This window comes from Artemia sp. Qi Xiang Cuo, chromosome 14, assembly GCF_049724085.1.
Source record: "Artemia sp. Qi Xiang Cuo chromosome 14, ASM4972408v1, whole genome shotgun sequence".
Taxonomy (NCBI): Eukaryota; Metazoa; Arthropoda; class Branchiopoda; order Anostraca; family Artemiidae; genus Artemia; species Artemia sp. Qi Xiang Cuo.
Genome location: NC_142807.1, coordinates 4978879 through 5123057, shown reverse-complemented (window position 1 = coordinate 5123057; position 144179 = coordinate 4978879). Strand labels below are relative to the sequence as shown.

The following is a 144179-nucleotide window of genomic DNA, read 5'->3' as shown; positions in this document are numbered from 1 at the left end:
AAAAACAAATTCTTCAACTGGTGAAAATCAGCCCTGGCCGTCCGCTTGAGGTAGACCCCGTTCATTTTCTATTCTGACTATTTTTGGTTTTCCCTCCAATATTAACCCCCCTCCCCTCCCCTGCCCTCATAAATAGGAGCTAAAAGGGCCTATTGGCCATGCCCGAGAGGCAAATTCCCGTTTATTTTTGATTATAATTATTTTTTGTTTTACTACCAAAATTGCCCCCCACCCTCACCAGCCCCTCAGAAATGGAGGAACCAAGGACCTCTGAGCCTTGCCCATAAGACAGATCCCGTTTATTTTCGGTTCTGAGCATTTTTGGTTTTCCCTTTGAAATTGACCCCCTCTCCTCCTCCCCTGTCCACAGAAATGTGGGAACGAAGGGCCTCTGAGCCTTTCCTATTAGGCAGATCCCATTTATTTTCGATTCTGAGCATTTTTGGTTTTACCTCCAAAATTGACTCCCCCCTCTCCCCTGCCCTCAGCAAAGAAGGTAGGAGGGGCCTCTGAGCCTTGCCCTTGAGGCAGATCCCGTTTATTTTCGATTCTGAGTATTTTTGGTTTTCCCTCCAAAATTGACTCCCCCTCCCTCTGCTCTCAGAAATGGGGGAACGAAGGGCCTCTGAGCCTTTCCCTTGAGGCAGATCCCATTTATTTTCGATTCTGAGTATTTTTGGTTTTCACTCCAAAATTGACCCCCCCCCGCCCCTGCCCTCAGAAATGGAGGAACGAAGGGCCTCTGAGCCTTGCCCTTGAGGCAGATCCCATTTATTTTCGATTCTGAGTATTTTGATTTTCCCTCCAAAATTGACAACACATTGAAGTATTTGCAAATTGGGTGTTTGACAGCTTTCCCTAAAAAACCATTCCTAATTACGCAATTTGACTATCTTTTTTGCAATGTTTAGGAACAGGCGGGGAATACCCAGTCGTTTGGAATGGTACCAACAGGACATAAGCAAATAACACGTAGTTTCATGACGTGTTTGATCACGTGTAGAGGTTCCCATACAATAACAATGGAAGGAACATAGAATAGCATGGAAGGAACATAAATCCTTATAACAGCATGGGAGGGAAAATAGAATAGCATGGAAGGGAACATAAGCCCTTAAAATATCATGAGAGGGAATATAAACCCTTAAAATAGTATGGGATGGAACATAAGCGCCTATAATAGCATGGGAGGAAACATAATCCTTTTAATAGCATAGGAAGGAACATAAGCTCCTAGAATAGCTTGGAAGGGAACATAAGCCCACAAAATAGCATGGGAGGGAACATAAGCCCTTGTAATAGCATAGGAAGGAACATAAGCTCCTAGAATAGCATGGGAGGGAACATAATCCACCTAAATCCATAAGTACATGCTCTGGAAAGGTACCAAGGAACATAAGGCAAGCAAATAACACAGGAAGGAACATAAGGCAAGCAAATAACATGGAGATTGCTATGGCACCGAGCAAATCCAGAAGGCGCATACTACTGTAGTCGTTGTAAGCTATGCCAGGGGGCACAAAAGGATGCTATGGAAGGGATTCCCGTATAAACTTCAAAGAAGGCTCATTTGATTGGAAATTGAAAGTTCTAGTTCAGTTTTTAAGAGTCAAAAGAGATCAAAGGGCAACTTCAACCCCCCCCCCCCACACTCCTTTTCCCCCAAATGAATCCGATAAAAATTTTAAAGATAGTTTTTTTTTAAATAGTTCAAAGGTCAGATTAAAAAACTCCGGTGTCAACACAACCCCTCAGGGCCTGGGGTCAGGTGTTGCAAGATATGCCCTTGGGGCATTTATGGTTCTTACTGAAGGGATGCTCGTAAAAATTCAGAGAAGGCTCATTTGATTAGAAATTTAAAGTTTTAGTTCACTTTTAAAGAGTCAAAAGATATCGGAGGGCAACTACCCCCCTCCCTCCAGGCCCTTTTTTCCTCCAAAACATCCGATAAGAACTTTGAGATAGTCTCTTTTTAAAGAAAAATAGTTCAAATATCATATAATGAAAACTCCAAGGTCGAAACAACTCCCCAGGACCCGAGGGCAGGTGTTTTAAGTTATGCCCTGGGGGAATATATTGTTGTTATGGAAGGGATGCACTTTAAACTTCAGAGAGGTTTCATTTGATTAGAAATTGAAAATTCTAGTTCATCTTTTTGAGAGTCAAAAGAGAATGGAGGGTAACTAGCCCCCCATATACCCTTTTCCCCCCAAATGCATCTGATAACAATTTTGAGATAACCATTTTCTTAAAAGGGCTCAAAAGTCAGATAAAAAAAAGCGCAGGTGTCAACACGACCCCCCAGGGCCCGGAGGGGGCAGGCGTTGTAAGTTATGCCCTAGGGGCATATAGGGTTCTTATGAAAAGGATGCTCGTATAAACTTCAGAGCGGGATCATTTGATTTGAAATTGAAAGTTCAGAGTTCACTTTTAAGAGTCAAAAGAGATCCGACGGCAACTAGCCCCCCCCCCCCTCTCCCACCCATGCCTTTTTTCCAAACCCACACGATGAAAATTTTGAGATAGCCATTTTGTTAAAAAATAGTTCAAAGATCAGATAAAAAAAACTCCTGTGTCGACACAACCTCCCAGGGCCCGGGGGCAGGCGTTGTAAGTTATGTCCTGGGGGAATATATGGCTCTTATGGTAGGGATACTCGCAGAAACTTCGGAGAGGGCTGATTAGATTGGAAATTGAAAGTTTTCGTTCATTTTTTAGAGTCAAAAGAGATCCGAAGCCAACTAGCCCCCCTTCTCCACGCCCTAATTTGATCTTCATTTCAAGTGATACTAAAGCATATTTCTGGGATTCCATGTGAAAATAAAGAAATAAAATTTGAGAGAGCCATTTTTTCAAAATGGTTTAAAGATAATATAACGAAAACTCTGGGGTCAACATAATCCTTCAGGGCCAGGGTAAACGTTGAAGATTATGCCTGGGGGGGCATATATAGCTGTTATCGAAGGTATGCACCTATAAACTTCAGAGAGGGCTCATTTGATTGGAAATTGAAAGTTCTAGTTAAGTTTTAAAGAGTCAAAAGAGATCAGAGGGCAACTATCCCCCCACGCCTGTTTTCCCCCAAATACATCAGAAAAATTTTGAGATAGCCATTTTTAAAATGTTTCAAAGGTCAGACAACAAAAACTCCAGTGTCGACACAAGCCCCAAGGGCCTGGGGGCAGGCATTGTAGGTTATGTCCAGGGGCTGTATAAGATTCTTATTACAGGGATGCTCGAATAAACTTCAGAGAGGGCTCATTTGATGGGAAATTAAAAGTTCTAGTTCACTTTTTCAGAGGTTTAAAGAGGTCGGAGGGCTACTTGCCCCTTCCCTCCACGCCTTTTTCTTCCCCAAACCCGTCTGAAAATTCAAAACTAAAAAACTTTAAACTAATATTCTAAACTAATAAAGTAAATCTAAACAAAAAATCTAAATTAAAACTCTAAGCTAAAACTCTTATCTGAAATTCTCTAATTTAAAAATCTAAATTAAAACTCCAAATTCAAACTCTAAATTAAACTAAAACTCTAAATTAAAAGTAAACTAAAAATCTAAATTAAAACTTTAAACTAAAACTCGGAACTAAAACTATAAAGTAAAAAAACTTTAAAATAAAACTCTAAACTAAAACTAAAGTAAAAAATCTACACTAAAAATCTTAACTAAAACACTAAACTAAAACTCTAAACTAAAAATCTAAACTAAAAACTCTAAACTAAATTAAAACTACAAACTATAACTCTAAACTAAAATTCTAAACCAAAACTATAAACTAAAACTCTAAACTAAAACTCTAAACTAAAAACTCTAAACTAAACTAAAACTACAAACTAAAACTCTAAACTGAAAACTCTAAACTAAAACTAGACTAAAGCTCTAAACTAAAAATCTAAACTGAAACTAAACTAAAACTCTACACTAAACCAATAAACTAAAACTCTGAAATAAAACTCTAAACTAAAAATCTAGAAAAAACCCTCAATTAAAACTTTAAACTAAAACTTAACTAAAATTCTTCTGAAACTTTAAACTAAAACTCTAAACTAAAATTAAAGTAAAACTGTGAACTAAAACTCTAAACTAAAACTAAACTAAAATTAAAGTAAAACTAAACTAAAACTCTAAACTAAAACTCTAAACTAAAATTATAAACTAAAACTCTAAACTAAAACTCTAAACTAAAAACTCTAGACTAAAACACTAAACTAGAACTAAACTAAAACTCCAAACTTAAAACTTGAAACTAAACTGAAACTCAAAACTAAAACTCTAAACTAAAGACTCAAAACTAAACTTTGACTTACTTGACTTATGTCCCATCCATCCTTGAAGGTCGTTTTGGGGCCTCTTCTTTAACCAGTTCATTGATGTGCCTCCTGTAGGTACTTCTGTTGTCGGCCAGGCGGCAGAGTTGTGGCAGGTTGTAAGGTGAAAAGTTTTCTTTCCGTCTCTTCGGAGGGCGACCTCTGGGTTGAGAACCGTGTACTCGTCCATCGAAGGTTATCTTCGGGAGACGAGTGCTAGCCATGCGTTGTGTATGTCCCAGCCATTTGAGTTGTTGTAGTTTTATTTTGTCCAGTATTGTAAATTTGACTTTCAGATTATGGAGAAGCTTGGAGTTGGAGATTCTGTCATGGAAGGTGATACCAGCGATGCGTCGTAGGGATTTGGTTTCAAAGGCAGCTAGGCGGCGTTGATCGTCTGTTTTAAGCGTCCAAGATTCACAGGCATAAATGGCGATCGGAATAATGAGGGAGTAGAAGAGTCTAGTTTTGAGAGTTGTTGTTAAGTTCTTATTCCTCCAAATGGGCATCAGAGCTTTAAAACTGGAGTTTGCAAGTGTCAGGCGTCTCTTGATGTCTTTGAGTTGGTTGTTATCATAAGTAAGTAACCTCCCAAGGTAGGCGAAGCCTTCCATCCACTCAATGGTACCTTCACCAAGCTGAAGGCTGAGATTTACATGTGATTCGAATTTGCGTGAACAGCAAATGACTTTCGTTTTTGAGGTGTTGATTGCCATCCCGAAGAGGTTGGCATCCCGAAGAGGTGGACGAGTGAACGCTGTTAGCCTGATATTGTAGATCTTGAAGGGACTCGGCTATTAAGACTGTGTCATCAGCATATGCCAGTTTGTCTATCAGCACTCTTCCGACAAGGGCGGCGGGCGGGTTATCTGTGAGTGAAAGGGCTGCAGTTAGGAAGAGATTAAACAGCTCCGGTGATATTAGGCAACCTTGAAGTACTCCCGTAGAGGTTCTGAAGCTCTCGGTAAATCCCTCTCCAGTCATGACGTGGCTAATGAACTTCATATACATGTCTTTGAACAGCGAGATCAGGTCGGATGGGATACCAAAGTGAAGAAGGATGTGCCATAGACCTTCTCTCCATATCCGATCAAAAGCTTGTTTAAAGTCTATGAAAAGGTGGTAGATGCTGCGGCCAAGTTCGCTATACTTTTCCATGATCTGCCGAACAGTGAATATCTGATCAATTGTTGATCTATTAGGTCGGAAGCCGGCTTGGTATTCCAGAATGACCAGTGAGGAAATGGCTCGTATACACCTGAGCACGACTCTGATGAGGATTTTTGCTGCGTGGCTGGTAAGACTTATTGGGCGGTAGTTGTCTCAGACAGCTTTAGAGCCTTTCTTAAGCAGGGGAATTATCGTGGCTTCGCACCAGGTTGAGGGGAAGTGACATTTTTCCCAAGCAGCTGTGGCAATTTTGTGGTAAAGGTCACGGAGTGGTTTGCAGTTTACTTTCAGTAGTTCGGGCGGGATTCCATCGGGGCCGGCAGCTTTCTTTGTTCTCAAGTCTCTGATAGCTGTTTCTATTTCAGAGTGAAGAAGGGGAGGACTTGGATCTGTAGAGGTTATAGAGAAAGTGTTGAGAATTGTAGGGTCTGGGTGGATGTCCAGATTCAGTTTATTTTTAAAATGGTTTTTCCATTGAGAACGGATTCCGTCTGTGGATTGTATTTGGTTTCCATATTCGTCGAGAAGGGAGAACGCTTTGATGTCCTTCTTTTTGGCCAATTCCCGCAATCTTCTATACATGTAGTTGGGGTCTTCTTTCTTGAAGGCCTATTCACATTGATCACACGTTTCTTTAATAAAAGCACGAAGAGCACGTCTGATGGATTTCTCAACAGCTCGTTTGAGTTGCTTGTACCGGTCCCTACTTTCTTTATCTTGCTTGTTCGTGAGTTGGCGCTTTTCATCGCAGAGTGAAATGATCTCGTCTGTTATCCAAGGTTTCTGAATGTTTTTTGGGTACCCAGTGTGGAATGAGCGACATCACATATGATATTTGTGCTGCTAGTCACCAGGTTGTCAATATATTCCTTAGACAGGACAGGTGGAGATCTCGACGTGAGCTCCGTGATATAGGTCATACGTGTGTTTTCGTCTTTCAGTAGATCTACTCAAAACTTGGGGGTTTTCTGAGATAACTTTGATGCTGTTTTAAGTCTTGTTATGAACTTAGACATGACAAGCGAATGGTCGCTGTCAAAGTCGCCACCAGCTCACCAACTCAAAACTAAAACTAAAGTAAAACTCTTAACTAAAACTCTAAACTAAAACTCAACTAAAACAAAATTAAAATTCTAAACTAAAACTCTAAACTGAAACTCTAAACTAAAACTCTAAGCTAAAACTCTACTCTAAAATTCTAAACTGAAACTCTAAACTAAAACTAAACTAAAAACTCTAAACTAAAATTCTAAACTAAAATTCTAAACTAATATTTCAAGCTAAAATTCTATACCAAAACTGTAGACAAGGATTCTGAGATAAAACTAAACTAAAACTCTAAGCTAAAACTTTAAACTAGAATTCTAAGCAAAAACTCTAGACTAAAAATTTAAACTAAAAAACTAAAACTCTACACTAAATTTAATCTAAACTGAAAATCTAAATTAAAAACCTAAACTAAAAATCTAAACTAAAACTCTAAAATAAAACTCTAAACTAAATCTCTAAACTAAATAGCTTTAAACTAAAACTCTAAATTAAAACTAAACTAAAAATCTAAACTAAAAACTAAATTAAAACTCTAAACTAAAACTCTAAACTAATAAACGAAACTAAAACTCTAAACTTAAACTCTAAACTGAAGTTCTAAACTAAAACTAAACTAAAACTCCAAATTAAAACTCTTAACTAAAGCTCTAAACTGAAACTCTAAAATAAAAGTAAACTAAAACTCTAAATTAAAACTTTAAACTAAATCTCTAAGTTAAAATTCTAAACTAAAACTAAACAAAAACTCTAAACTAAAACTAAACTAAAAAATCTAAACTAAAAATCTAAGCTAAAACTCTAAACTAAAACTTTAAACTAAAAACTCTAAACTAAACTAAAACTACAAACTAAAACTCTATACCTAAACTCTAAACAAAAACTCTAAACTAAATCTCTAAACTAAAAACTTTAAACTAACACTCTAAAATAAAACTAAACTAAAAATCTAAACTAAAAATCTAAATTAAAACTCTAAACTAAAACTCTAAACTAATAAACGAAACTAAAACTCTAAACTAAAACTCTAAACTGAAATTCTAAACTAAAACTAGACTAAAACTCTAAATTAGAACTCTAAACTAAAACACTAAACTAAAGCTCTAAACTAAAACTCTAAATTAAAATTCTAAACTAAAACTGAACCAAAACTCTAAGCTAAAACTAAACTAAAAAATCTAAACTAAAAATCCAAACTAAAACTCTAAACTAAAACTTTTAACTAAAAACTCTAAAATAAACTAAAACTACAAACTAAACCACTAAACTAAAACTCTAAACTAAAACTAAACTAAAACTCTAAACTAAAACTGAACTAAAACTCTACACTAAAACAATAAACTTAAACTCTAAGCTAAAAATAATAAAAAAAACCCTAAACTAAAACTCTAAACTAACACTAAACTAAAAACTCTAAACTAAAACTCTAAACTAAAACTAAACTAAAAGTATAAACTAAAACTCTAAACTAAAACTCTAAACTGAAAATTTAAACTAAGACTCTAAGCTAAAAATCTAAACAAAAACTCTAAACTTAAACTCAAAAGCAAAAATCTAAATTAAAACTCTAAACTAAAAGTCTAAACTAAAAAACTTTAAACTAGAAATTCTAAACTAGAACTAAATTTTAAAATCTAAAATAAAACTCTAAACTAACACTCTAAACTAAAACCTCTAAACTAAAACTCTAAACTAGAACTAAACTAAAACTCTATACTAAAAACTCTACACTAAACTAAAACTACAAACTTAATTTCTAGACTCCAACTCTAAACCAAAACTCTAAACTGAAGACTCAAAACTAAAACTAAAGTAAAACTCTTAACTAAAACTCTAAACTAAAACTCAACTAAAACAAAAATAAAATTCAAAACTAAAATTCTAAGATAAGACTCTAAACTAAAACTCTAAGCAAAAAACTCTAAACTAAAACAATAAACTAGAACTAAACTGAAAACTCCAAACTAAAAACTCTAAACTAAAACTACAAACTAAAACTCTATACCTAAACTCTAAACAGAAACTCAATTAAAACTAAACTACAATTCTAAACGTAAACATTAAACTAAAACTCCAAACTAAAACTCTAAAGTAAAACTAAAGTAAAAAACCTTAAACTAAAACCCTAAACTAAAAAAAACTAAAACTCTAAACTAAAACTCCAAACTAAGTACTCTAAACTAAAACTCTAAACTAAATTTAGACTTCAGTTTAGAGTTGTAGTTTGGATTTTCATTTTAGAGTTTTAGTTTAGTTTTTGTTCAGAGTTTTAGTTTAGAGTTTATAGTTTAGTTTAGTTTTAGTTTAGGGTTTTAGTTTAGAATTTTAGTTTAGAGCTGTAGTTTAGATTTGTTGTTTAGAGTTTTAGTTTGGAATTTTGGTTAAGAGTTTTAGTTTAGAGTTTTAGTTTAATGTTTGTTTAGTTTATAGTTTTAGTTCAGAGTTTTAGTTCAGAGTTTTGGTTTGGAGTTTTAATTTAGAGTTTTAGTTTAGTTTTAGTTTAGAGTATCAGTTTAGAGTTTTAGTTTAGTTTAGAGTTTTAATTTAGAGTTTTAGCTTAGTTTTAGTTTAGTACTTCAGTTTAGAGTTTAACTTTAGAGTTTTGTTTAGTTTTAGTTTAGAATTTTAGTTTAGAGTTTTAATTCTGAGTCTTGGTTTATTTTTAGTCTAGAGTTTCTGTTTAGAGTTTTAGTTTAGAGTTTTAGTTTAGAGTTTTAATTCAGACTTTTACTTTAAAGTTTTAGTTTAATCTTTTAAATTAGATTCATAGTTTAAAGTTTTAGTTTAGAGTTTTAGTTTTAGTTTAGTTTTAGTTTAAAGTTTTAGTTTAGTTTTTTTTAGTTTTTTAGTTTAGAGTATTTTTTATAGTTTTAGGGTATAGTTTTAGTTTAGTTTTATTTTAGATTTTTAGTCTGGAGTTTTAGTTTAGAGTTTTAGTTTAGAATTTTTCTTTTGAGTTTAGAGTTTTAGTTTAGAGTTTTAGTATAGAGTTTTAGTCTAGAGTTTTAGTTTACAGTTTTAGTTTAGAGTTTTGTTTTGAATTTAGAGTTTTAGTTTAGAGTGTCAGTATAGAACTTTAGTTTAGAGGTTTACCTTAGAGTTTTCGTTTAGAGTTTTACTTTAGAGCTTTAATTTAGAATTTTAGTTTATATTTTTTAGTTTAGTTTTGGTTTAAAGTTTTAGTACACAGATTCACTTTAAAGTTTTAGTTTAAAGTTTTAAATTAGATATTTAGTTTAGAGTGTCAGTTCAGATTTTCAGTTTATAGTTTTAGTTTGAGTTTTAGTTTAGAGTTTTAGTTTAAAGTTTTAGTTTAGAGTTTTTTAGTTTAGAGATTTAGTTTAGAGTTTTACTTTAGAGTTTTAGTATAGAGTTTTTGTTTAGTTTTAGTTTAGAGTTTTAGCTTAGAGTTTTAGTTTAATGTTTTAGTTTAGTTTTGAGTTCTAGTTTAGAGTTTTAGTTTAGTTTTAGCTTAGAGTCTTAGTTTATAATTTTAGTTTAGTTTTTCGTTTAGTTTTAGTTTAGAGTTTTAGTCTAGACTTTCAGTTTAGAGTTTTTAGATTTGAGTTTTAGCTTAGAGTTTTAGTTTAAAGTTTCAGTTTAGAGTTCTAGTTTTGAATTTTATTTTTGTTTTAGTTGAGTTTTAGTTTAGAGTTTTAGTTAAGAGTTTTACTTTAGTTTTAGTTTTGAGTCTTTAGTTTAGAGTTTTGGTTTAGAGTTTGAGTCTAGAAATTAAGTTTGTAGTTTTAGTTTAGTGTAGAGTTTTTAGTTTGGAGTTTTAGTTGAGTTCTAGTTTATAGTTTTAGTTTAGAGTTTTAGTTTAAAGTTTTAGTCTAAAGTTTTAGTTTAGAGTTTTAGTTTAGAGTTTTAATTTAGTTTTAGCTTAGGGTTTTAGTTTAGAGTTTCAGTTTACAGTTTTATTTTAGATCTAGTTTAGAGTTTTAGTTCAGAATTTTAGTTTAAAGTTTCAGTATAGAGTTTTTAGTTAAGTTTAAGTTTAGAGTTTTAGTTTAGGGTTTTCTCTAGTATTTTAGTTTAGAGTTTTATTTCAGAGTTTTGGTTTATTGTTTTAGTGCAGAGTTTTATTTTAGTTTTAGCTTAGTGTTTTAGTTTAGAGTTTTAGTTTATAGTTTTGGTTTAGTTTCGAGTTTTTATTTAAGAGTTTTAGTTTAGAGTTTTTGTTTAGAGGTTTAGTTTAGAGTTTTAGTTTAGAGTTTTAGTTTGTAGTTTTGGTTTAGTTTCGAGTTTTTAGTTTAGAGCTTTAGTTTAGATTTTTACTTTAGTTTTAGTTTAGATATTTAGTTTAGATTTTTTACTTTAGTTTTGGTTTAGACTTTTATTTTAAAGTATGTTTACTTTATAGTTTTAGTACAAGGTTTTAGTTTAAGGTTTTATTTTGGAGTTTTAGTTTACTTTTAATTTAGAGTTTTAGTTTAAAATTTTAAATTAGAGTTTTAGTTTAGTTTTAGTTGAGAATTTCAGTTTAGAGTTTTAGTTTAGAGTTTTAGTTTAGAGTTGTAATTTAGATTTTTAGTTTAGATTTTTCGTTTAGTTTTAGTTTAGAGTTTTATTTTAAAGTTTTTTAGTTTTGAGTTTTAGTTTAGAGTATTCCTTTAGAGTTTTAGTTTAGAGTTTTAATTTAGATTTTTAGTTTAGAGTTTTATTTTGGATTTTCATTTTAGAGTTTTAGTTTAGTTTTAGCTCAGAGTTTTAGTATAGGGTTTAGTTTAGAGTTTTAATTTAACGTTTAGAGTTTTTGTTTAGAGTTTTCGTTTAGTTTTAGTTTAGCGATTTAGTTTAGAGTTGTAGTTTAGATTTTTTGTTTAGAGTATTAGTTTGGAATTTTAGTTTAGAGTTTTAGTTCAGAGTTTTAGTTTAAAGTTTTAGTTTAGTTTTAGTTTAGAGTTTCAGTTTAGTGTTTTGTTTAGAGTTTTAGTTTAGAATTTTAGTTTAGAGTTTTAGTTCAGTTTTAGTTTAGAGTTTCAGTTCAGAGTTTTAGTTTAGAGTTTTAGTTTAGAGTTTTGATTTAGAGTTTTAGTTTAGTTTTAGTTTAGCATTTCAGTTTATATTTTTATTTTAGAGTTTTTGTTTAGAGGTTTTGTTTAGTTTTAATTTAGAATTTTAGTTTAGACTTTTAGTTCAGAGTCTTAATTTAGAGTCTTAGTTTATTTTTAGTTTAGAGTTTCAGTTTAGAGTTGTAGTTTAGAGTTTTAATTCAGACTTCTACTTTAAATTTTTAGTTTAAAGTCTTAAATTAGATTCTTAGTTTAGAGTTTCAGTTTAGTTTCAGTCTTAGTTTAGAGAATCAGTTTAAATTTTCAGTTTATAGTTTTAGTTTAGTTTTAGTTTAGAGTTTTAGATTAGAGTTTTTAGTTTAGTTTTAGTTTAGTGTTTTAGTCTAAAGTTTTAGTATAGTTTTAATTTAGAGTTTTAGTTTATAGCTTTAGTTTAGAGTTTTTGTTTTGAGTTTAGAGTTTTAGTTTAGAGTTTTAGTCTAGAGTTTTAGTTTAGGGTTTTAGTTTAGTTTTTTCATTTAGAGTTTTAGTTTAGAACTTTAGTTTAGAGTTTTAGTTTGTAGTTTTAGTTTAGAGTTTTTAGTTTTGAGTTTTAGTTCAGAGTTTTAGTTGAGTTTTAGTTTAGAATTTTAGTTAAGTTTTAGTTTAGATTTTTTTTTAGTCTAGAGTTTTAGTTTAGAGTTTTTGTTTAGTTTTAATTTAGAATTTTCGTTTAGATTTTTATTTAAAGTTTTATTTTATTTTTTTTATAGAGTTTAAGTTTGGAGTTTTAATTTAGAGTTTTAGTTTAGTTTTAATTTAGATTTTCAGTTTAGAATTTTAGTTTCGCTATTAGTTTATTAGTAAACTAAAACTGAATTAAAACTCAAAACTAAAATTCTAAAATAAAATTCTGAACTAAAACTCTAAACTAAAAACTAAACTAAAAATCTAAACAATAGCTAAACTAAACAACTCTAAAATAAAAACTAAAAACTGAAACTCTAACTATAATTCTAAACTAAAAATCTATAACTAAAATCTTAAACTAAAACTCTAAACTAAAACTCTAAACTAAAACTAAACTAAAACTCTAAACTAAAACTCTAAACTAAAACTCTAAACTAAAACTAAACTAAAACTTTAAACTAAAAACTCAAAAATAAAACTCTAAACTAAAATACACTGAAAACTCTAAACTGAAACTAAACTAGCACTCTAAACTAAAACTAAAACTCTAAACTAAACCTAGTCTATAACTCAAAACTAAATCTCTAAACTAAAATCTCTAAACTAAAATTCTAAACTAAACTAAAACTTTAAACTAAACCTCTAAACTAAAACTCTAATCTAGAACTAAACAAAAATGCTAAACTAAAACTCTAAAGTAAACTCTAAACTAAATCACTAAACTAAAGTTCTAAACTAAATCTCTAAACTAAAACTACAAACTAAAACTAAACTAAAACTCTATACTAAAACTCTAAACTAAAACTACAAACTAAAACTCTAAACTAAAACTCTATACTAAAACTCTAAACTGAAACACTGAACTGAGAGCCTGCAATTTGTTCTTGGAGTATATCTAAGAGTCGTGGTGTACGTTCTAAATGATTTTATAAGCCTGGTTCTAATAATGCGAATTTTTCTGTATATCTTACAACATTGGTTTCACTTCTAAATATGATTTATGTTCCGTATCAGCTTCCAGAGTGTAGCCAGAATTTTATTTATGCTAAATATGAAATAGACCGATATTATCATTGTATCCTCTCCGCTATAAAAGAAGCTGAAAAATTTTCTGTCCCAGTAAAGCGAATCCGAAAGAATACTCAAAAGCCTCTTTGGTCACTTGACCCTAGCCTTAAGGCCTGTAAAAATAAAGCTAAATTTTGGCTATAAGCTTGGACAGAATGTGGTCGGCCTAGGTCTGGTAATATTTTTCTCATTAAACAGAAAATTAAATTAGAATTCAAGAAGTATCTAAAAAGTGTTCGATACAGTGGGTTTGATTTTCCATTTTCGCCTAAAGAATGGAGGAAAGTAATTAATTCAAGTAAAACAGACGATTCTGATGTAAGTAATAATGCTATTCCACCAAGTTCTTGGCATGCACATTATTCAAATATATTCTCCGTTTTGAATTATTCTGTCCAAAGAAAGTTTGGCGAAGCTTTTACTAAAATTGTCCCTAGATTTCCAAGTCAGCGCTTTGTTCTGCCTATATCGCGTTGTGAAGTTATGAATGCTTTGAATCATCTTAATTCGAAATCTATTGATGCTAATAGTATCTCTAAAAAGCATCTAACTCCCCAATTTGGTGAACTTGTGTCACATCTTGCGTTTCTGTTTCAAATGTGCTTGGCGTCTTTTTTCGTCCTGGAAAGCTTTTTGTGTGGCAGCTTGACTTCAATTTTAGAAAGAGGTAGACCGCCAACAGATTGCTCTTGTTACCGTCCAATTTCTGTTTCTTGCAATATTAGCAAGGTCTTCGAGTATATTCTTTTACCTATTCTAACTCAAAATATTTCTTTCTTTGGTGAAAATCAACTTGGTTTCAAATCTGGTGTGGGGTGCCAACTTGCTCATTGCGTCCTTTCTTCTATTCTACTTTCGAATTCGTCTAATGGTAAAGGTGTATATCTCTGTACACTTGTTCTTTCAAAGGCTTTGGATTCTGTTGTTTGTAACCAGCTTTTCATTTTCTTTTGCTTCTTCTGGTGTTAATTTTTCGGTTATTTGCCTTCTACGGTTTTGGTATTCTAATTCTTACTTCCGCCTGAAATCTTCTCCAGAAACCACTATTAAAGTGCCTCGAGGCGTAAGGCAGGGAGTTGTTTTATCACCAATCCTTTTCAAATTTAGTATTTCTACTGTTCTGGAAAAGATCTCAGGCACTTATTTTTCTGGTTCTAATGATATTTCTTACATTGCCTATGATGGTGACATTCCGTTAGTTAGTCGTACTAAATCTGCTCTTTCTGGGATGGTTTCTTTAGTTTCTCAGTCTTTCGTAAACATTGGTGTATCCCTGAATCTTGACATGTGTGAATTAAATAAGCAGGTAAAGAATACGGCATTGGACTTTACAGTCCCTACCGGCGCTGCTGATCTCCGTCTCTTGGCCCTTCATCCAGGAAGTGCAATGGGGGGTTGGGGGCCAACCATCCTGGGCCTTCACACACCCTTCCTGTTTACCTTCCCCATATTTCTCCAGTTACCCATTTAAAGCTGGGTCGACTCTGGATGAGCTTACAGAGTCACGCCACTGACCCCCGTCCCAAACCAAATAATTGGGTACACTAGGATTCGAACCCTCTTCCTCTCGGACAAAGGATCCCAAATCCAGCGCACCAATCCACTTGGTCCAATCTGTTCAATCGGTCCAATCCAATCTGTATTCATCTACTCCTCTGGTTTGTAATGAATTTTCTGTACTTTCTCTCTCTTCCTTTCGATGGCTTGGTATTACTGTTTCTAATTCTCTAGCTCTTTTCCGTAAACAGATCGTTGCTGATGCAGTAAGAAAAATTCAGTTCAGTTATTCGAAAATTGAAGGAAACCGTGGAAAATATAACAGAAGAGCTCTTGGGCGCTTATTCTCGACTTTTTCTGATCATTCTGTACTTTATTTTTCGGGCGTTCATTCTGTTCTTAAGCTAAAGAATTTGAAAAATATTAAAGTTCCATATTTCAAATATTGCAAATTTCTTCTTTCTCTGCCGCCATGGACTAGAAATCGGTATCTAGTGAAAAATTTCCATGCTACAGATGTAACTCAAATTGTGCAGTGACCTACACAAAAGGCTTTCTGCAGATGCATTTTGTAATATTGGCCCAGACCATGGTCTTTTACAGTTTATTCTTAGTAGAAATTAATTGCTAGTGTTGGTTGATGTTCTTTTTTGTTTTCTTCTTTTTTCGTTTTTATTATTATGTTTATACTCTGCTTGTACTACTTGTTCTCTTGTAGGTATGGGGAATAAATGATTGAATTGAATTTTATTGAACTAAAACTAAACTAAAACTCTAAAATAAAAATCTGAACTAAAACTCCAAACTAAAACTAAAATAAAACTCTAAACAAAAACTCTAACCTAAAACTCTAAACTAAAACTCTAAACTAAAACTCTAAACTAAAACTCTAAACTAAGACTCTAAACAAAGACTCTAAACTAAAACTAATCTAAAACCCTAAACTAAAATTCTAAACTAACTTTAAACTAAAATTAAACTAAAACTCTAAACTAAAACTCTAAACTAAAAGTCTGAACTAAAACTCTAAAATAAAACTCTAAACTAAGACTCTAAACAAAGCCTATAAACTAAAACTAAACTAAAACTCTAAGCTAAAATTCTAAACTAATTCCAAACTCTAAACTAAAACTAAGATAAAATCTACACTACAATTCTAAACCAAAACTCTAAATTAAAACTAAAATAAAACTGTAAACTAAAAACTCTAAACTACAGCTATAAACTAAAACTTTAAACTAAAACTAAACTGAAACTTAAGCTAAAACTCTAAACTAAAACTCTAAACAAAAACTCTAAACTAAAACTAAACTAAAGCTTTAAAATAAAACACTAAACTAAAAAAAAACTAAAACTCTAAACTGAAACTAAGCTTAGGTATAAATTTACACTCTAAACTAAAACTCTAAACTAAAACTCCAAACTAAAACTAAACTAAAACTCTAAAATAAAATTCTAAACGAAAAATCTAACCTAAAATTAAATTAAAACACTAGATTAAAATTCTAAACTAGAACTCTAAACTTAAACTAAAGTAAAAAACGAAACTAAAACTCTAAAATAAAAACTCTGGACTCTAAACTGAAACACTAAACTAAAACCCTAAACTAAGAAACTAAACTAAAAATCTAAACTAAAACCTTAAACTAAAACTAAACTAAGACTAAACTGAAACTCTAAACTAAAACTCTAAACTGAAACTCTAAGCAAAAATTCTAAACTAAAACTCCAAATTCAAACTCAACTAAAAACGTAATTCTAAACTAAAACTCTAAATTAAAACTAAACTAGAACTTTGGACCAAACTTTAAACTAAAACTAAACTAAAAACGCTAAACTAAAACTAAGCTAAAACTATAAACTAATTTCTAAATTAAAACTCTGAACTAATTTGTAAACTAAAACTCTAAACTAAAGATAAACTACAACTCTAAACTAAAAACCTAACCTGTTCCCCAATAGGCTCTGTGGAGCACGGACACGGGTTATTTTTAAAAGATGTTCCCAATATTAAAAACAACTACCAGTTCATCTGGGGATTCGAATAAGAAGTGCCAAGAAATTAATATATATATATATATATATATATATATATATATATATATATATATATATATATACACACACACACACATATATATATATATATATATATATATATATATATATATATATATATATATATATATATATATATATATATATATATATATATATATATATATATATATATATATATATATATATATATATATATATATATATATATATATATATATATATATATATATATATGCATATATAATAGGCTGCGCAATCGCGCTGCCTAAGTAAAGAACGATGTTGGCACAATGTATTATTTATTTATTTTTTCTTTAGACCAGGGCACTTCGTATCTATTGTAGAAACTTCAAAAAGGGCTCATTCGACTGGAAATTGGAGTGTTTTGTGCCCTTTTTAATAGTCTAAAGTGATTGGAAGGCATCTAACACCCCTTTCACACCCACCATTTCCCAAGACACATCCAATCAAAATTTTGAGAAACCCATTTGTTCAGTGTAGTTGATTTCCACATAGAAATTATGTTGTTGAGGAGGACAATCCCCCACAAACCTCAGGGCAAGGGTTTTAAGTTATACCCTGGGGCATATAAGAACAATGTTGGTACAATGTGTTTTTTTCTCCCCTTCAGACTTGGGCACTTCGTATCCAAGAAGTTGTCGCAGAAACTTCGAAAAGGGCTCATTCAATTGGAAATTGGAGTAGCTTGTGCCCTTTTTAATAAAGTGAAAGTGATAGGAAGGTAACTAACACCCCTTCAACGTTAACCATTTCCCGAAAAACATTCAATCAAAATTTTGAGATAGGCATTTTGTTCAGTGTAGTTGATTTCCAGATAGAAATAGGGGGCTCAAAACTCCTATGCCTTCCCAAAGCCAGAACATAATTTGCACTTTACTGAAAAAATACAAACGAATGTGCATTGTCAGTTTAATATGCATAAACTGGTATTTAGTAATCAAAATGTGAATATTATTTGATTTATTAAAGTTATAAAAGTAAAAACATTTACATTTCTTCAGTAAAGTGCAAATTATGTTCTGACCTTTGGAAGGCATAGGGGTTTTGAGCCCTAATCATGTTAATTTCTGCCCATTTTGTGTTTGACTCTGTTATTTATTGTAATTTCTGTTCATTTTGGGTTTCATTTATTTATCGATGCTGATTTGTTGTAGTTTCACGCTTGGTAGATTATTTGGTTTTATTTTTGCTCATTTTTGGTTTAATGGAGTTCTTAACTTTTCTTTGAAAAACCTATTTTGTGGAAAAAGTTTTTTTTAATTAATACTAATAAAGAAATTCCCAGACCCTTACGTAGTTCACTTCAGCAAATAATTAAATTTTCAGGAACGAAGAAGTTCGTAGTTAGCTTCAGCTCTCATTGACGATACGCAAATACATAATTTGAAACCAACAAACACGAAAGAGGATTTCAATTATACCAACACTAATTACTTATGCTCGTAATTGAATTAAATACATTCCTAGTTAGTGCCCTTACTGTCAATAAACTGACCGATGGATGCCACAGTGTTGCCCTGGCTACGACTGGAGATGAAATTGAGAATAAAGGGATTACTGTGACAAAAACAGAGGTAAATAAATGAACATTCATTTGTTCCCTGCGAAGGAAAAATTAAGGACATCGACCTCTAAACAAATACAGCTTAAAGTACACTGAATTATTAGGTTATATTTAGCAGCTAGTTTCCTTTGAGCTTGTAACAGCAGACTCTGGGATATAGGAAGTAAAATTGGGATATTTTGATCCCATATTGTGTTTTTTAGAAGTTTTTTATATTGTGGAATACAGGGATCTCAAAATAAAGAGAATAAAGAAAATGTATGATTCAAACCATTCATTGAACGTCAGGACTATTTTGAAGCTGTAGGGGGGAGGAAAAAGGAGGCTAAACCTTTTTTCTTTCGCAGACCAACCCTGCTTAAAGAAGTTAAATGCATGATATGTAATTGGTTTAAAGTTGTTTGTTGTTGTTTTTTTTTTTCATTTAATTAATTGCAGATTTTTTGTCGGATAAAATGGAAACTGGCGGGATGGTCGTGAAATGTGAAAGCGCAACGAAGTGGAATGAAACATTTTAACAATCTTCATAAAATACAGCAATTACTACCCATGGGTCAAAAAACACAATCAATAACATTTATTGAACAAGATGATTAGAACAACACACCGAAATTCCTTGAAGCCAATCCTTACCGAATGGAGATCCGACTATCGATCTCAATTCCGAATTACGATGCTTCGTATGGATGCGAATGACAAGACTTTAGTCATTCTTTCGTAGAGGTCCTATTTAGCCCGGATAGCCGAAACCGCAACTATGGTTGTTGACCAGATTTTACTGGATGAATCTCTCCGAGTATTCAGGCTGATAAAAAAAAAAATTGACACTTACTCTTCTTCTAGCCAGGAGACATACTCTTACTTCCCAGCTTGATTGAGATCCGACAATTCGTTCTGATAGATGTCCTGATTGCATACACTTAGGCCTCCCTACCTTCAAATTGGCTAAGGTAGGTTCTTTCCCTACCGAAAAAAAGGCACAACCGAATGCTCATTTATACTTTCATCTAGGTTTGGTTGAAATCGGGTAACCTTTCAGCAGACGTCTTAATAACAAGGACAAACCATTCCACCAAAACAACTCGTTCTGGTACGTGTCTCCCCTACGAAGGTCAAAATGGATAAAAACTGTTAGTTCTGACCAAGTTCGGTCGAGATACAGTTTTCCCCTCCACTGGATTTGCCAATGGTAGGGACAGGGGGATCTCTCCCCTTCCCCCTCACAAAAGCTGCATCGAAGTTGGATTCTCAGAAGACATAAGTATAAAACTTGTTCTTCCTTCCCGTACAGTTTGGTAAAAATTCCACTTTTTGGCAGATACCCTGTCAGACCCTGCTAGACAGCATACTACTACTTCCCGCAAAGATTAATTTACATTCAACAATCTCTTCCATTAAATATCCTTATGACGAGAGCTTAGTTCTCTTCCCCCACCCCAAAGATACCTGATAAGTAATTATCTTAACTGTCGAAAAAAGCTTTTGCTTCCTAGTTCCTATCAAGTTTTGTTGAGATTTCATAGTCAATACTGGTAGATATGCCAACGAGACAAAATTATTGTACCCCATTCCCCCTCCTCTGAGTCAAATTGTAGATGTCCTTGTTTCAGTCCGACTAGCCTAAAGCTTAATATTCATGCAAATTTTCAGAAAAATCCATCAAATCGAAAATTTAAAAAAAGAAGATTTTGGAATTTCAAGATTCACATTTCCAAAATTGTTTCCAATAAGTCTAGGAACGATACGGAATATTTGATATTAAGTAGTTATATAAATCCAACATTATGGCTCCCTGAGAAGTTCCCTTTCGGAGGTATAATATTTTTTCTGTGCTCCCCGTTAATACAATTTATTATAGAGGCTAGAAAGAGGATTAAAGAGTTTGTTCCAAAAATTGCTCTATATTCCAAAAGTTTAAGGAGTGTGAGAGGGGGTCTGGTTGGCCTTCAATGACTTCTTGACTAAATCACGGTCTTCGTATCGGTAAGAAGTTACGAATTTTTATGCGTAAGCGTTACCGTGCTGCTCTTTACTAATCACAATAAAAAAAAGTAGTGTTGCTGCGCAACACAATAAAAGAAAATATTTGTTAATCAGGACTTCATGGTGCAATATTTTGAGGCGTTTCCTTAAAACGGCAACATACCATTTCAAATATAATTTTATTTTGTTTTTGATGTTCAGGGAGCCACTCCTATAAGAAATTTGATTGTATCTTCTGTAGAGCTTACTACTCAAACACATTCTCCATTTAGTCAGCCGGTCATTTTCTTTTTAAATTCATTTTCTTTGAGAAAAATTAGTCAAAGAGAAGGAATATCCTAAAAACAGGTAAAAATTCCAAAGTAAAATCAGGGGTACCTATTTAAATAAGTTTTCTGAGGTGAATGTACCAAAAAATAGGGGATCTCTGGGGTTATATACACAGATTAAGTGTTCGTGCAAAAAGGAATCGGGCATTCGGAAAACAAGGATTAAACATAACGTATCTCTTTTAAAATGTTCCAATCAAGCGGCACAAGAGATAACATTTGGTGACGGCATGTTGAACATCTGTCCTGCTTTTTAGTTCATCTTCTTTTTTGACATGTCTGTTTTGTCGTAAAATATTTTTTACCAATTGCGATTAAGGGCGAAGAATATTGAATAATGACAAAAAGAGAGTTTCAAATTTTACACCAGAAAAAAAAGTTGCCCTGAATAACCTAGCAAAATAATATTACCCAAGCTAATTATAGAAACCAGGGCCGTATCCAGGAATTTTGTTCAAGCACGAGCTGGGGGTATGGTATAAGCATTTTTCTTTGGAGAAGGGTCCTACAAAAGGAATTTTTATTAAGGGGGCTAGAGGTCTTTTTATCCACATTTTTTAAAGGAGTCCACGTGTTAGAGAAATATTTTTTAGTTTTTAGGAGAAATACTCTTTTACCTGCAACTTTATCACCAATAATCAGTCAAAGAAATAATACAGGAGGAGAGTTCGAGCCCCTTAGCCCCTTCCCCCTGGATACGCCCCTGATAGAAACATAAAAGAAATTTTCATTATACTTATTTTGTTTATCTCTTTTTCCATTTTATCTAGTGTTGGGTTGAAGATAAACATTCCTACATTTACTACAACGGTGTAGTGCTGGGGCTCTTAAACTATTGTACATAAACCACTTATGCACATTATAATGTACCACTTATAATGTATAATGTACTATTTATAATTGTGTATAGTACTTTTAGTGGAATGATTTCAGTTGAAAAAAAAACTTAGTAAATGTAAAAAATGAATGAAAAACTGCGTTTTTGATTTTAATGGTGAAATGCTTTTACGGCGATGCATAATTTTTTTTTCGTGGTTATGGGCTGAACAAAACTTAAAAAGTTTGAGAACCCTTATTGCAGTGGGTATATTTTTGCGTAATTCAGTATAACAAACCCGTCTTTACAAATTAACCTAACTATTCTAGGCTTTTTTTGTAGAATGGTTAAGAAAAGTTTAAGAAAGGGTAAAGGTTAAGAAATTTTTTAATAAAACGTTTTAAGGATGAAAAATGAAGAATTGAAATGTTTGTTTTATAGAAAGTTTAAAATAGCTTGGTCACGGGTGAAGGATAAAAAAATGACGAATTGTCAAAATTATGTTTTTGGCCATGAAAAGTTGGTTGTCCGAAGGAAAAGTTGGCCAGTCAAAGAAAGCCGGTTGTCCCCGATCGGAGTGGGAACAGGTCGTAAGAAAGGATTTAAAGCATATTGGAGCTTAATGAACAAGAGTAAAGAGTGAAACTTTGAACAAATTTGAGTGAAAGCAGCATTTGCAGCTGTATTGGCCTGAGACAGCATGATGCTAAAAGGAGATTTTTAGCAAGAGTAGTAGCAGTAAAACATTTTAAAAGCAAATATGGAGTAAAAAGCTGGAGGCAAATATAGAACTTTGAAAAGTAATGGTACCTAATGGTAACTGGTAACTGGAACAACTGGAAAGTAATGGTAACTGGAACAAACCAGAGGTCGTGAAGAAAACATTTCCGCACAAAAACATATAACACAACCAAATACCTTGGTTTTGTTTTCAGCAACAGATCCGGAAGAAGTTTAGACAGGGTTGAGCAGTCTAAAGCTTGAATTTTTTTCTATTATTTAGCTAGGTAGAGAGTGATCACACATTCGACTTTTATGTTCTTTCCAAATATACTAATTTCAAATATTATTTTGAGCCCTTAAAGGTACCCTTAAAGTAAAACCTTGCTCTTTATTATTTGGCAGTAGAAAATGGTTATCAAAAACACTAAAAACTTCTTCAGCAAAATTATAAATGCTTACTTAACTCAAAAACAAAAGTGTACTGCTGGTGGACCCCCCCCCCATAAATCCACCCCATCAGGTGGATATATATACAGCCCATTGTAAATATTCACATTATTTTTTTAAAAATGGCTTCACCCTTTATTCCTCCTACCAATTGCATAGAGTGAACTGTATATTGAATGTCAAAGATTGTCCTTTTCGGCCAACCGTCTAGGGCTAGATCGAAAGCAGGTCGTCCTCGTTTGGGTTGGGAGGATGTCGTAAGGAGAGATTTAAGAGAAATGGGAACTTCCTGGAAAGGTGTAAAGAGACTGTTTTGAATAGATTTGGAAGAAGGAAGAACGTGCGTAGCTGTGTCAGCCTCAGGTTTTTTGGTTGTGCTGTGAGTTGTTAGTAGTAGTAGTTGTAGAAGTACTAGTAGTAGCAGTGGTAGTAGTAGTAGCAGTAGCAGTAGTAGTAGTGGTATTAGTCAGGGGCGTCCCGAGAGGGGGAGGGGCAAGCCACACCCTAACTTTTTTGGCATTCGGTAGAACTTTTGCCAAAGGCGAAAATTTCGACAGAAATTTTACAAAATCGGCCGAAATTTTTGCGAAATTCTTGTTTTTTTCAGAAAATTAGGCATAAATCAGGTAGTGATTCGGTAAAATTCTCAAAGATCGCCCCCCACCCAATGAAATGTGCCTCGGGATGCTCCTGGTAGTAGTAGTAGCAGTAGTAGTAAAATGGTTGAAATGGTTTTGACGTTTTATCTGTGGTTTCCAAGAATTTTTTACTTTTGCACTTTGCCGGTGTTTTATTTGTTTTGTTTTCCCTTTTCATTAGGTTAAATCTTTGTATTAGATCTAGTAAGCTTTTATTGTTTTTTCATTTTGGGTATATATATATATATATATATATATATATATATATATATATATATATATATATATATATATATATATATATATATATATATATATATATATATATATTTTCCCGGTAGTGTTTCGAGCAAATCGTATTAGACATAGGATATTTTTTTAAGATCCCTTAAAGTCTACCCCGACCGTGCAAAATATGTTAATACAGAAAAAAAAGTTTTTAATCAAGAACTTTAACTCATGAAAAAAATGATATACTTCTCACTTATTTTATTTTGAATTATTTAATCGATCATCTGTGCTTCTGCATTTTGCAGGAAAACGGGTGCATAATTTTCAAGCAGAGGGTATGTAGATGGCAGAAAACCTTAACCAGTTCAAGACTGGGTTTGAACGTTTAATTCTGGGAATTATATATTTATATCTGGGAATATATAATGATTGTATACCATTGTGAAAAGCCCAATGGCTAATATTTTTTTAATACTTTATCTTATGTTTCGTTCTTTATATACTCAGTAAAACTTATGGCTATCGCTCCTAGATTTGAAGTGTTAAATTAAACAGCAGTGGAAATTTTTTTTAGATCACACTTTTAAGAACAACGTTTTGTTTTTCTAAGAAAAAAATATAGGCAAAAATAAATGATTCCGGCAGTAATCGGAAAGCTAGTTTATTTTTACACTACTCAAGTAGAAATAATTTTAGTTGCGTCCGAAATGTATATTTTAAACATAACTCCAAAATTATATACTAAATAAATAAACATTTTCTTGGCTATTCTTGGACAACATTACCTTTCCATTTTCAAACAATTCGTGGTATCGTGCTCAATAGTAATCGACCCGACTCAATAGTAACCGAAACTCTAAAAAACGAAATTTTGAAACCAATAGATACTTCAAAAGATTTATATTTTTATGCTGATTTCAAATATATAAGTTTCATCAAGTTTAAGAGCGCCCAAAAAAAGTTAAGCGCCTGAGAAAATTTGCCTGAATTCGAAAAAAGGAGTAAACACCCACTAAAATATATAGAACCTTAATGAAAATCACACCATCAGATTCAGTCTATCAGAGAACCATACTGAAGAGGTTTCAATCTCCTATCTGCAAAAATTTGGAATTTTGTATTTTTTGCCAGAAGAAAGATCACGACTGCGTGTTTATTAGTTTTTTTATTGTTTTTTTTTCCCTCAGGGGTGATTATATCGACACAGTGGTCCTAGAGTATCCTGGGATGGGTCATTCGAACGGAAATTAAAAGTTCTAATTCCCTCTTTAAGTGACCGAAAAAAATGGAGGGCAACTAGGCCCCTTTCCACGCTCATTTTTTCCCAAGGTCACCCGATCAAAATTTTGAGACTGTCATTTCGTTCAGCATGGTCAAAAATATATTGACTATGTCTTTTAGGATGATTTAATCCCCCACAGTCCCCGGGGGAAGGGTTGAAAGTTATGAACTTTACCCAATGTTTACATATAGCATTCGTTATTGGGAAGTATACAGACGTTTTCAGGAGGTTTTTTTTCTAGTAGTGGGGGGAGGGGTCGGGGGCTACGTGGGAGGACCTTTCAGTGGAGGAATTTTTCAGGGGGTAAAACTTAAAACGACCAGAAATTATTACGTGTATGATCTGGGTTCGCCTCCTAGTCAATACCTCGCTCTTTACGCCAAAGATTTTTTACTACTTTCATAAGAGCTATTTATTCTAATTAACGGCCTTTATGATAAAGGGGCCATTTTTAAAGAATTTGAACAAAATTCGAACTTTAGCGTAAATAGCAAGGTATTGACTAGGGGGTGAATCCCCTAATATACGTATTAAAAATATGTGAATATAGAAGTTCAGTACGTAAGTTAATTCGTAAGTTACGTATATTCACTACTAATTAAAACGTTCATAAATAAAAATTAAACAACTTTCGAGAAAACCATTTAACCAAATAAAAGTAAAATTAACATGCAAATATTGTTTTAAATTTTCATGTATGGTGAAGCAAAAGCAAAACCTGCATTAATTTAAAAACGTTCAAAAATCAAATAAAAAACAAGTTTTTCTGACTGAAAGTAAGGAGCGACATTAAACCTTAAAACGAACAGAAATTATTCCGTATATAAAAGGGGCTGTCCCCTCCTCAATGCCTCACTCTTTACGCTAAAGTGAGACTCTTTCTCACAACTCTTTTTTTTAACAATAAAAAACTTTAGTGTAAAGAGCGGGGCGTTGAGGAGGGGACAGCCATTTTATACACAGAATAATTTCTATTCGTTTTAAGTTAAAATGTCGCTCCTTAATTTCAGTTAAAAAAAACTTGTTTTTTCTATTTAATCAAACAGTTTGTGGTAACGAACTGTAAGTAAGGAGCGACCCGGCTCAATAGAAACCAAAACTCTAGAAAATGGGTTTTTGATACCAATAGATACATCAAAAGAATCAGATCCGATTTCAAATATACAAATTTCATCAACCTTACCTATCAAAAGTTAAACCTTACCTATCAAAAGTTGCGCGCCTGAAAAAAATTTGGCTGATTTTAGAAAAAGGAGGAAAGACCCCCTAAAAGCTATAGAACCTTAATGAAAATCACACCATTATATTCAGCGCATAAGAGAACCCTACTGTAGTGGTTTCAAGCACCTATCTACAAAAATGTGGAATTTTGCATTTTTTCCCAGAAGAAAGATCACGGATGCGTGTCTATTTGTTTTTTTTTCCAGGGGTGATTGTATCGACCCAGTGGTCCTAGAATATTGTGGGAGGGCTCATTCGAACGGAAATTAAAAGTTCTAGTGCCCTTTTTAAGTGACCAAAAAAATGGAGGGCAACTAGGCCCCCTCCCACGCTCATTTTTTCCCAAAGTCACCTGATGAAAATTTTGGGATGGCCATTTTGCTGAGCATGGTCGGAAATATGATAACTATGTCTTTTAGGATGATTTAATCCCCCAAAGTCCCCGGGGGGAAGGCTGAAAGTTATGAACTTTACCCAATGTTAACATAAAGCATTGGTTATTCAGAAGTATACAGACGTTTTCAGGGGGGATTTTTTCTGGTGGGGGGGGGGGTCGGGGGTTATATGGGAGGATCTTTCCGTGAAGGAAGTTTAAATGGGAGAAGGGACATTGCTATGAAGGGAACGCCGGATTTCCCATCATTATTAAAGAAAAAGATCAGAAATTAAATAAAAAAAACAAGTTTTTCAACTAAAAGTAAGGAGCAACATCAAAACTTAAAACAAACAGAAAATATACGTATATGATTGGGTTAACCCCCTGGTCAATACCTTGCTCTTTAAGCCAAAGATTTTTTTAGTACTTTCATACGAGCTATTTATTCTAATTAACGGCCTTTGTGATTAAGGGGTCATTTTTAAATAATTGGAACAAAATTCAAACTTTAGCTTAAAGAGCAAGGTATTGACTAGGGGGCGAACCCTCTAATATACGTATTAAAAATCTATGAATATAGAAGTTCGTTACGTAAGTTAATTCGCAAGTTACGTATATTTATTACTAATAAAAACGTTCGTAAATAAAATTTAACAACTTTCAAGAAAGCCATTTAACCAAATAGAAGTAAGATTAATATTCAAATTTTGTTTTAATTATTCATGTACGGTGAGCCAAAATCAAAACCTGCATTAATTCAAAAACGTTCAAAAATTAAATAAAAAAATAAGTTTTTTTAACTGAAAGTAAGGAACGGCGTTAAAACTTAAAACGAACAGAAAGTATTCCGTATATGAAAGAGGCTGTCCCCTCCTCAACGCCTCGCTCTTTACGCTAAAGTTTGACTTTCTCACAACTCTATTTTTTTAAACAACAAAAAAGCTTTAGCGTAAAGAGCGAGGCATTGAGGAGGGGACAGCCCCTTTCATATACGCAATAATTTCTGTTCGTTTTAAGTTTTAACGTCGTTCCTTACTTTCAGTTAAAAAAAACTTTTTTTTTATTTAATTTCTATATAAAATCAAATAATAACAGTGAACAAAATTATTTTGGACAACAAGTCATGAATTTCAATTCACCTAAAAGGACCAATTTTTCTTTGATTTAATTTTTCTTTTTCCTCTCCATAGACCTAATAAAAGCTATGGCTAAGTTCTCCAAGAAAACCTATTCAAAACAAAAGAGAGATCATATATTAGAAGCCCCCTGCCTAGCCTTGTCAGTGTTCCAGGAAATTTTCTAAGAATTTTACGGCCCTATTACTAAAAGAATGAACCCGGCCCCCTCCATGTTTCTCTATATTGATCCATATGATTTAGACCAATAGAATCTCGCTTCGGTAGCACCAAGATAGGATTACTTCTTTCAAGTTGGAAAATAAAAGCATAAATGTTTAAAAAAAGCTTTCCCATTCATAAAATACATCCAGCTGCCTCGTTTGTATACTCATTGGCTGTATTCAATATACCCAATTATTATTCACATGATGAGATGGTAGAGATTTCGCTCAGCTTGGGGGAAAGTAATTTTGCTTCTAACGGATAAAAGCTTACTGTTGAATTAATAAACAGATTATAGAAGTCTAAAGTAAATGTCTTATTGATTTTAAATTTGTATACTGGGCTTTTTATTTGGGTTTGGTGGGGGGTGTTTTTCCAGTTTCGAATAAAATTTCGGATTTTTGGGAAAGACACGACTTAATTTTCGAAAAAAAACGGAACAAAACGGAACTTTCATCTCTTGTCATAAAGAAATGAGCTCACTTTTGGATATTAAATAAAAAAAACAAGTTTTTTTAACTGAAAGAAAGGAACGACGTTAAAACTTAAAACGAACAGAAATTATTCCGTATATGAAGGGGGCTGTCCCCTCCTCAACGCCTCGCTCTTTACGCTAAAGTTTTTTTATTGTTTAAAAAAATAGAGTTGTGAGAAAGTCAAACTTTAGCGTAAGGAGCGAGGCGTTGAGGAGGGGACAGCCTCTTCATATACGGAATAATTTCTGTTCGTTTTAAGTTTTAACGTCGTTCCTTACTTTCAGTTAAAAAAACTTGTTTTTTTTATTTAATTTTTGAACGTTTTTGAATTAATGCAGGTTTTGATTTTGGCTCACCGTACATGAATAATTAAAACAAAATTTGCATATTATATTTGGTTAAATGGCTTTCTCGAAACTTGTTTAATTTTATTTACGAACGTTTTTATTAGTAATAAATATACGTAACTTAGAATTAACTTACGTAACGAACTTCTATATTCATAAATTTTTAACACGTATACTAGGGGGTTCGCACCCTAGTCAATACCCTGCTCTTTAAACTATATTTCGAATTTTTTTTCCAGTTCTTTAAAAATGACCTCTTAATCACAATCAGTTGATCAGTTGAAAAACTTGTTTTTTTTTATTTAATTCCTGATCTTTTTCTTTAATAATGCTGGGAAATCCGGCGCCCCCTTCATAGCAATGTCCCTTCCCCCCTGAAATCTTCCTTCATGGACAGTTCCTTCCATATAGCCCCCGCCCCTCTACTACCACCCCCTCACAGACAACAAATACAATGAAAAATAATTGATAATTAAAAATAAAAAAAAATAATATATATAATTTATTAAATTTAATAAAATTAATAAAAAAAAAATGTGCTTTTTGGTGCTCAAGTCATCCTAAAAGACATTTTTATCATTTTTTCGACCATGCTGAACAAAATGGCTATCTCAAAATTTAGATCGGGTGACTTTTGGAAAAAAATGAGCGTGGGTGAGGACTTAGTTGACTTCCATTTTTTGGTCGCTTAAAAAAGGCACTAGAACTTTTAATGTGCGTTCCAATGTGCCCACACAAAACATTATAAAACCAATGGTTTGATACGATCACCCCTGGGAAAAAAAAACAAAAAAAAACAAACAAACAAATAAACACGCATTCGTGATCTTTCTTCAGGCAAAAAATGTAAAATTCCACATTTTTGGAGATATGAGCTTGAAACCTCTGAAATATGTTTTGCTTATACGCTTAATCTGATGGTTTTATTTTATTTAACGTTATATAACTTTTAGGGTGTCGTTTCCTCTTTTTTCAAAAATAAACCAAATTTTCTCAGGCGCCTAACTTTTGATGGGTTATATTAAACTTAATGTAACTTATATATTTGAAATCAGAATTAAAATCTGATTCTTTTGATGTATCTATTGGTATCAAAATCCCGTTTTTTAGAGTTTCGGTTATCATTGAGCCGGGTCGCTCCTTACTTACAGTTCGTTACCACGAACTGTTTGATTTTGAAAAATAGACTTTTTTTATAAATCGCCTATGAAAAAGGTGAAAAGGAAGGTGTAATTGCCTTATCCGTTGGTGTATCATCTAAAAATTCGGGTGTTAACTCTTTTTCTGTGATTAGAAGTCCTAAATTCGCTATAACATCCAGTGTTGTCTGAAAATGATTCTTCTTCAGCTAATAATATTGCGCAACAAAATCAAAATTAGGACGATGACATCATCAGGCTGGAAATGTTTTAGCATTCCAACTCTCATAAAGTAAATATTATTAAATTCTGGAAGTTTTTTTAAAACATTCTAAAATACTTACTTTTATCAATCCTAAATTGTTTACTGCTTGTTGTTAAATTGGTATGTAGAAAATAGTTGCACTATTGAAAATTCAAAATGGATTTTACACGCAAACAAAACGGAACTTTCCTCTCTTGTCATAAAGAAATGAGCACACTTTTGGAGATTTCGAAAAATAGGCTTAAAATGGGCGAAAAAATTTTTCGCCCATTTTTTGGGCGAAAAATTTTTAAATTTTTTTTTACACAATGTGTAAGAAAAAGTTTGGGGATTGTAGTCAAAATTACGGAATTTTCCGATTTTTGGGGATTGGGCCATGTCTCAAGTCTGAGACGGAGAACCGCTTATTTGCCAGTGAGCAATAAGATTGAGCCTACTAGGGCAACTTGCGTTTTACTTAGTCTCGGTTACATACTGGATTTCTTATGAAAAACTGGATAAAAAAAAATGAGGCAAAATCTCAGTTTTGGATAGATGGTGTCAACCTACCAAGAATATAAAAATCGTAACGTATATTCTTTTAGGAAAACTGGAGGAAAAGAAGTTTGCCTCCTTACAAAGTATTATGGTGCTTATATGTTATAGCGACTACACTCTGTTCTTGATCTGTAATGAAACCAGTTTTCTCTGTCCACTCGGAGATAATCACCTTACCCTAAGCGAGATCAACGATGTCTATGCAGGTATATTTTAATTAAACGTTGAATATATAGAGGGGGCTAGGATAGGTTAAGGATAGTTTAGTTTAGGTTTTTAATATAATGTGTTCTGGGCGGCCTGCTCACCATAATTCTATGTTGTAGCTTTGAGAATTTTGTTACTAAAGTATTTCATTTTCATCATATTTTGGTATATTTCATTAGATACCAAAATATGTAAGTTTAACTTCACTTCTTTGGTGTGGTCACTATAACACGTAAATACCAGAATTATATAAAACAAAACTCTCCTACCCCCTCCCTTTCAAGAAGATCCTGAGAGTTTCAGCTCAGCCCTCCAGCCGTGACACAAAACAGGATATGCTCTTTTGTGATTATTGGAAGCCAACTTACTTGTGCTCCTAAGAAATAATAGCTTCAGCTACCATTTGTACAACCTCACGTGATTATCCAGGTTCAAATGTTTTAGCTTACCAAATTATACAGTGCCAATCTTAAGACCATTCATGCCTGAAACCACGATTACTGTGATGATATTTTATCATGGATACAAGCGAGGGGTAAGAGAATTTCAGATATCACGTGCGCCAAGTGGCGCGTCCCAAGCGTGGTGGAAAGTGTACCAAGCGTAGCAGAAATTGTGGGTCGTGGATCTTTGGAGCATGCCTGGTGTTCTGAGATATAAACCAGGTGGGGAAAAGTGGGCACCCCCTCTAATACATGTTTTGGTTGTGGTTCACGCTACAGATTTGAGCTACTGCTACTACTACTACTAACTATTCACCCCCACACCAAGCCGCCTAAGGCCAACACAGCTAGGCACGCTCCTCCTCCATCCCAATCTATTCAAAGCCTCCCTTTTTATACCCCCCTGGGTAGTTCCCATTTCCTTTAAATCTTTCGTTATGACGTCCTCCCATCCCAACCGCGGACGACTTGACAATTACCACACTCACTCTTATCACCTTTCTTATAAAGTGGCTTAATTAAAATTTTCCTAAAATCGTTAAGTACTTTCCCTCTTTCAGTAATCATATTCATAATCCTCAATAACTTATTTCGGTACTCCTGTACTAAACGGACTCTTTTATATACTGCAATGGAAACCAGTCATGAAAAACCTGTTTTTGACGGGTTAATTCAAGACACCGTTATAGAGCAATGCAATGTATAGCTTGGTTTTATTGTGTATACGATATTTAAACCATTGTTTTTTGGATTTGGGGGGGAGTACTTAGGTTAGGTTACGTAATAATATATGTTATGCTTTACCCCCCATTCCCCCTAACCTGCAAATGTTTCTAAACTATTACATATTCATCCTATTTCATTTTATTTCATTAGCATTAACTAAACTAGCAGTATATAAAAGAGTCCGTTTAGTACAGGAGTACCCTTATTTCTAACCTCAGAGCCACCATATTTATACAGATTTGAGCAACTCGAATAATTCCAATATTTTTCACCGCGTTCATTCTGAAACAAAAACAAACAAAAAAATTTTTGCAATATTAAAAGTATTGATAGGTCGTATCATTGCTTTTCCTCCCTAAGTTTTGCTCTCCCTTTTATTTTCCTTTTTACCCTTTTCCCTTTTTCCCTTTTAGATGCAGCCTTAAAAATGATATAAAGGTTTAATTGGAAATGAGTGGACTATTCCCTTTGTCTTAGGTGACCTGCAGCTTCTCTCATTTTTTTTTTTTTTCATTTCCTTCTTAAAGTGCTAAGAGCAGTGGAAATAGAAATAGATTCTTCAAATTTGGTTAAGTGTATCCCTGATGATAATCCACAGACCTTATATGAGGGGGTCACTATGCATTGAAAATGGTGAAAGATGAAATTTGCTCAGAATGCTGGACTGAGTTGAGGCAATTAATAGATACTCTTTGGAAAGTGACTGGAGACGGCGGGCACCCCCTCCCCGCCTATCCTGGACTGAAAGAAGCTTGAATGCAAAGTGGTGGTCATGGGCTAGATTATGATCCCATGTGAAATCCCATTGTGGGGGATCCCATTGGTGGTATAAACGTGCCCCACCGTGTATATCGAAAGAAATTATGCAGAATTGTTGTTTTTTTTAAAGCGTTTTAAGAGTGTGCAAGTGCTAATTATAAGCTCGTTTTTTCTCAGAAAAGAATTGTTCTTGGCAAATTATTTTAAATTTCTAAAACATGGACCATCAACGAAGACAAATTACTTCGCCAAGCCAAGTAATATATTAATTGAGCTAATAAAGAACACCTTAAATTGTATGTTAAAATGTTCCAAGATACTGAGAAAATCTCTCGGACTTAAAATATAGCCTAAAAACGCTCAAAATGATCCTTAACGACTTTAGAAGCTCAGGAGTTCTTCAGAACCTTCGCCATTGCTTCCCTGATTCAAAAATAAAGATTTTCTTTGACTATCAACATTCTCTTCTTTTACCCTCCATGTATTTAAAATATATAACAGAGCAATTAAATTAGTATCTGAGGTCAGGGGCGTCCTAAGGCTCATTTTATTGGGGGGCGATCTTCGTAAATTTTACCAAATCTCTACCTGATTTATGCCGAATTTTCTGCAAAAATCATAAATTTTGCTAAATTTTGGCAGATTTTGCAAAATTTCTGCCGAAATTTTCGCCTTCGGCGCAATTTTTACCGAATGCCAAAAAAGTTGGGAGGGGCGGCTTGCCCCTCCCCCCTCCCCCGGGACGCCCCTCTCGGAGGTGACAGGCCCCCTCAGCATTAACTTATTGGATGGTCAATCCACATACATCTTTCTTTCTTCTTGTTTCATTTTTAAGCATTTTCATGGACTCCTCCTTAACTTCTTCAAACAATTATATCTTTAGAATTCTGAACTACGAAAGTAATTTTGTGTTTCTTTATCTGTCAGAAACGACATGGATATTTTCATTCATAAAACTAAAACCATTAGATTAGATTTTAATTCAGTTTTATTTTGTGCCTCCATATGGAGTTCCCTACCAATTAAAATTCGGCTATGTCATTTTTATGAACAATTTAAAAAAGATCTAACTGGGCACCTCCTATGCCTAGAGAGTTTGCTCTCTCCTGCTTTCTCTTTTTCTCCTCTCTCTTTCTTTGTCAGTTTGTTTAATCCGCTTATTTTGATTGACATGGTAATTTATTGTTGTTGTTGTTTAATTTTTTTTCAGTCCATTACATACTCTTATCGATCTCCTTTATTTATTGTTTTTGCATCTGTATATTAACAAATATTTTTTTTTATATAATCATGTATGGCGTTGTTTTGATGTTGTTGTTGTTTTTTCGTTTACTTCCACCCCACCCACTTCCTTTGTTTTTCTTTTTCTTCTTTTTTGTCATTTTATTTAATTTTAGTTATATCATGTAACGTTATGTTTAGTCTCCCAATCTCACAGGCCAAATAGCCTTTATGGGGACTAAAATTTGTAATTTTTCTGTTTTCTTTAAATAAGTTGATTGATTGGTTGATTACGCTTCAGTTGTCCGAAATAAAAAAAAAACCTTTCTACCACATAATCCTCGCTAAACTGCGTAATTCAACAGAACTACCTCATTTTCTTTACACAGCACCATTTTGGAAGATTTTTCTCACGAACAGAAAAACGTTGACTCCTTTCGGTATATTTCAAATTCGCAAAATATTTACTTCATTTACTCGTGTGGACCCGAAATCCAGCATTAACCCGCGAAAATAAAATAGCCGACCCAGCAATAGCTCTACCAAAACGTATTTTGAAACATAACCATAAAATCATTTCATCCCTCTCGGACACTGATGTTTAAAGTTTTATGTATGTAACAGTTGTTCAGTGCTTAAAAGGTAATTTTTATTAATTGTTTTGATAAACGTTGTGATATCTTTTTTTTCGTATTCCCTTTTTTGTCGTTTACTCAATTACTGTGTACTTTTTTTGTATTTCGTGATGGGTTGTAAATAAATATAAAAAAAATCTAGTTCGAAAGCCGGCGTAAAATATGGCCGTATTAAATAAACACGGACGGTGTTAGCTTAAAAATCCAACGTCTGTCCAGTCCTTAAGACAATAGGACCTTAGACAATTAGAACAGTAAACAAACTGCATTCTTAAATGATTAACTCTTGAAAGAGGAGTGTTATAAAGGTTTTGCAGGAAATAAAACCTGTTTTCTTTTGAGCAGAAGGCTATTTTCAAAAACCTTGAAAAAAAAAGAAAGAACTGACTAATTATTTAGAAAGTAAATAGAGGCGATTTAATTAAAGAATTTCGCAATACAAAAATGAGAGCTTTCATAGTTTCCACAGATCGTAGTTTCCATGACTTGTATCAATAAATTTCTCTGGTTAGTTTATAATACAACTATCAAAATAACCTACTTTTGCCTATCATTATTGCCGCATTTTTATCAGTGTAATAAGCCTTTAATGTGACCAGGCACGTAAGTAGGGAATTCTATTTCTGGGGTTGGGTCAATAACAAAAAACATACGGGTGAGATTATAAAATTTTATTTCTGTTTCTATTAGGTTATATTCTATTAAATTCTATTAGATTATAGAATTCTATTTCTGGGGTTGAATCAATAACAAAAAAAAAAATTTAAAAACAAGTTGTATTTCGTCAGACGAGTATCAAAAGGTCGTATCTCCATAATTGTAAATTTTCAGATGAGCAAAAAAAGCCTCACAACTTTTTATTTCCCCTCCGTTAACCGTAAAACAAACGTAGATATGTAAAATTAATAAATATCAATCTGTGTTTGTTTTACAGTTATCGGATGGTAAATAAAATTTATTAAGTTTTTTTTTTGCATTTCTGAAAACTTACAATTATGGAAATACGACCTTTGATACCCGACTGACGATTTGATACTATGAGTAAGAAGTGCCCAGAAACTCTAAAATATTTAGCATGTTCGAGGGGAGTTTTCGAATACCCCCCCCCCCTACGTACATTCCTGAATGCGGCAAGAGAAAACATAAAGAAAGCACGGAAAAATGAAAAAAAAGAATTATTAACAGTAAATTATTCCATAAAAATACCATTGCTGAACCTTATAATGTTTAAATTGTTTAGATTGTTCAGTTATTAAAACATAAACTCGGAAATTCACCGATATATTCTTGAAGCCTATTTGAAAGTGATGCGTAGAATTCAAAAGGAAGCAAAACAAAAGAAGCCTCTAAAACACGTATTCTCATATGTCCTTTTTAATTTTATTTGAATAAGCTTGTTTATTTTAAATCTGGGTTAATTTGTACTATAAAATTTGTATTTACCCTGAATATGAGGCGGGCTGAAGCCCCTCACCCCCGTCAATCCGCACTCTTACAGCAAATCTAACTTTTTCATAACAAAAGATTAACCATGGCCGTAACCCCCCCCCCCCCCGAAATGTTTGTTTTACTCGTAAAAACGTAACAAAAATGGATATAAACAAATTTTATATGCGTTTTTTGAGTTTTTTGGGGTTTTATTGAGTTTTTTTGTTAATGATGAAAAGACTCATTCAGGTGAATTTACGTAACAAAGTTAATTGGGATTATCCTAAAAATGAGAGCAGCTGCTGCCCTACTCAACCCCATGCTCTTCACACTAAATTTCAGCTATTCTTGACACAGATCTAATGTACAGCTATTAATACTTCCAGAATTAAAAAGCATGCACAATTAGGAAAATTTTAACTTGCCAAAATCATCAAAACAGTGGGCTTCGGGAATTTAAAATTCCCTTTTAAAATATATATATATATATATATATATATATATATATATATATATATATATATATATATATATATATATATATATATATATATATTTATATCTTTTAGTAGACATTTTAATATAATTTTAGTAAATAATATACCGAAAAAGCCAAAACAAAGTTGAAAAGTAAGTAATTCTACAAAGTGCTTTAACTAGTCGAGTAATATACAAGATCCGTGGCTGGCAATATGAACTTAATTTTTATTTGAAAATTTTTATCATTTTTCATTGAGTTTTAGTAGACAACCGTTAAAATTGCACAAAAAAAATTCACACCTCACAACTTAAATTCGCATATAACAACTTGATTTCACACTTGCCCGAGGCGGAGGTAAGTTCAACTGGCGTATACTAGGCCACCTTTATAACGCTTTCTTTGGCCCACATATTTTCTTTTTGGCCCCTGTGTGGTCTTTTTTCTCCAGTCAAGAAAATATCCATTAATTAAGTGTATTTTAAATTTGCAAAGTCTTTTTTACGATTACATTCGTGGTATAGGAACAGCAGAATGTCAATAGTATTTAGTATTTTTAATATACTTTATAAAATGGAAGGTGTTCATAACCGTTTCCTTCCTATAGGAATAGTAAAATTCCTTACTTTCCAATGGTATCATTAATTAACTAGGCTCATCACTTTTCATGCCCTTCTAATAAAGATACTTTATAGTCTGTTGAACTGTTTGTATTTCTTACTCTTTTTATGATTATGTTTCTTGTAATTTTTCTTTGCTCATTTCTCGTATTTTTCTAGTTTTGTAATTTCCAGTCTGTTTGTTTTGTGTGTCTTTTTTCCTTTTTTGTCTCTCCCCTTTTTTCCTCTTTTCAGAATTTTTATAATTTTCATTATAGAGGATTTAAATAAATTACTGTTATTATTATTATTATTTATTTATATTACCATTCACTCGATGTTTATCAAGAATCTAGGTATTAGACCAAATGACTGGTTTACTATTTTGCTGAGATATGAGCTTTAAGTATAAAACGGCTTTTTGATCTAACTTTTCGAGAGCAACCCCTTAATCTTTTAACTGAAACTTTTGATATGATCAACCAAAGCCTAATAAGACTGATTTTAGAATTGTTGTCTAAATAACGCTAGCGTTGGTGCCACACCTGAGAAAACTCAAAACTTCAAATAGAAAAATATAACAAAATGCAGGGCCGTATCCAGTGGGAGTTACCCATTTTGACCCCCCCCCCCCGAAATTTTTGACCGAGTCAAAAATTAGTCTAAATTTTCTAAAATTAGTCTAAAATTAGGAAAAAATCAGGTAACCCCCCCCCCCCGAATAAAAGAAATCGGGTAAAACCCCCTCCGAACAAAAATCCTGGACACGGCCCTGCATAAACATTTTTTTACCCCAACCCTCCATTGGAACCTCCCCTGACACTTGGGCACGCCGTTTCCGTAGACAGCAGCTGTTTCGTTTAAGCAATCCTTCGGCAGTTGGAGAAAACCTCTCCTCTCGCCTTGAAGGTTCATAAGCCGCCAGCGTTGAGAACGCTTTGAAATAAACTGTACAAGATTTCCAACTATAATTATTCCGCAAGAGATTAATTGCTATCATCTGAACGGGAGGTTAAAAATTTGCCATAACAAGAAGAAAATTTTCGATCAATTAACCCTAAAACAGTTATTCGTGTCAGAGATGAGCAAGTAAAACCCTAATGTACCGGAAGATTTGTATATACAAAAAAATTTCCGATTGTACCAGAACTTCTAAATTGTACCAAAAACGGTACATATCTGCCGCGCCGGCAACGCTGTAAACCACTCTGTCCATTTCCTCCCGAGGAGAAATATGAATCATATTTATCTTCATCAATGATTGGTCGGATGGGGCTCCACCCATTTATTAATATGAATGATGAATGAAAGAAAAAACTCTTTGAATACTTCACCTGCGCGTTAGCTAATTCATTAGTTTTTTAGAGCTCAAAGAATAGCAGAATACAAACCGGATTCTTATTATCAAAGGTAGAACAATTAGTAGATCTGATCGCTAGACCTTTCCAAGGGGAATATGAAACATGTAGATTAAATGCGGGATTTATTCAAAAACACTTAAACAAGGCCGTATCCAGTGGGGGGGGGGGGTGAACCCTCCCCCTCCGAAATGTTTGTCCGGATCGTAGAAACGTAATTAACGTTCAAATACATAGCCTGAATTGTATATACGCACTGATTTTTTTTATACGTCTACCTTTTCTTCAAATTTATTAAACAGTTTATCAAAATTATGGAAAATTCGGAACATTTATACAATTGAAACTATACATTTGACCGCTAGGGGGAGGGGCTGGGTAAATTTCATTTGCTATGCAATTGAATGTTATATTTAGATTCAGGGTGGAGTTCTGATTCTTAAGGTATTTCAGTTTCTTAGCTATATCAATATTCAACCAATCAGAATATTTCGATGTAGGCTAAGTGATATTTTGCCACCATGATTTTGCTTCATAGAATTATTCTAAATTAAAATCAGATGTGTATAATGTAGGCATAGTTTAGCTTGGAAAAATCTTTGCAGGTTAAGCAGGCGTGTTGATTTAAAAATGTTAGGCCTACTTCTGAAAAAAAGCTGCTTTCTTTAAGCATGTACCAGATTTCTTTTAATACATGTACCAGATGCTAAAATACCCAAAAAGAAATGCATGGGTCAATATTTGTCTGATCCGCAACTGACACAGGACCAAGGTGAAAATAGCATTCGTCATTTTTACGCTCTTTCCAAATATACTAATCAATTCAATAGCAAATGCCCCCAGGGGCGTCGTTTGGGGGTGGCAAGGGGGACAGTTTCCCCCCCCCCCGATAAAGTGGAGAAAGAATAATATACATCCCATGCCCTTTGGCTATCCAGCTATGGACCCCTCTTGTCTCCTCCCCCCAACCAAAAATGCTGGAGATTCGCCCCTGAATGCCCCCTATCCCTTCTGATTGTCCCATACATAGCCCTAATAATGTATATTTCCGTCATAGCTCCTATATTACACCGGTTATCTTAGCAGTCTGTAATTTATCTCCATTTGGGGTTGAGTGCGTAATTTATAAAAAATATTATTTAAAATGATTTTTAAAAGTGTACCCTAATGGAAGGTGTACCTATAAAAAGTGTACCTATAAATATATATATATATATATATATATATATATATATATATATATATATATATATATATATATATATATATATATATATATATATATATATATATATATAATATATATATATATATATATATATATATATATATATATATATATATATATATATATATATATATATATATATATATATATACCTGAATATGTGCCTGTTATCAACTTGTGCCTTGTTTCTCAGAACCTTATTTTCTTTTAAACGAAAATTTATTGATCATAAACTCTCATCTCTCATTAAACACGTCTATTTTCGTATTCTCCAGTCAACCTTTTGTCATTTAATTAAAACTTTAAAATCTACTGAAATATTCAGAATTCATTCCAGAAACTTCATGGAAGTATGATAACCGCTCGCTTAGAAAATTAAGCATCAGTTTGCCCAGCCAAGAATAATTATTCTCTCAGTTTTAACGGAGGCAAATAAATTAAGGTTTTGCATTTCTATTGCTAATTAAGAGCGACTGAAATTCTAGTATCATATGTATATTAGCCTATATTGAGTTTGAATTTCTCCGAGACATAAAACAAATAGGATGAAAACAGCGGGTGAATTTTAAAGTAGATTTTTAAATAGGTATAAAAAGTTTCAAACTGTCCATAAAAACTGAAACTTCAAACTTCCATTAGATCTTTCCAGAGATGGAAAAGAGATTTGTTCTAATAACTGTCGTGAAATTAAAACTTTTCTAATATGTAGAAAGTTTCTTACAATGGTATTTTAAGCTCTTGTATCTTAATATTGTCACTTCTTTCTGCGTTAATGCTGTCGCTCTGATTTTTTTTGGAGATTCTCAGCAGGAATTACTAATATATATATATATATATATATATATATATATATATATATATATATATATATATATATATATATATATATATATATATATATATATATATATATGTGCAGAGTTTATTGAGATTTCAAAAAATATTTATCCACAAGAGCTAATTCTTGAGCCTAGCTATGGGATGGGACACTCCGACCATTTCTTAGATTTAAATATTAATATTTCAAATAATAATACATTAGTTTTTAAATTATATAATAAAACGGATGATTTTGATTTTGAAGTAATTAATTTTCCATTCCTTGAAAGTAATATACATTCAAATATTACTTATTCGGCTTATTATTCCCAATTATTTAGGTATGCAAAAATATGCAGTAATTACACAGATTTTAAAAATAGATGTAAAAAGCACAGCGAAAAACTGATCTTAAGAGGTTTTTCTGCCAGAAAAATTAGTTGGCAATTCAAAAAATTTAGTTTTATGTATCATGGACTTTTAAGTAAATATACAAAAAATTATAAAGAAATACTGAATGATATTTTAATATAATTTCTCTTGCGCTTTTTTTTTGGAAGTTTGAGTTTGTAGTGGTTTTCAAACAAGCTTGAGGATCTTTAAATTGGTAATTGGTTCCAGATACCAATAAAAGATACATCTGGACATGTCTTCATTTGTTCCAGAAATGCTGTAAAACGGTTAAATAATAATCGAGCCCCCGGCGTCTGTGGTATTTCTGCAGAACTCCTCAAGTACGGGGGTGCAGCCATGATTCTGTGGCTCCAGATAATCTTCTCAGCTGTATGGACGACGGAAAGTATACCGAATGACTGGCGTGCTGGCATCATATTGCCGCTCTGGAAAAGTAAGGGCAGCCGTCAAATCTGCTCCAACTATCGTGGGATCACGCTTCTCTCCGTTCCTGGTAAACTCTTCGCCATGTCACTCCTAGACAGGTGTTCCACCTTTTTGCGTAGAAAGAGAAGAGTCCAGCAAGCCGGATTCATGCCCGTCAGGTCAACGACGGAGCAAATGTTTACTATGCGCCAGTTGATCGAGAAGACGCAGGAGTTCCACCAAAAAGCGTACATCGCATTCGTGGACTTTAAGGCTGCCTTCGATTCTGTTGATCCCCGTTCACTTTGGCTGATACTAAGAACTACGGGTCTGCCCAAGAAATATTGCTCACTCTTTGAAAAGCTGTATGAGGATACGGAAAGCTGCGTGCAAGTCAATGGAAGACGCAGTCCCACATTCCTGGTGAAGACTGGCGTCCGCCAAGGTTGTGCCGCCGCTCCCGAGCTTTTCAACTGCGTCATAGACCATGTTATGGCCAGCACGATGAATCGCCTTCAATTCGGTCTTCAGTTCGGAGACAGGGTACTCTCTGATGCTGACTTCAACGACGACATAGCGCTAGTTGCGAGCACCGTCGATAAGATTACCAAAGCTCTCCAGGTGCTCTCAGAAGAAGTCTCGAAAGTTGGACTGAAGATCAACTGGCAGAAAAGCAAAGTTATGCTCCTTGAGCCCCCCACGTACCGTTCTACTGTAAAGGAAGTCAACATCAGAAGCAACCGAGTAGATGTGGTTGAAGACTTCACTTACCTGGGATCTATTCTGTCGAATGATGGCTTGATCACAAAAGAGCTTACATCTCGAATTGCCAAGGCTTCAGCACTTGTTGGGTGGCTTAGCAGCATCTGGCGAAAGCCAAACATAAGCCGATTTACCAAAATGCGCATCTACAATGCGTCAGTCAGCACCGTCCTGCTGTATGGAGCGGAGACGTGGCCAGCTGCCAAATCTATCCTCAGCGCCGTCGATGTCGCTCAGACGAAGCATCTCCGAAGAATCGAAAGACTTCACTGGACTGACCTCGTTAGCAACCAGACTCTCCTATCACGTACGACTCAAACTCCTCTGTCAACGCAGCTTGCCCAGCGTACTGTTCGGTGGTACGGCCACCTCCTTCGCATGCCACGCGACGCCCCAGCACGGGTTGCATTTGACTTCGACCCCACCCTACCCGGATGGAAACGACCCAGAGGACGCCCACACACTAGGTGGACAGACAAAGCCGATGAATTCCTCACCCAAGCCCACATCCCGGTGGAAGAAACTGCGATCCTGGCAAGCGATAGGTCAACCTGGAGGCGCCTAGTCTCATCGTTCTCTACACCGAACCCTCGGCAGGAGCCTTAAGTCAAGTATGTAAGTCAAGGTCTCTGTCAGTGACCTCTGGGATTTTATTAAGGAAACATTGAAACACTTTTTGTATGTAATTTTTAATAGCTTGACTAGTATGCATGTATTTCACAAGTTTTACCTGACATAGGGTTACCATATAGATCTTATGGTAGAGGCTCCTCCGTGCCGGGTAAGGAAAGTAAAGCCTCAAAACCCGTTAAGGCAGGTGGTATTTCTTCTGATGGGCCCTAAATGGAAGGTTCTACTTGGAAATATTTTGCTAGATTTAAGGTGGTTTTGCTTGTAAATTTACAACGACTTACATTTATTGATGACGACTTTGCATGGACTTGGACATTCCTATTTGGTTGACGGTTCGGGTATACTGTTTGGTCCTAGGTAGTTGGATAGATGGGTAAGGTAAAAGCCTCGTTCAAGCGCACATTTGTCTCAATTGCTGGATTAGGACGACAGTTTTTTTTTTTTTTTTTTTTTTTTTTTTTTTTTTGGCCAAGTAATTACCTCTTAAACATATATATATATATATATATATATATATATATATATATATATATATATATATATATATATATATATATATATATATATATATATTCATTTATATGGTATGTTCTAATAACTGGGCTCTTATTATATCTCAAACTCGAGATGCATTGAAAAACCCGTTTTTAGGGGATGATACAAGACACCGCTGTAGAGAAATACAATGTATAGCGTGGTTTTAATTGCGTATACTATATTTAAAGTGTTGTTTTTTGGTTTTTTTTTGGGGAAAGAGGTACCTAGGTTAGGTTAGGTTACGTATTTAATATATGCTATGCTTTGCCATCCCCCCCCCACCCCTCCACCCCCTAATGTGCAAATACATAGCCAAAATTGTTTCTAAACCATTATATGGTCATCCAATTTTATTTTATTTCATTAGCATTAACCAAACTAGCACTATATAAAAGAGCAAGGTTTTTTTTATTGGGATAGATGAAGCTGATGAGCTGGGAGATGAAGCTGGGATATTGGGATAGATGAAGCTATAACTTTGTGTTTGTTGTCAAAATCGAGAGTAGCATTAAAAAAAAAAAAAATGAGATTATTTATATTTTTAATAATTAGTAATCAAAAATTCGAAAGATTCTGTTTAAACTGAAATTGAATTTTAACATAGCGATTAATCATACAAAAAGAAAAAATCCATTAAATTCTTGTGAAGTTTTACTAATTAATTCATTTTTTATTTAATGTTGAAAATCTTCACCATCACTGAAGGTGCAAAATAATTTGCACTTTACTGAAAAAAATACAAATGAATGTGAATTGTCAGTTCAATATTTATATACTGATATTTAGTAATCAAAATGTTAATATTATTTGATTTATTAAAGTTATGAAATTAAAAACATTTATATTTTTTCAGCAAAGTGCAAACTATGTTTAGGCGTTGGGAAGGCACAGGGGTTTTAAGCCCTACTCATGTTAATTTCTGCTCATTTTGAGTTTGACTCGGTTATTTATTTTAATTTCTGTTCGTTTTGGGTTTCATTTATTTAATCCATACTGATTTGTGGTAGTTTCACGCTTGTAAGATTATTTGATTTTATTTTTGGTCATTTTTGGTTTAATGGAGTTCTTTACTTTTCTTTGAAAAACTTATTTTGTAGAAAAAGTTTTTTTTAATTAATTTCTGTTTGTTTTATATTGACATAGTCTTTTCAGGGAAAAAGATAATAATAGTTTAAATCGTTTCGTTTTTTTAAGACTTTATAGTTTGACCTGCTATTTGTATGCTGGAGAAAAATTTTCATCAATTTTTAACAACATACCGCCTTTTAAATATCTGGACAGAAATAGTAGTGTTTAATTTAGTTTCATAGCTCCTCTAGTTGACCTGAAATAGAAAACTTGATACCATTCGCAAAAAAAATCTGTTTACTTTATTTGATAGCTTGGATACGCTTACGCTATTTTTAATTGGTTAAATTTTAAGAGCAGAAGTAGCCCCGAAAGTTTGAACATAATGCCCTCAGTCGTTCTTGGGATGGCTGAGATGCCTTATTGGTAATTAGCATTAATGCAGTGCATTTTGATTTAATCTTAAAGCAACATTTAGTTTTTAAACATAATGGGCAAATGGGAGGGTGGGCGTTGGAGAGGGACAAATTGCCCTCCAATCACTTTCGACTATTAAAAAGGGTATTAAACGAGGTTACTTTGAACTAAAAGTACCTTTTTTCTCCTTTATTTCGCAATAAATTTTGTAAACGGTAACCTGCGAGAAGTGTCTTGCGAGAATGTTTATGAGAAGTGTCCTCCTCTAAAACATATTATCTATCTGGAAATCAGCTACGCTGAACAAAATGGCTATCTCCAAATTTTGATTGAATGTATTTGGGAGAATGATGGGCGTGAGGGGGGCTAGTTGCCCTCCAATCACTTTCGACTATTGAAAAGGGCACTAGCCATTCCAATTTCCAATCGAATGACCCCTTTTCGAAGTTTCTACAACAACTCCTTTGATACGAAGTGCCCGGGTATGGAGAAAAAAAAACAAAAAAAAACACATTGTGCCCACATCGTTCTTTTCTTAGACAGCGCTGGCGCGCTGCCTAAAATATTGATTGGATGTGTTTGGAGAAAATATGGGCGTGAGAGGGGGGTTAGTTGCCTTCAAATCACTTTTGACTATTAAAAAGGGCAGTAGCCCTTTAAATTTTCAATCGAATGAACCTGTTTTGAAGTTTCTACGACAACACCTTCTATAAAAACCTTATATGCCCCCAGGGCATTGCTTAAAAACCTTGCCCTGAGGGTTTTTGGGGGAGTTTCCTCCTCAAAAACATATTTTCTATCTGGAAATCAACTACACTGAACAAAATGGCCATCTAAAATATTGATTGGATGTGTTTGGAGAAAAGGTGGGCGTGAGAGGGGGGTTAGTTGCCTTCAAATCACTTTCAACTATTAAAAAGGGCACTAGAACTTTGAACTGCATGGAAAAAAATGGCTATCTCAAAATCTTTATTAGATGTGTTTGGGGAAAAGGTAGGCGTGAGAGGGGGGTTAGTTGCCCTCAAATCACTTTCGACTATAAAAAAAGGGTACTAGTCCTTTGAATTTCAAATCGATTGAACCCTTTTTCAAGTTTCTACGACAAAGATTTCAATAAAAACCTTATATGCCCCCAAGGCATAACTTATAATCCTTGCCCTGGGGGTTGTGGGGGAGTGCCCTCCTTAAAAATATGTTTTCTATCTGGAAATCAACTACCCTGAACAAAATGGCTATCTCAAATTTTTTATTGGATGTGTTTGGGGGAATGATGGGTGTGGGGGGGGGGCTAGTTGCCCTCCAATCACTTTCAACTATTAAAAAGGGCCCTAGCCCTTTGAGTTTCCAGTCGAATGAGCTTTTATTGAAGTTTCTACGACTACGCCTTCTTTAAAAACCTATATACCCCCAGGGCATAACTTAAAACCCTTGCCCGAGGGAAGTGGGGGAGTGTCCTCCTTGATAAGGGTATCAAAAGGGTTTTCTCAAAATTTTTGATTGGATGTGTTTGGGGGAATGAAGGCGGTGGGGGGGCTAGTTGCCCTCCAATCACTTTCGACTATTAAAAAGGGTACTAGCCCTTTGAATTTCCAATCGAATGAGCCTGTTTTGAGTTTTCTACGGCAATACCTTCTATAAAAAGCTTATATGCCCACAGGGTCTAACTGAATACCCTTTCCCTGAGGGTTCTGGGGGAGTGCCCTTCTCAAAAACATATTTTCTATCTGTAAATCAACTACGCTGAACAAAATGTCTATCTCAAAATTTTGATTGGATGTGATTGGGGGAGTGATGGGCGTGGGGGGGGGGCTAGTTGCCCTCCAATTACTTTCGGCTATTAAAAAGGGTACTAGCCCTTTGAATTTCCAATCGAATAAGCCTGTTTTGAAGTTTCTACGACAACGCCTTCTATAAAAACCTTAAATGCCCCCAGGGCATAACTTAAAACCATAACTTAAAACCCCTCATAACTTGCCCTGAGGGTTGTGGGGGAGTGTCCTCCTCAAAAACCTATTTTCTATCTGGAAATCAAGTACGCTGAACAAAATGGCTATCCCAAAATTTTGATTGAATGGGCTTGGGGGAATGATGGGCGTAGAGGGGGGGGCTAGTTGCCCTCCAATCACTTTCGACTATTAAAAAGGGTACTAGCCCTTTCAATTTCCAATCGAATGAGGCTGTTTTGAAGTTTCTACGAGAACGCGTTCTATAAAAACCTTATATGCCACTCCAATTTCCAATCGAATGAGCCGTTTTCGAAGTTTTTGCGACAACTCCTTCGATACGAAGTGCCCGGGTATGGAGAAAAAAACCAAAAACACATTGTGCCCACACCGTTCTTTACTTAGGCAGCGCTCGCGCACTGCCTATGAAAATAGCCCTTTGTTGTGGTAAAACCTAGTTAATGACTTAAAAAATGTATGAAAACTTTTAGAAAAGAGATAAATTAAACGCAACATTGGTAATCATGCTAAAATGTGAATATCATTAGTTCTCAAAATAGGTGACTGTAAAATTTTGGTTACAGGTTTTCGGCCATACAAAATTAATTGGATGTCTCAGAATTGGTGCTATTTGCCCCCTTTTTGGGCCAAAATAGTTTTCTTGTGGTAGAGAATGGTAAAAAACGAAACTTTGGCGATACCTTTTTTTACGCTCTTTCTGAACACAATAACCACTTTTGCACAAATTCAATTTTAGCCTACCTTTCTAGCGTTATCCATATAAATTACACATGTTATATATTTCCCGTGTGTTTTTTTTTATTCTCAAATTTGTCAACGTCGATTCAACTTACGCGTAAGCCGGTTTTAACAAGAGGGACTCTGACAAAGGTGCATAAATCGTATCTAAAATAAGAGAAAAAGGTATCATCTTTGAGGGTCCGTAAAGGCCTTAAAATTGGATTTGAGCTAAAAGCGGTTATTATATTCGGAAAGAGACATCGATTGGTATGTTCATAGGACAGAAATGGTGACCTATGAAATGTTCGTAGATCAGAAATGGGGACTGATTAATATTTACCGCTATGGGATTTTCGGCCAGCGGAAAAATCTCATAAGTTTTTCTCCAGCGCGAAAGTGCTATTTTTTAGTTACTTATTTGAGACAATTAAAAATAAAGTTAGTACTTGAATTTGATACGAGCTCTTCCGTGACCTATAAAGGGACATGGTAATTGTTTTTCTTTCGACTGAGCCTTGTTTCAATATTATACGACCATTATCCTTATACAATCATCCCCGGAGAAAATATAAAAAGAAAAAGGAGACAGAGCACTACTAATTTGTAATAAAGTTTATTGATACACCTTTATGAATGCTATTGGTAAACATTTTGGAATGTTTTAGATAGTTTTCAGAATTTTGCAGTGTTTCCTTCTAGAGAGTGAAAATGCAGCACTAATAACTTCTTTGATTCGGTGTTAAGTTTGAGGGGCTTCAGGATCTTTCCTAAATTCTAAAAAAATAAATTGAAGTTAACAAGAACTTTTCAATTGAATCTGGATAGAATTACTGTTTTCAAACTAATTTTGATAACGTAATTTTTCTGACGACATAGTTTCTTTAAAAACACGTTTTTGGGATTTCGGTTATATTGTGCCATGGCTTGTGGTTTAATGGATTCCAGGTGATGTTGCAATTATTTCCATTCTAAGCCGCAATAGAAGTTGTTGTCTTGCATGTCTGACTTAGCACTCTGTTTGTTTTATTACCTGAAATTGCAATGAAATTGCGAGATAAGGAATAATAGTTATTAAGGGATTATTCTTCATAATGTTTCGAGAACAATTACCCAATTATAATTGACAATAGGGGAATAATTTTGAAGGGAGTGTATTAAATTTGAGTATAACATAGACTTTGTAAATTGTAATTAGTACTTGGTTATTCGGCTCATAGAGATTGCATCGTCTACTGTTGCTTACTTGTTTCGGCTAAACATCGGAATGATCTAAATTATATGGCAACTACGCATCAATTCTTTTTGGAAGAAATAACTGTATGGGATCTTCTCAAAGTAGATCCATGGCTGGGAAAGTTGTTATTGAAGCTTCTGCCAAACACACTGCAACTGTTAGTAGAATAAGCCATTTTTATTCTCTAATTTAGAAGAGGCTGGATTGAATGAAACTGTCAAGATACAGCCTGAGTAAGGGCTGGGAAGGAGGTCTAATACTTTAAACTCCACTCTTGGTAACATTTTGGGGTAACCCTCCCAGAAAATAGCTTTAGGAGGGGAAACAATACTCTGTATCATTAAACTCCCCAACTTTTGTTCTTTCCAAACAGGCTAGCTTGTAAAACCCACTAGCCTAGGCCTAGACTATGGTTGCCTAATAATAATGAATTGTCTTGAGCTGTCCCCTCAACCATATGGTACTGCCACCTTATGTTCTTTCTCCCAAAGTGGAACAACTTGCACTTTTCAATGTTAAATTCAAGCTTCCACTTGCAGGTGGACATCCACCACATGGCTAATATGAGAGTACAGTTCATTTGTGATGCAAATGAATGTTATATTTATATTGAGGATGCAATTCTAGGTATATATTTGCATAGTAAGGGGCTGGGGGTATATATTCTGAGAATATATAGGTTCTAAGAAATTGATGAATTTCTTTAAAAATTAAAGGTAAAGGCTCTCCCCCTGCAAAGTGTGTTAACTAGGGTAAAAGACCTCTTTTTGGGAAAGACCAGTTTTCTTTGGAGTTCCAGAAAAATATCAATGAGTTTTTGGACCACCCCTTTTTGCTACAACATGAAGCAATGTGAGGACAGTAACAAGAACCCTGCCTTCTTGGTCAAATTTTCACCAATGATTTGTGTGATTTATAGAATAAATATCAAGCTATAAAAGTTACATTTCTAGAATCAGAAGAAAATCAGCTTTCTGTTAATATGTAAATAAAACTGAAACACTAAAAGGATATATACATCAAAATATGATAATTGGTATTTCCAAAAAAAGGTCCTTGTAGGTAAGTCAATAAACTAATAGTTTCAAGTGGTTGATCTTAAATAATCTGAATAATAACCATATTCATGCATAGCTTAGACTTTTAGCTAACATTAATATACCCATTCCTTCTCAATTCCTCTTTGGTAATAAGATGTGAGGGTTTTAGTTTTACACTATTTTGCTCAATTGGATACTGGTTTTTTACCCTATGATTATTCTCCATATTATGGAGTAAGAATTGTCTTCTTAATATGTTTCCTTATGTCCAACTGGACTCCTAGGCTTAAAATACTGGTTGACATGGGCGCCCATATGGGGGGGCTCTTACCCCCCCCCCCTGGCTGAATGATGCTGCCTTATTTTTATATTTTTGTTCTGAGATTTCTATTATATAGCATTAAAAGTAGCAATTAGACAAAGTTTGCCCCCCCCTGGAATTCAGCTTATGGGCGCCCATGCTGGTTGACCAGTTGGCTAATTTAAAGATTTGTGTATATATACACTGTCAAATTAGCCATCTGGTGGTATCCCCATCCACCACATGGCTAATATGGGAGTAAAGTTCATTTGCAATACAAATAAATGTTATATTTAGATTGATGATGCAATTCTAGGTATATATTTGCATATTAGGGGGGTGGGGGTATATATTCTGTGAATATATAGTTTCTAAGAAATTCATGAATTTCTAAGAAAAACAAGGAAAGAAGTGAAGATAAAGGCTCTCCCCCTGCAAAATCTGTTAACTAGGATTATTATGTATATTATAGAGTAAGAATTGTTTTCTTAATATGTTTCTGTATGTCCAGCTGGACTCCTAGGCTTAAAATACTGGTTGGTTGGTTAGCTAATTCAAAGATTTGTATATATATACACTGTCAAATTAGCCATCTGGTGGTATCTGTCAAATAAGCTTTGAATCATCAGTGTAACAGCTCATCTTATTTCTTACAAGTTCTGGAGCATCATTAATAAAAATGTTGAACCCAAGATTGTTCCCAAGGCACATCACTGTCAACTTCTGAGAAGAATTCTTGCCCATTGTTTCCAAATACCTAAACTCTCTGCTTTCTTCCTGAAAGGAACTGTTCATCCATTGTATAACCTCCAGATGGATACCAATAGCTGTTAGTCTTGTCTTGAGCTAGTAATAACAGACTGTCTTATGCTTTGGAAAAATCTCATAAAAAATGATCTATCATAAGAAAAAAATGTACTGTAAGATTATTAATTAATTTTCTTTCTAAGTATAATAATTGCTACTGTTGTAGGCTAATTGAATATATATAGTCCACAATTCTGCTTTGTAAAAGACACTATGATAACAAAGCCTTACATTCCATTATATTTCTATTCAACATTCTTTCCAAATATAATGGTTGTACAGGGGCAAATCCAGGATTTTTTTTAGGGGGGAGGGTGCAAAATAGGTTGATTCAAAAAACTTGCATTAGGAGCAAGTTCAATTAATGCAAATTTGAGTTAAGTACATTACACTATTTTAGACTACTCTAGGGGGGCTTAAAATACTGGTTGGTTGGTTAGCTAATTCAAAATAGGTTGATTCAAAAAACTTGCATTAGGAGCAAGTTCAATTAATGCAAATTTGAGTTAAGTACATTACACTATTTTAGACTACTCTAGGGGGACATGCCCCCCTGGATATGCCACTGTGGTTGTAACTGAGACCCCCCTCCCCTTAGTTAGGCCTGATTTAGCCCTAGGTTATATACAAAACTTCTGATGAAAATACTATAATAATTCAATTCTTCCTTTGTAATATGCAAAAAGTTTCTGTTAATCAAATTTGCATGAATCCTTCCATTTTATTTTCAAACATCTACTTTGGTAAATAATGTATTTATGCTCTGTTTTATTGTTATAATTGTCTAATCTCTGCTCAGGGGCATCAGATAATGGGAAGAGGTATCTGCCCTCTCTGGATCCCCCTAGATTTTGAAAAAAAAAATGTTTTGGTATTTACATTGAAGAATACCTTTTTGGTATTTTCATTTAAAAAAAAAGGAAAATGACAACAATTTTACCCACCCCTTAGATTTTGAAAAATATATTTTGCTGTTGACTTATAAAAAAGGACTAGAACTCTCAATTTCTGATTGAATGAGCATCCTCCAAATTTTCTACAACCATGAGGCAGAGCTGGGGATGAGGATGGAGCAGCCCCACTCCTGTATTGAATAAAATTCTGCTCATTTTGGGGTAAGTTTTTGTTGTTTTAGAATACTAAACATTTGCATAAGGGCTTTTAACTTCTACAATGGGGTTCTCTGATTTTTTTGTAGTTTGTTTGATATGTAATTCCAAGGGTGGTATCCAATTTTGTGTTGTTTTTTTGGGGGGGAGGGGGGGGATAAAAAACCTTAAAAAACATCAAGAATGTGAAATTTATATTTAATCATTCTTAATTTCTTAGAATATTTCTGGTCTACACTACTAATATGAAAGTAAAGAGCAACATTAAACCCCAAAAATTGAGATTATGTCAGAAATTGAGAGTTGTTCACTTTTTTATAAGTTGAAATGGGATTGGAGACCATCCAGCTGTGGAGGGGTGTTTTCTGGGGGATAAGCCTTGTTCCTCACTACATTCTAGACAATACAGAAACTGCATTACACTCACTACCACTACATTCTAGATGTAGTGTACCTCACTACATTCTAGAAACTGTATTACAGGCTGTTTTCATAAAAGTTATGTATAGCTGATTGAATGTATACAGAAAAGGGCCACCAAATGTATCTCTAGACTTAGTAAGAAATCATATATTTATAGGATACATGTCCTAAGGCTACCATTGTTGACTTTCCAACACAGACACTGCGATATGCTATTAACATACAAATGTCAACCAAACCAAAAATAATCTCTTTACACAGCTTGCAAATCAAATTCCACAATTTGTATGAGAATTCCAACAAAAATGAGGCTCAAGAAGAAGGTTTATATTTAAGCCAGAATAAATTAACCTCAGTCAGCCACAGATTCAGACACAATTTTTTTAGCCAAATAGTGATCAATGATTGAAACATTTTGAGTAGGGACACTGTTTCTTTGGTGTCAGATGGGGTTTTTAAAAGGAGACTTGACAAAGAATGGGATTCCAAACCTTCAAGATATTATTGGGATTGCCACCATTAATTTTCTACAACTAGGAATATTATATATGCTTATATAATAGGTATGAATGCTACTGGGCTGGAAACACAGTGATATTCTATTTTTTTTAGTGTTTATCAATAACTGCCAATGTTAATGATGGGGCCAAATATATCCAGTATTGGACTTTACTTTGCTCCAAAGGGCAAATTAAAGCAATGTTACAATTTAATCAAAAATAAGCACACAATTAAGGTAGTATATACCAGCTACAAGTCATTAGAAAGATGGTATTCACTGTACATAAACGTTGTTTGACTTACAGTCTACTATAATTGCAAGAAATATATACATAAATATATATCCATTATATTCAATTTTTTCTGGTGGTTCTTTGGACTGAAATTATGAGAGAACTTTGCCCCTCCATGTGTCTGTGTATTCTTTGTGCCTTTTTTTATAATTCCATGGTCTTTCATATCTAGGGGGGTCTCCTATGATACATTAATTTTTACTTTAAAAACTTTCCAAGAAACACCTGCCTCTAGACTATTTGAAAAACTGTTAGGCTGTTTTTCAATAATTTATTGAGAAAGAAGGAACTAAATGAAACTTCCCATTTGTGGTTTTTAAGCCTTCAGTTGACTTGTAAAAAAAAAAAAAAAAAAAAAAAAAAAAAAAAAAAAAAAAAAAAATGTCTGTTGAAAATGAGTAAGTCAGACAAAGACTTATCCTGTGTCTTTAGTATATGCTTTTTACAACATGCTTTTACAAGATATGGTTTCGACTTTTGGTAAAGACAGCTTGACCAACAGTCAGCTTTAAAGAATATATATCATAGTAAATTGTACACACTTGAGATTTGAAAATTCACATCTGATTTTGAATTATAATTTTCCTCTGATATATATAAATGAAAAATCTACTAGCTCCCCCCCCCCAAAAAAAAAATTACAAAATTTATAGTGTTTTGCTAAGAAATTATAAGAATTTATTTTAAATGATTTTTTTTCTGATACTAGGTAGTGCATCAATAAGAGTTCTATTGAAAATGTAGCATGCTGGTAATTGGTACGTTACCTTATAAGGTGTTTTTTTTTGGAGGGGGGGGGTAATACTTAAATAGAGATTAACAGCAAAATGATTAAACTTTGTGTCTGCTTTGTTTCCCCCCCCCCCCCTCCTAGATTTTGAAAAGCACCTGATTTTGGTATTTTATTTGAAAAAAAAACACAAACTTCCTTCCCCTAGATTTTGATAAACACTTTTTTGTATCTTCATAAAAAAAAGAAAAAAATCTTCTCCCTCCTCTGCATTTTCAGGAGTTGGGGCCCCTAAATGTGTTTATTAGGCTGATAATATTTACTGTGCGTTATATATGCTGTATGTATATGTTTGCTATTTTAAATAGGTAAATACAATTTTCTAGTTAATTTTTCTGCATGGACTGGGTGACACAGGACATGGCTGGGCAAGCACATTGGCTGAAATCAGACCTGCATATGTAAAACTGATCTGTCCAACTGCGTAAGTGTATATCATGGCTCTTTATTCTACTTTTTGGAATGTTGTATTTATTATAGAATACTGTATGAATTGTATGTGTTGTATGTATGTTATGTTGTATGTATTGTTGTATTTATTGTATGTTGTATGAATATTGTATGTATTATAGCCAGATGCAGACATATACTTCCATGTAGAATTAAATAGTAGAATTAAAATCAAAGTGAATTTACTAAATCTAATGAAAAGTAAGGATATCATAACTCCTCAAATAATTGGGTATTGGGGACAGAACTGTCATTATACTATTATTATTTTCTCTACTTTGGTCACAATTTAAACTATTTATTTGAAGCTTGTAACAAAAATCATCCATTGTCTCTTGATTGACAATTTTCGTTTTGTATTATTAATTAAAGTTTGTGAAAATGTTCATCTCTTAATTTTAGTAAGTTTTGACTACAGTATAATTTTTTTGTGGGTATTTGTGATGTTTCAGAAAATGTGATTGTTGTTAGAGGAAAAAGTAGATTAGACTAAAGAGGAATGTAAATTTCTAAAATAATGTAAGCTATATATGGCAAAGATGAAAGTTTTATTCTGAGAGTATTGTAGTATTACTTGGGGTCATGATGCAAAAAGGGCCCCATTATTGGCTTTGAAAAATGACTTATAATCAACTTTAGCATTATATGATTAATCATAGATGTATTTTTTATCCTTGAGGGGGAGGGGGCTCAATTAAAAAACATAATCGAGAGGGGGGGCCCTCTGGACCAATTTCTCCCCTCTTGTGCTTCTGCCATTCTCAGTGCATGGGAAGTCTTAAAAAATTGAGAATGATTTATTATCATGATTTTAAATCTGTTCAAAATATTTTTACTTCTCTTTTTGTTTCAGACCAGTTATGCCTGTCACATTAAATGCAGGATTCAGAATGCCTTCATGGTAAGTTCTAGTCTCATTTTGTTCCATAGCTAAATATTCAATTTAACCTTTGTAATTTAAAAAGCTATTTCTGTTTCTATATACAGAATTGTGAAATTTTTCTTGCTTATTAATCCATATGTCACTTATTGTTTATTACCTTCCAATAAAACACTGTTGGCTAACCGTGGCTAACTGTGGCTAACTGTTGGCTAACCGTGGGTGCAGTTACTTTACATGAACTACAGAAGTTCTACTGGGAACAGTTGTGAAATAACTAAGGGCTTATAAGTGCATTCATCTCTCTTTCACTAATAATGTTTTAATCTAATAGTAATGTAAATGATGATGATGGTGCAGATTGAATTTACTAGAGATGCCCAGTAAATATCTTTAGTAAAAGTTAATACTAATGCAAATTCAGTGTTACTTTTTTATTGTTCCAACTATTAAAACAATGTAAGCCAGAAAAAAGTAGGTTTTTAGTAACTTTCTGTTGAACTCAGAGTGTAACCTATATGTTTTATTTAGCCTATATACTTTTAGTATATCTGTAAATTGTTAATTTCCTTTAGATGCATGCATTTCTCTCACTAATACTACATTCTAACCAGGGTTTAATATGCAATTAAGAAAGACATTCAGTGGACTCAAAGATTACAGGGAACAGTAATTGTTTATAACATTTTTATTTATAAACATAATGACACCTTTTTTGGCAAAATTAGAAGTTTATAGTTACTTTCAATATTTTCAACCGAATTTTTCTTAAACTAATTTCCCAGAAACAAACTTAGGAAGGGCTTGGGGCCCCTCTCCACTGAAATCTTAAATTTCCCCAAGTATCTGGGCATTTCTTGTTCAAATTGTCCCATAAAGTATGTTTTTTTTTCTGGCCTCCTGGGGAAAAAATAATCTGACGCGTGGGCCCATCATACCCTACTCCTTTTTTTTAGCTTACTTTAAACTAATTTTTAGCTAATAGCTGGACAGGAAAACCTCTTGAGCAATTTTATGATGATTTACTTGAGTTTCATTAGTTTTTATTTGCCAATTATGTATTTTAATCTTGATTTGACTATTTTTTATTTTATTTTATTATTATTTATTTTAACTCCTATTACTCATACTTGTTTACTTAACCTGTTTAAATATTATTTATGCTGTGGAAAATATGCATATACTATGCATACAAGTCAATTTTCCCTTAGAAGAATTTAAAAACAAGGCCATAAAAATGTATTTTTCAGTGCATTGACTCCTTCCCAATCAAAAAATTCTTAAAAAGAATTTGGAAAATACTTTGATCACTGTCCCACCCAAAAAATGAATATATACAGACAAAAATTTTGTCCCTAAGCAAGGGTTTCCCGACCTCTGTTTGAACCGATTTTTAAATTGGTTTTTACAATTGCTTGGAGTGGTATAATTTAATTGGGGTTGAGTTGAACAAGATTGAGTTGCATGAAATTTGAGTTAAATTGGGTGGATTTAAGTGAAGGCTGAAGGGGTTTATTTTTGAATTGATTTTTCATTTGCTTTTGCCTACATTAGCCTTCGATTTTTTATATTCATGGCCTTTTTCCTGTCATTGGATTTTTTTTTTTTTTAATTTGGCTATTACTGTTGTAGTAGTTTTTATCCCCACTGACTTTTAGGGATTTTGGCATTTTTGTCTGTCATCATATATTCAAAGTTTTTGCTAGTTTTTGCAAAACTAAAGAAGTTTGCAAAACTAAATGTCAACAAGTTTTTTTTTTAGGTTTGATCTAAGATCCCTTAGTCTAGCTGAGCCTGAAGATGAAGCTGGAATCAAAAGCGCAGCAAAAAACGTGCATCTCCTTATTGAAGAAGAAGAAAAAGCTGGAATCCCATCAAATAGGATTATTTTAGGAGGATTCTCTCAAGGAGGTGCTTTGGCTTTATATTCGGCGTTCGAATATAAGAAACAGCTAGGTGGCGTTGTAGCCCTTTCTTGCTGGCTGCCCTTAAGACAACTTTTCCCGATCGTAAGATACACAAATTCCCCTCCTTTTTCAGTGTTTCAACTATGCCAGTTTAAACATTTAAATTTCATTGTTTACTGTTGTTGTTGTTACATTTGTGTAAACTGTACCTTTCTCCTTCTTCTATGTAGCGAGGTATATGGACTACTATGAAGATATTTTCATCTCTTATGAGTGGCTTCTTCTTCTTCGTGATCTTGCAGCAGGACCAGGCGTTTTGTGCCTCCCCTGAAATCTTAAATTTAGATGTTTACGTGGGAGTTTGTTTAACCATAAGCTCTCCAGACACACAGCAAAAGGGAGGATTGCAGAACAGCTATTGTGGCTGGTATGGCATCCAAGGACTAATAGATCATCTTTTTCTTTAAGATGTTTACAGTGTATTTACAGATCTTTTAATTATGTTTGATTGGAGAATGGTGGTTAATAAGAGCCAAAAGTCTTCTGGGGTTGTTGCACCCTGGCATTATTGCTTTAAAATAATTAAGAAAAACAGGAATTAAGTTTTCTTAAGTTTTTCTTACGTTTCTTAAGTCATGATACAATACTAAAGGCAAAGGAGGTTTTACATCCGGTGTTAGAAATTGGAATACGTTTAATTAGATGCCAAAAAGACAATGAAAATGTCCTTGACTTTTGTAAGTGGTTATTTGCAGCATAGAAAGAAAAACATAAGATCGTGAAATTTTGTGATATACTCACCTTGTGAAATTCCAATAATTGGTGATGCGATCGTTGCGACGTTAACCTGTCGGATGAATTAACTTTCTTGTAAAATTAACAGTTTATCCGAGCTAAATAAGAAACATCTCGCAGTGCAGGCAACCTCTGTCTGGCCCCCTTCCACTCAGCCGTCTTGCGCCAATGACCAATCCAAGCCTCCTACCTATGATGTTGTGTTAAAAAATTGCCTGTCCAATCTTTCATCTCCATTATTAAGGGAAAATTTTAAAATATGTCCTCAAGCTGCAAATGAAATTTCAGAGGTGAAACATTCCTTACAGAATGGAAAATTGTCGTAAAAAGTAAACCTACTGCCCCCTCAACTGCTGACCAGATGAAAAAGTCCCAACCTTGCCTTTTAGCCTCTGTTAAATCTCCTGCCTTCATTGGTGTAATAAAAGGTTTACCGACAGATATGAACGAAAAAGATCTAGAGAAAATTATTCCAAAGTGTGTCAAAGCTTTGCAATTTTGCAATTCACGTGTCTATAAGATTTACTTTGAACAACGGAGTGATCCGGATTTGTTTTTGAAAAAATCCTGTGAAGGTGGTATATGAGAAGTTGGCTGTCCAGGAATTCATATTCACACTCAGGCGGTGTTTGAGATGCATCAACAAGGAAATATAGCTCTGATTGTAAGAATGCAGTAATGTGCTCTCGCTGTGGTTCCACGAAGCACTCTTCCACCTGGGATGATCCATGTGTTCGGAACACGTTCTGCATTGCATGTCCATGTCACACCTGTTACAGTATCAAATGCTCTGGTAACGCTCAAACCAATAAACGGGCAGCCAAGTAAATAAATGGATATCCGATTGCTATCTTGGAACATTAATGGTGGTCTTATTAACAAAAGACCTATGCTTGAGAATATGCTTCAGAATCAGGATATTCTATATTTACAAGAACATTTCATGGCTAACCACAGCCTTGATCTACTAGACATTAGTGCCAAATTAAAAAAAAAATTCATTTCATGCTAAGCGTAGTTCTTCTAAAGGCAGAGCTTCTGGTGGTATTGCTGCTTATGTAGCATCGAATCTTAATTCAAGTGTTTTCTGTTCTAGTGATAGTTTTTTAGCTGTGCAAGTAGGCCAGTGCGTAGTAATCAATGTGTATTTACCCACAGATTACAGAGATTAAGATTCGGAGAGAGATTTCGCAGTGGCAGTTAGTAGACTTAGTTCATATCTTCGTGACGTCCTTAAACTGAAAATTCCATGTTTGATCGTAGGTGATTTTAATTGTGATTTAAATCGCAGTTTGTCTTCAGCTTCTATCTATGCTTCTTTACTATACGGAACATTTGGTGATTATTTAAAGTTCAAGAGAAATCCACTAGGTTTACTTACACTTCCTCTTGCACATCTAACCTAGACCACGTTGTGTTGTATAATCTTGATATACTTTATGCTGAGGTATTTTCTGAATTTCAAATTTCAGACGACCTTTCAATTGCTTCTAGTTTTAAACGAGAAGCTTCTCAGGTTCAAGTGTTACAGGCTCATATTGTTCCCCGGCATAAGTGGTATACTTGTCGCGATTGGAATAAAATCGACACATCTCAGTACATTGCAGCTTCTGATAGCATCCTTAAAAAGATCCGGGTTCCATTTCATCTCCTAAGAATCAAAAACAAGAAGTGCAATAGGGATTTCTTTTCGTAAGAAACTGGAAATTTTTTGATTGAATATTTTGGCCTTATGTCCAAGGGCCGTCCTCAGCAAAACATAAATATATAAAATAAGAAAGACTTACAACAACATACGAATTAATAAAACTAAAAAAAAAATTAAAACAGTCCCAGCATCCTTACTTCAGCGAAGTTCAGCCAGGACTGATAAATAAAGCGAGATGAATAATTGAAAACACATTTTTATTGCTAATCTTGCCTTTTTGGTAGCTAACCTCAAAGGTCTATTTGTAACTGGTTCTGTGTTAATGTCTACTGGTTGTTTTTCTTTTCTTTTTTTTTGTAAGATCGTTCACTTCCCATACATCTCGACTATCTCGTATCTCGACTCAAAAAGAAAACGTCTTGTGGGATAGACAAGGTGAGCACTCTACACATCATTAACGGAAGCTATGTTCCGTTGCGTTATCTCAGCCTTCTTATGCAAACGATATTAGATACAGGTATTGTTCCTTCGTCGTTCTGCATTGGTGACCTGACCCCGATTCCCAAAAAAGGAAAATCTGGGTCGCAATGTTCCTCCTTCCGTTCCATCACCGTCTCTACTGCGCTGAAATTTTCGTATACCACAGCACCCAAAATGAGATTTCATCTTTCTCTAAGTTTTAGGCTGTTTTTGGGACTAAAGCTGTTTTTTGGGGGAAATTTGGTACTAAAAAGTAATTGTGAGGAAACGAAAGGGAAAAAAGCGGAATAGGGAAAAACTGGAAAAAATGTGTTTTGCCCCATTGTTGGCTACCTGCCAATAGGTTTCGATCCTTAATAAGGAGAATATAAGCTCTAATTTTTCTAATTTGTGACTGAGTGACCCCTTTCCAGCTTAAAGCATTTTTTTATATGATTTGGCTGGAGTAAATAAAAAAAAAAAAAAAATCTTCATGGTAATAAATGATAAGTAAATAACGATCCTTGTCAATAACGAAAGTACATGAGCCTAACTATTGATAACATAAAATCAAAAGAATCAGCTGTTGATGGTGAGCCTAAATATGTATTTGCTTATTAGTAATTAGTGCAATTATTAGCACACAAGAAATTTCGTATAATTTTAGAAAACACAAGAAAAACAATTTAATAAGGGGCAAATTTCGGTAAAAATGGTAAAAATTTCGGTTCCGTGAACTTTTGTTTGCATTGCAAGAGTACCCATGAGCTGATATATGAAGCCATTGTAATCAGAAATGTTTCCCCTGAAAGGAATGCCGGGAATTTCTGTATTTTCCCCCTGAATGGATACGTTTTGTGTGTTTCATCATCATTTACTTTTTTTTACCAAGAGTGATTGTATTGATCTAGTTGTCACTTTGATAAAGATTTAATTTTTTTCATTTATGAAGGATAAAGGTGTCAAATATATTGGTTTTTGTTTTCGAAATTAAATTAAAAATATTGAGTTAAAATTTTTATTTTATTTTCTTAATCTTAGTTTTAATGTTTTACTTTGAACAAACTGCTTTGAAAATGCGTTACTTTTTATAAACACAGTCTAAAGGCATTAAGTATTTGGTATTTGATAACCAAGTTCATAACTACCAATATTGTTAAAAAAAAAATCCGTCCAGCGCTTAGGCATTGCTCAACAGAACGGAACGCTGGGAGTTTATATCTTAGTTTTCATAAGTAGGCTATTGTTTTGTGTATTTTTTGTAATTACTTACTTTTATCATTTTTATATACTTTTACTCTAATTGACGTACTTTTTCATAGCCTTTAGATAAATGGTCATCTCTAAGCTTCATTACCCATGAATAACCAAACAGAGATCATTGAAATATTGATCGTTTTTCTGCGTTACCAAAAGTATTGTATTCATTAAACTTTATAGTTTCATGAAATATAATTAAACAAATAGAAAAGGTTTTTCAACTAAAGTAAGGGGCAAGTTTAAAACTTAAAACAAATTGAAATTACTCTGTATATAAGGGGGACTGCCCCCTTCTCAACACCTTTCTCATTAAACAAAAGTTTTTTAGTGCTTTGAAAAATCTTTTTTTTTCCAATTGCAAATTTTCTTTAAAAATTTGGAAAAAAGCCAAACTTCACAGTAAAGAGTAAGGAGCTAAGGAGGAGACAGCCCCCTTCATACAAAGAATAATCTGTCCAAATAGGTTCCAAATCTGTTCCTTGTTTTGAGTTGAAAAGCTCTTTTTTTATTTAAATTTCTAATTGTTTTCCAAATCCTACCCAGGTCTATCCAAGATATAATTTGAGGTACCGGTCCTTTAAATACCTGGTAAGTGCTGTTAAAATCTATATATCAATAATTGTACGTTGATTAGTACCGTCCTACGTTTAAATTTGCAATTTCAATTTTGGAGAAAATTTTAATATACTTAAAAAATTGGCGATGGATAGTGTTTTTGGTAAAAAGTCCTTGTTAATATTACTTTTAAAGAATTTCGATTGGAATGAAAAGGAGTATTATTGTTTGTATGGATGGACATTTTGTGAGACTTTTGATCTTCTACATAACTGAAGCCACCATAACCTCTAAAATAAGATTTACTTATTGATAAATATATTACATACATATGTTTAAATTCATTTAAGTGCTTCATATAATTAGAAAAAGAAAAATATTACCATTTAAAATTGCTGAAAACCAAGTTCCTACCAGTATTTGCCACCCCAAAGAAATTTCCTGGTGGGACTGATGAGGGCCTGCCTTGCCTTTTCCACCTCTGTGCTGGTAGATATAGAAATCTAACATTTTAGCTGCTATGCAATTACAAATCACCAAACGCAATTTCATTACAAATAATGTGGATCAACTTGGTTGAATCCAGTACTGCCACCGTGTGGTGTTACTTCTTTTGCAACTGGGAAGCTTAAACTGTAGTTTATTGATACCTTTCAATCAATTAGTTTCTCAGAATTTTAAATTGATTGCAAATTTATCCTCTTTGGGGTAAAAGTCGTAGTTTGGTGCCCTAAAATGGCAGAAAATAAGATTTTCCCCAGGCCCAATCTGTATGGTCACTTAAAATAAGCTTTAAATTTACGTATGAATGAGCTCCCTCTCAATTATCTAAGACCTTCGGTTTGATACAATAACCCCTGGGAAAAAAAAAAACAAATAAACATGCATCGACGATGTTTCTTCTGAAAAAAAGCGAAATTCCACATTTGAAGATTAGAGCTTGAAATCTCTACGGTAGGGTTCTCTGATATTGTGTGTCTAGTAAAAGGATTTTCAATAAGTAAAAAGATTGCTTACTTTTTTGGGTGTGTTTCCCCCTTTTTAAAAAATCCGGCAAATTTTCACAGATTTTTGGTTTTGGGTGGGTATCAATAAACTGAAGGAATTTTGTATATTCAGAATCAGCATAAAAAGCCAATACTGCCGGTATAGCAATTGTCATAGGAATCCCATTTTTAGTTTTGGTGAATATTGGCCCAAGTCACTTTTTACTTCCAGTTTTTTAGCACAGACTATTTGGTAAGATTCTCTTGTGACGAAAAATTCATTTTATTTAGTTGAATAGGACAATAAAAAGAAAGAGGGTCAATTTGACAGCTGGATAGTAAGTTTAAATTTTGTTTTTCTTTCGCTATTCTATATTTTTTTAAATGCCTGAATATATAAGGGATTTAAGTCCAAGGGGGAGAATTGTCCTGTTATGAAAGAGGTACATTTTACATGGCTGTTATAAAATCAAAACGTGGTATCTATGCAGGCAGGATGATTTCTGAGCATCTCTGCTCCTTTTGTAAGCTATTCTAAGGCGTAGGATATTGCTTAAAAACAAGTTTACATCTGTCATAATCTAGGGAAGCAATAAATTTTTTTTTAATTTTGGTTTGAGTTGGATTTTCTTTTAAAATTAAATACATTGAATATATTATTCATTAAATAAATTGATCGCTTTGCTAGTAATCCTTTTCGTTTAAAATTTACAGTAATTTGTTTCATTTTTCTTTCAGCTTAATTGCTACTTTTATTTTAGAGTTTTTCTCCTACAAGTATTTAAAAATAAAATTATTCGTACAAAAAAATATCTATACTTGCGTTTGTGGTATACAACCAGTCATTAGTAGTGAAAGCAATTTATTTCACGGAAAATGCGAATTGGATTAAGGCAACGATTACTTCTTAGGTTTCAGACTAGCAAGCAAGAACACGCTTTGGCTAATAGCTTTTGGGTAATAATTTTGTGATAGTTAGAGGAACTTTACTCCTTTGGTTTTTCAAGGTTTTTGAAGACATCTGTTTTCGCAGCATTGAATATCTTTATTGTTCATTTGGTCAAATTACGAGCAAAGGCTGCTTAAACCTGAATTTTGTGGAAAAAAATACCGTATTCATAAAAATTTAATAGGAAGCTAATTTTGGATCGTTCCAGTAGTTGATCCGCTCTCATCTGGAGCGAAAAATTGAATTTTTACTAAATATTATTAATTTTTATCGAAGGTGGGACGTAGTATATACATATAAGTCAACTATATTTCTGATACACCAGGGGCGTATTGCCTTCAAATGGCTCTCAGAACTGATAGTCTATTTGAATTATTCTTATTTAATGCCTATCGACCTTAGTTCTGCCCTTGGATGGATGTTAGGCTATCTATCAACAAGTAAAATGAATCATTTTTATACAATTCCGAAAAAGTTGTGCCAGCTTTGCATCTCACAGAGACTATCTGTCTTGGCTTTGCGAAGTCTTGGCTTTGCAAAAAGTTTTGCCAGCTTTGCACCCCACAGAGACTGTCTGTCTTGGCTTTTCAAAGAGTTGTGACAGCTTTGCATCCCACAGAAACTATCTGTCTTGGCTTTGCAAAAAGTTGTGCCAGCTTTGCACCCCACAGAGACTGTCTGCCTTGGCTTTGCAAAAAGTTGTGCCAGCTTTGCACCCCACAGAGACTGTCTGTCTCGGCTTTGCAAAGAGTTGTGCCAGCTTTGCATCCCACAGAGACTATCTGTCTTGGCTTTGCAAAAAGTTGTGCCAGCTTTGCACCCCACAGAGACTGTCTGTCTTGGCTTTGCAAAAAGTTGTGTCAGCTTTGCATCCCACAGATACTATCTGTCTTGGCTTTACTCTAATTAACTATGGCTTGTCTCTCAAGTTTTTATTCACTTCCACCAAGTTGATTTTAATTAAAAAAATCCACGGACTATCACTGTAGATTGGTGAATAATTTTAAGATGGCCGATCAAAGGTTCCAGCTGACGAATTGATGAGGATTCAAGGGAACAAAACTCTATGTGCTTTTGTTTCTACAGCAACGAATAAATGTTTCGTTATATAATAATATAACAATAAAAAATATATAAAATATAATTATATAATAATATATAGTTTCGATAAATAATAGGGAAAAGACGCCCCTATTGAAACAATGGCATTGTATTGTCGCTGAAAGAAGATGAAAAATTGTCCCCCTCCCCCACAATTCTCGTGAATCGGCGCCCCTGATTGAGTTTCAACCATTGCTTCCATTTCTACTATATTTTAGAGTAGACTACTTTAGTTTGAATGTTTCTCCTCTAATATTTTTAGACCTACTTTAGTACTTTATTTCTACTTCAAATTTGGATTTTCCACTTTGTTCCTTGCCGAGCCTATGAATTTTTGTTACGGGAATAGGAATTTTGGATGCAACGGCGGGATTTCGGCAAAAGCGATTGACAAACGTTCTTGTTTTTGTCGGACTTGGATAGACTCACGAAATTTGAAACAAAACAACCAGCGGGGAAGGACTGAAGTTTTTATTTTTGGAATTGGGTGGCGTCCATCGAGACGCCAAGTGGAGCGCTTAAGTTCAATACCGTTTTTCATGTCATTCGGTTTACTTTTGGACTTCGCTGCTGAAATGTTGTTGTGAAAAGACTTTTCAGAATTCTGAAAACAGTAAAAAATGAAAAGAGGAATGGGCTCAAAAACGTAACTTTGGCTGCGACGATTTCTGTCAAGTATGGGATGAAGCGTAAAGGCCCCCTATGTTCACCGAGAGTTGAAAGAAAAAAAAGAAAGTCTGTAAAATCCGATGCAACTGCGTCCGAAAGCGTCGCTTTTTTAGGCATTGGGAAAAACGTTGGGATGGCGACGACAACGCTGACTCGGGGTATTAATCTTAGTATTTGGTGTTTTCTCTTAAATCTTTTTATTTGGTAATTCTCATTAAATTTTTTTGAATACAAATTAAAGTGCGTCTACATTCGGCATTTTCTGGAAAACTGAGAGGCAGGTAGCAGTCTACACTAGTTAAAATCGAATTATTCAAATAATCAAAATGCAGGCGCTGTCCTTAAATCAAGTTTTATGTGATTCATTTTTGCTACTGTACTCTGCTTCAAATTAACAACTCAATATAAAAAAAGTCCAAACAAAAATAAGGCTTGAAAAAACGACCGGTTGGATATCGTTAATGCCAATCCTTCTTACCAATTCAAATAAAAATGAGGGTTCTGCAAAAGTAGTAACAGAGAAGGAAAAAATAATGGCAAAGAAAAACGAACAAATAAAATATATTCATATGTTCCAGAATCTGAGATCTGGACCCGGAATCTAAAAATAAATACCGAACTTAATTAGTCGATAAATACAAAGCTTTGTTTTAAACCTCTAAAGAAGATGTTTTGATACACGTAAAAAGTCCTGAGTTGCAAAATAAGTCGTCTTGAACAAATGCTATTAAAAGTCAGCCTAATAAGTCGTTCCTTGTAACTTGGAAAGAATTCAGAAATGGGGAAATTCTTAGGAATTTGGTATTGAAAATAGGGATTTTTAGGGGTTTTCCACCAGCCTTTTAGGGATTGAAAAAATTTGAAGTGGAAACACTGGTAATATAGCGTAAGAATCAATTTTGTTAACATTCCTCTTCAAATAGTACGCACGATAACATACTTTATCCCCACATTAGTGGAAACGAAGTACTGGTTTTAACCCCTTTGGTGATTTTGGCAAAAATAAGTATTCTTCAAAATTGCTCATATTTCAATAATCATTCTAATGCGCATTAAGGTATCAGTTAATAAATCATTTCACGTTCGCATTTAGTTCGGATTTAAATTTGAAGTAAACGCGTATTAAATTAAATTTCCACCCAGAACGTAGCCATAGATACTTTTGGGAGTAAGAATTAGATTACATTTGAAATTTTTTTTTTTTTTTTTTTTTTTTAGGCAGCTTTAGGTAATAAAGAGACAAGAATTTTGCAATGTCATGGAGACTCTGATCCCGTTGTTCCTCTCCATTGGGGGCAGGAGTCTTACAAAATGATGAAAAAGTTTGCCCCAAATTCCAACTTCAAGACCTATATAGGACTCTCACATTCCTCTTCTACTGAGGTAATCTTCAATTTATTTTATTGGAAGTGTCGTGAAAGAAATTAAGTTCCTTGGTGCATTTATTGAATTCAAATTCAAAAAATTAATTTTAGAGTCATAAATTTTACGTTTTTCAAAATACCTCTTTGGAAAAATGTTTTTTTTTTTAGCACTTATTCCCCCTTAAGTGTCAAGATATATACGATTTTTCTGCAACTTTCTGTCATTTTCCAAATAGTTCTCCTTTTTGGTGTTTTCTAGTTCCCATCCCCCTCGTCCTCAATAAATTTACGTTAAAGATGATGGTTTATTTGTTTTAAAGAATTTGGATGTATTAGAATATCAACTGTTCAAATAACTTTGAACAATAATTAAATAAGACATTTTTTTCAAGTAACTATCTTTAATTACGTAGATATGCTTGCCTGTCCGGGGTCGGTGTTGGTAGACTCGGCTATTGACTGGGGAATCTTGGGTTCAAATCTTTCGTCAGCAGTATTTTTTTTAAGAAATTATATTTCATTAATTGAATTGCAACATTTTTTCATTAATATTATCCTTGAATTTCAGCAGCGGGTGAACATATATAAGGTGTCTTAATCTAAGATGAATTTACTTTTGCGGGAATTCATTCATTCTCATTCGCTGTCCTAACTTCTCGCCCTGTCTTGTGTACTGGAAAATGATGTGACTGGTCCTTTGGAACGAAGATGATGGCGCGGGCGAGTTGTTGTTACCGTAACGGCTGGATTTCACTTCCCAAGCGTACTAATTTTTTGCATAGCAAGAATATTGGCCACGAATCGTCAGATCATAAAATTATCCCGTTTGATTAGGTCAAATATCTCGGAAATATGCGAGGAATGTCTATTAGGAAACCTGGAAATTAACTAATTTATATATTTTGTATACACAGAGGTCAGATTTTGGAGCGGTGGATAAGGATAAATAAACCTCTAACTCTCATATATGAAATCAGGCTTGCGTGTCACAGTTTTGTCACAGTTTTTTGTCACAGTTTTGTCACAGATTAATTGCGTGTCACAGTTTTTTGTGTTTTTTTTTTGTGTTTTTTTTTTGTCAATCGTTTCCGAATACAAAATGGCTCAGAAAAAAAGTAAGAATAAAAAAAAGTAAAACAAATTAAAAAAAAAGAGTAAGAATAACTACAATATCCCTGTAGAAAAGCCAGTACAACATACAATTCCGGTACTAATCCATCATCAATAGGATTGTATGTCGAGTATTCAAGGTAACTGTGTGGGTTGTGAAGTTTCAACTGAATCTATTTGGTCAGTTCCTACTAAATCTAGTTTATTCGAAAGGGATTTAGTGGGACTTGTTAAATTAACTCAAAATGTAATTGGTTCAGAAGTTGAATTTTTATGCAATGAATTACCATTCATACGCAATGTTTCGTCAGGGTGCACACCCAAAGAGGTTTTAATTCAAGAGTCTCTTTTTGTAATTTAGAAATGAATCTGCTCCATCCGTCTTACATCAAAAAACATTCCACGCGTTTAATATAGCATAGAAAACAGGCTTAAAAAAAGTCAGGTAGTCATTGTATTCAAGTAGTTACCCATTCAGGCGTAGCTAGGTTTCCAGTGCCCGTGAATAATGTCAGAATTTGCTCCCTCCCCCTCACCATCAGTACCACAATATAACTAAACAAAATACAGTATATTTAAAAAAAAAACTCGGTTCAGTGCCCTCTCAGAGGCTGCATCCAGGGACAGCCGTTCCCCATCGTCCCTTCCCCCCCTAGCTACGCTACTAGTTTATACATGACCAAAAAATGTACACTTGATACGGGCATGAACAGTAAGGTAATTAATTAACTGGGTAATTTAGCTACCTTTTTAAGTCTTGTTTGGAAAGATTACTATACTACTACTACTACTACTACCAAAAACTCACCGCAGCACCCAAGCTGCCTCAGGCCAACACAGCTACGCACGCTTCTCCATCCCAATCTATTCAATGCCTCCCTCTTTACACCCTCCCAGGAAGTTCCCATTTCCTTCAAATCTTTCTTTATGGCATCCACCCACCCCAACCACGGACGGCCTACTTTCCGTTTAGCCCTAGACGGTTGGCCGAAAAGGACAATCTTTGGCAATCTATCATCCGAACAACGTGCATTAGCCATCTCAACCTTTCTCTCATTATAGCCTTAGGAAGCAGGATTGAACCACACTTTTCATACAGCCTACTGTTTGAAATACGGTCAGTCAGTCGGGTACCCAGAACAATCCGTAGGTAATTTCTCTGGAAAATATCTAGCAAATTCACCTCCGTTTTTTTCGGAGCGCCTAAGTTTCAGAAACCATACTTGACAACTGTCATCACTGTAGCTTCCAATATTTTTGGAATAAAAAATCCAAATTTTTTTTGGATGGAATAACTTCCTGCCTGAATAAACACATTCTATATCACCTAATTTCATGCTACCTACCCCTGGGATATGAGTTTCGGAAACTCCTAATAAGTCCAGTTCGAATCTTCTGAATTCGTCAGTCAAAATGTCGATACGCTAGTAATTTTTTAACGTTGTAATAAGTTCCAATCTTCAAATCACTGAAATTGTTTTGGCCTCAAGAAAAGCAATAGTCCCGGATACCAGTGCAGGATGGGGACCAACACATCTTCCCAAGTCTACACCGAAGCGCTTAGCCGGCTTAGAACCGGACAGCAAGAAGTCCCTGGTACCTCCAGTAGAATCTATTCTTTGGGCAATCCTGGGCCCATCTTGGTCATAACATGGTTTTCAGCACTTGGCGATGCTCTTCTATCAACAAGAGTCGAAATCCTGCACAGACAGTCTCAAGTTTATTACCTCCAGCTCATTATATATTCATGCCTACAAATATTATGCTACTACGGAGAGGCAACCCATTGTAGATAAATTTACTAGGAAGAGGTTTTTCAGCCCGAAAACGCCCACCAAAACAAACCAAACCCAGAATAAATATCCGTTAGTCAAAATCCTGTACGAATGTTGTGTCGTTTACTATAGGCTATAAAATCCTCGAGGGGCGCCACTCATTAAGTGGGAATAGAGTTGATCGCAAGATACCCAGTCTTGCAGGTACCCCGCAAGGGCCGAGGCAGCCCTTTGCAGAGGCCGGTGTCCATAGATCTGGGTCTCACGCCCTGTCGCAGTTGTCCTCCTATAGAGGACCTTCCGACGATGGTGTTCTGCATCACAATACAAAAAAAAAAAAATGTTATATTTCGATATTATAGGTGGAAGATTGACGGCAGGGATGTATCTCATGCTCAGGCTACAAGTACTTAGGAACTCTATATTCAGCCCACCCTTGAAACTTCTCACACGATTTGCTGCTCTTTTTAAGCTTAGAAAGGATAAACCAAGACACGGGAAATACCAAAAAAGGAGATTCGAATATATCAAAAACATTCAAAGGTTGGGTTCCTTGTGTTTCAAAACCATGGGATGATGCAAAATAGCCTAGAGGATTTTTCTGCTATGATGATTTTCAATTCAGGTCCGATGTTTCTATATAACTTTTTTGTTTATAGAAACCACAAGAGAAACAGAGTTTGATAGCAAACATAAGTAGATGAAATAGAATTTCAAATGGATTAATCAGAAAACAATTAATCAGAGATTCTGTGGGTGGCGAAATATTTATGTAATCCAGACCTTGAAACTTGAATATTTATGATTATAATATTCTTGAATATTATGATATTAATATTTATAGACCTTTAAATCCAGAACTTGAGTATTTATGAAATCCAGACCTAGCCGGGGTTTTGGTTGTCTAAGAATTCACTACTCAGCCTGTCATTTGAAAATAGTTTTCCCCAGACATGGCCAGCATAGAAAGGCTGAATGAAGTTGTTAACATAGGATAATATGTAGTACTGTCCTCAGTTTACTAACATCTACAACGTCTTGGAAGAAGCAGTAAGAACATGCTCAATTATTTTCTACCATAAAAACTAAAGCTTTCTTTGGTTCTGGCCTTTTCTGTTGACTGTATATAAACAAAAAGTGTTTAAAAAATTACATAAAAAATATACGGTTGTTCTATAGGAATGCATCTTGCTGTTTAAAATTCCTAAAAATTACTCCTGCCATTTTATCATTAATGATTTCCATGCCTCTTTCCTGAAAGTACCAAGGACACCAAAATAAAAAAAATTTTCCCTGGACCTATTTCAGGCACATTCATACTTAAATACTGCTATTTTCTAAGATTTTTCTTTCGGGTGTTCTAAAATTATGAAGTCATTAGTGGGCGTTCAGACGCTGGATTCTGTCTTAGACTCTGTCCAAGTTTCCCGCTCAGAATGGTTGAAAGTCCAAGGTATTTTCAGAAATCGGAAATTCACAATCACAATTGTCACCTAAATAGGTATTTTTAGTTCTGGAGATGTAGCTCATAGTTTCTACTTTCAGCTTTCAACCATTCTGAGCGGGAAACTTAGATAGAGTCTGAGACAGAAACCAGCGTCTGAACGCCCACTTAGAGCAGTATCACATATTTGTCACTATCAAATGCCACTTTGAATCATGAAAACATAAGAAAACTAAATCGTTAAAATCGACAACGCTTTACGTCCGTAAAAATTCAAACATGAAAAATATGTGGTTTCCCAAAGACAACTAGACCTTTTTAAGCTGTTTGGTATAATGTTTTTGCTTATTTTTTACCCACATCTCGTTTTTGTAATTAGGGCCCGCTACTACCAAAGGTTTTTAAATAAAATTTAATTACAACTTTTTACAAAGTTTATATATATATATATATATATATATATATATATATATATATATATATATATATATATATATATATATATACATATATGGTTGCATAAATTTCCGCGTAACCGCTGAAGCAATCAGATATCATTTTCACTGTCCTTTGTACTTTCAGGTGGTACATCTCTAAAGGTTTTGACCACATTTTTTTTTTTTTTTCAGGAACTTTCGGACATTGCAAACTTTATGAAAGAAATCACTCCATCGTTATAACAAGAACTCAACAAGTTAACTCCGTAATTGTTGAATACTAGAAGTTCCCCTTTGGTCCATTTACTTTTTCTCCTGTTATGTGTGTGTCGTTGGCGTGCTAGTCAGCTCTGTTTGATCCTAAATAATAAAACATTATTTATATGTTTTATGGGTTTTCTCATTTGAAGATAGAATCTTTACTGGAGCCAGAATAGGGGGAAGGGGGCCACGGATTTTACCGACTGAGATTTTATTAAAAATGTGGCAAATCAGAGCATTGAGAGCTTCTTGCCTGCGTATCAGCTTCCAACATAATAACGATAAAAATAGAAGTAGAAAATTCTCGCAAGAGATTATGCTATGAGCTGAACTTTTATTGCCTTTATTAATAACAGTCCATAACTGACATAGGGACAAGGTAAACACACTAATCGATTCCTATTTTTATGCTCTTTCCAAATATACTAATCAATTCACTCGCAAATGCTCTCCCCCCTCCTGATGATCCCATAGAAAACCGTTCAAGGGGGGGGGGGGGCGACCAAGGCAAAGCTGCCCCGGGTGCCGTGGCTGGGAGAGGGATGTCCACTTCGATGAAATTTTTCACTTTGATTTGGCTTTATTGCTTATGTTTGAGTTGGAAGGGGGCGCTGTAATTAATGTTTCCTCTGGCGCCATCAACCCTAGGAACGGCTAATGTCCCATATATAGCCCCAATAATGTATTTCTGCATAACACCGGTCTAGTCAGACACTATAACTTATGTTAAACAGGTTATCTTCTCAGGCTATAAATTTATCTCGGTGTGTTTGAGTGCGTAATTTACCAAAATAATATTTGAAATAATTTAAAAAGTATATAATAATAGAAGAAAATCTCGATAATCTGATTAATAAAAATATCCTGCATGTTGTAAATTAAAGATTTAATTGTTTTCTTTTAGATATTCCTTGAGTTATATATGGGACCATCAGGGGGAGGAAGCGGAGGCATGCGTTTGCGAGTCAATTGATTATTATAATTGAAAGGAGCATTAAAAAAGGAATCAATTAGTGTGATCATCTTGTCCCCATGTCAGTTATAGACTCTCGTATGTATTGACCAAGAACCAGCGACTGAAACGTGGATTCGACGCCCTATGCGCCAGCTATGGCTCTGGAGCCATTATCTGTTTTATTCACTACTTGTTTTTCATTTTACTTATCGTTTAGGTTTCTTTCATTTATATTTATGTTACGGTTATATTCTACATGAGATTCATTTTATGGAAAAAAAAACGTACTAAAAAGAAAAAGGGATTTTGAACCCACAAAACCAAAAAAGAGTGAAAAAACCGCAAAAAGAGTTAGAAATTTTGAAATCCCTGAAAAATGACATCAAATCGAAATTAAATTTCCAAAAACAACACTATATTTTCCATGTGGGTTTCCAGTCTTCTATTCTGAAAGACAAGGAAAATCACATTTTTGAATGGATAGTAGTGAAGCATCTTTGTCTGTTTCCTTTTTCCGCAGGGTGTTTTGAAACAGGGATGGTCGCATCGTACCATGGTCTTATAATATTTAGAGAGAACTCATTTGAACTAAAATATGTACTGCCCCTTTTGAGTGGTGACATAAATCGCAACGCAACCAAGAACCGTTTTCTACCTTTTTTAGTCGTTGAACGTCAATTGTGGCCAAAATAGGGCTAATATGGTACAGAGTGCAAATTCTGAGATACCCAACCAATTTGTCGAAAACCCTTAATTATAGGTGGCAGTTATTGCAGATTAAAGCACTGATTATATAAAATTGAATTTATATAATTTGGAAATAAAAAAGTGAGATCTTGTGATCCCGAAATGTCACCAATCAACATAACAATGCAATAGCATTGTCCAATCCCTGAAAGTACCATGGGCATCAAAATAAAAGCATAGTCCATCGTAGGTCCATTCATATCTGAAAACTGCATTTTTCTCTTTCTTTTGATTAGTTCAAAATTATGAAAATCTTAGGACGCTACCTCATTTTCATCAGTGTTGCCCAGCTGAGCTGTGAAAACAAATAAGCAAAATAGTCCGCCGAATCTGACAACGCTTTTCTCCCGTAAAAAACTCAAACATTAACAATCTGTTGGTTCCCAACGACAACAACTTCAAATAAAAGCTGCATCTTCTTAAGCTCTTTTGCCCCATGTGTTTTTAACTTACTTTCTGCTGATTTTTTCCCCACATTTCTTTTTTTTAGTTTGCCCCCCCCCCCCCATATCGAAAACTGTATATGGTAGTATTTTTCATTAAAAACTGGATTCGCGATTTTTCCTAATTTTTTAGTAAAAAGTTGTGTAAGTTTCCACTTAACCAATCCAAACAACCAGATATCATTTTCACTGTCCTTGGTAATTGACCCCCCAACAATACCATTGGGTAGACTAATGTTTTAATACTATGAAACTACTTGTTGTTTTTCCTTTAATTTGAAAAGCGATGGTTACTTTTTTGATATTCCAAGCTTTGATACATGCAACTTCACAGCTTCATCTAACAGCTTGTACACTTGTTTGCATCCCTGAATAGCCATGTCTAAAACTTTAGAAGAATAATCTAAGTGAAATCTATGAGTCATTGAGATGTAAACAATTTCGTCGGAGTTGGGTAATGTGGCAATTGTAAGTTCCGGGCCACCACCAGCTTTTTCTGCATGGCTTACATCCACCAAGGGGATATCATATATTAAACTGGACGTACAAGCACAGACATAGTCCTTCATAGGTATCCCTGCGTCTATTAGTGCCAGCGTGGCAGCGTTGATGCAGGCAGACAAGATGCCACCATCAGACTGTAATACCTGAAAAATATTTCAACTTATTCTATTGCCTCATACTTAAAAAGATTTAAGAATAATGATTTTATTCTCAGCTACAGAAAAGGTTTGAAACTTTGTACTTTTGATGGTGGACCCTGTTATGAATCTTGACAGGGAAGGAGAAGATCCTCAGGCCTCGAATGTTTTCTAACATTCTTTTTAAATATGCTTTCTATTTATTTTTACTTCTTTAATTTATTTATTTTAATTCATTTCATTCATTTTATGCATTTATTTATTTTTTCTTGTTCCATTTACTTCTGCGATTTACTTAAACTTATTTTGGGGTTGAAACACGTGGCAGCAAAAACACGCGAATATATGAAAGCAGAGAAAATCACCCTTAAGGCGTTGGCGTTGATTATTAAATAGTGATATGTCTTCCATGTATTAGCATGTCTAACCTTTAAAAGGGAGCACCATAACGTGTATTATAATGCTGACAAAAATAAGCAGAAAAGTTGTCAGCTTGAGAATTATTGTGTCTTGATGATGCTTTGTGTTCTGTAGTAATTACGATTTCTGTTTTATCAAATATAATACTACAGCTTAGTAATACCCTTTTTTCCTACTGCCCCCTTCCTCATACTATAGCCTCGAATCTTTTCACTTATTCTTGTGACATCCTTTTTAAATATATTTTCAATTTATTTGTTTATTCATTCTATGTTCAAATTTATTTTCGTTCCTTTCATTTGAAATTCATTCTATGCGTTCATTTCATTTAATTATTTTTCCTTGTTTCATTCATTTCTGCAATATATTGAAAGTTAGAGGCAGCATGGGGTTAAAATAAATGATGGCAAAAACAGGTGAATATATGAAACCATAGGAAATCGCAGTCAACGCGTTGGTGTTGATTTTTAAGTAGCGATATGTCTTGCATGCATAATCATTTTTAGGAACTTTTAAAGGTAGCACCATAATCTATGTTATAATACCAACGAAAATAAGTGGACTTAAAAAAGTTGGCGGTTTTAATTTGAAAATATTACCATCTTTGCTTTAGCAAATCAATAACACAGTCTAGTATGGCCACCTTTTTCTTTCTATAAAGCAACAGATGGCAGTAGGAATTTGAAATAAAATCTTGGGTTCCAAGTCTTGCCTTAGTGTGTGAATTTTCTTAAAAATTCCCGCCTAGACTATCGATTTATGAAGCATGCATTCACATCAACTTGAAGGCTGGCTCTAGCAATAAAAAGTATGGAAACGTTAGCGCAACGTTACCGTTAGCGTAAGGGTGACACTCAAAGTCAATTTCCAATTTAAATCTATCAACGGGCCAAGGTGTATTTAAACGCTTATTTTATCTTTAATGATAAAGTATTTTATCATAAAAATATACTTTAAAATATATTTATTTTATATAAAATAAAAAATATGAAATATATTTATCTTTTATGCAGAAACAGTGATGAAATATATTGAAAATACGCTGAGTGGCGTCAATTGGGTGAGAAGGGTTGTGCACTCCCCTAGATTTTGTGAAAAAAACTTATTTGGGGGCAATTTCATTGGCAAATGCCCTTTCTGCACTTTTCACTGAAAAAAAAAAACACGAAAAGATTGCCCTCCTCTCTCCTACCCATAAATTTTCATGAATTGACGCCGCCAGTCAATATGCTAATTATAATTTATTTATGCTAGTGACATCAATCCATGAAAATTAGGGGGGTGGGGGGGGGGGGCAAAATGTATTTTTTCAAAATCTAGAGTGGGGGCAATTTTGTTGTTTTCAGTTTTTTTTTTCAATGAAAATACCATAAAAAGGTATTTTTCAAAATCCAGGGGAGGGAGCAAACCCTACTCACCCCTAAAAGGAAATAAAAACAAATGGAAAAGGATCCACATAAAAAAAAATATTTACAAAATCATATTGCTCCGACAAAAAATATTGAAATATGTTCAGCATTTGTATATGTTCTAGATCCGGTACAGCGACCATGATATACAGCAACTCACATGTTGCAAACATACACGAATAACTCCCCCATCTAAGCAAAAATTTATAGTGAACTCAGTGCTTTATAGGGTAATTTTTTTTCAGATGCATGTGTCAAGATTTCAGTAAATTTTTATTTTCCATAGAATGAACTTTTAATCAAACTTAAACCATACTCAAATCCCAATGACAAAGTCATGGCAGATTAAATTATGGCTTAATCCGTCGTCAAAACAACACATGAGTGTGAATTAGAACTCTCATAGATAATTCAGTAGTATTATTCTTCGCGGTGGAATAATTTCGTAAGCCACAGAAGCACGATCCCCCCCCCCCAAATAACCTTAGTTTCTAATATTGATTTTTGATTAGCTAAGCACCATGAAGGCAGAATAAAGAAAAATCGTCGCATATCAGTATACCCAAAAAGTCACCGCCAGTCTCACCTAAAATAGCTAAAAGCAGTTAAGACATATTCTTAACTACAATTTCGAAGTACCTTTTGGTTTTGACCATAGTTCTTCAATCTTGATTTCGTAGCATTCTAAAATAACTCTGCGGATTATTAAGAAAATGAAAACAGATATGCCTAGGTTTAAAGCCAAAGTTTAAAGACCTAGGTTTCGAATATAATATAATATTTATTTAATATAATATTTAATAACTAATATTATAATTATTATTTAATAATTGGCTTTTGTAGAATAAACAGAGACCATGGGTCACAGAGGCAATGTTTTCCGCTCAATGAGTTTTTACTTATAGAGTATTTTTAAATGATAAAGTGTTTATTTCTACTTCTTCTTTTGCATCTGCTTCCTCTTTTGTGCTCTTTTCGTAAAACGGTTTCTCAACAAATAAGTTGATCCACTTTAGTAACGACTTGGTCAAACTGAATTCAAAAGAACTGTTGATCATTTTATGGCCGAAATGCTAGTCTGTCCTTCTTTGGTGGGCGTGGGAGGGGGATCCTTTATCTTGGGATTTGGACACGCAGTTCAAAGCCAGTGGCAGATCCCAGGGGGACCCTGCCCCCCCCATGATTTTTCAGGCACCCTCATTCCTTGTTGTTTTTTTTCTGTTTTTCACTCTCTTTTTTTAAATAAATTTGTCAATTTGGTCAATTATGACATCCTTGTCACAATGTCCCAACTCCCCCCCCAGATTTTTTTTATTGGCACCCTTGTCACATTGCCCCCCCCCTCCAAGATTTTGCTCTAGATCCGTCCCTGTTCAAAGCTCATTAATAAACTGCATATAACAGACCCTACAATAGTTGTTGCTAAACTTATAGAATAACACAACCAAAAGATTTCAAACCATGTTTTCACTGTTAGATTAACCAAATTTTCACTCTTAGACTAATAATTGAGAAGTGCCTGAGTTGTCAAACACCTTTGGTCCTCAGTTTTATAGATTATGAGCAAGCGTTCGATTCTGTTGATAGAAGAGCTTAATCAAACGTTTTATCCTTGTATGGTATACCAGACAAATACATTAAAGTGATTAATGCTATGTATGAGAATAACACTGTTGCAGTTAAGGTAGGAAATGAGGTTAGCGGCTGGTTTTGTATTAAATCAGGAGTTAAGCAGGGTTGTGTTCTATCCCCCTTATACGGTTTATTTTGATGGATTTTGTCTTAAGGAGCACAGGAAAGGCAATGGAAGACCACGGAATCAACTGGGGAAGAAAAAGTCTCCTGGATTTAGATTATGCTGATGATTTAAGCATCCTTGATGAAAGTGAGCGCAAAATGAATGAAGTTTTAGAGATTTTGCTAGTACAGGGTGCTTCAATGGGTTCGAAAATTAATGTTAAGAAGACTAAGCCACCCAGGCTAGGAATAAGAGAAGACGTAAAGGTAACGCCGTGTGATGAAAAGATTGATCAGGTGGGCAGCTTCACTTACCTTGGTAGTATTATTAGTAAAGACGGTGGGAGCAGTGAAGATGTTAAAAGTAGAATATCCAAGGCCCGGGGTGTTTTTTCACAGTTAAAAAAATTTGGGAGAATAGGAAGATAAGTCTGCAAACCAAGATTAGAATATTAGAAGCTACAGTGCTGACAGTGGTCAAATATGGCTCTGGAGAATGGGCGCTCAGAAAAGCGGATGAAGATTTGCTAGATGTTTTCCAGAGAAACTGCTTAGGATTGTTCTGGGTACCCGGCTAACTGACCGTATTTCAAACAATAGGCTATACGAAAAAGTGGTTCAATACCGTTCTCTTGGGCTATAATGATAGAAAGGCTAGGGCACGTTGTGCGGATGAAGGATGACAGATTGCCGAAGATTGTTCTTTTCGGCCAACCGTCTAAGGCTAAACGGAAAGCAGGTCGTCCTTGTCTGGGGTGGGAGGACATCATAAAGAAAGATTTAAAGGAAATGGAAGCTTCTTGGGCGGGTGTAAAAAGGGGGGCTTTGAATAGATTGGGATGGAGGAGGAGTGTGCATAGCTGTGTTGGCCTCAGGCGGTATGGTGCTGCGGTGAGTTGTTAATAGTAGTTGTAGTTTATACTAGTTACATTTTTCAATTGTCATAGCTCTTCTTCTTTGCTTTTGCTACACGTGCCTGTGTTTTTGTCTTTCTTTATTTTTTCTTTATCTCTTTCTTTGTTAATTATTTGTGTTTCTTTATTTTTGTGCTTATTGAATTGTCTCCCGCTCTAGAAGCTCTTTTTTCGTAGTACTCTCTCATTTTTTTTGTATCAAGACGGGCTTCCAATAACAACAAATATATACTTATCAACATACAAAGTTACAAATCAATCACATGCTCTTATCTTGGTGGCAGCGGTGGCTGCAACCTAGTAAATGACGAGCCTCGGCCAGTACCCAAAATTAATTATTTTGAAACCAAATCAGATCGAAATAAAAGTACACAATTGCATACAAGATGATGAATGACGTTATAGTTGTAGTAGGTTAAATCATAAATGACGTTAAAAGTAAAATAATTTAAAAGGCGCCCTAGGTAATGATGACAACGCCTGCTTTACTAATCTTGCCAAGATAAACCGAAGGCTTTTCCTGAGTGTAATATACATTTATCTAAAAGTCAAGAAGACGAATTTCACATCTTATATTCAACCAAACACGATTCTGTACACAAGTTTAAAGCAGCACATTACACAATTTACTTTTGTGCAATATAAATCCTTCCCATTTTTTCTGCAATAAACTGAAATCGACGGGACAAAAAGAAAGGATAAAACCAAAGTGTTGCTCCCGCAACCCAATTAATATCGATCAAAGCAAATTACTCACCTCGACAAAAATATCAATTTGCGTTTTTGGAAACAGCTCGGTCTTTACAGAACTAGAAAAAGTTTGCTTTAAGTGAGATGTTACTTCTACAGATTTTCTATCTCCTCGTGGTCTATTCTTGCGGTCCACCTGGCTGAAAGTGGCAGTGCTAAATTGACAGTTTATAATTGCATTGTCTTGGAGGATTTTTGAACGACCACCACGAACCTTGAAAAGGATAATATTAAATTAGTGTACGACAAAATGGAAGTAGAAGTAAATCAGAAAATAGAATCATTTTTGGCCAGGAAAAAGGGCATAGGACGATTATTCCTTCCAATCTTTTTTCTATTATTTCTATTTCTACTTGACAGAAGGCTGTCGCCGTCTTGGAGGATCCTTGAATGACCACCAAGTACCTTGCGGCGGCTCCAATTCACCAAAATGTAGGGGAGGAGGTGCATTTTTCGAAATCTAGGGGGCGCAATTTGATTGTGGCGTCAATCCATGAAAATGAGGGGGATGTGAATTTTTCAAAATCTAGGGCGATAATTTTTTTATTTTTTCAATAAAGATTTCAAAAAGTAAAAAAGAAGAAATTGGAAGAAAATACAAAAAAGTTCTTTTCAAAATCTTGACATCACTGGTAGCTTGAAAAGGATGATTTTAAACTATTGTACCGTCAAAAAATTGAGGGGAAAGTCCATCGGATATTGGAAACGTTTTCAGCCGCGAAAAAGGACATAACGAGCTAATCTTTCTATTCTTATTTTCAATCGTTCTTTTATAACTTTTATAACTTTAATAAATCATATAATATTAACGTTTTGTATATTAATTAATGTATATTAAACTAACAATGCACATTCATTTGTATTTTTTTCAGTAAAGTGCAAATTATGTCCTGACCTTGATAAGGCATAGGAGTTATGCGCCCTAATCATACTAATTTCTGATCGTTTTTTTTAGTTTGACTCAGTTATTTAATGTAATTTCTGTTCGTATTGGGTTTCATTTATTTATGGATGCTGTTATGTGGTTGTTTCACGCTTGTAGATTATTTGATTTTATTTTTGCTCATTTTTTGTTTAATGGAGTTCTTCAATTTTCTTTGAAAAACTTATTTTGTGGAAAAGGTGTTTTTAATTAATTTCTGTTCGTTTTATATTGACATAGTCTTTTCAGGGAAAAAGAAAATAATACTTTAAATCTTTTCGTTTTTTTAAGAATTTATAGTTTGGCCTGATATTTGTATGCTGGAGAAAAATTTTTCAGCAATTTTGAACAACATACACCCTTTTAAAAATCTGGACACATATAGTAGGCCTACTGTTTAATTTAGTTTCATAACTCCTCTAGTTGACCTGAAATGGAAAACTTAATACCATTCGCAAAAAAATCTGTTTACTTTCTTTGATAGCTTGGATGCACTCACGTTATATCGAATTGGTAACATCTTCAAAGAACGAATAATCCCGAAATTTTGAACGTAATACTCTCAGTCGTTCTCGGGACAATACTTAGATGCTTTATTGGAAATTAGCACTATTACTGCGCATCTTGGTTTAACCTTAAGGCGAAATTTATCTTTTAAACATGACGGCAATTGGGTGGGTGGGCGTGGGAGAGGGATTAGTTTCTCTCCAATCAATTTGGACTATCAAAAAGGGCATCAGCCCTTTCTATTTTCTATCAAATGAGCCCCTTTAGAAGTTCCTACGATAACTGCTTCGATACAAAGTGCCCTGGTCTAATCAACAACAACAACAACAAAAATAATACATTATACCCACATCGATCTTTACTATAAAAATTTCAAGCCTTCCAATCACTTTTGACTATTAAAAAGGGCACTAGGCCTTTCGATTTTCAATCGAATGAGCTCTTTTTGAGTTTCTACGACAACGCTTTCTATAAACACCTTATATGCCCCCTGAGCATAAATTACAACCCTTAACCTAAGGGCTGTGAGGGTGGTTGTCGTCCTCTAAGACCTAATTTCCAGAACTTTCAACTACTTTAAACAAAATGGCTATCTCAAAATTTTGAGTTGGATGTGTCTGGGAAAAGGGTGGGCGTGAGAGGGGCGTTAGTCGCTCTGCCCACAGGGCAGTTATGCCCACAGTGCATAATTTACAACCCTTGCCCTGAGGACTGGGGGGTGTCATCCTCAAAGACCTAATTTCCAGAACTTTCTGCAACGTTGAACAAAATGGCTATCAGAAAATTTTGATTGGATGTGTTTGGGGGAATGGCGCGCGTGAGAAGGGGGGGGTTAGTTACCTTCCAATCACTTTCAACTATTAAAAAGGGCACTAGCCCTCTCAATTTCCAATTGAACGAACCCCTTTTGACGTTTTTACGACAACTCTATCTATAAAAACCTTATATGCCCCCAGGGCATAAATTACAATCTTTGCCCTGGGGGCTCTGGGGGGTTTGTCATCCTTAAATACATAATTTCCAGAACTTTCAACTACGTTGAACAAAATGGCTATCTCTAAACTTTTGATTGAATGTGTTTGGGGAAATGGTGGGCATGAGAGGGGGGCTAATTACTCTCCACTCACTTTCAACTATTGAAAAGGACAATTTCAATTTCCAATCAAATGAGCCCTTTTGAATTTCTATAACAACTTTCTATATAAACCTTATAAGTCCCCAGGGCATAACTTACAACCCTTGCACTGAGGGCTCTGTTGGGGTTATCATCCTAAAAGACCTAATTTCCAGAACTTTTGACTATGTTGAACAAAAGGGATATCTCAAAATTTTGATTGGATGTGTTTGGGGAAATGGTGGGCATGAGAGGGGGGTTAGTTGCCCTTCAATCACTTTCGACTACTAAAAGGGCACGAGGCCTTTCAATTTCCAATTGAATGAGCCCTTTTTGAAGTTTCTACAACATCGCTTTCTATAAAAACCTTATATGTCCCTCCACCCCCACAGCCCTGAGGGCTATGGGGGTGGAGGGGTTGTCATTCTTAAAGACCTAATTTCCAAAACTTTCAACTACGTTGAATTAAATAGCTATCTAAAAATTTTGATTGGATGTGTTTGGGGAAAAGGCGGGCGTGAGAAGGGGGTTAGTTGCCCTCAAATCACTTTCGAGACTATTAAAAAGGACACTAGCCCTTTGAATTTCCAATCGAATGAGCCCTTTTTCAAGTTTCTACAACAAAGATTTCAATAAAAACTTATGCCCCTAGGCCATAACTTATAACCCTTGCCCTGAACACTGTGGGGAGAGTGTTCTAATCAAAGATATAATTTCCTGAACTTTAAACTACGTGGAACAAAATAGCTATCTCAAAATTTTGATTGAATATTTTTGGGGAAATGGTGGGCGTGGAAGGGGTGTTAGTTGCCTTCCAATCACTTTCGACTATTAAAAAGGGCACTAGCTATTTCAATTTCAAATCGAATGAGCCATTTTTGAAGTTTCTACGACAACGCGTTCTATAAAAACCTTATACGTCCCAAGGGCATAACTTACAACCCTTGCCCTGAGGGTTGGGGGGGGGGGGGTATTATCCTCAAAGACCTAATTCCCAGAACTTTCAGCTATGTTGAACAAAATGGTTATCTTAAAATTTTAATTGGATGTGTTTGGGGAAAAGGTGGGCGTGGAGGGGGGTTAGTTGCCTTCCAATCACTTTCGAATATTCAAAAGGGCACTAGCCCTTTGAATTTCCAATCGAATGACCTTTTTTGAAGTTTCTACAACAAGACTTTCTATAAAAACCTTATATGCTCCCAGGGCATAACTACAACCCGTGGCCTGAGGCCTGTGGGGGAGTGTCCTCCTCAAAAACATAATTTCTATCTGGAAATCAACTACGCTGATGAAAATGCCTATCTCAAAATTTTTATTGGGTGTGTTTGGGGAAAAGTTGGGCGTGAGTTAGTTGCCCTCAAATCGCCTTCGACTATTAAAAAGGGCACTAGACCTTTTTAATAAAGGAATCGAATGATTCCTTTTTGAAGTTTCTAGGACAAAGTTTTCAATAAAAACTTATAAGCCCCCAGGGAATAACTTATAACCCTTGCCCTGAAGACTGTAGGGGCAGTGTCCTGCTCAAAGGTATAATTTCCTGAACTTTAAAATGCGTGGAACAAAATGACTATCTCAAAATTTTGATTGGATGAGTTTAGGGAAATGATGGGCGTGGAAAGGGTGTTAGTTGCCTTCCAATCATTTTCGACTATTAAGAAGGGCACTAGCCATTTCAATTTCCAATCGAATGCGCCCTTTTTGAAGTTTCTACGACAACGCGTTCTACAAAAACCTTATATGCCCCAGAACATAACTTACCACCCTTGCCCTGAGGGCTGTGGGAGGGGAGGGGGTTTGTCATCCTCTAAGACCTAATTTTCAGAACTTTCAACTACGTTGAACAAAATGGCTATCTTAAAATTTTGATTGGATGTGTTTGGGGAAAAGGTGGGCGTGAGAGGGGAGATAGTTGCCATGCAATCACTTTCGACTATTAAAAAGGGCAATAGCTCTTTGAATTTCCAATCGAATGAGCCTTTTTGAAGTTTTTACAACAACACCTTCTATAAAAACCTTATATGCCGCCAGGGCATAACTTACAACCCTTACCCTAAGGGTTGTGGGGCATTTTCCTCTTCAAAAACATAATTTATATCTGGAAATCAACAACGCCGAACAAAATGGTTATCTCAAAATTTTGATTGGATGTGTTTCGGGAAATGGTGGGCGTGGAAGGGGTGTTAGTTGCCTTCCATTCCCTTTCTACTATTAAAAAGGGCAAAAGCCACTCCAATTTCCAATTGAATGAGCCCTTTTCGAAGTTTCTACGACAACTTCTTCGATACGAAGGGCCCTGGTCTAAAGGAAAAAAATAATAAATAATACATTGTGCCAACATCGTTCTTATATGCCCCTAGGGCTTAACTTAAAACCCTTGCCCTGAGGGTTGTTGGGGAGTGACCTCCTCAAAAACATATTTTCTATCTGAAAATCAACTACGCTGAACAAAATGGCTATTTCAAAATTTTGATTGGATGTGTTTGGGGGAATGATGGACGTGGGTGGGGGGGCTAGTTGCTCTCCAATCACTTTCGACTATTAAAAAGGGCACTAGCCACTCCAACTTCCAATCGAATGAGACCTTTTTGAAGTTTTTACGACAACTCCTTCGATACAAAGTGCCCTGGTCTAAAACCAAGAAAGAAAAATAAATAATACATTGTGCCAACATCGTTCTTTACTTAGGCAGCACTATTGCGCTGCCTATGAAAGTACTTAGTTACTTGCACTAAGATTCAAGACCCAACGCAATTGGCAGCTCTCCTGGCGCTAAAAGGTGGCAGATGGGTAAATTCCGCTGGTTACAGTATTGAGCAATGGGGTATTGGTTCTCATTCAGCCTGGATTCTGTTAAGCCAGGATGTAACTGGATAAAAGTGTTAATAGTAACTGAATCCCCAGCCCCATACCCCATTCCCTTTTTGCCATACAATTGTTGAATGTTTGCTGTTAATCTTATAAATTTTGAATTTTCTTTTTGTAGGTTTTTTTTTACTTAATTGTGAATCGTACTTTTTAGTCAAAGACTAAACTGTCTTTGTGCTTTCATTTGGTTTATTCCATTTTCAAATTCTATGAGTTTTAATTGTGCTTATCCTTTTTGACAGTTTTTTGCTGTGTTATTGACTCAGAAGTGGGGATTCGGCCCATTTGGTATTTTTGGCCATTTTTCGGAAGTAAAGCATATCTTATGTAAGCATACTTTGGTATTGTAATTAAACGTTAACATAATTAAAGATGGAACTTTTGAGATTAATAAAACAAAGATTTTAAAGAAATGTTGTAACCACACTCAAACTTATTGGCAGCCATGATTTCATTCCCTTCATGAGAAGAGAAGCTGGTATTTTGAAATAGATACAAAAACATAATCTTAATTTAGTTATTGACCAATAAGAAAAGATCCATGCTCCTTGCCTCGGCTGAAACAAAAATTAGCAACACTAATCCATTACTAGAATTTTTTTTTTCACTTACTTTTTTTTAACTTGAAGATATTTTAAACCAAGTGACGTGAAACAAGGAATGGATTGACGGAAACGCAAATAGATAAAAATAACTTTACACTGATGATTTTTTCAGTGCATAAGAAAATAAACATACAAAAATACTCACCTCATGTGGACCGTAAACAGTGGCAAGGACTTTGGTGTTGCCTTGTTCAAAATAAGCACTGCCATCAGCTTGGGTGAACACTCCCAATTTACACAAAAGTTTTCGAAGTTCGTCTGGTCTTCTGCCATCTATCCTTAAACCTACTTCTTGCAGTAGTTCAAGACCTGCCATTTTTCAGCAGATTCAAACCTTAAACATATTTGAGAATAAACAATACAACCTAATCAACCTAATTATAAGAGCACATGGTCTTAACAATGAAAACATATTAAGAGGGAAAGCACATTTTTTGGGAGGGAGATTGATCCTAAACCTTCAGACTTACAGAAATCAGTTCTTATTACCTTGTTGACAGGAATTCTGCAATTTTTTAAATACTCCTTGTATACTGATTTTCTTCTGTAACCTACTTAAGCATTTTGAAACTATGTCCCACCAGTGGGACTAGAATCTATTCATGGTAAAGCAGCGTCAAATAGTGCATCTGCAATAGCTTAAGAAGAACTTGGAGGATTAATTTGAAACTTTCAGACAGCAAGGGATGGGGGGCAACAGGACTCCATTTTGTGTTATGGAGGGGGGACAAAAATGTTTTAATCTTGTCCACCTAAACATGTTTGCAATATAAATCCCCTATGACCCCTATGGGTCATAATATCTCTTCACAGTTAAGTGGCAAGGTCATCAAAGTAATAAATCTACAATATTTTGGGAAATACAAGGGAGATCAAGTTAAAACTTCAATTTTGGTGTTCACAGGGATGAGGTGAGGGGGACAAAAAAACTGTGTCTCTAACCCACCTAAAAATATTTGTTCTAATAGCCCCTGTAGGTCTTAGGATCTATTTGTGGTGAGGCAGTGAGGTAAATTTAAAGCCTGTATCTGTAACAAGTTTATCATATTCATATTCATTTAATTCAAAAACAAGACATAGCTCTCGAGGGCAAAGCCCAAATATGATGTCTCTTAGTCATAATTTGCAAAATAAAGTTGCCTGATCAAACTACGTAAGGATAAATAAATAAATAAACTAAAGGATAAAATCACTTGAGACTGAGAATAAAGTTGTCTGATAAAACTTCGTCAGGATAAAATAAACTAAACAATAAAAACACTAGAGATCATTGTAATATTTCAGAAAGCTTGGCACAAAGTTTTCACTGTAGCACATGGTGTTACAGTGGACTGGGGTTAGTTTCGGAACCTTCTCAGCCACTGCCCTGGGGGGACGAGATCTTACAGGGACAAAAGGTGGAGGAAGGAATGATTGGTAGATGGGATGTTGAAGGAGGGAAAGGCCAAATCTTTGGCATAATTTTTCTCGGCAGGAAGAAAGGGATTCAAGTTTATATTCTTTGAGGTAAAAGGAGTAAGGTAGAGGAGAACCGCCATAAATGATTTGCAGTGATCTCTTCTGAACTCGTTCTATTTTATCATTTTCATCCTGGGTAAGGGCAAAGTGCCAAACCGGACAAGCACATTCAACTAAGGGGTGGATGAAAGTGTAAAATATTAGTTTCAGCTTGTCCTTAGGAACTCTAAATTTTTTCAGTGTTTTTAACATTTGGATTGCGCGGTTAGCTTTTTTTACAATTGCCTTCGTATTCTCCCTCCACGAAAGATCAGAAGAAATCGCCACTCCAAGTAAAGATATTTTATGACTTATTATCTTGGAAGCAAGAGTAGGTTTGAAAGACAGTCGAGTATTCTAAAGAAAAGAAAATGTTGTGACCAAGGACTTGTCTTTATTCAAAACCATATATAGTTCAGTCGCCTCTGAGGTAACTTGGTCGATAAAACCAGCAGCATTGCTCTTCGAATCCTTAGATACGATTTCTGTTAAGGACAAGTCGTCAACGTATTTCCATCTGTCCTCCAGCTAAGCAGCAATTTCATTTATCATGAGGAGGAAGCCCAGCGGCCTCGTCACAGTTTCTTGTGGAATTCCACAAAAAACTGGCAGAGAAGTGGAAAATTGGTCTTTATACTTCACAGTTTGCTCTCTATTTGGTGAGATGCCCTTGATGATTTTAGTAATTAAGCTGGGTATATTTTTTTCCGCCATTTTTTCTAAAGAGATTTTGTGATCAACAAGGTCAAATGCTTTTCTGAAATCAATTGCAATTAAATTTATCCATTTTCCAGGTTCATCCAGGTGTTTTAAAACAAAATCAATTAAATTAACGAGGTAATGAACTGTCAAACACTAAGGGAAGTTGCCAAATTGCTGCTGATCAGTTACTTTCAAAAGATATTTTTTCAGTCATGCGGCAACAAAGCTTTCGTATATTCAACTAGAAACTGAAGTAACTGTGATCGGCCGGACACCAGAGAAATCATTAGGTGCTCCTTTCTTTGGAATGGAGGTAATAAACCTTTTCTTCCATTTCTTTGGAAAATATCCTGTTTTTGTTATATTATTGAAAATTATCTGAAGGGGAAATGATAATTCTTTAGCAAACGCTTTAATGAGGGCAACTGGAATATCAAAAGGGGCAACGGAAGTTCTTTTTAATGAAGAGAGTTTACGGATTATAATTGTCGATGAAATATCAGCAATTAAATTATCATCTAAAGGAGTAGTTAAATTTACTGGAGGATCCTCGGGTGGAAGAGGGGGGTAAGACTGCAAAATTGAAGCAAAATGGGCATTTAAATCATTCGCAGTTTTCTCTAGAGGCTCCTCCTTCATGAAGTCAACTGGTTGAGAACTTTTTCCAGTCAGACTTTTTACTTTACTGAAAAACTGCGACGGCTTGGACTCCAAAAGATGGTCAACTTCATTTTCATAGTAATTTGCTTGTGCCTGTTTGATTTTCCATTTTATTTGGTTTACCATCTGTTTTGCTTGGTTCTCTTGAACTTTTCGAATTAGGTGCAATTTATGTTTTATCAGTTGCTTTATTTTTGAATTTACGTATGGTTTATCACTAGAACAGAATTTAGTATTACGTTCGAGAAAGCACTCGAGAAATTTTGAATTTACCTTATTATGGAATTCTTCTACTTGAAAATCCATGTCTTTAGCTGAAGAGACCGCGACCCAGTTTTCTTCCGTTATCCAGTCACCGAATTGCAGCAGACCATGGTCAGTGATGGGCCTTGAAGTAACTTTGGTTACTGAAAATTTAATTTGCAATTTGTCCAAGGGGTTTCACTGTAACATATAATGATAACTTTCGCAAAGCGGGGCTGGTTTTCTTGGAGTGCGGTAATATTCCAATAAATTTGCCAGGATTTAATCCAAAGAAGAATTGCTCTTAGTTGTTGGGACGTTAACTGGATTTTTGAGGTTAAGTCACCTGGCCAGCGATTTGCTATCGAGTTCGTTAGCATCTCCTAGCATTACTACTCCAAAATATGGGTGAGTTCTCTGGACGTAATCTGTCGATTCCTGCAGCTTCTCCCGAAAAGCCTTTCTTGCCGGAGATGGCTGACCAGGTGAATTGAAAACGCACACTGCTATGGCAGAGAGTGGCCTAGGGAGTCGCTTAGGTTGGGCTTTGACCCAAATAGTTTCTTCATTATCTTCAAGAAAAGGTAAATTTAAAATCTGAGGTTTAAGATCTTCGTGCCCGAGTGTCATAATTCCTCCTCTTTTTTTCCCAAGAGGATTTCCCCATCAGGCCGAAGTTTAATAAAAGAAGAAAAGTTAGGAACCCTCAATAAATTAAGATCTTGCCGGTGGATCTCGGAAACACAGATAACGGAAGAGCCAAGCATTTGAGCCGTGGTCTGAAGTTCAGTAAATTTCTCTAGATTAAAACTTTGAGCGTTGCTGTAAAGGAAAGAAGGAAATACGTAACATTTGTCGTGAAACTCCCGGGAAAAAGGTTTATTTTGAAATTTCTTGCCCCCTATCGCGACTGGAGCAGCAACAGGATTATTTAAACTGCAGTCACCAAAAATTTTTTCCTTCTGCAGGGAAAGGGGTAAAGAGGAGGGGGAATAGAATAGGGACGGGGCTGGTTGTTGATGAAAATGGATAGGTGGGGGACGAGGAGGGAGGGGTCTAAGAGGCTCATCTGTTGGCCCCCTCGTCTCAACAAGTTTTTTGACACCGGCTCGGGTCTAGGATTATTGCTTGAAACATTGCTTCCATAAACAATCTGGTTATGGCTTGGCATACTATAATCGATTACTGGATCACGGTTAAAACGATTAAAACGAGGCAAACGGTAAAAATACTTAAAAGGCACTGAATGATTAATGCAAAAAAGCATATCTGCAATATTCTGGGAATAGCCCAGGGAATTGAGTTAAAACTCACAGAGATTTAGGAGGTGGAACAGAACTTTAGATTTTGTGTTTAGCAGAGATGAGGGTGCATTATTTTTGGTCTAATACACCTAAGACCACTAGGAGTCCTGTGGAATGTAGGATCTATTCATAGTAAAGTAAGTTTAAAAAACAAAAGGCACTATGTGTACCCAGATTATCAAAATTACATGTCTGCAATATCTCAAGAAGGGCTTGGAGGATCAATTTGAAACTTTCGGAGCGTGTTGGAGGGGATGCAATTGGAGCTTAAGTTTTAATTTGGATGGAGGAAGTCGATTGGGGATGCTGAAAATCCCAATCCTTTGAAATGATATGCAGTATGAGTTTAACAAATATTGAAGTTAACAAGTAAATTAAAAGACACTACATGAACCCAGTTTATCAACAGTCATTCATCTGTAATATCTGGGATCAAGATGAAATTTTCAGGGACCGCTGGACAAGGGAGATGGCAAGAGGATTGAATCTTTACGGTTGGGGGAGGGTTTGGGAGGATCAAAACATTTTTGCCTCTACCATATTAATTCACTTAGACAAGGTAAACATTCTTTTCTAAAAAGCTAGAAAAGACGCTGGATCAAGGAGGCCCCGATGGACTAAAAAAAACTTGAAAGCAGAATTTTGTCTTGTCCAAAACCTTTCTTTTTTAATCTGACATCTTCCCAGAAAATTCCCATTTCCCTTAAATCTTTCTTCACAATATCCCCCCACCCCAACTGCAGACAACCTGCTTCCTGTTTAGCCCAAGATGGTTGGCCTAAAAGGACTATCTTCAGCAATCTGTCATGCTTCATTTGCAGAACACGCCATAGCCATCTCAAAATTTCTCTGATCACAGTCCTAAAAAGCAGGATTGAACCACACTTTTTGTACAGCCTACTGTTTGAAATATTGTCAGTCAGCCAGGTACCCAAAACAATCCATAGGCAATTTCTCTGGAAAATATCTCACAAATCTTTGTCCATTTTTTGCTGTCCCCATACTTTAGAACCATATTTGATCACTATCATCTCTGTAGCTTCTAATATTCTAATCTTGGTTTGCAGACTTGTTCTCGTATTCTTCTAAACTTTTTTCAACTGTAAAAAAACACCTTGAGCATTTGCTACTCTACTTTTAAAATCTTTACTGCTCCCATCATCTTTACTAATAAAACTAACAAGGTAGGTGAATCTGTCCACTTGATCAATCTTATCATTACCAAACATCATCTTTTCATCCTCACTTATGCCTAGCCTTAGAACTTCATCTTTTTTGCATCAATTTTCAAACCTATTTTAGCACCCTGAACTTGCAAAACCTCTAAAAGTTCATTCATTTTACTCAGACTTTCATCTGGGATGTTTAAATCATCAGCATAATCTAAGTCCAGGAAGTTTTTTTCTCCATTTGATTCTGTTCTCCCATTGCCTTTTCTGTGCTCCTTAAGACAAAGTCCATCAAAATGATCAATATAAAGGGAGATAGAACACAACCTGATTTAACTCCTGATTTAATACAAAACCTGCAGCTGACCTCATTTCCTACCTTAACTGCAACAATGTTGTTCTTGTACATAGCACTAATCACTTTAATGTATTTGTCTGGTATACCATACAAGGATAAGACCTTTGCTAAAGCTCTTCTATCAGTAGAATCAGACACTTGCTCATAATCTATAAGACTCAGGACTAAAGGTGTTTGATAACTTGAGCATTTTTCAATTATTAACCTAAGAGTGAAAATTCGGTTGGCACATCCTCTACCCTTCCCACACTGTTCTTCTCTTAAAACTTTATCTATAGCATCTCTCAGTCCAAAAAGTATCATATGACTAAGTAATTTTCTACCTACAGAGACCAGGCTAATGCCACTATAATTACCAAACTCACTCTTATCACATTTCTTATACAGTGGTTTAATTAAGGTTTTCCTAAAATCACTAGTTACTTCCTTTTTTCAAAAATCATATTCATAATCTTCAGTAACTTGTTTCTAATATCAGAACCACCATGTTTAAGAAACTCATTTACCACACTATCAACACCTGGGGCCTTATCGTTTTTTAATCCTTTTAGTACTGTCACTAATTCTTTCTCACAAAATAAATCTTCCTTCATAACCAAGGTGTCACAAACTTTTTTTTCCCCTCTATATCTTTTCCTGCCACTCTACCCTGGTTTAGCACATTCTCAAAGTGTTCTACCCATCTCTCTTTAACTCCTTACTTATCACTAATTGTGGCCCCATGTCTATCTTTAACTGGACAAGTCTAGATTGACTAGACCCTCTAAATTTGTTAACATACCAGTACAATATTTTGCTATTATGCTGTGCAGCTGCATCTTCCAGATCCTTGGCGATTTTATCTATGGCCTCTACTTCACACCTCCTTAATTCCTATTTTAATGCTTTCTCCACTTTGTTTACATTCCTTTTATTTTCATATGATTTATCACTCAGATAATTCTTGTAAAAGCCCCCTCTCCCCTCTATAAAAAAATAAAGCCTTTTCACTAATATTCCTAGCTGCATTCCTAACTTTCTTCCCTAAGATACCATCCGCAACTTCACAAATGATTTTCCTAAAATAATTCTATCCATCTTCTACATTGTCAAATTTTAAACTCTCTAATTTAGTATTCAACTCTTCCTGGAAAGTTTCTCTCAAATTCACATCCTGGAGTCTTTCAATGTCATAACTCCCTGGAAGGTAGTCACCCTTACAAATTTAAGTTTTAAATTAACCCCAAAAATCTTTAATTTTAACATCAATAACAGCACTCCTATATACCCTAGTATCTTGTATTGATCCTGTCAGTCTTTGGTTTACAATAACATAATCAATAAACTTAGATGTCTTATCATTATGTGAATACAATGTCATGTTATGGGCCATTTTATGACCAAATACTGTATTAGTTACAACTAGATTGTTATACCTACAAAATTGCAGCAGTCTGTAGCCATTGCTGTTTTCTCTTCCTACACCAAACGTATTTGGACCTGGGCAAATTCTATTTTGACCCCATAGTCACCAAAAGTTTAAAAGTGTGTTTCTAAACTCTCCATTTTAGTATTCAGCTCTTCCTGGAAAGTTTCTCCCAAATTCTATGAGAGAAAGATTTTTTTCGATTTTCCTAATAATTCTATCCATCTTCTACATTGACAAATTTTAAACTCTCCAGTTTAGTATTCAACTATTCCTGGAAAGTTTCTCTCAAATTCTCATCCTGGAGTCTATAGTGTCTAACTCCCTGGAAGGTAGTCACCCTTACAAATTTCAGTTTTGAATTAACCCCAAAAATCTTTAATTTGAACATCAATAACAGCACTCCTATATACCCTAGTATCTTGTATTGATCCTGCCAGTCTTTGGTTTACAATAACATAATCAATAAGCTTAGCTGTTTTATCATTATGTGAATACAATGTCATGTTATGGGCCATTTTATGACCAAATACTGTATTAGTTGTAGCTAGGTTGTTATACCTAGAAAATTGCAGCAGTCTGTAGCCATTGCTGTTTTCTCTTCCTACACCAAACTTATCTGGGCCTGGGCAAATTCTATTTTGACCCCATAGTCACCAAAAGTTTAAAAGTGTGTTTCTAAAAAAAAATAGCAAAAAAAGAAAGAAAAAACAGTCATTTGTAGCTGATTTAAGAATGGTAATTATTATTTCCCTTAACCTTAATAGTAAAATGTCATTTTGAAAACAAATTTGCACAAATTTTTAAAAAGAGCTAGAAAACCCTCCAAAATGATGTCATTTTTAGGGGGTTTCTGGCTCCTTTTAAAAATTCTGCAGATTTGTTTTCTTAATAGCATTTTATTATCAAGACTAAGAAAAATAATAATTACTGTTTCTGAATCAGCTGCAACTCAAAATTTCTTTCTCCTAGCTAAGTTACATTGTAAACTGCAAATTTACCAAAAAAAAAAAACACTTAAATAGCTAAATTCTTGCTTTATAATATGCAGAATGTTTCTAATAATTGCAGAATCATATTTACCATTGTTGCCTTAAATCATAGCTTGGAGCAAATTAATTATTATAATTACTGCCATCTATGTCAATAAATCATTTTAAATAATAGCCTATTTGATATCCAATGGGTCTGAAACCCTTTTAGGCTACAATCAAATTAAAACTAGGTCATGGTTTGATGGTTCACATAACCTATTCACATGGAAAACAAAGCATCAACAGACAAATATATGGTACTAGCCTAGTACAGGGTTTGTCATCCTCAGAAGAAAACAATTTAACTTTTTGAAAATTACTAGCCTATAAAAATTCTAAAATATGTAGCCTATATTCATTAAAGCACTACACTTTGATTTACTTTAAAACCCCCTGGTAAATTTTTACCAAATCATATTAATGACCTAAAAATAAAGCGAATATACCACTCGATGCCTTTTTTATGCTCTTTACAAATATAATAATCACTTCTATTGGAAATTCAAATCTAATCCCCTTTTGAGCTCTTGAAAATGACAAAATTATAAAAATATATAGGCTGTAAAAAGGCTTAAACCATCTGTTTTAAACTTACTGTTTCACAATAAATCCTTTTTTTAATCCACAAGCACTGACTTTCCATGATTAAGTTGGATAAAAGAAAGTTATAAAATAAATTTTGCAACATTATGCTGTTTTCTTCTTCCTTAACACCAAATGTTCAAGAATACATTTTCGACAAAACATATATATATATATATATATATATATATATATATATATATATATATATATATATATATATATATATATATATATATATATATATATATATATATATATATATATATATATATATATATATATATATATATATATATATATATATATATATATATATATATATATATATATATATATATATATATATATATATATATATATATATATATATATATATATATATATATATATATATATATATATATAATTAACTGAATTATTTTAACTTAGCAATTAACAAAGAAATAAAAAAAAATGTAACTGAAAAAATCAGTAGGCCTACTGTCATCAGCCTTGTGCAAAAATTTAATTACAGCCTCAATTCAATTCAATTTATTGAAATAAAAACAAGATGAAACATAACACCAATAATAATATGGATCCTGGAAGCGAACTTGTTGAGGACCATAACAAAAAAAAAATTGAAAATGAACAAGAGAAAAAAAAAAGAAAAAACAGAAGAAAAGAGAAAACACGGGTAAATTAAAGCAAATTGATGAAAAATTTAGAGATTTATAAGATCACAGTTTAGTAACATTGTTATACAGCGTGCAAAAATTGTGGATAGTTCGATACTAGGGGGTATCATTTCATTGAAGTATAGATTTATAAATGGGAGATCGCTTGGTGGAGCTAGAGACAAACTTGGGCACAATAAAGGAGCGGTTAGATGAACGGAGATAGAGGCCTTCAAAATTAGTGCAAGTAAAATAAGATAATAATAGTGAATGAAGGTTTTTATGGTAAGCATAGTGTGCAAGGGATAGTTTTGAATTTTAAACAATTTGTTCCAAAGGAATAATACCAAAATCGGAGAACAAGTCCTGAGTGGGATATAGTCAGGGCAGCCCAAAAACTGCTTTGATGGCACGGTATTCGGGCAGTTTTTAATTTATTGGTGACTGAAGGATAAGTGTTGCCCCAAACAGATCCACACTATGAGATATATGGGTAAATAAAAGAGTAATGAAGGGTGCCAAGGATATCTTGGGGAAGAAAATTATTCACACGATTAATCATTCTTACCTGTCGCAAAATTATGGCTCTGATGCAGGATACATGAGTTGCAAATGATAGGGAGGAGTCTATGTGGACACCAAGAATCTTGGGAACTTCGACCTGTGGGAGGAGATTGGTGAAATACTTTAGGCCAAGTGCTTGCTGAGATTCATTTTTTTTTGCAAGGGGTTCGAAATAATACAACCTGACTTTTCTTGCTGTGAATGGTCATGCAGTTAACGATACACCATTCCTGTACTCTATTCAGAAGAGTTTGAGCGGAGGTGACGACGGATGGTAAATTAGGGTCGGTGATGTAAAATTTGGTCTCGTCAGCCAAAAGTACTGGGTGCATTGATGGACCCATGTCTGTAACCAAATCATTAATATAAAGGAGAAAAAGTATTGGACCAAGAACAGAGCCCTGCGGGACGCCCCTCCGGACAGGTAGGGGATGCGAGGTCATGCCGCCCAGACTCACACTCTCTACTCTACCAGAGAGATAGGAGCCGAACCATGAGAAAGGAATTCCACGAATCCCTTTGTTCTTAAGTTTACTTAATAAAACACTATGATCATCCATGTCCAAGGCCTTAGAAAAATCCAGAAATAAGTCAATTATAGTATTTTTAAGGTCAAGTTGGGAACGGATAATCTGTGTGGTATCGATTAGTGCATGAGCAGTTGAAAATTTGGGACAGAAGCCACATTTATGAGAAGAAATCAACGAATCTGAAGGATTAATCCCAAATAAAAAGAAAGAAAGACGTCGGAAGATAATTTTCTCAAGCACTTTGGATACAACTGGGAGAAGTGAGATTGGACGATAATTACTTATCTCAGACGGAACGCCTTTGTTATGAATCGGGATAACAATTGCTGATTTAAATATTTCTGGGAAGACTCCGTTGATCATAGACAAGTTTGCTATATGCACAATGGGTTCACAAACATAGGAAGATGCAGTTCTAAGAAGCTTATTACTTATCTCAAGGAAGTCAGGTGTACTACTATTAGAGAGAGGTTCGATAACTTGAAGCACCTTGTTACTATCAGTTGGACAGAAAAATATGGATCTGGGATTCTTGTTAGGGTGTACTGACTCGGAGGGAGAACAGGAGTTAGCATTTGGAATATTGGTAAAATAATTATTAAAAGCATCCAGTACTGAAATTGGGTCAATTAATGTGCCACTGATGTCCTTAAGGTTAATAGGAATAAATCTTGAATTCTTTTTTTTTAAAGAATTTCATTCATTCTGGACCAATTTTTTTTCAAGTTCCCTTTGCAGTGAATGATTTTTGGATAATAGTAATTTTTGTTTTGCTTCATGGATGAGTTTGGTAAATAAGTTTTTGTAATTTTTATAATTAGTTAGGTCAATAACGCTACTGGTTTTGCAAGCCAACTTATATAGGTCATTTTTACAGTATGAAGAGATTATCAGGCTATTGGAAATCCAGGGGTGTATATAGGTAGTTTTTCGGCTTGATTTACAAACTGGAAAGGTTGAACTGATAAGATGACTCAGTCCCTATGTAAAACCATTTATGGCTGTATTAACATCCTTACAATCCAAAACCTTTGACCAGTCAAATGATTTCAAACGATCCGTGAACCGGTTCATATTCACAATATTATATATTCTATTAGACGAAGGGGTATTAGTTCTAGGGTGTTTAGTAGTTGGTTGGAAGGGTAGGGAGAGATAGATTGGAAAGTGGTCTGACAGGTCAGAGAATATTATTTTGGAGGACAGGTTTCCCAGGGAAGTGGATACAAAGATGTTATCAATTACAGTAGTGGTAAACCTCATATGACTAACTCGAGTAGAAAACTTCAGTGTCGGAGGACAACAACTTGGGGAAAATGTATCAAAGAAGATATCACAATCATTATTACTGCTTACATTTAGTAAGTAGAAATTAAAGGACCCAAAACTACTTAATTCTTTCGTGATCAATGCATAAAACAAGAAAAGTCATCAAAAAGATTACAAAAGAAATGTGTCGGAAATGAGGGTGGTTTATAAAACAATGAAAAAATAAAAGAATTGTTGTCAACACTTATATCAACAATTATTGAATAAATGCATCTATTATTTATAAGTTGCGAGATTAAGAATTCACATTGCAATAGCCGGGTGAATTTTAGACTTGACTGGATGTAAAGAGAAATGCCACCAGAGGACTTAGCCAAATTTCTTTCAATATGAATAGCTTGAAATTAAGGAAGGGAAAATTCATTAGTATCATCAATTTCTGAAAGCCACGTCTCCGTTATTCCAATTATGTTGAAAGGGCAGTAACCGTTAATTAAAATTAAATCTTTAAAATTAGTCCACTACTCTCTTATGCTTTTGATGTTAAAGCAGATTATATTAAGTTTTGTCTTTTCCATTAGCTTAGGTTTTACATTTTTTACAAAATCAAAAGTGTCGAGATATTCACAATTAATAAGGCTTAAGGGGCTATCAGGGGTTGTTGTGCAAGTTATTTTGTTCATCGTAATAGTTAAAAACACCATTATTGCGGAGTGATAGTTTCGTAAGAAACGCAAAATTTTGCATAGTATACATTTAAATATCCGTTGTGGTGGAAGTTTCATCATTTGCTTGATTTTTAATATTGAAATTCTTCTTCAGCCAACAAATTATCATTGGTGGTAATTTTGGACTGGGATGGAAAGTTTGCCGTTTTTTTCTTAGATTTCTTACCTTTGAATAGGGCAATGGCACCGATTTGATTAGCAGTTGAGTCAACAGGCTTAACTAGCTTCGATATGGAATCTGTGTCCTTTTTGATGGAAGATAGTTGAGTTATGGCTGTTTGCAAGATGTCATCACCTAGGAGTTTGGTGATAGCTTTCTTCTTGAGAATATTTTTTGGTTTCTCCTGGTTCATTACTAACCTCAATTAAGTGACTGACTGTGAGATAAGTTGCAAGTCTTTGCCATTCTTGGCAACTGTCGGATGAATCTTTTGGGGGGGCAGGATGTTGAAGTAAACTTAGGTAAGGGATGGGGGGACTGAGTAAAACCTTGAGTATGAACATTGTTTGCCTCTTTAGGAAATGATACTGTATTTGCATCTTCTACAACAACTTTTGCTTGGCTTCTAATGGGCCGATGGGATGTGGGTTGCCGAGGAATTCTTGCAGCTACAACTGAGTAGGGTAGGTTCATTTTATCCGATGTTCTAAGGATTACGACTCGCTTTTGGTGAGCCGAGCAAGATTTTTTTTAGAGGGCTTTGTGTCCTTTAAAGTTACAATTTCTGCAGTAAGGATCTGACTCAGGGCATTCATTAATTTCATTCCTTGTTTTCCGACGCTCAAGGCAAGACAAATGGGACTGTTTGCAGTGCTTTCTTCTGTGGCCATGGGCCAGACAAGTAGAGCATTGTAGGGGCTTAGGCTTATAAATCTTATAAAAAAGGGACATACCGTACAAGAAAATTTCTCTGTTTAGCTCAACTTTACAGGAAATGAGCATTGAACGGCTTGGGTGAAGGACTCCTTCTTTGTTTAAACTAAGCCTTATTGCAGTTGAAGGATTTATGAGAAGGCCTGAAGAATCTATTAGTTCAGTTTGTATCTCCTCCACTTTTACACTGGTATCAACACCATAAAGCACATACTTGTGTGACTTTTCCACATTTTTTTGGTGGCTAAAATTTTCGAGCCATCAAGAATTATTTCTTTGGATTTTGACAGGACATGGTCTGCCGCCTGAGAAGACGTAAAGTAAATATCAATAGACTTGTCCCGCTTGAAAACAAGTTCAAAATTTAACTTGGAGATCAGAAAACAGCTGTCCTAATTTACATTATTCGATCTTTAGAAAAGGGTTGGCCATTGATTTTCTTGATTAAGACAGTATAATAATTAGGGTAATCTGCACTACTTGTTTCTGGGATACTTGAAGGGAGAGGTTGCACTATCACTGGCAATCGAGTTTCATCCTTTTTCCTCTTTTTGCCAGGCGTCTCACCTCTTTCATTAGAGTTAGTTGTTGCTAATGCCTGAAATCTTGACAGGTGGCTAACTGTTTTCAACCGCGTAGGTGGGGGGGGGGGTCTAGAAAGAGTTTTAAAAGTAGGTTGGAAGGGCGACTGGCCAAGGGTTTCAGTGGGAGTATCTTTCTCGGGTGGTAGCCTTGGGGGCTGCTTTTTTCTTGATATTTATTGTGACGAGACACTACATATTCACGAACTGTTAATCAGTCTTAATTCAAAGTTACTTGACCAATAGTAAATATTCAGGTATGGAAATAGATCATTCACTGTGATAAATAATAACTCACTTGTGTGAAGTGAACAATCCCTCACAATTAAATCCACAAGTTAATTGCGCAATCTAACACAGTACAGTACAAAAGATAATCCGATTAGGTTCATAAGTTAGTTCCTTTTAGTTCAGATACCAAACAACTTGATTTTGCAACCTTGACAACATGAACTTGCTATATTATTTTTGATTGCTATATTATTGTAGTAATTAATAAATTGAACTAACTTGATGTTTTGTTGAAAACTCATTCTTGAACATTTGGCATTAAGGAAGAAGAAAACAGCATAATATTGCAAAATTTATTTTATAACTTTCTTTTATCCAACTTAATTGTGGAAAGTCAGTGCTTGTGGATTAAAAAAAGGATTTATTGTGAAACAATTTAAAACAGATGTTTTAAGCCTTTTTACACCCTATATATTTTATATTTTTCTCATTTTCAAGAGCTCAAAAAGGGCTGAAAATTGAATTTCCACTAGAAGTGATTATTATATTCGTAAAGAGGATAAAAAAGGCATCAAGCGGTATATTCACTTTATTTATAAGTCAATAATATGATTTGGTAAAAATTTACCAAACCTTTTATATACAAATATTTAGCTCAAATTATATATCCTCCATGAATTTTCCTGTTACTTGAAGTAGTCAATGACATTCTCCTAATAAATTTAATGGCAAACAAGTATTCTAGGGTAAAAAACCAGTATCCAATTGAGCAAAATTATGTAAAACTGAAACCCTCATATCTTGTTACCAAAGAGAAAATGAGAAGGATTGGGTATATTAATGAATTAATTAAAAAAACTTTCCGAAAAAATAAGTTTTTCAAAGAAAAGTAAAGGCCATTTTAAACTTAAGCTCAGCAGATACAAATGCCTTTTAAAATTCAAACTCAAAATGACCAGAAATTACTATTAAAGAATAAATGAAACCCAAAACGAACAGAAATTAAATAAACAATCATGGCAAAAACATTCAACAAGTAATAACATAAATGAATAAATAGATCTTAAAGCAAGTAATACTTGGATTGAATATGAAAATCAAGCTTAAGACAAAAAAATATTTTCCTATTGAGGCACAAATGAAACTTAAAACGAACAACCAATTTTGGTTGTTACTGAAAACCAATTTTGTGACAAATATTTTCTTTTGTACTTATCTCTGAAAATAAACATTAAAATTATAGTAACGTTTTGAACTGACAATTAATATCATTATACATCAAATATTCAATTTGATGTTGTTAATACTTTCCAAGACTGTCCAAGACACATATAGTTTTCAGTAAAGCCCCAATGACTCAGTAGGTTTCAGACTTTTACAGTGAGAGAAGGAGGTCATACCCAAACTCTTGTTTGTCGTGATTTTTGTTTGTTTCAAGCTAAAATTGGATGTTCAATTTAAGTTTCACTCGTTTTAAGATTTATTTATTAATTTACATTAATATCTATTGTATGTTTGTTCGCATTGATTTTTTATTCAATTTCTGTTTGTTTTAAGTTTCATTTGTACTTCAATAGGAAAACATTTTTTTCGTCTTAAGCTTGATTTTCATATTCAATCCAAGCATTACTCGCTTTAAGATCTTTTTATTCATTTATATCATTACTTGTTGTATGTTTATGCTATGATTGTGTATTTAATTTCTGTTTGTTTTGGGTTTCATTTATTCTTTAATAGTAATTTCTGGTCTTTTTGAGCTTGAATTTTAAAAGGCATTTGCATCTGCTGAGCTTAAGTTTAAAATGGCCTTTACTTTTCTTTGAAAAACTTATTTTTTTGGAAAGTTTTTTCAATTCATCAAAGTATCAAAACTGATATCAAAGTAACAATATCAAAGTGAAAAAAATGGGTTTTTGTGTCAACCTTGGAGTTTTTACTATCTGATGTTTGAACTATTTTTAACAAAATTGCTATCTCAAAATTTTATCGGATGGGTTTGGGGAAAAAGGGCGCGGGGGGACTTGATTAAGCTTTGGTCTCTTTTGACTCTTTAAAAGTGAACAAGAACTTTCTATTTTCAATCAAATGAGCCCTCTCTGAAGTTTATACGAGTATCCCTTCTATAAAAACCATATAAATCCCCAGAGTACAACTTACAAAACCTGTCCCTTGGCCCTGGGAGGTTGTGTTGACCCTGGAGTTTCAATATCTAATGGTTGAACTATTTTTAACAAAATGGTTACCTCAAATTTTTATCGGATGGGTTTATCCATCCGACACACCCAAAGGCACGGAGGGCGGGAGGGGCTAGTTGCCCTCCGATCTTTTTCACTCTGAGAAAATGGACTACAACTTTTAATTTCCATTCAAATGAAACCTCTCTGAAGTTTATACAAGTATACCTTCCGTAAGAACCATATATGCATGGGCGCCCATATGGGGGGCAGGGGGGCGCTTATGGGCGCCCATGCATATATGCCCCCAGAGCAATACTTACAATGCCTGACCCGGCCGTGGGAGGGTTGTGTCAACACAGGAGTTTTTCTTATCTGATGTTTGAACTATTTTAACGAAATGACCATACGTAAAGGAGTTTTGTTATATGATCTTTGAACTATTTCTAAAAAAATGGCTATCTCACATTTTTTATCACATGTATTTGGGTGAAAAGTGCTTGGGGGGCCAGTTACCCTCTGATCACTTTTGACTCTTAAAAAGGGCTGGATTTCAATATCCAATCAAATGAGCCCTCTCTGAAGTTTATACAAGCATCCCTTCCACACAAACAATATATGCCCCAGGGCATAACTTACAACGCCTGCCCCCAGGCCCTGGGGGGTTGTGATGACACCTGAGTTTTTGTTATCTGACTTTTGAGAAATTTTAACTTAATGACTATCTCAAAATTTTTATTGGAAGCATTTGGGAAAAAGGGGCGTGGGGGGCTAGTTGCTCTCCAATATCTTTTGACTCGAAAAAACACAACTAGAACTTTCAATTTCCAATCAAATGAGCCATCTCTGAATCTCTGAATTTTTTACTAGCATCCCTTCAATAAGAACCATATATTCCCCAAGGGCATAACTTACAACGCCTGCCCTTGGGCCCTGGGGGGGGGGGGCTGTGTTGACCCCTGAGTTTTTGTTATATGGTCTTTCAACTTTTTTAAAAAAAAGCTATCTCAAATTACTTATCGGATGGGTTTGAGGAAAATATAACGTGGAGGGGGGGGGGGCTAGGTGCACACCAAACACTTTTGACTCTTAGAAAGTGACCTAGAACTTTAAATTTCACATAAAATGATACATCTTTGAAGTTAATACAAGCATCCCTTCCATAAGACCTATATATGCCCCCAGGGCATAACTTATAACGCCTGCCCTTGGGTGAAAGATCTTAAGCCGAACTGGCCAGCCATGACAAAAAACCAATAAAGAGAAAAATCTCAATGAAAAAAAACAACAAACAAGACTGCAGTCAGTGGAGAAAAAAGAAAAGACAAATGCAAAACAATGCAGATATTTCGCCTGTATCACAAACAAGGCGTCTTCAGCACGAAAAACAGAAGAAGAACAAGATAAAAAAAAACAAGTTAAAGCTTAAAAACATAAAACCACCACCAAAAAAAAAAAATTATACAATTGGCGCAAACTGATCCATGTAGGGAAAAGATGCTATTATGGAGTTACTTTAGTGAGAACACCAGAGCAACTGAGGAAAAAAAAATGGAAATTACTTTAACTATTCTGTTGCGAAATAATCCTTTTATTGGCTATTATTGAAGCAATTCGTTTTGGTCTAGCAGGTAAAAGTCGAAAGTTCTTGTCTTGTGGGAAGACTCACCAACAATTTCTTGAAAGGTTTATTGAACACCGAAATTCAATAGAAAAAACCCTACAATTAAGCAAGCCTCCAGAAAGTTTTGTTTCAGCTTTAGCTGAACATATTTGGTTTCAACCAGATCATTTTGTAAAATTTGTTGAGGCCTTAGCTATTTCAAATGATAAGGGGGTATACACAATGGGCAAGAGAAGCCATTGAAATTAAAAAAACATATGTTTGCTAACATTTCAATAAATAGGGACACAGGTAATTTAAATATTGACCCAATTTATGATAATCTTCTAAAGAGTGAATCAACAGTCAATAAGGGAATTAAGATTATAAATAATTACCAGGGGACTGTTTTACCTGCTAGACCAAAACGAATTGCTTCAATAATAGCCAGTAAAAGGACTATTTTGCAACAGAATAGTTAAAGTAATTTCCATTTTTTTTCCTCAGTTGCTCTGGTGTTCTCACTAAAGTAACTCCATAATAGCATATTTTCCCTGCGTGGATCAGTTTGCGCCAATTGTGTATTTTTTTTTTTTTTTTTTTGGGGTGGTTTTTTTGTTTTTTTATTTTTAACTTGTTTTTTTTTTATCTTGTTCTTCTTCTTTCTTTTCTGGTGAAGACGCCTTGTTTGTGATACAGGCGAAATATCCGCGTTGTTTTGCATTTGTCTATTCTTTTCTCTCCACTGGCTGCAGTCTTGTTTGTTGTTCTTTTTTTCATTGAGATTTTTCTCTTTGTTGGTTTTCTGCCCTCAGGCCCTGGTGGGTTGTGTCAACATCGGATTTTTTTTTATATATAATCTTTGAACTATTTTTAACAAAATAGCTATCTCAAAATTCTTATCGGATGCATTTGGGAAAATAGGGTTTAGGGGGGAGCTGGTTACCCTCCAATGTCTTTTGATGGTTAAAAAGTGAACTAGAGTTTTCAATTTCCAATCAAATGAGCCCTCTGAAGTTTATACAACAATGTTGTCTATGCCAAACTTTATATGCCCCCAGGGCATAACTTACAACCCTTGCCCTGAGGGCTGTGGGGGAGTTGTCATCTTCAAAGACCTAATCTCCAGAACTTAAAACTACGTTTAATAAAATGGCTATCTCAAAATTTTGATTGGATTTGTTTGGGGAAAAGGTGGGCGTGAGAGGGGGGTTAGTTGCCCTCAAATCACTTTCGACTATTAAAAAGGGCACTAGCCCTTTGGATTTCCAATAAAATGAGCCTTTTTTGAATTTTCTACAACACTGCCTTCTATAAGAACCTTATATGCCCCCAGGGTATAACTTAAAACCCTTGCCTTGAGGGTTGTGGGGAAGTGTCCTCCTCAAAAACATATTTTCTATGTGAAAATCAACTATGCTGAACAAAATGGCTATCTCAAAATTTTTATTGGATGTGTTTGGGGGAAGGATAGGCGTGGGGAGGGGGCTAGTTGCCCTCCAATCACTTTCAACTATTAAAAAAGGCACTAGCCCTTTGAATTTCCAATCGAATGAGCCTTTTTTGAAGTTTCTACAACAACGCCTTCTATAACAACCTTATATGCCACAAGGGCATAACTTAAAACCGGTGCCCCAAGGGTTGTAGGGGAGTCTCCTCCTCAAAAATATAATTTCTATCAGGAAATCAACTACGCTGAACGAAATGTCCATCTCAAAATTTTGATTGGATGTGTTTGGGGGAATGAAGCGCGGGGGGGGGGGGCTAGTTACCCTCCAATCACTTTTGACTAATAAAAAGGGCACTAGCCCTTTAATTTCTAATCGAATGACCCTTTTTTGAAGTTTCTACAACAACACCTTCTATAAAACCTTATATGTCCCCAGGGCATAACTTAAAACCCTTGCCCTGAGGGTTGTGGGGAATTGTCATTCTCAAAAACATATTTTCTATCAGGAAATCAGCTATGCTGAACAAAATGGCTATCTGAAAATTTTGATTGGATGTGTTTGGGGGAATGATGGGCGTGGGGGGCTAGTTGCCCTCCAATCACTTTTGACTATTAAAAAGGGCATTAGCCCTTTAATTTCTAATCAAATGAGCCGTTTTTGAAGTTTCTACAACAACACCTTCTATAAAAACCTTGTATGCCCCCAAGGCATAACTTAAAACCTTTGCCCTGAGGGTTGTGGGGGATTGTCATCCTCAAAAATATATTTTCTATCTGGAAATCAACTAGGCGGGGTTCTTGTTACTGTCCTCACATTGCCTCATATTGTAGTAAAAAGGGGTGGTCCAAAAACCGATTGCTATTTTGGTAAATATCTACCGAATCATATTATTGACTTATGCATAAAGTGAATATACCACTCAATGCCTTTTTTATGCTGATTACGAATATAATAATCGTTTCTATCGGAAATGAATTTCAGCCCCCCCCCTATATATGCCAGTTCAGAGTATATATTTCCACATTAGGGGGGGGTTGCAAATTTTGTTTCTGATGTAAATGGGAGGTAAGTTTAAACTTTACCCCCACCCCACCCCTAATGTAGAAATATATACCTTCAGCCCCCCCCCTCGATATAGGGGGGGGGGCTGAAATTCATTTCCAATAGAAATGATTATTATATTTGTAATCAGCATAAAAAATGGCGGTAAATTTCTACCAAATCATATTATTGAGTTAGGAATAAAGTGAATACACCATTTGATGCCTTTTTTATGCTTATTACGAATATAATAATCATTTTATATGGGAAATTAATTTCAGCCCCCCCCCCTATATATTCCAATTCAGGGTTAGGTTAGGTTATAGAAATATGTATCCTGAATTGGGATATATAGGGGGGGCTGAAATTCATTTCTGATAGAAATGATTACTATATTTATAATCAGCATAAGAAAAGGCATCGAGTGGTATATTCACTTCATGCGTAAGTCAATAATATGATTTGGTAGAAATTTACCAAAAAGGCATCGAGTGGTATATTCACTTTATGCGTAAGTCAATAATATGATTTGGTAGATATTTACCGCTATTCTTCCTGAATGCCAAAGAAAAGTGGTCTTCCCCAAAAGAGGTCTTTTACCCTATTTTATTGTGTTTGCTTTTGAGGAGAGTAATCACTTCACTAGTACCAAGTATATTAATTATGGCTATATATGGGACCATCAGTATAGAATGGGGTGTATTTGTGAGTGAAATGAATGTTATATTTGGAAAGAGCATAAAAAACCCATTAAGTTAGTCTGTTCTCCTTGTCTCAATGTCAATAGCAGTACTTTGTACATGATTTTTTATATATCCTAATACACAGTTAAATCCAATATTTCCTGGGGCTATGAGGCAGAGGGGGTGGTGCATTGTCAGAAAAGCAATTATGATAGGCTATTTGAAAAGAGCATGAAAAACAGGAACTCAATGGTACTATTTGGACTCAGAAGTCTCCTTCAGAAATTTTATAATTCTAGGCTGATACCAAGAACCACTGAGCAATGATTAGCATACTTTTCTTCTTCCCTTGTCTAGAGAATTTAAATTCTGCGATCTGATCTGACAGATTTGAGCCTCCTCTTGACAGCAATGTCAGTTGAGACTTCTTTCAATATGACTAATTTTCTTCCTTCTCAGCACAACGCAATTAGCTTAAATTACTTTAAATGCAGCAATAATTAATGCAACTCAGCTTAAACATAAAAAAGAACAGACAATCTTCCTTTGTTGTACGGTTTTGTTTTTTTTTTGTTTTTTTTATAACACGGACATATATCATTGCTAAAACCATCGGTCAAACCTATTACACATACAAAATCAATCCCTTTTTCAACACTGACAATACAGCAATTAAATTACTATCAGCAGCAGATAAAATCATTTTCTCTACCACTTTCCTGTATAAACTTAATAAACAGGTCTGTCATCCTATACTTCAAAAAATCATCATCAATCAAAATTCCTAATGCAAGTGCTACTAAAAATTCTCCTAAGTGTTCCTCTTTGCACAAATTCATCATTTCTTTTCTAAAATTTTCATACTCCTTACATTCAACAACATAATTGAAAATACTTTCTATCTCACTACAATTATCACACTGAGGACTATCAGTTTTGCCTATGATAAACAACCTATGCTTAATACCTGCATGGGTTAACCAAAAACGGAGCATTAAGCAACCATATTTTCTTTTTAATCTACTATAATTTTTCATATCAAAGCCAGGCTTCTTTTTCTGGGTAAGAGCTATATTACTACTGTTATCCCTCATTTCCTCAAAATTTTTTTGGTAAATCTTTCTAACCATCTCTCTAACCTGTTTATATGTTTCTGTAGGGGGTGTAAGGGTCATATTTTGTGCTGTCAGTTTGGCATATTTGTCTGCTTTTTCATTACCTGCCACTCCCACATGGGCTGGACACCACAAAAATTGTATCACTGTTCCTTCCCAACAATCTTCAGAATTGAACTATAACTCTTATGGACCTCATCATTTTGTTTATTTGGAAAATTCTTTAGGGACTGGAGGGCAGATTTTGAGTCACTGCATATGAGGAACTTAGATTGGTTTTCATCACTTTCACTAGTTTGCATCAATACCCATTCTAGCACACTTTCAATTGCTTTTATTTCTGCCTCAAAAACAGTTGATTCTTTACTTAGTGACTTTGTTATCACTGTATTAAATTCTGTAACCACTGCTGAACAACCCACTCCTAAACCATTTATTTTTGAACCAACTGTATATGTTTTAACATATTCTTGATACTTGCTATTCAAAAACTGAGAGGAATTCCTGTCTCATTATTAGCGGGTTATTTTCCATTTTTTTCCATGTAATCAATCTGACACTCAATCTGAACCCAATCCCAGGGGGGAATTTTTGGTGGTTTTTATAACGTAGCATTTGGGTAATAGGTACTTCTATACCTTCCTGAGTTAGTAGTTCTTCAAATTTTTCAAAAGGATTTAGACATTTCCTTTTTCTATGGTGATTTCTAGTGTGGGTCAGACCAGGTTTAATTATCAATTTCTTAACTGGGTAATTAAAGTCTGCTTTCCATAGATGGTTCATGCACACTATAAGCATTTTTTCCCATCTTGTGTTGAGTTTCTCCACTCCAGACTCAGCCAGGAGAAAAGGAATTGGGGTGCTCTGGTGAACTCCAAATGCTAATCTTAGGGCTGTATTCTGTATTGTATCAAGTTTTCTGAGAGTAGATTCTGGGGCAATGTATATCAAACTCCCATAATCAATTTTAGGTCTTATGTATTTGATATAAAATTGTCTTGCTGTAACTATGTTGACATCATGCTTCCCACATGAAAGCATCTTCATCAAATTCAGTTGCTTTGCAGAGGATTCCTTTAGATATTTGACATGTTGAATGAATTGAAGTTTATCATCAATGTTTATTCCAAGGACTTATTGACAATTGGTTACAAGCAGTTCCTCTCCAAATAGAGTAAGTTGGGGAGGTCTAATATCCCTCTTAGATGTGAACAACATAACTTTAGCTTTAGATGGTTCAAAATCAAGATCTATTCCTAGGGACCCTAACTCTATTTGGTCTAATGTTTCTTGGACAACTTTTTCTGCTTCTTCCAGTGTGTTTTGGATTGTCCAAGTATTATTATCATCTGCAAAGATTCCTCCTTTGCAGTTATTGTCTTCTAGAGGGATATCAAATTCTCCAACATTATAATAGTCTGGTCCAAGAACACTGCCTTGTGGAACACCTCTTTCCACCTGAATTTCCTTTGATCCTTCTTGTCCTACAGTCACAGCAATTTTTCCATCTGACAGGTAACTCAGTGTGAATTTGATCAAATTTCCATTATTTTTTGCTTTAGATAAACCTTGTGGTATCTGTCTGTGAACCAAATTATCAAAAGCTCCTTTAACATCCAAGAACACTGCATCATTACTTTGCCATTATCAAGTGCATCAATGATGTCTCTCTGCATCCTGATCAGGTTATCTACTGTATTTCTCTCTCTGCGAAAACCTGTCTGAATATCCTGCAGCAGGTTAGCTTCATCTGTTTCAAATCTCAGTCTTTCTTTTACTAGCCTTTCATAAATATTACCTCCAACTGGGAGCAGAGTTATAAAACGATGATTTTCTACTTTGTATGGTTTATTTGGTTTAGGGATTATGATAGATGTGCCATTCTTCCAAATTCTTGGGAAACTGCCCTGCTTCCATAAGTTGATGATGAGCTGTAGTAGAACATCTTTACATTTGTCAGTCAACCTTTTAAAGAAAACAGGGTATAGGTTGTCGCCGCCAGATGAAGTCTGTGGTAGTGTCTTTAGAACAAGTTCAAATTTCTGATTTTGAAAGGGGTTTGTTCTAATTTGATACTGATTGGTGCATAGAAAGTTTTCATGCTTTAGTGAAAGTTGTCGAATGTGGGCTGGTTCCTTCAAATGGATCTGTCTTACCTATTGTCTGGTGGAGATGTCTTGCTTCTGCCTCAGTTTTTGTTTTGTTATCAGCAATCACTTGTCCTTAGTAGGTTGTTGGCCCCTGTGGATGGTGGTACAATTCTCTCCTATTCATCTTACTTATGAAGGTATACACTGTTCCAAATGGATCCCTGAAGTTGAGATTTGAAACAAAATCCTTCCAAGATTCTGTTTCAGCTTGAGTCACTGTTTTTCTAAATTCAGCCTGTGCCAATATCTTTTTTCTATAATTTTCAATTGTCAGACTCTTTTACTAATTGTATGAAGCTTGGGTTAGTTTCTTCTTATTTAAGCTAAACTGTTCATCTCACCATATTGGTTTATTCTTAGTCTTGTTGCCCAATGTCTTGATGGGAATAGTCTTCTTAGCCACTTCCATCAGTAGATCCTGTAATCTTTCAATTTTCTTCTCTGTAGTCATAACTGTTGCCAGTTCTTCTTCAAGACTTATCCTTGTAAGTTCTTCCTGGAAGTAATCCCAGTTAACTTTCTTCAATTTAAAGGTAGGGTGTGTTGGTGGGGTTTGACTTCTTAGTGTAGATTCTTTATACTCAATTATCATTGGCTCATGATCACTGGTTAAGGTTGGTTCCGGAGTTAAACTTATATTTAGTTGATTGATTATTGCTACTGCAGAGAATGTCAGGTCAATGGTAGAGAATACTCCTGCAATTGGGTTTCTTCTAGTTTGAAGTCCAAGTGGGGTCACTAGGCCAATGTCATCATTCTTATCCAGGGCACTTAGGATACCTATACCACTACAATTATGAGATCCACATAAACACCAGGCGTCTGAATGGGCATTAAAGTCACCAGTAATAGTAAAAGGCTCTTTGGCTTTAATCACTTTATTGAAAATGTCCTCTGTTTGTGGCTCATTTCCCTTGGGGTTATATATATTAACAATAACTATTGTATCCTTCTTACCCAGGAATACTCGGCAAGCTGCCATCTCAATTTTAGAACTTGTGATGTCTTCAATATCTAGTTTTTGAAACATTAATGACTTTTTAATGCAAATTCATATTCCTCCTCTTGACTGTTCTGCTCTATCTTTTCTTATTACTTCATAATTTCTAAATCTCCATGAATTCTGCAGTTGTAGCCATGTTTCTTGAAAGCATCCAACATCATTTTTTTCTTTTTCTAAATAACACTCTAATAAGTCCTTTTTGCCTATCATAATAGATTGGATGTTAAAAGATAGCAACTTCATTATAGTTAATTTGCTAGATTCCAAACTTCTTCTACATTTATTTAAACTTTTAAAAGTGAGTACATAAGTTAAGATAACTTAACTCCCATATCTTTTATTTCTAATTACTTAATGTCTATCACTTCTGGCACTTTGGATACAAATAACACTAGCTGTTGACGGATGTTTTTGGTTCAAGGGGGGGTTGCTCTTTCACAGCCTTCTTATTCAGTGCATCTGCATAACTCTGGTATGCATTAGCTGCTCTTTTCATTGGTATGTTTTGGGCACCTGCAATTTTTATGATTTCATGGTTTTGTTGGTGGGCTGGGCAGCTACCAGATGTTGTTGAATGGTTTTTCCTATAGTTAGCACAGACATACTTTTGGTATTTTCCTGACTCTTTGGTTTCTAGTTTTAAGGGACACTCATTAGAAGAGAGTTTGTTTGCACATCTCAAGCATACAGCATGTGGCGACCTACACTTTTCTTGAGTGTAGCCATACTTTTGGCATTTAAAGCACTGAATAATGGGTCAGTTGTATCTCTCAATACTTCTTTTTCTTCCACATAGCCAAATAGACTGGGGAAGAGAGTTACTCTCAAATGCAACACAAATACTCAGGCAATCTTCTAATTTTTTGGTCTCATGGTTGTATCTTTTCAACCTCTTTAATTCCTTAATCTCAATATTAGTTTCTACCCTGAGGTCTGTCAGCAGTTCTTCCTTTGAACAATCTAGTTCTATGTGCTTGATTGCACCATAGCTGACTTGTCGTTTCTCTTCATGTGCAACATCAACTACATCTAGCTTCTGAATTTTCATTAAAGTCTTCAATGCAGTTTGTGATTGAACACATACTGATAGTCAATTTCTCTCATAGTTTGAGTAAAAGTCAAATTTTTCTGTTTGGAGAATTTTCTTAAGTTCTAGAGTGATTGCTCTGTCTGATGGAAGTTTTACCTGTGAGGTGAAAACCACTGTTAGATTAGTCCCTGATTCACTGCTTATAAACTCACTAGCTGCCTCTATTCTGTTATTTCTAGCTCTGAATTTCTCTGGAAATCTTTCAACTATAGGAGGTTTAACAGTTTTAGAAGTTTCTTGCTCAAGAGGTGAGCCACTTCTCTTACCATTTCTTTTCAGTAAATCACTGATCCCTTCAGCCTCCATAGGATTCGGAGGCCTCCATACATTTGTGATGTCCTCCTCTTCTTCCTGGGGGAGGGGAGGAAAATCAACTGACAACCCTGAAAATCTATTATGGACACTTACTGAGGGTACAAATTGTAAATATTGGGGTTGGGGTGCATGATATAAATGACCTTGATGACTTGAATTTGGCAGAGGTGCATAATAAACTGTAGGGGGACCTTGAGTATCTTCGTATGGTGTATTCACTTTGTCCTAACTCAATAATATGATTTGGTAGATATTGACCGGACTATCTCCTCCACAAACATCATTCTCACCACACACACAACAATTTTTATGCTGATAACAAATATAATAAGCATTTCTATCATAAATGAATTTCAGCCCCCCTATATATGCCAATTCAGGGTTAGGTTAGGTATAGCTTATATAGGGGGGGGCTGAAATTCATTTCCAATAGAAATGCTTATTATATTCATAGGCCTAGGCCTAATCAGCATAAAAAAAGGCATTGAATGGTGTATTCACTTTATTCCTAACTCAATAATATGATTTGGTAGATATTGACCGACAGTCCTACTAGTGCTGATGTTGATCCTGTTTGTGTATGGTTTGTCTGTTGTGGATAGCTAGTTCCCACTGTGACACTTCCCCCAGGTTGAACCCCCATTAGAGGGTGGGAATTCATTAATCGATCTTAATCCAAATATTGTAAATGCTCTTACCCGAAATCAAAACTTCAGAATACGAAATAGTATAGAAAATAAGCCTGGGCAACAATCTTTTAATTTTACTGCGTTGTCCGTTTTCGTCGATCTTAAAAATTCTGCGATAAATGCATGTAATAAGTATTCAAAATCGTTGGCGTAGCAAATCGTCCCCTGAGAGCGGTTTTGTCGTATCTGCGACTTTTTCGGGAAGTGGAGTTAGGACTGCCATCTAACGTGAAATTGTTTGCTCTATCCGATTCCGTCGACCATTTTGTTGTAGCTCAGCTAGAAGTGCCCCAATTTTAGATTTCTCGTTTATCGTATCTCACATTTTGCCGTTTTGTTAAGAGCGGTTCTGTCGTACCTCATATGGGAAAATTACACGGGCATTTTTGTCGTAACTCCGTCGACGTATACTTTTGAAGAAGAAAAAGTTTGTTAAAGTTTCACAATGAAACCCAAACGGACATTGTTTACATCCGCAGAAGCTGCACAATATTTGCAGGAATCCAGGTACCTCATTTTTGTGGAATTGACTAATATTTTGTTCCAAGAGTAGGTAAAGGTGCAGTGTAGCTCCCCCAGATAAAAACAGCTTATTTATAAGGGTATATTATTCAGTCAATTGAGTTGTAAAGTTGCACAGATACTTTCCAATAGAAGTAGAATGCAAACAACACACTTCTTCCTGTATTTTGCAGTTCTCTTTGTCGGGTCTCTGCACCCTATAGTCCCGGGGGAGCTACACTGCACCTTTACCCAAGAGTATATCAAATAGGCTACCTGATTTGTTATGATTTTTGGTGCATATATAGTTTGATTTGGAAACAGCATTGAATTAGGAATATGGTTCTATTCCTAGATAACAGAATTGTCTTGTCTATTTACGCACATTATTGTACCACTGCACCATCTCATAATGCGATTTGCTAATTTGCAGAACTCAAAGGAAGTATCAAATTTTCTTGAACAAGTAGGCTAGCCTAGGCTATTTGATTAGGCTGAATATTTTAGCCATATGGATTGCTGAATGTTTTGAATGCATTGATAGTTAATAGTAGAGTCTAATGACAAATACACAATTTAGTTTAAGCATAGCCTAATTCTAGAAAATACTGCCCAATCTTAAACACATGATCCTATAGGCCTTGTAGGATACAAAACCACTCAAACATAAATAGATTCAATCCCAGACATGTGCTGTAAAGAAAAAAATAGGCTACTAGGGTTTGCTAACTTTTCTTTAAGCTTAATTTTCAGTATAAAAAAGTTTCTGAGATCAAATTGAGCTAATCCCAACAAGGTAATCTAAATCTATACATATGCAAGACTAAGAGCTTGCTTGGAAATATAGGCTCTATTTGAATCAAATTATGCTCGGTTGCTTGTCCAAAGTTAGTGATTATCCAAACACCAGGGGTGCTTGGATAATATACCCAGTTCTTCATCAGCAGCTGATGTGTATTACCAAATAAAGCTAGTTTAAAGAAAAATCAAACTGTTTTGTTAAGCCTAAAGGTGTATCTGGCTTTGTGGGGGAATAGACAAGGAAATAGAAAATCTAATGGTATATTTCCTTTTTTTCTTTATCTGATTTCTCCCCTTTAATAAATATTAGAGCTAAAAATATGTTTTGCTATTACTAGGCCTAGACTAGTCTATCCTTACAAAGCCTATCTTTAGTCTACTGAAAATTTCATTTTCCTGACCTAGCCCCATTTTCCATTTCCTGACTTGAAGTAAAATCAAGTAATTGGAAGCATTGCATCAAGCCACAATGTCCATTGGGCTTGTATAGCCTAAGCTTTTGTTTGTTAAGCTTTTGTTTTGTTTGTTTGTTTTTTAGTTTTTTGTTTGTTTTTTCTAGCGAGGAAGATCTATCTTCTGATTCAGAAAAAGGCAGTGATCCTCTCTATCGACCTGAACTAGATGCAAGCAGCCTTTCAGAACTAAATTTCCGAGAATCTGATCAGGAAGTAGCTGAGGCTCTTCAAGAAAATGTGGATTATAATCTCTTTTCAGAGATTAATGTCAGTGTTGGCTGTGGTTCTAGTTCAAGTGCCATAACAGGTTCAGTGGCAGCAGAAAATCAGGAGCACCTCGAGATTCCCAATAATGCTGAACCTGTACAAGAAACAACCGAGCCAGATCTAAATAGTCAAAGCAATACAGTGGATCATCCTAATTCACGTAAAAAGACCAGAAAACAAATTTCAGATAAGAAGAACTGGGTTAAGACAAAGATCAAGGCAGCAGTAAACTCTGGTACTGTATATATGAATCCTAACAACCAGAAAACTCATGGGAAAGAGAAGAAAGTGAAGGATGTTGTTTGTAATAAGGATTGTCATTATAATTGCAGTCAGGCTATTGCCTCTGAAGAGAGACAAAAGATTTTTGATGATTTCTGGAGACTAAGTAAGGATATGAAGAAAATGTTTTACTTGAAAACAACTAAGACCGTTCCAACCAAGACTAAAACCAAGAAGAAAGCGGAGACGCGCATGAGTTGCACACTGCGATATTATTTTGTCGTTAACACGAAAACAGTCCGGATTTGCAAGACATTTTATTTGGCTACTCTTGATATTTCAGAGAGAAGAGTTTACTACGCACATTCAAATGTTGCTACAACAGGAGTGCCAAATCCAAAGGCAGTACAGGTACCTCGAAACAAAACTAGTAACGAGGACATTGAACTAGTGAAAAAGCATATTGAATCTTTCCCGTGCGTTGAATCGCATTATACTCGAGCCAAGTCTACCAGAAAATTCTTGGAAGCAAATCTAAACATTCGCAAAATGTATGAACTGTATCAGGAATACTGCAGAGAACTAGCAAGAAATGATGTTAGTGAGTTTAAGTATCGTGAGATCTTCAACACGCAGTTTAATTTGTCATTTCATATTCCGAAAGCAGATCGATGTGATGTATGCGAGGAAAAACGTGTAAGTGAAGAAAACCGAATTGAAATGGATCAGGAAGTAAAAGACAAGTATGAGGCTCATGTGAAAAGTAAAATTGAGACCAAGATTGAACGTGACGTGGACAGGTCAAACCTATCTATTCCCCTACTTTGTTTTGATCTGGAGAATGTTTTTCCGCTGCCCCGGGGTAATGTTTCTTCATTTTTCTATAAAAGGAAGATAACTACATTCAACCTCACGGCAATTCTTTCATTACAGAGAAGGACTGGAGAGAAAATCAATGAGGTATACTGTTGCATTTGGTCCGAGTTTGAGGCTGGACGTGGAGCAAACGAAATAGCTAGTGGACTAGTGGCCATACTGGAAAAAGTCCTTGATACTTACCCTGATATCTGCCAATTAATTACTTGGTCGGACTCCTGCGTGTCCCAGAACCGAAACTCAATTATAAGCTTCGCCATCCAAGATGTTCTAAGAAAATTTCCGCGCTTAGAACAAGTGGTTATGAAGTATTGTGAACCAGGTCATTCGAATATACAGGAGGTTGATGCTGTACATAGCACTATTGAGCGGGGGCTAAAGCATCTTGATTTGTTTTCCCAACTAGATCTGGTGAGGAAGTTACTGAAAGTAAGAAGGATACAGCCTTTTAATGTCCTGCAAATGACCCAGTCAAAGTTCTTTGACTTTCAAAAGCCAGCAAAGCTGTACAAGTACTCGTTGGTACCGTATTCAAAGGTAAAACGACTTCAGTTCTGTCAGGATAACACTAAGAGAGTTTGGTTCAAAACTTCCTTCTCTGGAGACTTGCAAATGGCTACTATATCACAAGAATGTACTTCGGTTAAAAAGTGTCCCAACACTTCGGCTGTCCGTGTTGTTGAACGTCTTGTTTTGCCCAAACTTTGTGGCAAAAAGATTGATCTACCTGAGGCGAAAATCAAAGATGTCAAGTATCTCTTGAAGTTCATCCCCAACCAAGACAAGGAGTATTTTGAAACCAAGATTGAACATTACTACAAGGCCAAGGGGGATGCTGAACGTTTGGAAGCCTCTCCGTCTACGCGAGATCCCTGTCCAAAGGAGGATTCCACTGAAGCAAAACGGCGGCCGGCAAAGAAACTCAACAAAAAATAAACGTTTCTGACGTTTTTTTTAATTTTCATACTTTTTCAAATAGTATTGCTGCATCAGAACTCGTTTGTCGTATCTTCATGGTGAAAAGAATAGGCAGCCCACACCATTTTATCGTATCTAAGTTTACTCCCATTTCGTTAAGGGCGGATTGTCGTATCTGTATTTCATTTCAAGTTTCGACAATGAAAACTTTACCTTTTCCATCTCATATTCGGGAGACCTTCCTTGTTATTTTTTCTCTTTTTTTTTATGTATTTGCGAAGAAAATCGGTTGTACCGTGTAAGTTCCAGCAAAGGGGAAATTTTCAAAGTCGTTTTTCTCGGAATTTTGAAAACCTTAGTTACGACAAAACCGCTCTCAGGGGACGAAATAGGCAGTGTTAACACTGATTTCATATCAGGAAAAAAAAGTCCGTTGTCGTCCGTCAAAAATCCTGTTGTAACTGTAAAAAATCAGACATTTTTCCGGGGAAGCGACATACATTTAGTATTGATTTTCTGGTAATATATGCTTATTATTCAATATTGGTTGACATCTTAAGCCAAAACTAGTATTCAGTGTCGCGACTAGCATTTTCGACATTTCAACGCCAGGAAAAGTAAAAAACTAATTTTTTCTGTTTGGCATAAAAAAGAACATGGACAGTGGGTACTCACAAAAATGAATACAGAAACTCATAAAAAAAAATTTCCTCGCATTTATTACCTGTAGCTAATTCTTTGGCTTCTTTATTTTTTAAGAAAACTTTTTTCAGGAAACAGCGGCCAAGCTCAAGCTTCGCTTTCTTCATGCTAAGTTTAGCCTTTTGTGTAGAGCTCAAAGCGGCAGTTTCCAGACTATTTCTTTTGTGTGCCTTTGCGTTTCTTATAATTCCAAAAGTGCACTAGGCAATTGTATTCGAAAAGAGTAAGCTTAATAAGTAACACACATTATTTGAAACATGAAAAAAAAAGTTCCAGCTACAATTTTGTGTCTGCTATTAGCAGCCAAAATTCAACCAAAACAAGCAAAAAATTCATATATCCTGAAATTTACTTCCTCTGCAAATTCCGTTGTAAGACCTTAAAGTGATATCTTATTCTTTAATCTGTGCCTGGAGAAAATGGGTGCTCCAATTAGCAAAAAACAAAATAAAAAAACAGCCGGTCTGCGTTTTCACGCTTGGGGGAAACGCAAGGCGAGAATTGTCCCTCCTAAATTTCAAAAATTCTTTTTTTGTATTTTGTGTGGAAAAATCTATTATTTTTTACTATTTTCAGTAAAAAAAAAAAAACAATGCTTGCACAATATAAAGCGGATAACCCAATTTAAAGGGAACACACTATTAAAATTAGGAAAGTACAATTATATTTCTTATGTTATAATTTTTCCTAAAAAAAAACAACAAAATCACGAAGAGCAATAGGGAAATCCCTTTGTAAGACAGTGGATATAAATTTAAATGAATATTTCGATCCAATGTCCAAGGGCCGTCCTCAGCAAGACAAAAATATATGTAAGAAGAAAGATTCACAACCCATAATTTCATTACGGAATTATGGGGAAAATGAACTTAAGGTTTTTTTTAGATCACCTTAATACATATGATAGAAATTTAGAGTTTACTTTAGAAATCAAAATCGCAAATAAAATCCAATTCCTAGGTGTGTTAATTATTCGTAGCTTTGATAAACTCAGTTTTGCTATTTATAGAAAACCAACACAAAATAATAGATATTTGCATTTTAATCAAACCCGCCCCCAAAAGTTAAAAAGCTGTCGTAATTTCTCTCGTTGATTGTGCCCTAAACATTTGTTCTGATTTCCAAATCACAGCAGAACTAAACTTTATCAGGGGGACATACTTATTGAAAAGGGGTATCCTATTTTATTTATTAACACTGCAATTAACTCTAGACTGAAAAGACACTCCCGTAAAATTAATGATAGTTAATCATGTGAGATTTCTGACAGGCCCTCAAGTATAATTTACCTTCCCTACCGGAAATCACTACAAATCTTAAAAAAGGTTTGCACAGATAATAATATGTATGTAGCATTTACCAATAATTTCAAAATCATAAACTTCCTAAATTCTCGTAAAGATAAAACCCTAGTTACTCACCAAAAAGGGGTCTATCAAATAACATGCGATTGTGGCAAATACTATGTAGGCAGAATACACCAAAATTTAGAAAGGGCATTCAACAACATAAAAATGATATTGTCAAAGCTCTAATTTCTAATATTTCTGCTGTTTCATCTCATTCTGCTCTGATAAAGTTGTTTAAAGGTTATAAAGTGATGTTGTGGCTGTTGCCTTTATTCTCCCTTTATAGGGGAGATAAACTATGGCCCTAAGGTAATTAAACTTTGGTAGCGTGCCTTAGGCTATGACTTGACTACTGAGGCGTACCAGCTGGTTATATTTGAGGGACTAAATATAGATTGTAGAGAGGTTGGCTATAATACAATACTTTTATTCAGTTAACATATACTAGTACAAGGTTTAATAATAGATATGTGTTCTGATGGAACTAGGTTTCCCAGGTAGACCACAGGTATCAGAAATCTACAATAATATATAATAAGATACTTAAGACACTTACAACAATCCGACAATATTCCAAGGTATTTCTAAATCAACGGACCTGAAGTCAGTCCGGCATAAAATTAGTATCTCGCCGCCCCTTTCCATAAAATATATCTTTTATACATTTTCCTCAACCACACCTTCCGGGAACCAACTGACGTACATAGCAAGGAAGTGGTAATTTCTCAAATTCCTGTTAAACATAAACTTGCCAGGATATGTTCCTTACCTTAATAAAAAGTGGTATTTCTAAACTTTTGTATTTGCGTCTTAATATGTTTACTAGATTCCAAATTGACTTAATTAGAAAGCATCACCACAATACTCCCTATTTTAAGAAGAGTTGTTCCAACTCTCAATATTTTGCTTTTAAAACAACTTAATTTTGTACATAGTTATATGCTGCCATCTTTTGGTCATTCTGTACATATAAACTGAATTGGTTTCCTTAGGGTCTTGTTTATGGTTAAATATATACCATGTTCTTTTTTGTCAAAGGATATTAATTTTGAAATTTATTCCTGTTTCTCTTTTTCTCCGTCTCTAAGACTGGAAAATTCTCTTTTTACCCTCATTTTCATATGCATCTTCTGTCTTAGCTTGACCCCCAGTGGCTTAAGCATTATTTTAGTGGTTCTGCTTAAATTATATTTAAAGTTACATTAGAAACGTTTACAAATTATTTGAGTTTAAATTTAATTCCCATTGATAATTTAATTTATCTGCGTGATTTAGTTCATATATCGTTAATTTTTCGGTGTTAGAAATGCCTTGGATAAATTACACATAATAATTTTTGATTTTTAAATTTTCACATATATTTCCAGCACAAAGCATTTTCACATTCTTTCAATAATATAAGCCATTTAGACTACTTAGCACATTCTTTGATATTTTCTAGGCCTAATTTAAGTTCTGATTTTATCTCACTGTATGATGAACTTGTAGCAAAGTCTGTAATACTGCATATATTTTCCAAAATATCAGTTGACCAGTTATGGTTTGGTTTCTGATTGTTTGAGCTGTTGAAATCAGGATACAATTGAACTGGGTTTGAAATTTGCTACTTTCCAAAAATGTGTCAAAAAAATGATTGAAAAAATCGATTTGAAAGGATGTTACGAAAAAGTTGATTTCCAAAAAAAACTAAGGCTGTATCTAAAATAAATATTCACATTAGAATACACATAAAGCATAAAGGCCCTTAGGCAATTAAGCTTTGGTAGGGTGCCTTAGGCTATGACCTGACTAATGAGGCGTACCAGCTGGGTATATTCGAGGGACTATATGTAGATTGTAGAGAGGTTGGCTATAATACAATACTTTTATGCAGTTAACAAATACTAGTACAAGGTTTAATAATAGATATATACTCTGCTGGGACTGGTCGTCCCAGTTAGACCACAAGTATCAGAAATCTACAATAATATATAATAAAATACTTAGACGCTTACAATAATCCGACAATATTCCAAGGTGTTTCTAAATCAACGGACCAGAGGTCAGTCCGGCATTAGATTAGTACCTGGCCGCCCCTTTCCATAAAATGTATCTTTTATACATTTTCCTCAACCACACCTTCCGGGACCCAACTGACGCACATATCAGTCCGCCCCCCTGACCGACTGATGCTGCCTTATTTTTTATACTTTTGTTCTCAGATTTCTATTATATAGCATTAAAAGTGTCAATTAGACGAGGTTCACCCCCCCCCCCGGAATTCAGCTTATTGGCGCCTATGGGCTGGATTAGCAATAAGAACATGTTTTTAAATTATTTTCTTTCATCTAATTGAATCGCCTTGTTTTGCCTCACTTTTTTATCAGTCCTGGTTGAGCTTCGCTGAAGTAAGGATGCTGGGACTGCTTACAATAATCCGACAATATTTCAAGGTGTTTCTAAATCGACGGACCAGAGGTCATTCCGGCATAAAGTTAGTATCTGGCCGCCCTTCCCATAAAATGTATCTTTTGTATATGTTCCTCAACCACACCTTCCGGGGCCCAACTGAAGCACATATCAGTCCGCCCCCCTGACCGAATGATGCTGCCTTGTTTTTATACTTTTGTTCTGAGATTTCTATTATATAGCATTAAAAGTGTCAATTAGACGAGGTTCACCCCCCCCCCCCCCGGAATTCAGCTTATTGGCACCTATGGGCTGGATTAGCAATAAGAACATGTTTTTAAATTATTTTCTTTCATCTAATTGAATCGCCTTGTTTTGCCTCACTTTTTTATCAGTCCTGGTTGAGCTTCGCTGAAGTAAGGATGCTGGGACTACTTTGAAAAATTTTTAATTTTTAGTTTGATTGGTCGCAGGTTATTGTGAGTCTTTCTTCTTAATATATTTTCGTCTTAATGAGGGCGGTCCTTGGACATAGGGCCGAAATATTCATTCAAATTTATATCCACTGTCTTACAAAAGGATTTCCCTATTGTTCTTCGTGATTTTGTTGTTTGTTAGGAAAAGGCAGTGTGGTCTTCGTCACTATTTTTTCCTAATATTATTGTCAATTTCTGTACGATGCGACTCCTCCCTTGTGGTCCAAATGCAACACGAGGATAAAGGCATAGGAAAGAGATTATATTTGGAAAGAGCTAAGATAAGATTTAAACGGAACTATATGTACTGTAGATTTTAACGGAACTATATGTACTGTATTAGCATATTCCCTTCAGATGTGGTCAAATACAACACTTTTGTCATTTGCCCCCCCCCCCAGTGATGGATCCAGTGGGCGAAGGGGGTGTACCCCCCTAGCGTAGTCTAAAGTAGTGTAATTTACTTAATTAACTCAAGTTTGCGTTAATTAAACTTGCTCCTAACACAAGTTTATCAGATAAACCTATTTTGTGCCCCCCTAAAATTTTTTTATCGGATCAACATATTTTGCCCCCCCCTAAAAAATCCTGGATCCGCCCCACCTCTCGCCCCATCCCAAAAAAAAGAACAAACAAATTCTATTCTAAAATACTCTACATGTACACAGTGCAGGTCTATCAAAAACTATTGGAAATTCTCATCTGAACTTAGCTATCAACAACTTTTTGATTTTCCACGTCCGTCATCAAACGAATGAGAATATTACCCTGGAGCTTCATACATACAAGTGAGAAATGCGTGCCATAATAATTTAAAGTGCTATGAATACATGATAATGATAAAATTGCCCGATACTGAGTGAACTAATGTTATATAACAGTTTGACGACACCAGACAATGTTGATTTTTATGGGGGAAAGCAGATTACTCGGAAAAGAGGAACTGTTTGATTTTTAAAAGGTAACATTAACCTAATGTTTTTAGCACCGCAACACGAGAAGGAACTTTTAATATAAAACTTAATAAAAATATTACGAACGTATTATCAGTAGTAAACCTAAGTAGGGTGGAAAATTCAGCCAACTTCTTGTAATCTGGGTATCTAATTTTTTTCTTGACAAAGAGCCAAAAATCCGATCTGTTCAGAAAAATTCAACATAGTGGAAACACTGAGTGTTGTCATCTTGTGCATTTCAACTACATAAGGAAGTTTTGTCCTTCTTAAGATCTAGAGAATAAAACTTTCCACAATAAAACTCTTGAGAAACCTGTAATTTAGTATACCATCCCATAAAAAAAGAATTCTAGACTGGTATTTGCAGTGTTTTTCTTTAATAATTAAAGTTACAGTCATGACCGGCCTGACCAGTCATGACCAGTTTCAATTCAGAGTTCAAAGTGTCAACATTGAAATTGGATATTGTATTGACATTAATAATTCAGTAAGTTGTAGTGAAAACAACAAAATTCTGCAATAGGGATTAGAGACCTATAATCCTGACATATTTTTATTGACCTACATATATGTCTACTGATCTACTGACCTAGTTTCTGGACATTAATTTATAGTGTGCCAAGCCGTCTTAACGTAACCCTAATTGAAAAGCTGAAGAGGGGCAGTTCCCCATCGCAGGTGCCGTTCTACCTGCCGGGAGATTCTCCCTGGAGTATTGGACTTTTTAAATGGGAATTGGTAATTTGTGCGAAGATGAACTGTTCTACAATCCTATCCTGTGGTTTGTGCAGAAAAATCTTGCTAAAGGAGTTTTGCCTGGTATGATAAAAGAGTACATGGCCGATTTCCTCGAGTCTTCTTCTCTTTCTAAAACCCGAAAAATGTTTTTTTAAAGCTCTTTCCTCGTGAAGTCCCTTTGAAGCGCGTAGGAGCAAATGCTGCATTGAACTGTGATTCGGACATTATTTCTTTGCTTGTAAAGTTCCATTCACAGAACTTAAAGCTTCCGGACTTTGTTATTAAATGTCCCAGTGAATTGCCAATGATCCCTGTCGATGCCCTCAGTAACCTCAGTGCCAAGGTGAACTTTTGTCTTGAACAGCTGCGTGACATTGCGTCTAAGGTTACTGAGGTAAGTCTTAAGCTTGAATCTCCTACTCCAAATAAGGAAAAACCGCCATACGCAGTCATTGTATGGAATCCACCCCTGAGCTCAGTGACCCTCTCCTACGCATGAAGAAGCTTGAAAAGCTGGACGGTCACGACGAGATCGTGACTCTAAAATCCAAGCCGCAAAGCAAAAGCTGGGTTGTCATGACACGTGATAAGCGGTCAGCCGACACGCTGGCTGCAGCAGTTACTAGCTCCATTCCAAATGTTGAAACCAAAGAGATTGATAAAAAGCCTCTAGAGGTTGTCCCTGAAATACCCGATAACTATTCAAGAGCTGATTTGTAGGCCTCAGTGGACGGACTTCTAAATTTGACATTGTTAATGTGCCCTCGCGACTGAAACAAATATCTGCTGATCTATGTTTTAAAACTCAGCAAAGGATTGGTGTTTTTGACCAGTTCACGCACTTTTCACCCCCAGTTTATTGACAAAGCCACTCTGAACGCGGTCCTGGAGTCGGTAATCCACATTGGATACGAAATTTCCCGCTCTAAGCCCTTTCAATCGATCCCGCGTCGATCCTTTCGCTGTCAAAGGACTGAACACCTGATTGAAGCTTGTCCCTGCTCGCTTGCACATCCTAAGTGTTCCAGATATTCTGGCCCTAATGTGAATTCCAAGCAAAAGCCTTGGCGAGCCTCGCCGAAATATGCAAATTGTACCATAGAACACATAAGTTTCAGTCTGAAATGAAAAAATTCTCAGATCGACTGTCGATAACTCTGATAAATGAATGCTCAAGCTCAGTTTAGCTTTGTGTCCCGAAATGGTACGAAAGACAAGGATCTACTAATTAATGAGCAGCTTAACAATGATACTGTGTTTTTACAGGACCACCTTCTCTCTAAAGTGAATGTTGATAGCCTAAAGCGTTTTCGGACCCATTTTACCTTCTTAAGAGCCTCCCAGAAAACCTCTGGTAGACCAACAGGAGGTCTGTACAACTAGTCCAGACATAGTACTCAGCCGATATTATTACAAAGTGATGCTAACATCCTAGCGGTAAAATGTGGTGATACTGCATTTATAAACGTTTATTTATTAACGTTTATTGTAATAGAAAACTGTGCGGTCATTGTCTCGTTTTTTACAAGCATGTAATCACCTACGGACACTACTTAGTGACCTTTCCAAACAAAATACCAAATGGGTTTTCGCCAGCGACATCAATACTGAGTTATTATCTAATTCTGAGCGATCTGAAATTTTTCTCGATTCACTGCCCGGAGGATTCCATCTGGCTGATAAAGATCTTCTATTTACTTATATTTACAATCGTGGTGGTCTCACTTCCAATCTTGATCATGTAATTGTGTCAGATTCAATTCTGCTTTCATCAATCATTAATGTGGACTACCCTAAAATCCACGACGACGATTTACCAATCACATGCCAACTATCTTGCTCTATGGCAAGATCTGTGCGCCAAAACTCTCCCAGGGGGTTCTCAAAGATAAATTAGAAAAATGCCAATGTTCCCCTTTATGCATAGACATTGTCCCAGTTATTATCATCTATTAAAGTACCATTCCACTTATTGCAAACATCTGTATATACAACTTCAACACGGATAAATATCAACTCGTATTATCAGCAAGTATTGTTCTGTCTCAAGTCTGCCGTTAAAAAAGCTGTCCCCTCTGAGCGCGTGCGAACGGGTACTCGCAATCCTTTATGGAAGGCTGATCCTAAAGTGAAGGTGGCTAAACAAAAATCTAAGCTTTGGCTCCGCATATACATAGACATAGACATAGGTTTATTAAGATCGGACAGCGTAGCCATGGCTAATTTATGTCGTCTTTACAACAATATGGAAAAAAAATACAAATAACACTATAATAACACTATAAGAACACTAACACGTGAATACAAATAACACTAAGTCTTTTTGTATGCTTCTACGAAAAAGGGGACAAACGTGTTTTTGTAGTGGTTGGTCCTGTAGACCGGGGGTTGTAGCTTCGACTGGGATCTGGTTCTTTGGTTAACAGGAGCATCGGGTGGGAGGATCAGTCTGTGATGGGGCGAATATAGCAGTGACTTGCCGAGGGATATTATCAGTGATAATCGTCTGTCGCTGAGGGATTCAAGGTTCAGTTCTTGTAAGAGTTTGTTGTAGTCGTCACTTCTGTTACCAACGATTATGTTAAGATTCAAGGTCATCGCAAAGGTAGTGGGTGCTCTGGACAAAAGTCCCCATACAGCGACGGCGTATTTGAGTAGAGGTCCCACATACGTAATATAGGCATTTTTTAGGCTTTGAGTGTCGCAGCCAAACCTGCGCATCAGGACTAGGGTCTGAAGTGATGCATTGCCAGCCTTAATAACCTTCTCCACGTGTTCGGTGAATGTGCAGTCCATCGATGATGTGACTCCGAGGATTTTTGCAGATGGAACAACAGGGAAAGGGACTTGTGGGAATTCCAGATCACGTTTTAAGGGGCAAAACCTGAGGATCATTGATCTATCTGCATTCAGTGTCAGCTTGTAACGTTCACAGACCTCAGAGAAGGATGCCAGAAGGGTCTCGCTGAACTGACGTTCGATTACACCTTCTCTCACGAGGTATTTGAGGACAAATAATAAATCGTCGACGAATTTGAGTCGCTCTTTGAAATTCTGAAGGAGGAAGTTGATGAGGGAGATAAATATGAAACCAGCAAGTCTTGTACCCTGAGGGTCTCAACAGGTAAGTTTAGACCAGTATGAGATCAAGTCACCTTCAAACAATGGAAATACACACTGCATTCTGTCCTGAAGGAAGCTCATCACTAATGCAAGAGACCGCTTCTGTGCGCCCATTGCTCGCATATTTTTTGTTTCCGTAAGATGACAAATCAGGTCAAATGCCTTCCTGAAATCGGCGAGAGCTAGGTCGATGGAGGTACTGCCCTTGTCAAGCCACTTAAATATAATGTCAACTAGGCGCACGAGGTATATACTGGAGGCCGCCATACTGGTAACGGTCTATGTTTTCCCGCGTTTGCTTGAGCAATTCACGCAGGATGAATGACTCGGTGACTTTTGCAAAGGTAGATGTGATTGATATTGGTCGTAACTCGTTGCAAGATTTGGGTGTTTTAGTCTTCGGTATAACACGCACAAATGCGCGTTTCCAGCACGACGAGAAAGTTGACTGGGCGAAACATTCTCTGATGATGTGTCCAAGTGGCTTGGCCAGGAAAAGAGAGAACTCTCGTATTAACCTTATAGGCAGCTCTTCAGGAAAAGAGCTACTGGATGGACTCAACTTGTTCAGTTCTTTGAAAACTTGATACTCAACTATTTCGATTTCACCTTCGTCAGGGCATATTGACAGTAGATTCTCTATTTCAGTGTTATTTGGGGCATGAAAGGATGTACAAATGTCAGTAAAGTAATTGTTGACGTCATTTGCACTCACGAGTGACCCATCATCGTTCAGAATACGGATACTAAATGATACTGTTTTTCCAGCAATCTGCCTTACTAGACGGTGCCATTTACAGGGATCCTCTTTTATTTCTGGGTCCTAAAAGGATTTTCCAAAGAATTTTCTTGCCTCACGACAAAGGCTAACAATTTTGTTTATTAATAATCGTAACGACATTGCGTCACCACTTGACTGCATTACAGTGTTTTTTTTTGCAAATTAACTGTTTTATTTTTGGAGGGATCCAGGGCTTGTCAGATTCGCTCACGACAAACTGCTTTTCCGGGAAAACTTCTAATTATTTGTCATAGAGTAGTGACTGAAATATTTCTGCTTTCCTGTTGACATCGCTTTCGTTGTATACTTTGCTGAAGCAGTGAGTACCGACCCACATTCCGTACGTATTAATAGCAGACTTCGTGATAGGTCTCCGGAGTACTTTTATTTTCTTAAGCTTCCTGATTTCACTTTTTGCCTTCATCAGCAGAGTGTGATGGTCCGATTTGCCCAATGGCCCGTTCGAAGACACGTCTTTGTAATATGGAGCAAGGTTTGTGAGAATAAGGTTAAGGGTGCTCCCGGTTACATGGGTGGGTATCTTGACCACTTGTGACACACCCAGCGTATTAGCAAGCCATTGTTTCTTTGTTTGGTTGAAGTCACCAGCCATTATGAAGGCCGGGCGGCTATACCGCTGACGTAATGTGTCTAACGTAGACTGAAGGTAGGATACCAACAGCCGTCTGTTCTTAGCGCTTTCAGGATAGTAGATACTTGCGATAATGATGCAAGAGACATCTCGTGGTAAATGTTTTTTGTCTTGCATAATGCCCAGATCTCTTCATGGTTAGGGTCATTGAAGTTATCTAAATATTTGCAGGGGATATTATCACGTACATACAGGGCAACACCTCCGCCAATCCTGTCTGTTCTAGTGTTCAAGAAAACCTTGTAACCAGCCATCCTTCCACTTGTTTCATCGAGCTGCCATGTTTCGGTCATTGCGGCGATGTGGATGTTATTCTGACGTAGAATGACATCTAACTCATCTACTTTATTCGTTAGTGAGCAGACGTTGCTCAGAAGGAAGTTTGGAAGTTGGTGTTTACAAGAGAGAACCTGCGGCGATAATACTGGAGGACAATCAGACCCGAAATCATTAGTAGGAGCATTGTTGTCAGGAATCAGCCGGGGCGGTAGGCTCACGCGTGGGATTGAGACTAAACAACTCTCACGCTTAGGCTTTTGGCTGGCCAATCGTCCGTAGGTGACTAACACGTCAATCTTAAATTTCATTCTGCCACCTCTGCGTCCTCTTCTTGTTCGCTTGCGAACGAAGGGAACGTCATCTATATTTTTATAAATTATCAGTGTGACGAGTGTTGCTATGACAGATGGCGCCAAAACAGCAAAAGAATTGAAATTGTCTTTTTTGCATTGATCAATCCAGTTTTCGGCAGCAGCCTCAATCACAAAGAATAGCACTATTAATACAGTTTTGATTAATACCACTTTCATCGCAAAGGGAGGAGTATTTCAAGGCACTGAACAAGTTAAACTAGGATAGAATGACTTGCAGCCTCAACGGCGCAAGAGCCATCTCGTCACATCCGCATGTGGATAGCTTGTGATCGTCCTACTCCTGGTTCAGTCCATTAAATAAAGCAGAAAACCAAACAAGAGTAAAAGTATTCTCTGCGTAGAGCGAGACTGAATGCCTGGGATGGTCCCTGCGACAAGAAATCCAGGGATCGTGTTATAAACAGTGTAAAGTGTTCACCTCCAATTTATTCCTCTATTCGGCTATGTGATTTTGTTTCCCATTATAAAAATATTTTGCTTTCATTTAATGTTAATCTCCAAAATCATTTTACAAAGCTTGTCAACTCAATTCTTCCAATTCGTATCAACCCATCTCAAGGGCTATCGGTGGAACCTGAACTACTGAACCGTTTGCAGTCATTTTTTCAAATGTGCTGGGCACAGTCCATTGTGCCCGATAGTTTTACTTCGGTTGTATATCTTCCATTGCTAAAAGAGTAAGGACCCCAGTGCTTGCTCTAATTACCGCCTTATCACTGTGTCTTGTTTGGTTAGTAAGCTATTTGAATATGTGCTGCTACCAGCCACTATGCGATTTTAAGCCCTTCCAGCTTGGTTTGAGAAAAGGTATGGGCTGCGTTCAAGCTCACCATACTGTGGGTGGGCTAATGAAACAAGCTGTTGCTCAAAAATTTTCCCTGTATTGTTTGACCGTTGATATATCTAGTGCTTTTGACAATGTAATTCATTCAAATGCTTTGTTTTCTCTAGCAGCGTCTGGCGTTAATCTTTCTGTTGTTTCCGTGCTTAAGTATTGATATGCTAATTCTTCAGTTAGGGTGAAGTGAGATGATACTGTAGGGGCGCATATTCCTGTTAAAAAAAGGTGTTAGGTAAGGTGCCGTGTTATCTCCGAGCATATTTAAGTGTGTTTTAGTTTCGTTTCTCCGATCTCTTCAATCGTCAGTTTTTTACAATGATATTTTAGGAATTAGTTACGTTGCTTATGCTGATGATGTTCTGCTTCTTAGCCGGACAAAAAAAAGTCTAATTGCCAACTTTGACCTGCTTTCAGCAGCACTGTCTGCAGTAGGTCTTTCAGTTAATGCTGCCAAATGTGATTTTTGTGTTTTGGGAGTCCTCCACCAGTATTGCCTCTTTGCTTGAGTTCTTCAACTATATCAGTTTCAGCAAATATTAAATGGTTAGGACAATCTTTTTAAGCGTCAGTTTCGTCTACTTGCTCCATTATTAGGTCCAGCGTGCTGAAAAGTATGTGGGCTGGTTACTGAGAAGTTTCACCCAATCGTGGTCGGTATAACCGAAAAGGACTTTGCCATCTTTATTCTAGTTTTTTTGTCCCTTCTGTTTTTATCTTTCTGGTTTGCTTTTCTCCTTCAAAGGAAGGATACAAAGAGAATACGCTCAGGATATTTTAAGTACTGTAAATATCTGCTGCGTCTGCATCGGCGGTACCGAAATCATAGAGTCGTTTGTAAATTTGACATTGTGGATGCGCCCTCGCGACTGAAACAAATACCTGCTGATCTATATTTAAAAACTCAGCAAAAGATTGGTGTTTTCGACCACTTTTCACCTTTTGCAAAGTAATACTAACATCTTAGCGATAAAATGTGGTGATAATGCCTTTATAAACGTCTATTTCCCCTGTAATAAAAAAAACTGCGCAGTCATGGTCTCGTTTTTCACAAGCATGTAATCGCCTACCAATACTACTTTGTGAACTTTCAAAACAAAACACCAAATGGCTTCTTGCCGGCGACATGAATACTGATTTATTAACTAATTCTGATCGATCTGAAATATCTTCTATTTACTTATATTCACAATTATGGTGGTCTTACTTCCAGTTTTGATCATATAGATGATCTATTTTTTTAAACTCAGCAAAGGATTGGTGCGAAGTTGTTCTTGAAGTACTCTTTTCATAGTATAGCAACCTTAATATAATTGGACAAAGCTGTCCAATTACCTTTATATCTGCCTTGTCGGCTGGACAACGGGGGGGATCATGTAAGAAAGCTCTACAGATGAAGGTAAATTTATATGCTCGTAGAAAACAGCCATCGACGCAAAAAAAACTATTTTACTAACAGACTTGAGAGAGTTATTGATATCGACCGAACTAGCCCTGTTACCGCTAATTTGGATTTTTGGAGATGGTACCAGCAACATTTATAGAGCACAGTCATATAGTGGTCATCCATAGTTGGCTTTGGGCCTGATGCCAAACCAGCAAAGTGGGATGGTTGAGCTAATTATTAGAAAGGTTTTGTGTCCAGCTTTCTTGTGCAAGCTGTTGACCCGATCGGGGTGGGTTTTCCAAAAGAGATCTGTGGAGAAGCGGAGTCCTACAAGACAAAACTTGAATTTATAGTTTCATTCAGGAATATGAAGTTCGGATGCATATTTGGCATTACATAATCAAGGAGGCACACTTGTGCCTCTATAAAGAGGCGACCCACCACAATGTTAAGCGATTTCAGGTCCTAGAGGTCGCAGAGAGACGGCGGTAATTGCATTTTGTAGCCCAAGCTCAAACTAAGAAACTTGCAAAATTTCATCCTCCTCCGACTTTATCTTCATGGGGTAAACTGGGCCGGAAGTTTGGACCCTCCCACCACAGCCCCCTTTAACGTTGTCCGATTGGGCTGAAATTTAGAGGTTAAGCTTTCCTAGGGCCCGGGAGCTTATCCTCAAAATTTCAGCTCAATCCGATTACTCCTTCCCTGTTTTCAAAAAACCAAATATAGGCTAGCCATTTAAAATTCATTTCTTTTTTTTCTTAGCCACGCCTACAGGCCACAGTTGGCAACGGATCCGGTTGAATGAGGACTCATTCGAAGCAGAATTCGACCTGTTAGGGCCTTTTGATATTTTCAGACCGAAAAAATTATCCCTCGAATTTACATTTACGAAAAACCTCGTTTTCCTATAATAGCCCCTGTTAATTCTTCCCACCAGACCCCCCCCTTGAACGTTGTCTGATCGGGCTGAAATTTAGAGTATAAGCTTTCCTGAGGCCTGGGATCTTATCCTCGAAATTTCAGCTCAATCTGATCACTCCTTCCCGGTTTTCCAAAAACCACATATCAAGAGTTTTGGGAATTTGCTTGCGTCGAAAATAGCTTCACTTTGCTAAACAACAATAACTATTGTGTTTGTATAGTCCAGCGGGTGATATCCCAGACTTTCAGGCGGAAAACCCGGGTTCGATTCACCATCAGAGCAACTTTTTTATATACTTTGGAAAGAAACTCAGTTTCTTTTTTAAATTATTTGAAAAAAATTACGTTTTCTAAAGAGTTAAAGAGTCTGAGTTACAAGGTCGACCCTTAAAACGTACAGGGATTAGGAGGCACAGTTGGGGGCTGTTAAAGAGGCTGAGTCACAAGTTCGAACCTTAAAACGTACAGGGATTAGGAGGCACCCTGTACGACGTGATTTGAGTATTCAGGAATTAAAAGCCTTAACACAAGAATGTTCAAGAGCGGGGGTTTGGGGGCGGCAGCCCCCCAACTTTAACTCCTGACACGATCAGCTAACAGTTAGTCAAGCAATAATAAGTAATAAACTGTACAAAAACGTGCAGAAATTATTTGAAAAAAACTACGTTTTCTAAAGAGTTAAAGAGGCTGAGTTACAAGATCGAACCTTAAAACGTATAGGGATTCATGAGGCACAACGTTGGGCTAGCCACCTCCCAAACCTTCCTTGCTTTCGCAGCCTTTAACATATAGAACAAATTCTTTAACACTGAAAGTAAGGAGCGACATTAAAACTTAAAACGAATCTGAAATTATTCCGTATATGAAAGAGGCTGTGCAATCTTCAACATCTCGCTCTTTACGCTAAAGTTTTTATTGCTTTAAAAAAAGAGTTGTGAGAAAGTCAAACTTTAGCGTATAATAGCGAGGCGTTGAGGATGGCACAGCTCTCTTTCATATTACGGAATAATTTCTGTTCGTTTTAAGTTTTAATGTCTGCTCCTTACTTTCAGTTTAACGAAATTCTTTTCATATTTAAAGGCTGCGAAAGCGGGGTTTGGGGCTGCCACCTTCAACTGTGCCTCCTAATCCCTGTACGTTTTAAGGTTCGACCTTGTAACTCAGCCTCTTTAACCAATTCAAAACAATTCTAGCCCACTGAACTTGCAAAACTTATTAAATGTTATTCATTTTGCTCAAACTTTCTTCTAGGATGCTTAAATCATCAGTATAATCCAAGTCCATGAGACATTTTCCTACACATTTAATTACGTGGTCTCTCATTGCCTTTCCTGTGCTCCTTAAAACAAATTCCATCAAAATAATCCATACAAAGGGGGATAGAACACAACCCTGCTTAGCTACCGATTTAATACAAAACCAGCTGCTAACCTCATTTCCTACCTTAACCGCAGCAGTGTTATTCTCGTACATGGCACTAATCAATTTAATGTATTTGTCTGGTATACCATATAAGGATAAAACCTTTACTAAAGCTCTTCTATCAACAGAATCGAACGCTTGCTCATAATCTATAAAACTGATGACCAAAGGTTTTTGAAAACTCAGGCACTTCTCAATTATTAGCCTAAGAGTGAAAATTTGGTCGACACATCCTCTGCCTTTTCTAAAACCGCACTGCTCTTCTCTTAAAACTTTGTCTACGGCATGTCTCAGTCTAAAAAGTCTCATATTACTAAGTAATTTACTACCCAAAGAGACCAGACTAATTCTTCAATAATTACTACATTCAGTTTTATCCCCATTCTTAGAAAATGGCTTAATTAAGGTTTTCCTAAAGTCGTTAGGTAGTTCCCCTTTTTCGAAAACCATATTAATAATTTTCAGTAGGTTATTTCTTATCTCTGAGCCACCATATTTAAGAAACTCATTTACCATCCTATCAACACCTGGAACCTTATTATTCTTTAACCCTTTTAGTACTGTTGCTAATTCCTCCTCACAAAACAAATCTTCCTTCACATCCAAGGTATCACAAACTTTTTCATTTTCCTCTATATTTTTTCCTGCAACTCTATCTCGGTTAAGCAAATGCTCAAAATGTTCGGCCCATCTCTCTTTAGTTTTTTCCTTATCGCTAATTGCGACCCCATTCGTATCTTTAACTGGGCCAAGTCCGGATTAACTATTCTCTCTCAATTTATTAACGTGCCAGTACAATATTTTACTATTATGGCGTCTAGCTGCAACTTCCAGATCTTCAGCAATTTTATCCATGGCCTCCACTCCACTTCCTTATTTCACATTTTAATGCTTTCTCCACTTTCTTTACATTTCTTTTGTTTTCATACGATCTGTTTTCACTCAGATAATTCTTGTACAAGTTCTTTCTCCTTTCTATTGAACATAAAGCTTTTCTACTAATATGTTTAGCTCCAGTCATAGCTTTCCTCTCTAATGTATCTTCCGATAGTTCACAAATTATTTTCTAGAATTGTTCCAACCATCTTCCCCATTATCAACATTTACGTCCTTAAGTTTAGTATTCAATTGTTCATGGAATGTTTGTCGCAAATTCTTATCCTGGGTTCTATCAACATCATAACTTCCTGGGAGGTAGTTACCCTTGCATTACTTCAGTTTTAAATTAACACTTGAAACTACTAGATGTTGATCTTTAATTTTAATATCAATAACAGCACTCCTTTATACCCTAGTATCTTGTATTGATCCTGCCAGTATTCGGTTTACTACGAAATAATCAATAAGGTTTGATGTCTTACCATCACTTGAATACCATGTTAACTTATGAGCCATTTTATGACCAAACACCGTATTGGTTATAACTAGATTGTTATACCTACAAAATTGCAAAAGTGTGTATCCATTACTGTTTTCTTTTCCTACACCGAATTTACCTAGGCTGGGATACCATCTATCCCTATTTCTACCAACCTGGGCGTTAAAATCTCCCAGTAGTAACATCATATTTCTACCTGGGACCCTGTCTGTTTGCTCCTGTAACTGTAAGTAAAATTCATCTGAGTCACTGGTATCTCCGTCAGTCGGTTCTACAGGGGTGTATACTACTATAACTGATACTCTGAACTTTCTAGACATAAAATGAGCAATTAGTATTCTATTATTAATACCTTCCCAGCCTAAACAAGACTTAGCAGCTTCCTTATTCATCATCAGCCCTACTCCCTGTCTATGTACCCCATCCCTCCTACCTGAGTATACAAATTCTATATCACCTAATTTCACGCTTCCTACCTCTGGGATATGAGTTTGAATCGTCTGAATTCGTCAGTCAAAATGCCGATACGATAGTCATTTTTTAATGTCGTAACATTCCAAATTCCGATTTTCATGTTCTTTAAATCATTGAAATTATTTTTGCCTCAGGAAAAGCAATGATATCGGATACCAGTTCAGGACGGGGATCACATATCTTCTCAAGTCTACACCGAAGTGCTTAAGCCGGCTTAGAAACGGACAGAAAGAAGTCCCTTGGACCTCCATGAATGGAGGCTTTGTGCAATCCTGGGCCCATCTTGGTCACAACAAGGTTTTCAGCACTTGGCGATGCTCTTCTATCAACAAGAGTCAAAATCCAGCACAGACAGTCTCAAGTCTATTACCTCCGACTCATTATATATTCATGCCTACAAATATTATGCTACTACGGGGAGGCAACCCGTAATAGATAAATTAGCTAGGAAGAGGTTTTTTAGCCCAAAGACGCCCATCAAAACATACCAAGAACAGAAAAATTGTCCATTAGTCAGAATCCCTTGCGAATACTGTGTCGTTTACTAGGCTATAATTTTCTTGACGGGTACCACTCCACAATTGGGAATAGAGCTGACCGCAAGGTCCCCAGTCTTGCAGGTACCCCGAAAAGGTCGAGGCATCCCTTTGCAGAGGCCGTTGTCCATAGATCTGGATCTTAAACCCTGCCACAGTTGTCCTCCTATAGAGGATCCTCCCGCGATGGTTTTCTGCATCACCATGCAATTTAACCCATTACTGGGAGAAGGCACGCAAATCAAAGGACTAGTGGACACACCAGTGGGTCCTTTTGAATGCACACTCGAGGGGTATTCTTCCTCCTTCACCTTTCATTATGAACCCGAGAGAAGTCGCCCCAGTTTCTATTAGGTGCACCCAGGGACAAGGTACCCCCTTGGTCCGTGCCTCCTATGGAGGTACCCTACATATCTGTAGGGCGTTCCCCTATCACCACCTGGGGACACACTGAATGGCCTGGGGAAGATCAGAAGTATAAAAATGAACTAACTTTAATATATTATGTTTCCTTTAAACATGAAAAATGGTATGGTCCTCTGCACTACTTCTAGAATATCAAACTATCCTAAAGAAGAATGAAAAAAATCAGCGAGAAGTCTTTTTTGTTTTATTATTTAATATAATCGGAATCAGGATAAAAAGCCAACTCTTTTCATGTATCTACCTTAAACTTAATAAATTTTATATATTTGGAATCAGCATAAAAAAAAACCATTAAATCAATGCATCTATCGCCGTCGACACTCGACCTAGAGTTCCGGTTACCATTGGGCCGATTCGCTCCCCACCCACACCCCGTCAACACGAACTGTCTGATAATTGAACCGGGTAAATATATATTTCATGAATGTTACACTTTACTTTGATTAACCTACCCCACTAAAATTTTACCTGGCTTAGGCTTTAGAGTTTATTTAAGAGAGTACAGTTTATTTTAATTAATAATAAATACAAGTTTTTAAAACCAATGTGCAAAATTGAAAACCTCCTAATACCGAAAGTTAAGTAAAAAAAAACTTTTTAAGCTGATCTGATCTACATATATATATATATATATATATATATATATATATATATATGTATCTATATATATATATATATATATATATATATATATATATATATATATATATATATATATATATATATATATATATATATATATATATATATATATATATATATATATATATATATATATATATATATATATATATATATATATATATATATATATATATATATATATATATATATATATATATATATATATATATATATATATATATATATATATATATATATATATATATATATATATATATATATATATATATATATATATATATATATATATATATATATATATATATATATGTATATATATATATGTATATATATATATATATATATATATATATATATATATATATATATATATATATATATATATATATATATATCTATTATTTATAAATAACTTACCTACAATGGAAATAGCACCACAAGGCTCATTGTGCAATGTCCATATTCAACAAAATAGTTGTTACCTTGAAACTGCACCCCAATCATGGACAAATACTTACCTCATTAGTAAGTTGATTGGGTATAATTCTAGACAAGCAATTTTCTGCTATCATGTAAAAATTTTCCTTCTTGAATGATGAGTAAATACCCAGTCTTCAATTGTGAAAATGCAATTACTGTTATCGGAATATATTTTAAGGCCACAATATTTTTTTCAAATCTAAGAAGTGTATTTGCAGATTTTTGAAACCTAATAAATTGGGATTAAGCGAAGTTGTGAAGCTGAAGCCCTGTACTTCATCTATTTTACAAAGCTTCACTTTTATAATTATAAAGCAAGATTTTTAAAGGGCATCAAAAATCAGTGCCATCTAGAAGGAAGGGTGTGGAGGCATGTATTTCAAAATACCTTCCCAGCACCTATGAGAGTCTGTAGATCCATCCCTGAAAGTTTCATTTTCCTAAAATTTTTAGCTAGACTAGGGGTGAATCTTCACATAATTGATTGCAATCGATATGAGTAAAGCATTTAGAAGTATAAAAACCAGTGGATTCGCACAGCCATTCTATTTTTGGTGCAGCCTGTAACAGAAGTTACACCTTTTTCACTAAGAAGATCTTCTTTGTTTTATCAAGAGCGTTTTCTATCTCTTATATCCAGAAATCGTAATGCTTGTTTTACTGTAACTTGGAAAATGTTATAACTCTCTTACCATATTAAATCGCATCTTTGGTGCGGTGTAATCAATTTAGTGAATCCAGATTTTAAAAAGCCGAGCAAATTACCGCAAGAATTCTAGCCAAAGAAAAAATCTAGCAAAGTGAAAAATACTGTGTTTGCTCGAGCTATTACTTATTTGAATTTTTTCAGCATTTCTAGTTGTAGATAATATTGGCAAGGTTAAAATAATAAATATTTTAAATCATTGTTCTAGCTAGATGTTTTTTGGAGCAAAAGTATCGAGAATATTGTTGAATCTGGCGGCTAAGAGTTTTCATCAGCGTACAAGCTAAATTACATGATTTTACAGATTGTGAAGCACCATGGAGGATGAAACTGTAAGTGATAAAACTTTTTGACACACAGGTTTTCGGAAGGCATTTTCTAAATGTTCCCTGCTGCTCATATTGACAAATCGATCTAAATTTGGCAACACTCAGGGACGATCTCATTTCGAATTTAAAAATTTTACAATGTGATCGAAAACTCCTTAAGATTACTTATAGGCCTAGGGCAGAAATCAGATAGAAAGAAAGAAACATAGTATTTATTTCGGTAAAATTCTACTTTAGCTACTTTTGGCTATCTTGGGAAGGGGTTAGGTTAGGAAAATGAGACGTTCAGGGATGGGTCTACAGGCTAAAGTATGTCCCGGGAAGGTATTTTGAAGTACCTACCTCCAGTTCTTCTCCCTCTAAAGGGTCATGAAATTTGCCTACATGACAGGTCTATACCCATTGAAATTTTGACAAAACAACATTTTACCTTAATTTTCAGTTATCAGTTTCTTTTTCTCTGGCTTTAGCTCTGAAAATGCAATTTCAGTTATTTGAGCAGAATTTTAAGACACATAAATAATTTATTTCCAAAATCTAGGAAATGTATTTGCATACCTTTAAAACCTTATAAATTGAGATTGAGCAAATTTGTTAAGCTGAAAACAATTTTGTTGTACTTCAATTAAACAAAAGATCTATTTTGCAAGATTTCACTTTTATAACTCACATATTTTTAAAGGTCATCAAAGGTCAGGACCCACTAGAGGGAGAAGGAGTGGAGGTGGGTACTTCAAAATATATTCCCAGGACATACTTTAGCCTGTAGACCCATCCCTGAAAGTTTCATTTTCTTAACCTAACCCCTTTCCAAGATAGTCAAAAGTAGCTAAAGTAGAATTTTACCTTTATTTCTTTACTCAATGCTCCTTCCAGTGTATTATTTGCCATTACAATCATGTTCCAGCCTCCCAATGGGGTCGAATTTTGACCTATTCTGGCTAGTCTATACAAAATTTTGTAGGCCTTGTTTTTCCTTCAAATTAGAACTACAAATCTGTAACAAAAGACATTAAAGGTTTAATTAAAATTCACTTTAATAAAATACTTTGTTATATTTGTTATCTTATGCTCTTTATTAGCATCATACCCATGTTTTTTTGGTAAATTTGCAGGTGGCACATTAATTTAGCTAGGATGAAAGTGAAAATGTCATTTGATGCCTTTTTTATGCTCTTTCATAATACAATAATTGCTTCTGTCATAACTTGCATCTTGAGCCCTTAAAGGGGCCCCAAAGGTATTTCATATTTGTAACCAGACAAAGAAGTTATCAACACTAGTTAAACTATTGAAAAGTGGTTAAAAACATATTGCTAGATTATAAATGAGTAGTTGAAGGGTAGTATATTCCAAAAATATTTATTTATAACAATTCAAACCTCATTTATTAGGCAACTCAATTCAAACTGTTTCAAGTTTTTGAAGTGCCATCAGCAAAAATAGTGCTGAATTTTGCAATTCAAAACTTTGCTGTCAGCAATTCAGGGTATATATTTGCATAATAGGGGGTGGGGGGCAAGGCCATACCCAGAGGCAGGGTTAGGAGTAAGAAATGGTATTCCATTATTAGCAAACAACATATTGACACGCAAATCGACCATTATCTTACATTGCAATTTACAACACCTCCAAAATGGATTAAATTTCTTCTCATTCAAGTAAAAAGTCATGGTATGTCCATTTTCACACTCTTTTGTCTTCGGTAATAACCCCTTATCCTGAAAAAATTCAACTGTCTCTTTTTCTGTGTTTGGTAAATTCCAAATTATAATTTTATTATTTATTTTAAATCACCTGTTTCACACAACTTGACTCTAACAAATGTTTTATGATTGGGTATCTTTCCTGCATATCTCCCCCACATCTGTCATCTGTCCTGCATATCTCTGTAACTGCCATGTCTCATTTGGCATATATAAAAGAGTGGATATAATGCACAAGTACCAATAAATTTTGTATGTGTTTTTGTGTGTAACCCCCCCCCTCCCCCCAAAAAAAGTGGCCATACAATTTAGCTAGGATGAAAGTGAAAACATCATTTGATGCTTTTTTGATTCTCTTTCATAATTTCATAATTCAGTAAGGGCTCAAGATGCAATTTGCAACAGAAGCAATTATTGTTTTATGAAAGAGCACAAAGAAACGCATCAAATGGTGTTTTCACTTTCATCCTAGCTAAATTATAGATCCACCTGAAAATTTACAAGTTTTTTAGTATTCTATCCCCCCCCCCCCCAGATTACCACAGATATAGCTTTAAATGATATATTTGTTGTTGTTTTTTTGTTTCAAAGTTTTTTGCAATTGGCTTCAATACTATCTTGGGAAGTAATCAAGCTAGGTGAATAGAAGTTTCAGGAATGAATACAGAGCCTAGAATAGGCTACACCCAAGGAAGGTGCTGTCAAGCTACTATCCCCAACTTTTCCTTACTTCTAAGGCTCTGAGGATACCATTGATGTTATATCTATCTAAATTTTGAAAAAAACAGTTTTACTGTAATCAGGAATTTTCTATCTCTTTTTCATTGGTTCTAGTTTTGGAGAATAGAATGCTGGGTACTTTCCCATTATATGGGCCTTTCAAAAAAGTCAAGTTGGGTTAATGCTAATGAAATAAAATAGGATGAATATATAATAGTTTATAAACAAATTTGGGCTATATATTTGCACATTAAGGGGGTTGGGGGTAAAGTATGGCATATATTAAATATGTAACCTAACCTAGGTACCCCCCCCTAAACCCCCCAAAAAACAGTTTAAATATTTTGTGTGCAATGAAAACCATGCTATGCATTCCATTATTCTATAGCAGTGTCTTGAATTAACCCATCAAAAATGGGTTTTTAATGACTAGTTTCATTGTAGAGACCCATAAACTGGGAAAGTACCAAATGCTGTTATTTCAACAAAATTTAAGTTTCAACTAGTATAGAATCTAAAATTTTGTAAGTTGAGATTGAGCAAAACAGTTTTCTTTTGCCTCATTTGAGCAGTAGATCTATTTCTCAAGGTTTCACATTTTTAACACAAAGATTTTCAAAATTCATCAAAAGTTGTTGCACTTTAGTGGCAAGGGTATAAAAGTAGGTATTTCAAAATACCTTTTCAGGGGATAACTGAGGCTCTGAACTCATTCCTGAGAGCTTCATTCACCTTCCTTAACTATTTTCCAAGATAGACTACACAAAAGCCCTTCATCTAAAATTTTACTCTAATTGCAGAAGAATTTAAAATCTGTCAGATATCAAATATTATTTTAAAATGTGAATAACAACATAAGGAAACATTATAATCAGATTAGTAAAGTTGTGCTACATGGTCTAATAAAAAGTATAGTAATAGTTTCCTTTTTTTTAGATTTTTTTTTTAGTTTTGTTGCTCAGAAGTGTTGTCTCTATTTTTGTTACACTGTTGTTGTTATTTTGTAATGACTATCAGACTGTTACAGTCATGGTTTGGATGTTGTATTTTTCTATTTCAATGAAACAAGCCTATGGATTACTCTGTTTGTGTTTAAAAATAAAAAAAATATATCCTAGGGAAGGGGGTGAGGCTGATTATTGTGTATTGTTGGAAAAGCAGTCCCAATATTTGAAAAGATTATAAAATGAATAATCTAATGGCACTACTTTAATTTTATTAATGTGATACCTTATGATTATTTTTTAACATTCCCTTTTGCACAAAGCTACTGGCAATAAGAAATAAGGACAAAGAATAGTGGCAAACATATGAAATCACAAACTTTTGTATTTTGTCTATGGCTGTGTGTGGCCCTGTTAGGTGCAAGAGCTGGGATTCAACAGCAATAGTTATTATTTGATAGAGCATTGAATAAAGATTAAAATGATGTATTTATTATATTATCTGATTTCTGCTTTATAAGTAACTTTAACCAAAATTTATAGGTAGCCTACTAAACACAGCTACCAATTCAAAGGGAGATTTCATTAGTTTATGGGAACTGAGAAGAGGTACAGTCCATCATTGTCAATTTCATATACTGCAGCTACTAATACTGCTATGGCTTCATGTGCAGCATAAATACTGCACATGCAGTTTGTTTTGCTTGGCTGTCTGTTTTCAGGGAAAAGGTTTTGCAAAGGAACAGGAAAAAACTACCCTTACCAGTGATTTAACAAGGGTCACTTATGAAGGTGGTGGTAATTTTTGCCTGGTAATTTTACACCTGAAATTGCAAGAACCTTCAAATTCATGCAAAAAAACTCATTTAGGGTAAAATTTAGTAAAATCATGGTACAGGACAAAATCAGATAGAAAAAAAAGAAGTAGAACATTTGATTTCCCATTAAATATCTCCAAAATATAATAATCACTGCCTCTGAAATTATATCTCAGCCCCCTCCCTCTAATGGTGCCAGATATATTACTACTATTAACAACTCACTGCACCATTAAACTGCCTGAGACCAACACAGCTGCACACATTCTTTTGCAGCTTCAGTCTATTTGTAGCTTCACTCTTCACATCCTTCCATGAAGGTTGAATTTCCTTCTACATACAATTATATATGTATATATATATATATTTTTTTTTTTTTTTTTTTTTTTTTTTTTGCTTGTTTCATTCTGAGTTTTGACCCAATTGTTGATGAGAAATAAAAGTAAAATTATACAAACCCATAAAATCAGCTAGGTTTTGTACATAGTCAAGGTCTATATCCTGGGGTTACCATCTGAGAGTATCTTAAAGGAGGCCATCTGGATAGAAAAGGAGGACATTTGGTATTTTTAGCATATTGAAGAGGTCATTTTAAAAATAAACAATAGCAATCCAAAAATTTTACTATATAAATAGTAAAAAATACAAGTTATTTTTGTTAATAACAATATACATGCTTGTTAAACATGGTGTCAATAAGCATCAATGATGTAATACTGTTTTGTAACACATAGTAATTATTATTGCCCCCTTAGGGGCAACCTGGCAAAGTAGAAAGCATAGCCCATAGCAACCAAAAATCTAAAACCACATTTAAAAAAAAAATCAGGTTAAGAAGAATTGCCATTTTAAGTTCACTCAGAAATGGTAGCTATTATTTCAATTAATTTTGATGGTAGAAGTTAATTGCAAGAA

At 35.1% G+C, this 144179-nt stretch overlaps 2 protein-coding genes across 3 annotated transcripts; one reads left to right on the top strand and one right to left on the bottom strand.

The window, feature by feature from the left end:
- The first annotated feature begins 48706 nt into the window (after positions 1–48706).
- On the top strand, positions 48707–72068 carry Apt1 (Acyl-protein thioesterase 1). Its single transcript, XM_089100510.1, has 6 exons — positions 48707–48783; positions 54217–54314; positions 55194–55241; positions 56983–57229; positions 66768–66932; positions 71872–72068. The coding sequence occupies exons 1-6, from the start codon at positions 48712–48714 to the stop codon at positions 71920–71922; spliced, it is 681 nt and encodes a 226-aa protein (XP_088956636.1). The 5' UTR covers positions 48707–48711; the 3' UTR covers positions 71923–72068.
- Positions 72069–74277: 2209 nt separating this feature from the next.
- Ski6 (exosome complex component Ski6) lies at positions 74278–113798 on the bottom strand. Of its 2 annotated transcripts, XM_089100508.1 has the most exons (5): positions 113683–113784; positions 89102–89216; positions 86115–86303; positions 79964–80170; positions 74278–74732 (listed from the first exon to the last, which is right to left on the bottom strand). In XM_089100508.1, exons 3-5 carry the CDS (start codon positions 86283–86285, stop codon positions 74376–74378), a joined length of 735 nt encoding a protein of 244 aa, XP_088956634.1. In that variant the 5' UTR covers positions 86286–86303; positions 89102–89216; positions 113683–113784; the 3' UTR covers positions 74278–74375. The 2 variants fall into 2 exon arrangements, with proteins under 2 accessions (XP_088956634.1, XP_088956633.1); XM_089100507.1 differs by lacking the exon at positions 89102–89216 and having other exon boundaries at positions 74279–74732; positions 113683–113798.
- Between the last annotated feature and the right edge of the window lie 30381 nt (positions 113799–144179).

Coding starts and splice junctions, on each gene's coding strand:
- Apt1 (XM_089100510.1), top strand. CDS start 48,712: ATGGGATCTTCTCAAAGTAGATCCATGGCTGGGAAAGTTGTTATTGAA. Junction 54,315..55,193: donor AAACTGATCTGTCCAACTGC/GTAAGTGTATAT, acceptor TTTTTGTTTCAG/ACCAGTTATGCCTGTCACAT. Junction 55,242..56,982: donor GGATTCAGAATGCCTTCATG/GTAAGTTCTAGT, acceptor TTTTTTTTTTAG/GTTTGATCTAAGATCCCTTA.
- Ski6 (XM_089100507.1), bottom strand. CDS start 86,285: ATGGCAGGTCTTGAACTACTGCAAGAAGTAGGTTTAAGGATAGATGGC. Junction 80,171..86,114: donor CTGTTTACGGTCCACATGAG/GTGAGTATTTTT, acceptor ATCCTTTTCAAG/GTTCGTGGTGGTCGTTCAAA. Junction 74,733..79,963: donor AAATTGATATTTTTGTCGAG/GTGAGTAATTTG, acceptor AATATTTTTCAG/GTATTACAGTCTGATGGTGG.